Source organism: Cynocephalus volans, chromosome 14 (assembly GCF_027409185.1).
Source record: "Cynocephalus volans isolate mCynVol1 chromosome 14, mCynVol1.pri, whole genome shotgun sequence".
Classification (NCBI taxonomy): domain Eukaryota; kingdom Metazoa; phylum Chordata; class Mammalia; order Dermoptera; family Cynocephalidae; genus Cynocephalus; species Cynocephalus volans.
In genome coordinates, this window is record NC_084473.1 from 10,153,112 (window position 1) to 10,295,562 (window position 142,451).

Genomic DNA, 142,451 nt, shown 5'->3' on the forward strand with positions numbered 1-142,451 from the left:
CCATCCACAAGGGCACAGTCCTCACCATCTAATCACCTCTTAAAGGCCCTGCCTTTCAAATACTGTAATTAACATTTCCCACCCTCTTAACACTGTTACAGTGGAGATTGTTTCCAATACATGAACTTGTGGGGGACACAATTGACTCATAGCATCAGGGAAATACAAATTAAACCCACAATAATAAGCTACTTCAATCCCACTAAGATAGTTCAAATGAAGATGACTGGCAGCACCATATGCTGGTGAGGTGTGGAGCTGTGGAAGCTTCCAGCACTGCTGCTGGGGATGTGAAATGGTGGAACCACTTTAAAAAAATAGTTCGGTGGATTCTCACAAAGTTAAACATGCATTTACCCTATAGCCCAGCAATTCCACTCCTAGGTTTTACCAAAGAGAAATGCAAGCGTAAGAGACGAATATGAATCTTCATAGCAGCTTTATTCCTAAACATCAAAAACTGGAAACAGCCCAAATGTGCAACAGATGAACAGGTAAGCAAGCTCTGGTGCAACCCTACAGTGGAACACTATTTAGCAAACACAGGAAAAACACCACAATGCAAACAAAAAACTCTGAATTACTGACACACTCATCAACGTGGATTAATCTTCAAAACATTATGCTGAGCAAACAACAACAAAAACCAGAAACCAAAATAGCCATAGAAGAGGACAGATTGCACGGTCCCATTTACATGAACTTCTACTGCGACAAAAAGCAGATTCGCAGTTGCCAGCACCCCAGAATGGAAGGAGGAATCGGCCACAAAGGGGCACGAGGAACGAGATGACAATGTCCTGTGTCGTGAGTGTGGCGGTAGTTTCACAGCTTCCTGTATCCGCCGGCCCTCCCTGAACTGTACACTTTAGATGGATGCAGCCTCTTGGACATGAACTATGTCTTAATAAGGCTGGTTTTGTGAATGTGAAGCTGCAGAGCGCGGTGCCAGCCTCTGCTCACTCTCCCACCTGGAATCACGGCCATTCCCACGACATGCTTGAAGTTTCCCCAGCTGCACACATGGGCCCATGAGCCACATGCATTGTCACCTGCCCACTGCGGCCTTTGGGGACGTGCCACAGGGGAGGCTCCAACTGCCATGCCCCAGCCCAGACCACAGTGATGGACACTCTGGAAATGTAAGACCTTTAATTCTGGGACACTTTGGCTAAAGTGTGGGGGGAGGATAGAAGATGGGGTTCATCCGCTCACACCATGAGCAAGTCTGCTGCTGACTTCAGACTTCTTCACACCTGGCCGTGCCCAGGGCCCAAATGAGCCATTAGGTCGCTTGTCTTCTCTTCTTCTCCCCCCGTTGTTTTTTGTTTTTGGGGTTTCTTTTTGCAGTTGGCTTCAGTCTCTCCACGGAGCTAGAGCTGTGGCCCTGGCAGGTCACCATCACAGCTTGGAAGGAGACTGTCATCCTGCCAGGCCCAGCAGAAGCCCCTACTGGTCCGGCTAGGCCACATGCCCCCCTTCGGCTGCTCACTGTGTGTGCAGAATTGTGATTGGCCGACTTGGGCCACTTGGTGGGAGAAGGGGCTGGTCAGAGCCCGGTTCTGTTCTTCTGATGAGGCCTTTCAGCCTTCAGGTACATTCGTGGGTGCAGACATGCAGGGGCAGAGCTCTGCAACCTCCCCACAGCCTCTAAATCCCCAAGGATACTGGGCGAGAGGAGCAGAGCTCCACACCTCGCCTAGCCCAGAGAGCCGGCTTCATGAATGGGTTTGTAAATAAAACTTCAGTCACTAGATTACCACGTGGTGCTAACACCAAGGTCAAGGGTTTGGATCCCATGAGGGCCAGCCACACACACAAAAAATAAATAAATAAAAATAAAATTTTCTTTTCAGGTTTCCACTGACATTGAAGAGCATGTACACAAATAAGCAGGGTCCCTGTAGTAGGCAGGATTCTAAGACGACATCTGGCCCTGTATATGCCGCTCCCCTTGAGTATGGGCAGAACCTGTGACTTGCTTCTAGCCGACAGGATATGCCAAAGGTGATATCATTTCCATGACCACAAGGGGACATTATAATGGACTCTGTCTCTCCTGGGTTGTGCTGCCCATGGAGGAGGCCACGTGGCAGGGAGCTGCAGGCCACCTCTAAGATCTAAGGATGGCCTCTAGCCCCCAGCCAGCAAGAAGACCTGACCCCCAGTCACACTGCTGCAAGGAAAGGGCAGATTCCTCCCAGTAGGGCCTCCAGATGAAAATGCGGCCCAGCAGACACCTCCACTGCGGACTTATGGGACTCCCAGCAGAAGATTCAAGGCTGGGTCTACACTCCTGACCCACAGACACTGTGAGATGATAAATGTATGTTGTGTTAAGCCACTAAATTTGTGGTAATTTGTTATGTGGCATAGAAAACTAGAACACCCCCATTCTTTCTCATGGGAATGAATCGCTGCGGTAGCCCACAGACCAGTCTCCCAGCCTCAGGTTTGCCCCTGCTCAACCCGTACCGTGGTCAGAAGTATGGTCCTAAAATGCAAACGGGATTGCCTCACTCTTAGTTAAATCCCATCAATGCCTTTTGGTGCTCAGAATAAAACAGGAGCTCTTTAACATGACCTTGTAAATGGGCCTTTACCCCAATTTCCACTTGTCTGGGCAGGGGAAGCCCACCTCCCCCCAAGCCCCTCCCACTCCAGGCCACTTTCTTTTTTTGGTTTTTGTGTTGTTTTTGGCAGCTGGCCCGTGTACGGATTGACCTGGACCTTGATGTTATCAGCACCACACTTCAACCAAGTGAGCTAACCGCAGCCCTCTCTAGGCCCACCTGATGCATGCACTTTCCTCTAGATGCTGCTCTCCACCCCCAGCCCCTCCACGCAGACACGCCCCTTTTCCCTTCCTCTTTAATGCACAGCTCAAACATGGCCAGGAGCCAGGGGTCCTGACCCTGGGGGCTGAATGAGTTGCCTGTCTGCCTCAGGCACACCTCCATGCAGTTCCTCTGGCTTGGCACCCACTGCCCGGTCACCCGACTCCCACACCCCACCACTGGACAGTGTGTTCCTGGAGGGCAGCAAAAGCTCCTTGTCCAGGATCCCCCAGGGCCAGCTGGGCCTGGCCATCAGCGAGGGTCTGTTGAGATGCATTAATGAAGAGCATGCCCACTTCCTGGACAGGGATGGGGGTCATTTCCCCCCTTCATGCCCTCTCTACAAATGTTCCCAACCCTACTCCCCCGTCTGAACCATCAGGACATCTGGAGTCCAGCTGACATTTGCCAGACTCCAGAGAGGCTGGTCGAAGCCCACCTGGGCTGTTTTATCTGCGTTTCTGCCACCCCTGTACTACCATACTAACAATGCCCTCTCATCCCAGAAGGGGAAACTGGGGCTGGGGCAGCGAGGAGCCTGCCTGTACATGCCATCCCCGCCACATGCACAGTGGCTGCTGAGGCAATCAGCCTGGGTGTGTCCCTCTGCAGGGAAGGGGTTGCCAGGCCCTGGGTACCAGACAAAGGCCTCAGTGAGCCCCTGTGGGACAAGGAGCTCCCAGCACCCCCTCCCACCTGTCTCCACCCAGAGGAATGCACCCTTGTCCCCTCCCTTCCTTCCCGGCAGGAGCTTTGTAAACTGGAGCCAGGAAGTCAGAGGGGTGGGAGCTTGAATGGTCTCCAACCCCTGCTCTAAAGCAGCTGAGCAGGAAGCACGAGGGTGCGTCCACCCAGTGGGCCCAAGGCTGTTCTAGGACAGTTTGCTCTCCAGGAGTACCCTGGGACCACCCCGGCTGAGACTGCCCCATCAGCCTGGGCTGCAAACTCAGCGGCATCGTTTCACACACCAGAGTTCCTGAAGTGCCTCAACTTGCCCCACAGGACTCCAGCTCTTGTCCCTGCCAAGGTTTCTGGGGGTCCCACGTGCCTGGGTGATCGATGCAGCCCCACCAGCTTGAGGCTCCCCAGCTGTCCCGCTCTCCCCTAGGCATGAAACAAAAGACCCACTCCCCAACCCCATCTCCACAAACTGGGCCTGGCAAGAGGGGAACTTCAGGCACAGCTAAACCAAGAAAATAACCTGCTTTGTGTGGGGATAATTTGATTTCCTGTAAGTGCCATACTTTATGGAAAACATCATCTCTAATTCTTAAAATAACTCAGCTAGAGAGGCATTATTGCTCCCATTGTAGAGCTGAAAAAACTCAAGATGCACAATGATTTTTGTGTTTGGGTTTTTTTTTTTTTTTTTTGGCAGCTGGTCAGTACTAGGATGCACAATGTTAAGTGGGCTCCTAGAGAGTCCGTAAAACTAACAAGCTGGGGCTATGAGCGTGGGCCTGGACAAAGTCTTCCAGGGTGCAAACAGCAGGCTGCAGTTGACCACATGCACCACTGAACTCACTCATGACTGAAAAAAGTTCCAAACCAAAACCAAATAAAGTGAGTGTGCGCGTGTGTTTGCGTAAAGAAAAAAGTCCTGCACTGATTACCCACCTCAGCAGGACGAACAGTGCACTGGACCGAATGTTTGTGTCCCCTGGAGTTCATATGTTGGAACCCTAATCCTGAGGCCATGGTATTAGGGCCTTGGGGGGTAACTAGGTTGTAAGGGTGGAGCGCTCATGAATGGGGTCGGAGCTAGCTCGTCCTTCTGCCATGTGAGGACACAGTGAGAAGACAGCCACCTGCCACTGGGAAGAGGGCCCTCACCTGAACTCGTCCATGCTGGCACCCTGGTCTCAGACTTCCAGCCTCCTGATCTGTGAGAAGTGAGGGTCCGTCGCTGATATGCCACCTGGTTTATGCTATCTTGTCACAGCAGCCTGCACTAGGACAGGTAGGATGAAGAAAAGACTGGCTGTTTTCTTCATAGGCTTAAAGAGGTGTGGGGGAGGGGGCAGGAAGAAGAAAAAAATTGACTCTCATTATGTACTTTCCTGTATTTCTCTGTTTTCTATAGAGGATGAAATGCTTTTGCAATAATATTGTAATTTATTTAAATTATTACATAAAATTATTAAAATAAGCAAATCTTCAATTGTGCCAGTCACAAAAGCGTTATTTGAGGATCTAGATAGGGAACTCGATGCCCCGGGCACAGCCATCAACAGTTCATGGTGGGAAAGTGTGTGTGACAGTGTCTGGCACACTGTGCAGGACAAATAGCGATGAACCGGATTAACTCTGCATCTACGTTATATTAATATCCTTAATATTGCTCCTGCTCCTAATAATAAGAATGATAAATTGGGAGGCTTCAGCATGAATTTAAAGCATTTTGTTAGTCAAGTCCCAAAGCTTTGCTCGTCTTCATGTGCAAGTTGATCCTTTACACATTTTTTTAAGCCCCAAATTTCCCAGTGATGTTTGTCTGCATTAAGGCCTTGTCCCACCTCGCATCATTATGTTTCATGAGCAGTGAGCTGTTGTCCTACCTGAGGACCCTCACCCAGGTGCCAGAGGAAGTGGGTGACCTCGGTTTGTGCATCCCACACTGGTGTCCTGTCCCATCTCTGCAGGCACCACAGTGATTCCACCCTGACGGAGGTCAGCAGGCCAGAGACTTTACCCGGCCACATGGCTCTCCCATCCCCTCACCCTCTGGGACACCCAGTGTACCCCTACGAGTGGACTCAGTGAACCACGTTGATAGGGGTGCACCAGGCGGCCTGGGTGAGGAAGGAGCAGCCTGATACTGGCCCAGTGCCCCAAAGCCCCCTCCCAGACTCTCTGCCCTCCCCTTGCCCTGGGCCCAGCCTGCCGCCCACTCCTCTGATACCCATCTCTGGCTGCATTCTTTGAGTGTCTGGCTGGGTGCATGAGGGGCACGCCCTTAGGGGCACATCCTTTCAGCCCCCGCACCCATATGCTGACCCCAAAGGCCTGGCATGCAGGGCTGGACAGTGGCAAAGACAAATGGTGACAGCCCGAGTGCGTGCGTGCAGCTCAGAGCTCCGCCCATCGCCCCGCGCCCACCCATGGAGGGAGTCGTGCAATTGAACACAGGGACCGAGTGTCTGCTCCCAGCACCGCCTGTGAGGTGATCTCGGGGTGGCCTCAACTCCTCTCTCATCTGTGGAGATAATGATCTCCGCTTGGGTGACCACGAGGAGATAAGGAGGGAGAAAGTGCTTTGCAAATATGTGTGTAAAGGGTTATCTCTGCCGCCCAGTGTGTGCCTGCCTCTTAACTCAGGTGGCCTCTGAGATCTGGGGGTCAGACCTGAGATTACACAGAACCCGGAGTCAGAGGTTCCACCTGGGGGAGAGTCGGGCTGCCCCTGGTGTCCTGCCATCGCTGCCAGGTCAGGGGTCCCCACCCTGGAAAGTGCTGCCGGCCTCAGGGCGAGAGCTCCTCCAGGCTCCTCCTGAGCCAGGCCACCAGGGCCTCCAGGGGCCAGTAGGGCCACAGGCCTTAGGAAGACCCTGGTGAAGGAGGCCCCTGGAGCAAAGGGGCCAAGGTGGTCCACACAGGCCGGAAGTGGGGGGGTGAGGACCCCCTGCCCCGGGAGGCTGGTGTGCTCAGGTGTTTCCTGCCGAGGCTTCACTCCTGGGGGTAACCCCTGCGTGAGCCTGCTTTGGCTCTCAAGGCCCAGAGCGGACGGGGGTCCTGTGCTGCTGCTGACTGTGGCAGGAGAGGACGAAGAGCAGTTCCTGAAGGAGAGAACGCTGAGGCCCTCTCCCTGGAACTCTTGGCCAGCTTTTGGGGCTGCCACCCTTGACGTAGGGAGTGGGCTTCCAAATGACTCCCTGGCGAGCTCTGCACACTTTCTTAGCTGACTTTAAAGCTGGAATGCAGATACCAGGCGAGGCCTGAGTCACAGCTTGAGGACTCCCGGGCATGGCTGTGGCAGACAACGTGGGCAACTCTGGCAAGAAGGGGGGGGTGGGCTTTGGACGTGGGGGCTCTTGCTCTGTGCTAAAATGGGCTGTCAAGTGAAGTAAAGCAATCTGGGGGCATCCTGGCAAGAACTGCCCAAGGCTCTGAGACTGAGGCCCTGGAATCTCCAGACTGGCCCTGGGGCCTCAGAAGTCAGCCCACCCCCAGCAGGAATCTTGTCCACAACCCCTGCGGGATTTCTGCCCAGTCTGCCTCAAGCACATCTCACATTGGGGAACTCACCCCCTCAGGGGGTGATCTGTGCACTTATTCCAATCCTAGTCCACATTCTATTCACTGTTCAATGTAGACGGAGAACTAATCTTCAAGGAGCGAACTCCCTATGTCTGTAGGTCACTGTTTTGTGGAAAGAGCCCCCAGGGCCTGACCACTGTGGGTCGCAGTGAGACAGAGCTGACTGAGAGGACGTGGGGGAGCTGGGGAGAGCAAGGCGGGGGCACAGCACGTGGAGAGCAATTCCCCAGAGGACAGAAGGTCCTGGGTTTTTAGAACAGGAATGTCCGCGTTGTCATCAGTTATACCCCCCTTCATCCTGACCTTCCATCAACTTGTCCACACACTCACCATGAAGAACCAGGCCACGTCCAAGGAGACTTCACACACCGGAGATGAGGTCCAGCAGTAAGGAGAATCCACAGGTGCAGGCCCTCAGAGCCAGAGGCGACTGACTGGGAGCTGTAGCCCTCGGGGGACCCCTGATGACACTGCAAAGAACGCTGCTATAGGCTAAATGTGTCCCCTCAAATTTCATGTATTGGAAACTTGACCACCCATTGTAACAGTGTAAAGAAGATGAAAATCCAATTATGGCATCTGAAAGGTGGGGCCTTTGAGAGGTGATTGGACCATGAGGACTGTGCCCTCGTTGACGGATTAATTCATTCCCAGAGTGATGAGTTATCAGGGGCGTGGCTCTGATGGCTTTCTGAGGAGAGCAAGTGAGAAGGTGAGCTCTCTGCCTCTTGCTAGTTCTCACCATGTGACACCCCTGTCACCATGGGACCCTGTAAAAAGTTCCCACCCAGAAGGTAGCCCTCACTAGATATCCCCCCCAGACCATGGACTTCCCAGCCTCCGAAACTGTAAGAAATAAATTCTATTTCTTTATAAATTATCCAGTTTCAGGTATTCTGTTATAAGCAACAGAGGTGGGCTAATACAGACATGGACTTCTAATTGGATGTGACTGTACACGAGTGATTGAAACAACTTTACTGACATCTTAAGGAACAGGCAGACTTGGCAGGCAGGGGGACTTGGGTACAGCAAGGGACAGTCCTATGGTCAGAGAAGGCTGCTGATTTAGGGTGTTGGGAAAATAGAATAATCAGGCCCCCTCGCCTTAGGTCTAGTTGGGTGTGGTGCAGCGCATTCTTTGCAAGCAAGTTGTGTGTGGGTGGAGTTAGTGTGCATGGGTGGCACTGCCACCTGGCTGGCGTTTACTGCCTTGGGCATCCACCCCATGTGCCATGCTCTCCAACCTACAGCTGCAAGGCCCTTTTTGCTGGTTACCTAGCTTGGAGACCTGTGTGTGAAGGGTTTGTGACCCAGTCTGTGAACGGGCTTGAGGGGTTTGTGAGCTCCAGACTGAGCCCTAGCTCGAAATCGGGGTAGCTGGTGGAGGGTACACAGAACTGTACTATCTTTCCGACTTTTCAGTAAATCTAAAATTATTATGGCAAATCAGGCAGCTGGTTTCCCTGAGAGTGGGGGTGTCTGCTCTGACCGGTGCAGCCCGTTCCTTTTCCTGGAGATCCAAGTTCCTCCACACAGCTTAACAAAGCCCTGCCCCCTGCCTTGCAGCCCCGCCCTCCCCTCCAGCCTCCAGCACCCCTCCATACACTTGGACTTGGTTCTCCCAAATCTCCACACTTGCCCTCAGGCCCACCTAGGCATGTATGTACTGGTCCCTTATACACAGACATACACACACACACAGACACAACCGGGAAAACTTGCTCTGATTCATCTCTTACAATGCATTAGTTTTGGAAAAAAACCTTCTTTATTGGAATAATTTTAGATTTACTGAAAAGTTGGAAAGATAGTACAGAGTCCTGTATACTCTCCACCAGCTAGCCCTAATGTTAACATCTTATATAACCATGGCACATTTGTCAGACAAAGAAATTGACATTGGTACGATACTGTGAACTACACGGGAGACTCTACCTGGACGTCACCGGCTTTTCCGCTGAGGCTCTCTTCCTGCTGCCAGAGCCAGTCAGGATACCAGGTGCATTTAGTCATCCTGCCTTCTCCCATCTGAGCTAGTTTGTCAATCTTTCCTTGTTTTCATGACTGTGACCCTTTTGAAGGGTACTGATGGGGCATTCTGTACAGTTTCCCTCCGTTTGGGCTTTTCTGGTGTTTTCTCAGGACTGCACTGGGGTCTGCATTCTTGGAAAGAACAACACGGCGGAGAAGGGCCCTTCCCATCACGTCATATCAGGGAGTGTACACGTCAGCACAAGTGACCTCCGGTGATGTCAGCTTCTGTCACTTGATAAAACGATGTCTGCAAGGTTCTCCGCTGCAGTCACTACTTCCCCTTTCCAAACTTTATTTGTTAGAAGTGTGTCGCTCAGTCCAGCCCGCACTCAAGGGGAGAAGAATTAAGCTCCAACCCTGGAGGGGGGTTATCTCTACACATTATCTGAAATTCCTCTGTACAGGGGAATTGTCCCTTCTTCTCATTTACTTATTTACAGTGCATTTTTGTTATCTTTTCTTTACAGCCTTCATCGACTCACCTCCCTGCAAGCTAAGTTAGCTCCTCCTGCCCCCTCCACTCCCACCCTGTACTTCCACAGCCTGCTGGGCTAAGGAAGAACTCTCTCTTGTGCTACCTTGTTGCATTTATTGAACTATGTCATAATCATTACTCTCTTTGTGAGCTTCCCTATCACAGGAAAGCTTTTTTTTTTAACATCATCATTCACTGAGTGATTATTATGTGGCAGGCATCTTTGCCAAGTATGTATATATATGAGTATGATCTCATTTAATCCCCATGACATTCCTGTAAGTAGATATGTTTACCATCCCCATTTTACAAATGAAGAAACAGGCTCAGAGAGGTTAAACAACATGCCCAAGGTCCCACAGGAACTTTGTCCCACCCATCTCTCCCCTGTGCCCAGTCCAATGGCTGGCAGAACACTGGGCTTCACGAACTTGCTTGCTGAAGAGCAGCCCGTATGTGAACAGGCACAAAAAAGCAAAACTGCAAAAGCCCAGGCTGTTGATGTCAGCTGCCTTGGGAAGTTAAGCATATAGTCAGTGAGCTCAGCGCATGTCTCCTGCCTTCTTGCTCAAGGTCTCTGTGATGCTGCCACTGGGACCAGCACCACTAGCAGAAAGTGGGGTCATTCTTGGAGTAGAGCAAGGGATCCTCAGGTTCTTGCATGGCTGTGTAAGTTGGGACAAGGGCAGGCAGGGGTAGTGAGTGGCAGTGAGGGCTGCTCCTGAACCACTGAGCTACTGTAGACAGGGGGACTGTGCCTCTCTCAGCTCCCCACACCAGAGCTGAGCAGCCTGTAGAGTGACCCAGGAGGACCCAGTAGGGATCTGTGAGTGATGTGGAGCCAGGAAAGTGTCCAAGAAGGGGCTGCAGACCATGAGACCTTTTTCTAAGCACATCCCAGCTAAATGGTTAGCCAGTTTCTTGGTGAAGAGCCATCCTAGTCCATACTGGGCCTATTCTGTGGTTATATCTCCATGTTCTTTGCAGCTGGAGCTCCCAGTTTAGGGTGGGAACAGGTGAGAAAATGGTAATTGCAATAAATTGAGTGGTAGAAGAGATGCCCCTGGCAGAGTGGCCGGTGTGCCAGGGGAAGCTGGCGACCCCCTCCTGGTCCCGTTGTGCTTGGCTTGAGCTGGGGGTTGGCCTGCCTCAGACTGGGCATTTCCTCCAAGTGGTTAAAATTTTGTGCTGAGTCAGGAGGCTGTCCAGCTTGGGGCCTTCCACTCCCAAGTCTGTGTGGCACATAGGAACGGTCCTGCAAATGCCTGTCAGCCTGAGCAGAGGCTTGGGTAAGTGCCAGGGCTCAGCCTGGCACGGCCCAGGGAGTGGAAATGGGAGTGGGACTCTGTTGGGATCCCTGCAGAGTCCCGCTCAGCCCCTGCAGGGACCCATACAAAGTCACCCTGTGAGATGTTTCACCACTAGCCATTCGGTCAAGGCCTTGAACTCCTGCCCCAGCTGCCCCTGCTGCCCCACTGGAGCTGGTGCCAGCACTACACTGGGTCACTAGGGAAGTCAGGCTGGCAACACACCCAGTTGCAAGCAGTTGGCCAGGCAGACGGGCTGGGCAGCCTTGGGGACACTTGGAAAGTGGCCCTCCCAGGCCAGTAGGTGGTTTGTGCTGCTGCCCAATGTCACGTTGGCCTCTGAGGCTTTCTTCTGGGGCTCTTCTCAGGACAGCGGCCCTGGGGCATTCCATCTAAGAGGTGGCAGGGTGGCATTGCAGCCCGGTGCAAGGGCCTGAGTCAGGAGTGGGTCTGGAGGCAGGGGTCTAGTCCTTCCTCCGTTCACACCCACTGAGCCACTGGGAAAGCTGCCTGTGTGCTCTGTGTCTCCATCTCTCTTTCTACAAAAGGAGGGGTAGGACTAGATCGGTGTTCTCACGGCATGTTCTCAGTCATTGATGACATCTGAGAGTTTGTTAGACGTGCATATTCCCCAATCCTATCCGAGACCTACTAAATCAGAAGCTCTGGGGTGGGCCCAACAGGCGTGTTTTAACATGCTTTCCATGCTCAAGTTTGAGAACCACTGGCCTGGATACTATTGTAGGTGTCTTCCTGGGCTTATTTCAATTTATTGGCACAAGGACCAGAACATGCTGTGAACTGTATGTTCTGTATAGAAGCATCCCGTGCTAAGAGCTGGCGATGCAAAGGTGAATGAGTTGTGTCATTAGCAGAGAAAGGTCACCTCTGTTGCTTAGATGGCTACCTACTACTTGTCCCTTAACATCCAGCTCAAATAACGTCTCCTCTGGGAACTGTCCCAGACCAGCCCTCCCGCCAGTTCCTCAGGCAGGAGTAAATGGGTCCCCTCTGCTTCCCTGTGCCAGCATGACCCACGATATAAGTTCATCCTGTTATCTGTGGGTCAGTCTCATGCCAAATGTTGGGAGCTGAAGGACAGACAGTGGGTCTTACTCCTCCATGGTCCCCATAGCCCACACATAGGGCTCTCCTTCCCTGCACCATAGGCCATACCAGGTCAGGCTCCGCAAGGCCCCTGCCAAGTGCCCATCCCCTCAGAGAAGCCTCCAGAGGTGCACTACACCCACAGTCCCATTCTGGGACTTTCCTTTGGCAAAAGTTGCAGGTTGCGGCCATGTGGCCCCTGTACCCTGGGCCTGAGAGCCTGACCTATAGGCACAACCTGTTCTCCCTGTTGGAAGATTTGAAGGCACAACACACAGAGAAGTTGTGCCCCAGCCTGGAGACACACAAGATGACGGCCGAGCGCAACACCCACGAGGCAGCGGGAGCTGCACAGCAGGTTTGCTGGGGGAGGGGGGAGGGATATTAGCAACAGCGGGAGCAAAGCACCTGCTTCCCCACCCCTCCCCAGGAAGGAGAGAGAGCTGAGCATCCATGCTGGGTCTGGTACGAGCTATCGGCAGCCACCCTCCCCAGGCCCATTTACAGGGACTCGGCATATGCTCTTAGCATACGCCCTTGTCAGCAAGGAGGCAGCTGGGGGAGAAAAGCACTGGACTCGTGTCGGTAAGATGGACCCTAGCCTCCTGACTAGTGAGCTAGTGTTGATGGGCCAGTTGCTTCAGCTGTTTCTTCATTTCTTCATCTATAACATGAGGCTGAAATTGGAGGGTTAAAAGGGGTGAAGAGCTAGCCCCTAGCATGACACTGGCCTTCTTTTGCCCTGAACCTCCTTTGTCCTTCGAACACATCAGACAAGACATCAGCACGATTTCTCTCCCGAGCAGGGTGGCTGTGTGTGAACTCATAACACCTCGGTTTCCCCACCTGTAAAATGAATGGGTTGACCTGGATATGAGCCTCAACTACCCCTACAAGCCCCTCCACTGCCCCATCCATCACCAGTGCCCCCAGGGGAGAGGGACAGGAGCTCTGGGGTGTTAGGAGGAATGGACATTCACTTCCAGGCAGTCACCACACAGGTCTGTGGGTTGGTGGCACTGTGATTCCTTCATCCATCCATTTAGTTAATCATTTACTAGGTCATTTAGTCAACCACACAGCCAGCCAAGCGCTAGTCAGTTCATAGCATGTTCTGGTCTTTTTGCTGCTTCTAGCTCAGTAAGCTCAACCCAGAGAAAGAGGATGGCAGGAAGAATGGGCCAGATGCAGGCCTCTGCAGGCAGCCAAGCACTCCTGCCCCAAGTCAGCTCTCCCTGGCTCTCTTGCCCAGCCTGGCAGGCAGAGGCACCGGGGAGGGCAGACCCCAAGAACCGCTTTGCCCCTTGTTGGCTCCACAGCTGGCTCTGGACAAAGGCTGAAATACTCAAGAGCTGCCAAAGCCTGGGCTGGCTGGTCTGCAACCCGGAGAGGGGCTGCTGGGTGACTTGGTGGGGATGAGGGTCAGGAGGGAGACTGCCCACTGTGGGTCCTCGCTGCACAGCAGCTTCCAGGCTCAGGGCAGGCCTAGAAATCAGCTCCTCCAAATTGAGTGTGAAAAGGATACCAGCCTGGTAGAACTGTAGATTATCAGAGCTGGAAGGGACCTCCGAACACATCTAGTCCAAGAATTCCAGATTCAAGGATTTCTCTGACCGCAGTATCACAGAACAAATCTGGAAGGCTCCCATAGGGTCACCAATGTTTTTTCACAAGTTAAGGTATTATGTACCGGGCCGGCCCATGGCTCACTCAGGAGAGTGCAGTGCTGATAACACCAAGGCCATGGGTTCGTATCCCATATAGGGATGGCCGGTTCGCTCACTGGGTGAGCGTGGTGCTGACAACACCAAGTCAAGGGTTAAGATCCTCTTACCAGCCATCTTTAAAAAAAAAAAAAAGGTATTTATGTACCATCTGCAATCACCATCTCATCATAAAAGACAGGACATTTTAGCAAGAAAAAATTATAAGAATTATAATTTCATAATAAATGATAATTCTTAAATTATATTTAGCTGTCTTAGTCTGTTTTTTGTTGCTATAACAGAATACCACAGATTGGGTAATTTACAATCAACAGAAATTTATTGGCTCATGGTTCTGGAGGGTGGGAAGTCCAAGATCGAGGGGCTGGCATCGGTTAGGGTCTTCTAGATGCCTCATTCCACGGTAGAAGGGCCAGGAGAGGGAGGCAGGGAGAGAGAAAGCAAGAGGGGACTGAACTAGTCCTTTTATAAGGAACCCACTCCCATGATACTGGCATTAATCCATTCATGAGGGTAGAACCCTCACAGCCTAATCACCTCTTAAAGGTCCCAACTCCCAACACTGCTGCACTGGGGATCAAGTTTCCAACATATGAACTTTGGGGGACACATTCAAACCATAGCAACGTATGAAAAAAACCCATTCTCTATCCAAAAAAAGAACAATAGAAAAATAGAAAAAAATAAGTAAACAAAAAAAATCCATTCTCTGACCTTATTTTTTCTCATTCACAACAAAACTATGAAACCTAACTTGATTATAGTTCAGGGCTGATTAGAATCACAGAGTTAATCCAACTCCACTTTGTACGTCAGAAAACAGATTCAAAGAGGAGAAAGGGTCCTGCCCAAGGTGACCCAGCACTTTAATACCAGTACCTACAACAGGAACCTAGGGTCATTCTAACATTCTAACTGGGTTCTCGGTGCAGTGGGCCATCGATCCTGTTCCTACTCTCTGGGTCGGTTCTGAACTTTTCTCATCTCACACAGTTCCAGCCTCACCAGGGCCCATGCCCGGCAGATGGCTTGTCCTTTCAGGTCACCAAGACAATGGATCACACGGGAGCACCCTGACCTCTCCTCCTACCCCCATCCTTCCTCCTGCCCGGGGCTGGCTCCCCTGTTGGGTACACCCCCCCTTCCCCAACCTCAGCCCACCCATCAGTGTCTCCCTCTCTCTTCCACCATTACCTTTTCTCCACTGACTCCTTCCCTTCAGCATATAAGCCTGCTCAGATTTCTACACTATCATTTAAAATCCCCTCCAAAGTCCACAGAAAATCAAAACGGATTTTAAATATATGAAAAATTCTCAAAAAAGTTCATCAAAGAAATACAAAATAGTGAGGTGGGGGTTTGAGGGAGGGATAGGTTGGGTGAAGGGCATAAAGGAAAAATCACAATTTGTAATAATAATATGCTTATAATAAATATTTAAGAAACAAAGAAATAAGAAAATAATATTGTGACCTCTCATTTTCTTCACTTAGATCGATAAAGGTCAGAAAACCCAGGATGGCCCAGCATTAGTAAAGAAATGGGGAACTGGCTTTGCAGTCCATGTTGGGGGGGTAAATGAGCACAGTTAGAGGGCAATTTGACAATTTCTTCCTAAATTAAAAATGCACAAGCCCACTGTATTAGTCCGTTTCCATTGCTTAAGTCTGTTTCCGTTGCTTATAACAAAATACCTGGAACTGCGTGATTTATAAGGAAATAAAATGTATTGCTTACAGTTTCTGAGGCCGGGAAGTGCAAAGTCCAAGGAACACAGCTGGTGAATGCCTCGGTGCTGGCGACAGTGACCCAGGGGTCTCACATGGCGGAAAATTGCAGATCACAGAGATATTTCCTCACATACTGCCCTTTTAAAGCCCTCAGAACCACGCCCCTGACCACCGTTTTTAATCCATTCACTACCGCACACGGTCCTATAATCCGATCATCTCTTCAAAGCCCCACCTTTCAATCGCCATCACAAGATTTCCCAAGCTCGACAGTCACAGTAGGGGCTAAGCCTCAGTGAGGCTGGGGAGCATCTAGCCCACAGCACCCACAGAGCAGAATGTCACAGCAGCTTCATTCACAACAGTCCCATACTGTAAACAACCCTAATATTCATCAATAGCAGGACAGATCAAATACACCACAGTATATTCCACAGCAACGAGAATAGACAAAATCCACTACATGTAACAGCTCACTGAACAAAAGCAGCCAGACCCAAAACTGAACATACTATGGGATTCCCTCTGTAAGAGCTTTTTTTTTTTTTCCTTTTTAATATTTTACTACAGAGGTATTTTATAGATACATTATTAGTTAATATGCATTTGTAAACTGCTAATTCATAGCCTACATGTACAAAATCGTTATACAAAAATGCTGTAAAAGCTAGTAGACAATGTGTTTTCTGGGGGCTGTGACTGGAAGGCAGATCTGGGCAGGTGACACCCACTGAAGAGCATCAGCAGCAGCGCCCAGCACGGCTGCCGCCTCTCCACCTGACCCTCTGTCCTCGTGCTGCCTCATCACTCCCAAGTCCGCTGCATCTTCATTCTTCACCTTTTCTCCCCTCTTCTGTGGCTCTCCTCTCTCTGGGACCCACTGCTTTGCCAATGACCACATATGATAAATGAGTAACAGAAATTCATCTTTGTACTTTTCTACCTTGGACAAGAACACTTATGCAGCCCCCTTCAGCAATCTTATTTCTGGTGGCCTTTTATCCTACGATGTATCACTTCAAATTTCGATAGATCTCCTTCAACCAGAGTTCTCAAGCAGCCTTCATTATATCCTGAGTCATCCTTCTATATTTAGTCTTCAAGTGTCTATACTACAATATTCAACTCTCATGATCAAAACAACTGAGAAAATTGTCTCGTTAACAACTGTTTAACATTTCATATCACAAGGAGCTCTGCTAAGAAAATACTAAAAGTTAAAATTCAGCCCAATAATTAGCGGCAACAAGTTTTTAATCTGTGCTACCAGGGGAAGTCTACAGGCCAAAATTATAATCAAATAATCGGTTCTTCCCAATGTCACCAAAAGATCCAAGGTCATGAACCAGTCCAGGAATCCACTGTGATGTTGATATATAAAGGACTAGGTTCCACAGTCACTTATATGAACAATTACTCAACTCACCTGTTCCCCAGACCCATGACACTGTAAGAGCTTTGTTTGTTCTACACCCTCCTCACTGCCTCTGCTCCAGTGTGGAAGATCACGGGTACTCATCCACGGCAGGCTTTGGCCAGGATGGTTTCGTTCTATGGAGCTCGACCCTGAGTCTGAGGTCATCGTCTTTGCCTCCCCCACCCCCCCAGTTGTTGTTAGAGAATCCATTCACCTTGAAAAATTGCTCTCTGCCTAGGGCCATAACACCCCCCAAATATCCATTCTAGTGTAACCCATACCCAATGCTGTTCCTGCCAACCTTACCAGATGCTTGGGCTGATCCTTACACCTGTAATAGTTAAAATCGTTCTCGGGTAGCAGGTCTACAAGGTGGGCTATAAAGCAGTCCCAGTTTTCTTCTTTTGGAGCTTCTAGATAGCCCACATCCAAGAGTTTGGCTCCATAAACTTTTTACTTCCAGCCTAGTAGATAAATAATGTAGATGCCGTACTCCAGGCTGCTGCCTCTGCAAGAAGGGATGAGATGTTCTAGCAGGTACATCAGGTGTTTCTTTTTCGGTGAGGAATGAGGGTGAGGATCCACTGTAAAGCCTTACACTCCTCACACTGATACTGGCCTCCAGGCGCTATGTGATTTTCTGCCTGTACGTCTTCCAAAGTGAGATCTAGTTTGAAATGAGTTTGTTCTGGCTTCTAAGGTGTGGAGTCACAGAAGGACAGTTGTCAAGTTCTGCATTTCTCATGGACACTTCATTAGTCAGAGCTTCTTCTTTCCCCAAATTGTGGCCTTACTGAAATTAGCCTTGAAATCCTTTCCTTTAGGAATCTCTTGAACAGCACTCACAAAGTAGTTACTGATGGCTCACCCAACCACAGTAAAGCACAGAATAAAAAGCAACAGTAACTGAAATTTGTTGGAAAGGTGGAAAGTCAGGTTGAAGCCCATATCTTTTAGGATGTAATGTATATCTCTCTGCCTCACTGCAGGCAAGGAAGCTTCTACCTGAACATTTCCAATCTGATTGTGAACTTAATGACAACTGAAAATGCAATGCCTGCTGCTGCTCAGTAGCTCTGCTCTGAGGATGTCTGGCAGCATGCCCGCAGCAGAGGCAGCGCCACCAGCACCCAAGCCAGCACCTCCGTCAAGCCTGGCCTCCATAGGCCCCCAGCCTGGCCTGCTGCTTGGGCTGAGGCAGGATGGCCCCACTGAAGCCAGGTTCCACCAGCCCCCTGCCAGCCCCATACCCATCCCCAGCCCAGGTACTGACCCTGGCCCGTTGCCCTGCAATCCTAGCACAGCGCCCGCATCCCAGGAATTGTGCATCTCAGGCCCCAGCAGAGCCAAGGCTGCACATGTCTTTAAAAGTTTTAATGAATCAAAACAAACCAGTGGTGTTAGAAGCCATGATAAGAATTATCCTGGGCAGGACGTCAGGGAGGAGACAAGCAGTGACTGGAAGGAAACTCAAAGGGGCTTCTGGGATTCTGCTAATATTGTTGCTTGATTTGGAGGCAGCTGACACAGGGTGTTTCCCTTGTGAAATTCACTGAGTTGTATACATTCGAAGTTTTTGCACTTTCCTATATCTATACTATACTATACTATACTTCAATAAAACTTATCCCCCTCCCCCAAAAAGAAAAGAAAAAAAAAAAAAAAAGGTAAAGAAATGCAAAAAGCAGTTAACCTAGTAATTCCAATTCTAGGAACTGATCCTGCAGTTTTTCTCACACGTGGGCAAATGACGGATGGACAGGATGTTCCCAACAAACTAGAAACAACCTAAACATCCTCGTTATTTAACCAGAAATGTTAAATAAATTATAACACATCCATATAATGGAATATTGTTTAACCATTACAAAGAATGAGGTTGATCTTTGTGTACTTACATGCAATAACCTCCAAGATATATTGAGAAGTCAACAAGCAAAGCTCAGAAGGAACACAGAATGCTATCCTCTGTGCTGGCACCCTGGCATGTAGGATCACTCTCTCTCCCAGAGGGTCTATGGAGCCTGGTGCTGACATGGGTCTCGGTGATGTCTCTGAGTGAATGACTTGCAACTGTCTTTAGCTTACAAACACGTCAATATTGCTCTAACTATGAGCAGGGCCAGAATCAGGGGTTTGGCGGCAACTACAGCCTGCCTATCTGTCTGGAAGATGGGCTCGACATGGGCAGAACAGGGGCTTACACACGAAGAGCCCTGAGCCAGCCTCCTACCCACGTGTCCAGGTATTCCTGCTGTCCAGGGACCAGAAACAGAGCCTGGGGCAAGAGAAGCTAGAGCTTCAGGTCTTGGGAGAGCTGTTGCCACCTCCTGTTCTGCAGGAATGAGGCAAATGCAGGCTGCAGGACTTGGCCAAGGTCATGCTGCAGAGCAGGGATTTGGATCCAGGTCTGACTCTGAAGTCCAAGCACACTGCCTTCCACAGAGTTGTCCCACTGTTTGGGGGACTCAGGGATAGCTTCACTGAGGAATCACACTGCAGTCTTTTAGTCAAAGCAGACAATGGTTGGGATGTTCCAGGCAGAATAAACACCACCCTGCAAAGCAGAAGAGAGTGGACTTGACATGACAGTAGGGGCACTGAAGGCTAAAGGGAAAGCAATCTGGGGAACTGGTCGGAAAAGATACAGGAAGCACTGGCTGGAGCCTGGTTAGGAAGAGTCATAGATTCCTGACTAAGGAGTGCAGATTCAGTCCCATAGCTTTTTGAATTCCAACTTAGGGTTTGAATCATTCTCACAGTGAGGGGCAGATTGTAGGTGGTCAGGCTGGAGGTAGGGCGACCCACTGGGAGACAGCGGCATTAATTCAGGTGGGCCCGGATCATGGGTTGGACAAGGGCAGCAATGAGTGACAGGGACAGTTTGAGAGATACTTAGGAGGAAAAAGGGCATGAAATATTGGTAAAAGGAATAAGTGCAAGAAAGAGAGGAGTCAAAGGTGACTCAGCTTTCTAGATCAAGAAACAGAGTATCTAGTGGTGGCCTCCATGAAGGTGAGAAATCCAGACTCAGGTAGAATACAAGTTCAATGTCAAAAACACTGGATTAGAGGTGCCTATGGGATGTCCCAGCAGGGAGGCCAGTAGGTTCCCACCTTCATTCACTCATTCAACCAACAGTTACTGTGTGCCTACACAAATTAGACAGAGAAACTCGCTGGCCTTCGGAGGTTCCTGAGGGTGGAAGTGGGAAGACAGATAATAAACATGTATCAAAAGACATAGAGGAAGTGAACAAGAGAGAGAGTAACTGGCAGTCTGCTCTAGCCTTTAGGAGGAGGCCTGTCAGGGGGATGACAGGTAAGAACACAGAATGCATCCAGGGGAAAAGCACTCCAGGAAACAGGAAGGCCCTGGGGACAGTAGAGGGGCTGTTGTGACATGTGACCAACAGGAGGAGGCCTTGATGGTGTATAGACTGGGTTGTGGGGAGAGAAACAGCAGATGAGGCTGGAGCGGGAGGAGCCAGATCCCTGCAGGAGCTAACAAGCCACTGCAGTGAGTGTAGACATTATCCTAAGTGCAGTGGGAGCCACTGAAAGGTTTAAAGATCTCTCCAGATACTGCATGGGGAACAGATTGTGGGGGCAGGAGTGGACAAAGGGAAACCAGTTAGAAGGCGAGAGACCAGACAAATCAGAATATTCAAGTCTTTGGCTAAGACCTGACTCTTTTCATGTGCAGAACATCCTATGTCCTTTTGAGACTCCCGTGATTCACGGGAGCGACTGTGAATCACGGTTAACTCATCTTTAGACAGCCTTACTGTTTCTTTCAGCAAATACCCTCTTCCGCCTACTCAACCCCCTCTGTCCAACCACAGTGGGCCTGTGAGGAACAAGTGGTGGCGGAAGCCTGGGCCCCACGTGTTTCCTTGTGAGTGTGAGGGAGCTGCCTGCCTGCTCCTGTGAGCTTGGTGAGGCCAGGCCTGTTCCCTTGGGCCCAGGCCTTCTCCGGCTTACAGCACATCCCCCGGGGTGCAGGGATTCTGTCTAGTCTCACCCGCTATGAGCTTTCAAGGACCAGGACTCCTCTCTCAGCCTCTGCACCTTGCCCTGCGCAAACCCATATCAATACTCAGCAAATGGTGGCTCAGTGGACGAAGGGAGGGATGTCCCATTGCTGCGCTGCAGGCTGGGGGGACACAAATAAACACAGCACAGTTCCTGCTCTGTATTAGTCTGTTTCTGTCACTTATAATAAAATACCTGGAACTGGGTAATTTAGAAAGAAAAACCAAATTTATTGCTTTCAGTGTCTAAGGCTGGGAAGTGCAAAGTCCATCTGGTGATGACAGTGACACAGGGGTCTCACACTGCAAGATGGTGGAAGTGGAGAGAGACAGACGCTCCCCTTCTTTTAAAACCCTCAGAACCACGCCCCTGACCACCGTTTTTAACCCATTCACTACCGCATGGTCCTACAATCCAATCATCTCTTCAAGGCCCTACCTTTCAATCACCATAATAGGATTTCCCACCCTCTTAACAGTCACAGTGGGGACTAAGATTCTAATACATAAAACTTGTGGGACACAATTCAAGCTTCGATGAATTTTGGGAGTTAATAATTCAGTCCACAACATGCTCTCCAAGAACTAAGAACTGCAGAAGTGGGTAAACCCCACTCAGAGACGTGTGCAACCGGAGTACACACACGATACAAGGTGCTTGGGTACCAGCCTGATCTCTCAAGCTGACCTGGTTTCCACGGGCCTGAGATGAATGGGCAGGTTTCACCAGGCACCTCTCAGGTGATCATCCCTTCAGGCTGCTCCTGACCCCACTGACAGTGGCAAACTGCGGCCCAGGGACGCCTGGGCAGGGGTGTCAGTGGAAGACGCTGGCCGAGAAGCTTCGGGTGCCTGCAGGAACAAGCAGATGAAGGAATGTCACCCAGAACCAGCCAGCTTCCAAGCCTCTTCCTGGTCAGAGGCGCGCTACAAGGACCAAGGGCAGATTAATAGAAACTAAAAACAAACAAAAACCGGCGTGAGGCCTCCGGGTGGGCCCCGTCATCCACTGGATTCCCTCCATGGGGTCGGCTGCAGGCGGTCCCTTTAAGGGCGGGCCCCTTCCCTGGCCGGCGGGACTTCCCTGGCAGCTACACCAACCCCTCCGCCCGCCCGGCGCCCCGGCAGCCGCCACCCGCCGCCGCCGCCGCGACCTTTCCCCTACTTTCCAGGGCCTCAGACCCCGCCCCCTCAACCCGGGCAAAACACGTGCCGCATCCCGCCCTGCCCGATCACGCCGCGGCCAGGCTCCGATCACGCGGCCCCCCACGGAGCCCATTGGCCAGCCGCACACCGGCCGGGCCCCGATTGGCTGTCGGCGGCAATCCCCGCCCCGAAGGGCGCGGTGTATTTTGGTTTCCCTCCGCGCCCCGCCCCTGCGCTGCCGCTCCCTCCGCGGCCGCCCCGCCCCTCCCGTGCGGCGAGGGCCGCGCCGGGGTAGAGCCGCGCGGGCGGGTGGAGGCGCGCGCCGGCTGCTGGTGCTCCGGGTCGCCGCCGCCCGCCGCGCACGTGCGGCTGGGGCCGTGCACCGCAGCTCACGCGCCGCGGCCGCTTTTGTTGCGTCTGAACTTACGGCACCATGCACACGCAGGGCTCGGCGGGCGCGGGCGACGAGCGCGCGGTGAGTGGTGGGGCTGGCGCAGGAGGGGCGCCCGCCTGAGCCAGGGCGGCGCGGGGTTGGAGGCGCCGAGGGATGCGAAGGGCCCCGCCGTGGCCGCACTGGAAGGGAATTGGGGCGGGCTCCGGAGCCGGCGGGGTGGCAGCCTCACGGGGTCGCGCCGGGGAGGGGGCGTGTGCGCGGACGCTCAGCTTTGTCCGGTGTTTTGCCGCGACCCCGCCCCGTTGGCCTCAGCGCAGGGCTATTTCCAGCCATGACGTCACCCGGCCCTGCAAGGAGAGCGGCCTTGGGCGGGGGTGCGGCTGGCGGGAACGCGGGGCGGGGCCAGGAGCCGGCGGGAAAGCGGCACGCGGCAGTGTGGGTGAGGCAAGGGGCGGGACCCGGCGTGAAGACGGTAGGGGGCGGGGTTAGGGCTGGGGGCGGGGCCAGGGGCTGGCGGGAAAGCAGCACGCGGCAGTGCGGGCGAGGCAAGGGGCGGGAACCCGGGCTGCGGGCAGTAGGGGCTGGGGGCGGGGTCAGGCGGGAATGCGGAATGCGGTTTGGGTGGCGTGGGTTGGGGGGGTCCCCCTGTGAAGGTCTGGAGGCAGGTCGTCATGGGGTTAGGCCTGCAGAGGCCTGCAGGAGGTCTCCGGAGGCCTTCTCAGGGTGACTCTGGGTGAGCCCCTTCCCGCGTGTGATGTGATTCTGTGACTTCACAGTTAGCTTCGTGGAGCAGAACCTGGGCAGGGTGGTATTCGTAAAGGCAGCTTCCTTACCTGTTTGCTTTGGGGGAAACCCGGGCAGACAAAATTTTGATGCTTAGGCAGATTGAGGAGAAATGTGTATTTATAGATATTAAGGGTTTTTTAAACAAGTCTGTTCTAGTCGTCCTCTCCCTGTCTGGCTTAAAAGGAGGTGCTGTGATACGCTGGGGAGAGATCCCTGTCTTGAGTCGAAGTGGTCTTTAACAAACTCTTCCTTTGAGCCCTAGACTTGGGGCAGTAACAAGTGTCTTAGTGTTTTTGAATCTGTTGAGGAAACAGGCTAAATCACCGTGAGTTCTACCTGCACAGAGCCGATGGAGGTCAGCCACCAGGGAAATTCTGCTTGTGGTAATGACCTGACCTAAGAAGGCTAGGGCGAATGCCCTAAAAGGTTTCCACAAATGCCTCCAAAGAAACACTACTCTGGTGGCTTTGCCAACTCAGCCATCATCAGAGGATCTCGCCCACCAGCAGAGTTTTTGGATGTCCTCAGAGTGGGTTCATCTTTATGCAATAACTTCACACTACTCCCTTAGGCTTACACCTCTGGAATCTTATTAGACATTTACCCAAGAAAAACATGAGTTTAGTAACCTTTTCTAAGAGTCAGCCGCCAAAGTCCAGTCTTCAGAACGTTGGCTTAAAAGCAAAGTTGTTGTGGGCTGGCCCCGTGGCTCACTCGGGAGAGTGTGGCGCTGGTAGCGCCGAGGCTGCGGGTTCGGATCCTATATGGGGATGGCCTGTGCGCTCACTGGCTGAGCGTGGTATGGACCACACAGTGCCAAGGGTTGCAGTCCCCTTACCAGTCAGAAAAAAAAAAAAAGCAAAGTTGTGAGCGTTCCATTAATGTCTTTTGCTAGAACACAGGGCTTGTTGCGTGTGGAGTACTGTGTGTGCATTACATGCATAGTATGGGCTGTGTGTATATCCACATGCCCACTGAGGCTTACCTTTCCTGTTTTTCCCTGGATTGAAAAGCTGTTGTGTCACCGTTAGGTTGGCATCATGGATATATGTGAATCAATCCTGGAGAGGAAGTGGCATGACAGCAAAAGGTCTAAGTGCAGCATCTTGGAGCAGACAGACATGGAAGCTGTTGAGGCTCTTGTTTGCATGAGCTCTTGGGGTCAAAGATCCCAGAAAGGTGACCTATTGAAGATAAGACCCCTCACACCTGTCTCTGACTCTGGGGACTTCACCACTACTGTGCATATGGACGCAGCCACACCTGAGCTACCAAAGGACTTCCATTCTTTATCAACTCTGGTAAGAGGAGGTTGGGGGAAGAGCATCTTTGTGAAATGATGGGAGTTGCTTGAATAAATGTGTTGAGCTAGTGGGGAGATTCTCTGGAATGCTGGCAAACAAGTGGCATTACCATGTGGGTCTGGAGGGGTAAAAACTCTTCTTTCATCTCTTGAATCCATGCTCTTTCTGTTGATGGAGCATAGCTTATTAGCCACATGGTTAATGTTCACAGGATGAAGTGTACAGGTTGATGTGAGAAAGTGAAATTTACTCATATCTGGGGAATCTTGAGGTGGGGGCTTAGGTTCTCCCAGTGACCCAGCCCAGGATCAGGATATGTGAGTGGCAGTTGGAGAAAGCATGTGCTTTGACATCAGACAGCCTAAGATGGTTTGAAATACTGCTATCTCTCCCTTCCTGTTACAGCTGACTACTTACCTGTGTGAGTTGGATGCAGCAAATCAGCAATTTTTGTTTTTTATAAATTGCTACAGCTATGAAATTGCTTCTCAGCTTGGAAAAGTTAGAACTTTATGTTGCTAACAAGTGAAAATTGTGATGTGACTGTCCTGGGCTGGAAGCTTGCACTGGAAGAAGAGTGTGGAAAGCAGATGTGGAGAAGGATGAGAAGGGACTTGTGGGTGGCAGAGAAAAGTAATGGGCCTGGCTGCTGGCATGTGTCGAGAGCAGGCATAGGCCAGTCTCCTCCAGGTGCTTCTTTTTAAAGGTGTTGGGGGACAACGGGACCACATTAGTCCTTTTAAAAATTTAACCAAAACAACCTTTTGACGTAGTACTTTTTTTTTTTTTTTAAAGTGCATAACTCCTCCTCAGAGCCCTGATCTCATGGAGCCACCAACAGGAGCACATGTTCCTTCCCAAGTAACTGATTCCAAAGCATGCATGGTCATGGCCATCCCCTCATCCTCTGCCGTGGCAGCCAGAGTGCTGAGCAGGAGAGCAGAGAGGGGCTTGCCAGGTTTGAAGCCAGAGCCGCTGGAGCCACCCCCCGGCCCCTCCTGCAGGGCTGTGCTGACAAGTGTGATCCGACACACCGGGGAGAGTCCTGCCCCCGCCCACTTTCTTACTGCGCAGACTCAAGAACAACGAATTTTCAGCAACACAGAAGGGAAAGCACAGTTTCTGGGACATTTTGAAGCTTTGCAGGACACACACCTCGCAGGCAGTTTACTCAACACTAACTCAGTGTCCTGTCAGCCTTGCTTGCATGAGGCTGGTGTCCTGTTCCCCACTGACAGAGGCCAGCAGGCGGGGTGGCCCGTTGCAGTTCAGACCTGCTCACCAAAGAATTATGAAAATGACTTGCCAAGGAAAAACACCCCTCTGATTTCTGTCCCTGTCCCCAGTCTCCCTGTCCTTTGCCAAATGATTCCTGTGACTGGACAAAGTAGCACGTTACCAGCTTTTTTGAAACCCCCTCCCCAGTTGTCTGTGGGGACTGTCAAACCCATCCTACCCCAGGCTGCTCCAGTGCCCCAGCCTGTGTTCATGGGACCACCTGCGCCTCAGGGAACTGTGATGCTGGTTCTGCCCCAGGGAGCCTTCTCCCAGCCTGCCACCTGCTCATCGAGTGTCATGGCTGTTGGGAATACCAAGTTCTTGCCCCTTGCCCCTGCTCCAGTGTTCATTGCCTCCAGCCAAAACTGTGCCCCTCAGGTAGACTTTTCCCGAAGGAGAAACTATGTTTGCAACTTCCCAGGCTGCCGGAAGACTTACTTCAAAAGTTCCCACCTCAAGGCTCATCTTCGTACTCACACAGGTAAGTGCTGGGGCAGGTAGGGAATTGGGCACACTGGACCCTGTGGATAGGAAACACAGCTGAGCCACCTCAGAGGAAGGAAGGAGGGAAGCGTGAGAACCAATGGAGAAGGTGGAAGTGTGGCTGTTTTTCTTTGGTTCTGAAAAGCCTTCATCTCATAGGGATTGGGGTTAACATGAGCACAGCTCTCACTGGTTTTTATACAGTTTCAACTGCTCACCCTAGTAGATAAAATTTAATATAGTTCTGTGGTTGTGGTCCTTTGTGTCTTTTAGGGTGAGTCATACTGCCCCCTTCTGTTCGCACTGCAGTAGACATGTCATGCTGTCTTTACATTTTAGAAGTGTGCATTCACATTCAGTTAAAGCATTTTGTTTTATTTTATTTATTTATTTATTTAAAAGATGACCAGTAAGGGGATCTTAACCCTGGACTTGGTGTTGTCAGCACCACGCTCTCCCAAGTGAGCTCACTGGCCATCGCTATATAGGGATCTGAACCCGTGGCCTTGGTGTTATCAGCAACATACTCTCCCAAGTGAGCCACGGGCCGGCCCTGTTTAAAACATTTTAATCAATGTTACTTACTTATGTTTACGGTGGACAAAGGTCTGTACAAACTATAGAAAATTCAAATTCTAGAATTTTTAAATTTTGGTGGCTGACTGGTATGGGGATCCAAACCCTTGATCTTGGTGTTACAACATCGTGCTATAACCAACTGAGCTAATCAGCCAGCCCCAAATTCTAGGATATTTTTTTTTTGTTGTTGTTTTTTTTTTTTGTTTTTTTAATTTTATTTTGTCAATATACATTGTAGCTGATTATTGCTCCCCATCACCAAAACCTCCCTCCCTTCTCCCTCCCCCCTCCCCCCCAACAATGTCCTTTCTGTTTGCTTGTTGTATCAACTTCAAATAATTGTGGTTGTTATATCTTCTTCCCCCCCCCCCCGGTTTGTGTGTGTGTATGTGTGTGTGTGAATTTATATATTAATTTTTAGCTCCCACCAATAAGTGAGAACATGTGGTATTTCTCTTTCTGTGCCTGACTTGTTTCACTTAATATAATTCTCTCAAGGTCCATCCATGTTGTTGCAAATGGCAGTATTTCATTCGTTTTTATAGCTGAGTAGTATTCCATTGTGTAGATGTACCACATTTTCCGTATCCACTCATCTGATGATGGGCATTTGGGCTGGTTCCAACTCTTGGCTATTGTAAAGAGTGCTGCGATGAACATTGGGGAACAGGTATACCTTCGACTTGATGATTTCCATTCCTCTGGGTATATTCCCAGCAGTGGGATGGCTGGGTCGTATGGTAGATCTATTTGCAATTGTTTAAGTAACCTCCATACCATTTTCCATAGAGGCTGCACCATTTTGCAGTCCCACCAACAATGTATGAGAGTTCCTTTTTCTCCGCAGCCTCGCCAGCATTTATCGTTCATAGTCTTTTGGATTTTAGCCATCCTAACTGGGGTTAGATGGTATCTCAATGTGGTTTTGATTTGCATTTCCCGGATGCTGAGTGATGTTGAGCATTTTTTCATATGTCTGTTGGCCATTTGTATATCTTCCTTAGAGAAATGCCTACTTAGCTCTTTTGCCCATTTTTTAATTGGGTTGCTTGTTTTCTTCTTGTAAAGTTGTTTGAGTTCCTTATATATTCTGGATATTAATCCTTTGTCAGATGTATATTTTGCAAATATTTTCTCCCACTCTGTTGGTTGTCTTTTAACTCTTTTAATTGTTTCTTTTGCTGTGCAGAAGCTTTTTAGTTTGATATAATCCCATTTGTTTATTTTTCCTTTGGTTGCCCGTGCTTTTGGGGTCGTATTCATGAAGTCTGTGCCCAGTCCTATTTCCTGAAGTGTTTCTCCTATGTTTTCTTTAAGAAGTTTTATTGTCTCAGGGTGTATATTTAAATCCTTAATCCATTTTGAGTTGATTTTAGTATACGGTGAGAGGTATGGATCTAGTTTCATTCTCCTGCATATCGATATCCAGTTATCCCAGCACCACTTGCTGAAGAGGCAGTCCCTTCCCCAGTGAATAGGCTTGGTGCCTTTGTCAAAGATCAGATGGCAGTAGGATATTTTTAAAGAATATAATTTTCTTACTTTTAATAATGTATAGTTTTTTTTGTTTTTGTTTTTGTTTTTTTTTAAAGATGACCGGTAAGGGGATCGAGCCAACCGGCCATCCCTATATGGGATCCGAACCCATGGCCTTGGTGTTATCAGCACCGCACTCTCCCTAGTGAGCCACGGGCCGGCCCATTATAATGTATAGTTTTTAATTGAGAAGGCAAACAAAACTATAATGACTTGATCTGTCTATAATCTAATCAGCTCTGTCCAATAGAAAATTTTGCTATGGAAATATTCTCTGTCGTTAGGATAGCCACTAACCACATGCACTTGCAATGTGGCTAGAGTGACTGGGGAACTGAGTTTTACATTTTTGTTAATTGAAATTTACATTCAAATAGCTCCAAGGGGCTGGTAGCTACCATACTGTTTATCAGAGAACTGAGTGTTAGCTGGTAGAGAATCACCTTAGTAAATTAGGACAGCATTTCTCAGGTGTTTTGTGGAGCTCCTGTTTTGTGAGTTAGTGTTCTGTTGTTTTGTTTTTTAAGGGTCCTGTGGTTAAGTAGTCTTCTTGTTAAACTTGCCTTTCAGAGATTCACACATGTACTTGCATATAAGCACATTTACAGGTTGTATTAGTCTGTTTCTGGTGCTTATAAATGAAATACTTGAAACTGGATGATTTATAAAGAAAATGAAATTTATTGCTTGCAGTTTCTGAGGCTGGTAAGTCCATAGTCCAGCTGGTGATGGTAACAGTGACCCAGGAGTCTCACATTGCCAGATGGTGGAAGCAGAGCAGAGAGAGAGAGAGACAGACTCTTTTAAAGCCCTCAGAACCACACCCCTGACCACCATTTTTAATCCATTTTCTATGGCATGGCCCTAATCTAATCATCTCTTCAAGGCTCTCCTTTTCAATTACCATAATAGGATTTCCCACCAGTCACAGCGAAGTTTCTAATACATAAAACTTAGGGGACACAATTCAAGCTTCAGTGAGTTTGGGGGGGACATAATTCAATCCACTACACAGGTCAAAGGTTCTGCAGTATAGATGCGTTTTCTTTTTCTGTTTGTTTTGGCGGCTGGCTGGTAAGGGGATCTGAACCCTTGACCTTGGTGTTACCAGCACCACTCTCTCCCAAGTGAGCTAAAAAGCAAGCCTAAAGATGTGTTTTCTAAACTCTTGATTGCGGAATCCCCTTTCCACCAGAATGCCTGACTTGTGAGATATGATATAGAAAAGGCTGAGCTGGAGGGAGTTCCTACTACCAAGTGCATTTTGTTTGTTTGTTTTTTGGTAGCTGGCTGGTATGAGGATCTGAACTGTTGACTTTGGTGTTATAACAGTGCACTCTAACCAACTGAGCTTATCGGCCAGCCCCCCCAAGTGCATTTGAGGTAGGGTTGTTTCTAATTAGCACAGGAAAGCTCTGATCATGGCGCCCCTGCTTGTGCCTAAATACAGTCTGGTATTTAGGCATTACAAAAGGAACTGTACTGTTCCTCCATGCTAAGGAGTGGCTATTTGCTTTGGGGATAAGACCCCAAACCTGGCCCGTGAAGTACTTGCCTTTCTGCCTGTGCAAAAGCAGCCTGCTTTGACCTCTGTCTGGTTCCAAGTTTCCATCCTTCACCCTCTGCCCATCTCTACTTACCGAAAACATTCCAAGGGGCTTCCCAAAATCAGTTCTTAGACTGTTTCCTGCTCTTTCTTCCTTGTTTGACCTTACTGGTTTATTGTATGTCTCACCACATTCTTTGTTTTTTAGTTACTTACATATTTGTCTCACCTGCATGTAAACTCCTGGCATCTGACACAGAGCATGACACTAGTAAATGCTGGTCGGTCATTGGCATGACAGGGGGCTGGTGGTAGTGTTAGTGTGAATAGTGCTTCTGAGGGAATTGACCTGCTCTGCTGTCTTACGGGCTCACTGACTTGGCCAACTCTACTTTTCACTGAGACTGCCAAGGTGAACTTCATATCAAAGCAGATTCCAGATTGGGGGAGGTGACTGAATGAGGTTTTATTGTTTATTGGTAGAAGTACTAGCAGAATAGCAGAAAATATGATGACCAAAACAAGCTCCTTTTGTGTTTCCCCAAGTACTTCAACTTAAATAACCATAAGGTTCTGAAAAATCCTCTTTTTGTGCCATTTTGTAAACACTCAATTGGTGTTTTCATGAGAAATAGAATCTTTGGGTAAGTTTACCTTGGATAAGATTGCTTTACATTAGATTTCTACCAACCTGAAAAATGTTTAAATTGGAATAAGGTGGAGTGAATGGATGCTACATTTTTGATATGTTAAAAATAAGCAGGGAGTTTTGTAAATCCCATGCCAAGGGGCCCTTAGTCTCTGTCCCAACACCTGGCCATCCAGGTGTGCTGCCGGCAGTGGTAGTGGAACCTGGGAACAGGTAGGGTAACCTCTTACTTACAAGGTGGGGTCTTTGGTGTTTGTTTGTTTTTGGTGGCTCTGGACCTGTGACCTCAGTGTTAATAAGGCTGTGTTCTAACCAAGTTAGCCAGCCAGCCCTACAGCACGGAGTCTTTAAAATCTATGAGGTTTTCAGCCCTGCTTCCTATAACAATGGTTCATCATGATGCTGAATTTTCCGGTTAATTGAGCTTTGAAAAATATAATACAGTTGACTGTTGCTTTGCCTAACACGGATTTGTCACCTTTCTTCCCCTGGGTGATGGAGCTGCAAAAAGGATTACTCAAAGCCCATTTCTTCCAAGCAGTGAGAGACCCTGAAGAGGTTAATTTCCCAGAACTCTCAAGAGAAAGGCATTCCTTCCTTTGGGAATTAACCATGAACTGGGGTTCTTGCCCTGCATTTATTCTCCAGACCAGGAAGTTACAGGAAAAGAACATAGGTGGGGTTATGACCAATTATAGTTTAACAGTAAAGGCTGGTAACAAGCAATGTGACATTCCATAATGCAATTTGCAAAAGGTTAAGTTGATCCACCAACAAAAGCTTGATCTTAGCAAACACTGTTTTTCCCTACAGCAATTTCCTTAGTATGTTTACATAACAATTAAGTAAGGTTAATAACCTGCACCAAGGACATCTACCCTTTTTGCTGTGTTACAATTCTATATCAATATCAGAGGCTTTAGCCTGGGGAAAGTTTCCTGTCTTTTGCAAGGTTAACATTTCTATATGTACTTTAAAAAAGTTAGGCTAAACCTGAAACTGCAGGGCTTTGGAGGCCCTGTGAAGTACATTTGCTTTATAAATATTGGTATATTCCACAGTTGACCCTTGAACAACATGGGCATTAAGGGCACTCACCCCCACACAGTCAAAAATCCACGTAAAACAGCCCTATGGAACCATGTATGTGAAAAGTCAACCCTCTGTATACTCAGATTTCACATCCTGTGAATACTGTGGGGGTTTTTTTGTTTTGTTTTGTTTGTGTTTTCGTTTTCTTTTTTAAAGATGACCGGTAAGGGGATCTTATCCCTTGACTTAGTGTTGTCAGCACCATGCTCACCCAGTGAGCTAACCAGCCATCCCTATATGGGATCCAAACCCATGGCCTTGGTGTTATCAGCACCGCACTCTCCCGAGTGGGCCACAGGCCGGCCCCTGAATACTGTGTTTTTGATCTGTGGTTGGTTGAAAAAAATCCATGGGTAAGTGGACCCATGCATTTCAAACCCGTGTTGTTCAAGGGTTTGCTGTATTTAGTCGGTATCTCTTCACTCATTCACTCAAAACCAATTATTTGCCACCTGCTATACAAAATACTATGTAGAGGGCTTAACTGTACAAAGATAGATGAGCTAGGCAAGTCATAAATCTGTGGTAAGATGGGGCACCATACAGTGTGTAACAATGTAAAAAATCAGTGATCTCACATGCAGTATGTGATTGCTACAACCTGCTAAAGAGAAGAGCTTCAGGCTGCAGAAACGGGTGTGTTCCTGCTGGCTGGAAAGGTCCCAGAGGGCTGTGGAGGAGAGGGCTTGCTCACCTCTGTAACTCTAGTAAGACACAGAACAGGGCACCTGCCAGGTGCTTGAATGAGTGGCAAAGGCACTTGAAGCTTGTAACGGGAAAGGTGGCAGTTAGAATTCTAACCCTCTTGGGCCGGCGCGTGGCTCACTTGGGAGAACGTGGTGCCGACACCACCAAGTCAAGGGTTAAGATCCCCTTACTAGTCATCTTTTAAAAAAAAAAAAGAATTCTAGGGCCAGCCTATGGCTCGCTCGGGAGAGTGTGGTGCTGATAACACCAAGGCCGCGGGTTCACATCCTATATAGGGATGGCTGGTTAGCTCACTGGCTGAGCGTGGTGCTGACAACACCAAGTCAAGGGTTAAGATGCCCTTACTGATCATCTTTTAAAAAAATAAAAATAAAAAAAATTTAAAAAAAAGAATTCTAACCCTCCATTTCATTTGTCAGTGTAATAAGAAATATGAAGATGTGATTAATGGTTCTGAGAAGTCATATAGGTCCTGGGAGGGATTTTTTGGATGTGCAGTTTATCTTGAGAGGGACAAAAATTTTCTTTTTAAGAATCTTGGGGTCGGCCCATGGCTCACTTGGGAGACTGTGGTGCTGATAACACCAAGGCCACAGGTTCAGATCCCTATATAGGGATAGCCGGTTAGCTCACTTGGGAGAGTGTGGTGCTGACAACACCAAGTCAAGGGTTAAGATCCCCTTACCGGTTGTCTTTAAAAAAAAAAAAAAAAAAAAAAAATCTTCCCCCTACCCCAAGCTAGATGCTAGATTTGTTTGTATTTAAAAATTTCTTTTCTTTTTTTCTTTTTTTTTTAAATGACTGGTAAAGAGTGTTGTCATCACCACGCTCTCCCAAGTGAGCTAACCGGCCATCCCTATATAGGGATCCAAACCCGTGGCCTTGGTGTTATCAACACCACACTCTGCCGAGTGAGCCACGGGCCGGCCCCTGTATTTAAAAATTTCTTTTGAAAGATAGATTAGCTTGATGTCCTCAGACCCTGACATATTACATCTCAGGTGTGTCAGAAAGAAATGCATTTTGGTGAACTTCTTGATTTCTTAATCACCCATTCACAGAATAATAGGATATTACTTTACTCTTCTGGAGATTTTGGTGAACTAAATTTTAAAATGACCTGAACTAACGTATCTACAAGTTGCTAAGCATTTACTTTTTCTTCCATATGTTTTCACACCTCTTAGGGGAGAAGCCTTTTACCTGCAGCTGGGATGGATGTGATAAAAAGTTTGCTCGTTCAGATGAGCTGTCTCGCCACCGCAGAACACACACAGGGGAGAAGAAGTTCATGTGTCCGGTGTGTGACCGGCGTTTCATGCGCAGCGACCACCTGACCAAGCACGCCCGGCGCCACATGACTGCCAAGAAGATCCCAGGCTGGCAGGCAGAGGTTGGCAAACTGAACAGGAGTGCCTCAGCAGAGAGCCCTGGGAGCCCGCTCGCAACCACGCAGGCCTCCGCCTGAAAGGTTGGGGAGGCCATTGCCTGTGGCATTTTAAAAGCCTCTTTTTAGGAATGGAACTGATGGGTTCCTCTCCAAAAAAAAAAAAGAAAAAGAGGCTAGGGAAGGATGGGGAGCTGGTTTATTGAAAGTACGTTAACTTTTCTTTCTGGTTGGGACCCTGTTCAATATCTTTTGTAGTTTCGGAATTTTTTTTTTTTTTTTTTCCAGGAAATGGAAGAAATTTGATAATCTAAATCACCAGCATTTAAACAAACATTTTGGCAATAAAGTTTATAAAATCTGGTTTTTTTACAACCTTTCCACTCATGTTTTCTAGAGATGAGACAGGGTACTAATTTTTATACTGTTTTTTATAAAAATATTTATACTGTTGGTGCTCAGATCACCAGTTTCTAGATAGATGATTTTACAGCCTTCTTTTCAGTGTTTAATAACAAAGTTTTTACATAATGACCCTGCTTTGAGTAAACTTGGCACATTTTCAGCCAAAAGATATGACAAGTTTTTTATCAGGCTTTTTTCGATCTAAGGATTTTTTGGGAGTCAGAACTGGTTGAATAAGGGGCTCTTAAAGAAAAGGGAAAAATAAATTTCACAAGCAACCTCTTCATAACATTTTGAAGGGAAATTCCAGGAAACCATTCCTGTAGCCTAAGGAACTAAAATTTTGGTTCACCAGAACTAGTCACCTGTGTTCATGGTGTGACTTGTGAAGGATGTACCCCAGAGGGTAACTTAAGCTCTGGGTAGATCCCAGTGACCAGGAGCTGCTGCAGGATCTGAGTGTGCATAATATTTGTCTTTTGGGCTGTTGTTCTGCTGAAAGCAAGCCATTCCATTTCCCATTTGTACCTAAAACACCAAAAAAGATATGTAAACACTCAAACCCAGCCGCTTTGTCAGTTGTCAATTGACTTCTTTTGATGTGGCCTTATCCATACTACATTGTGGTTAGAGTAACTTCTGAGAAAAAAAGGAAATGTCCGTATTGGCTGGAAGAACTTTCCACCAAAGTACAGCTTATCTGAAGTGAGATGCGTGTGCAGTCAGCTTGGAGCTCTGATTCCTGTTAAAATCTGTAGGAAATGCGAGATATGCCAAATGGCAGTAATACTACCCAGCTGCCATTTCATTTTGTTTGAAAGAAATTGTTTTGATCAAATAGGAAATTACTTGGAATGGTTTTTGTTTGTTTGTTTTTTTTTTTGTTTTGTTTTTTGTTTTCTTAGAAAATAGAATTTAGGCACCACTTTAAGCTGTGAGTACATGTCCTAGATATACAAAACTGTGGCCTCCTGTGTCCAAGAAGCCACCAAAACTGGTTTTTCTAAGTGTTGGAAATTCAGGCGACAGAGTAAATGTAAGAACACATGGAATGTTGCACTACTTCGGTAGCCTGAGAATATTTTTTTATTGTGCAGTATGTATTTAGATTTTGTCCTTGTCTTTTAGTTATTGGCATTTACATTTATTAAAATGATGTTAAGGTGAAATACTGAATATTAAATAAAATTAGGTTTTGTGTTGAGGTCTGTTTGGCCTGATACAACGCTCGCCTGGCCATTCATTGTATTCTTGATTCCCATTACGCTGCTTAGTATCAACTCCTATTTGACAGTTATATGTGTATGTATTTTTAGGAGGTTTTCAGGTTTTTGGACACTTTCATAGGTGAGTATTTCTGTTGTTATGAGACATATACACTTGCAGGAGAACCATAATTGTACATGGCTATGTTTTTCCCCACCACCCCAGTCCCTTCTCCTACTCACCTTAATTCAGCATAAACATTTTGACTATGTGTATGCCATAAATGGCATCAAATTTTGGTTTTTTCTTATTGATGATATACAAAGTAATGTTAGTCCTACTAGTGTTCTGGTGGATTATATAAGGTCTTACTTCATTCTCTGAGCAGTGTTGTCTCTAAAGAATAGATTGTTGAAAATGGTTTTTTTAATTTAAGCCTCCGTTTCCTGATTAGATTTAGAAATACCTTCTGTAAACGATTTCACCCGTCTGTTTGTTGAAAGATTATAAGTTGGGAAGCAGTCCTGCCTGAAAAACAGTCTCCTGAGAACCATCACCGTTGCTGGTGGTGGTTTCGGGCAGAGCCCTCCAGGACGTCCTGGGTGTGGGGGCAAAGCGTGGAGAGGCGGGGTCCGTGGTGCACTTTATTGCCTGAGCAATTTTGCTTCATCTTTTTTGACTTGGAGCCTTTTAAGTAATTTCAGTAATATTTTAAATGTCTCATAATTATGCTTTATGTATCAGACTTTATTATTTAAATGAGTATGTGTATTGTAACTTTTTTGGAATCATATAAAACTTTTTGATTTGCAAACTGAATTTGTGTCTTGTGTCATTTAACTGCACCCAGTGACTTTTTAGAAGAGTCGAAAATTCATCTTATAATGCCCAACCTAAACTCTTCATTTTCTGGGGGTTTGTTCTGTTTCCTTAGATTCCTTGGTTCTTTCTGAAAAAAAATGTGTGAAGAGGCTGCTTCTGTGGTGGCCACTCTGGTGGCGGGTCTGGTCCTGGCAGAATAGGACCCGGTGTGCTTATGCTCTTCTGTGCCAGGAGCTGGCTGCCAAAGAAGTGGAATTGGCAGAGGTGTTAGGCTTCTTTCCTACCTCCCCCCACCCCCAGTCCAGGGCTAGAAAGAACAACACGGGGCCACAGTCTTAACTCTTGCTCCGTGCACATTCTTGACTCTTACTCTGTGCACTCTTATACCAGCTCGGCTGGGGCTTTGCATCCACACACCACAGAGGGAGCTCTCGTGGATGTTGCCAGAGACTCTCATGGGCTCAGTTCTCAGGCCCCATTGGCCTACAGGCAGCATTGGACAGATCTGATGGCGCCCCTGAGGGCACACGCCCATGCTCTGCTCCCACCTCCCTGTGTGCTCCTTTGCTGGCCCCTCGTCCGCCTGGTGTCGTGATGCTGGGGTCCCCAGAGCTCAGTTCTCACTGTTGCGCTCCCTTGCTGACCTTTCCCAGCCTTGTGACTTAGATGAGAATAATATCTTGACCATAAAGATCCCTGAGTGTCTCTTTCCTTGTTCCTCTCATCTGAACTTCAAATTCCTATATCCAGCTGTCTACTTGACATCTGTCCAATTAGCTTCTCAGATATAAAATGACTGAGCACCTCATGTCCCCCCAACTTCCTCACATCTGACCCCATTTTCTTTGAAAAGAACAGCATAGTTGTAGCTGTTTAGGTGCTAGATCTTGGAGTCACCCTTAACTCTTTTCTCACCCTACATCCAATCTGTCACAATCCTTGACTCCTCTTTCAGAATGTCCAGCATCTGACCACTTTCCACTGTGTCCTCTGTTGTCACCTAGTCCAAGCTACCACTGTGTCTCCTGGATTACTGTTGGCCCTCCCCGCTGCTGCCCGAGCTCCCTTTCAGTGTGTGTTCGACAACCACAAGAAGCTGTTTAGAAATGTCAGGTCATAATGCTCTGCTGAAAGCCTGCCGCTGGCTTTCCACCTACCTCCAAGTGACAGCCAGAGTCCCGCAATGGCCAAGGCCTTGGCTGACTGTGCCCCTCCTGCCACCATTGCACTGGCCTCGCAGCCCAGGCTGGCCAGGTACTGCACCGCAGAGAACCAGCTGCATGCTGCCTCCCCCCTGACCCAGTAGCTCTTGGGTGGCAACAGATGGCAGGGTGTCTTGGGTGAGGTTCCTGAAAGACTCTTGAGACATATTTGCCCATGGGACACATATTGGATGAGACTCTCAGGAACAATACTTGTCAGGCAGTGAGGGAAGAGGACAGGGCCTGGGAAGAAGAGAAGCTGCAGAGCCACTGTGGCAAGGGCAGCCCCCGGAGCCCTGGGCTGGAGGCCCCCACAGAGGGGTCCCAGAAGAGGCGAGGAGCACAGCCTTTCTCAATGGAAGAGGGCTGGCCCTGGGGGGAGGAGGAGTTACCCTGGGCAAGGTAGCTCCCTTCAGGCAGAAGGCAATTCCTGAGAGGTCTCCTGGGAGCCCTCAGCTGCCAACTCTCCCAGCAGCTGAGGGGCTGAGTGCCTTGGCCCTGAAGGGTGCTCTGGACTTGCCCCCCAGAACCCATGACCCAGTGCTGCACTGAAGGGGGCCTCCTGGGCCAGTACTTCATCCAGGAGCAGCACCCCAAGCCTACAGGCCCCAAGTTGCGGCACTGCTCTGCTCCTCAGCCTATTCTCTCCTTTTCTCCAAAATTATCCTAAATCTCTGAGTTGGCTGTGAGGTCCTAGAAAGACTATTGGAATTGGAACAAAAAAAGACTTCATTGAATCCAGGCTTGAGTACTTACCTGCTTTGCAAACCTGGGCTAATAACCCTTTACCACACGGGGGTAGAAAGAAGAGTATGTGTGAAAGTGTCTAGTGTAATCTGTCAAATATGTTTAGTAAATTGCTCCAGACTAGAGTCACCATGCAGGCAGGAATCGTCACCCTCTCCTGTTGCTATATACCTTGGCCTGCAATTGTGCCTGGCCTGCAGTAGGTACTAAACACGTTTGAAAGAATGCTGGCTCCTTGGACTGGGGTGTGTAAGCCCGGGGCCTTGGGGTGTCTGTGGCAGGGATGAGCTGAGCCGCTGGCATCTTGTTCTGAGCTCCTCTGCAAACCTAGCCTGTGTGGCGCGGCAGGCCTCTGGCTGGGGCCTCCCCATGGTCCTGGGAAGGAGCAGTTCTGTGTCTACATGCAGAGGGCTGTGGGTGCCTATAACATAAAGGACTCATTGCCTTCCAGAGCCGCCCGTCAGGGGGTGATGGTGAGATTTGCAGGTGAGACTCCGTCACCACGCTGGCGCTGGCTGTGCGCATGTGTGCATGCGGGCATGCTGGGGGTTGGTAAGTTACAGTGGCTTTTGCTTTCAGCATTTCATCGGGAGAGGTCTCTGATTCCAACCCCTTTGTCTCTGGGTGGCAGCCCCAGCCTATTACTCTCTGCTTTGTGACTTTGTATCTGCTGTTCTCCCTCTGTTGTCACCAACTTCACTACCTTCTGGCCATGATACACTGTTCCTTCACTTTCAACCTGCCTCTTTGTTGAGGAATTTTTAAAATGAGGAACTTGAGACATTTTCCTAACAGTTGCGACCCGTCCCAGGAGGGAGCCCAGGCAGCTCTCCCTGCTCACCCAAGGGGTGAGGCGCACTCAACACCCGCTACAGCATGGAGGTCGCTCGAAGGGCTCTCACCTCTCCCCCTAAGAAGGCTAGCGGGTCCCAGCATCACCCTGAGCTGCTCTGGAAACAGGCTGCCTCTCCCCAGCATGGTTCTCTCTGAGCTCAGAGGACAAACCGTCAACAAACATGATAAACAAGATGCTCCAGGCTGCGTGCTGGGAGGAGCAGATGTGCACACTCGTACACAAGACAACAGCAGCACAAGGGAGTGGGAGCTGAGGCTGTCACTGCCAGCCCTGATGGGACGGCTTGCCCAGGCACTCTCCTCTGGACTCCTAAAAGACTACAGGTTCCGGCTGCTAGTAAGAACATGTCGGATCTTACTGAATTTGGTTTACTGCAAATCTAATTTACCTGCTAAAATGTAAGCTCCTCCATGACAAGGATCATATTGCATCCACCCACCCACTTACCCATCCATCCGTCCATCCATCCATCCATCCATCCAACTGTACATTCATCCACCTACCCATCAACAAGCATTTAATGAATTCCTGCTGCGTTGGGACAGAAACCCAGAGGTGAATTATCTCAGTTCCTGCTCCCAAAGAGCTCATAATCACATGGGTAAGACAGACACCAAAACACACGATGAACCTTCAAGTGAGCAATAAAGATAAAAGAGGCGGGACAGAGGGTCCAGGAGCCCCATGCAGCGAGTGGCTGATTCTGCTGTGCCACTGCAAAAGTCTACTGGGGACATCAGAACTGTGCCTTGAAGGTCAAGGGAAGAGTTTTTGAGGCCCAGGACCAGTCATACACGCAGAAGAACAGAGATGTTGACATACACAGCAGGCAGTGGGGCCCGGGAAGGTGGAGTTCGAGAAGCCTGGAGGGAATTGGAGGGAATGCTGGGGAGGTAACCGTGAGTCTCCCTGAAAATCGGGCCAGTGAGCCCAGCTGAGGGTTCCCCAGGGCAAGAGGAAGCTGCCCCACCCCCACCACACTCACCTGAATTCTGGTGGGGGACGTGGGAGGGATGAGACTTGTACTGTTCCAAGCCTCAGGCCTTGACCCTCACCGTCTTTTCTGAATTCCCCTCATCCCAACACCTCTCTGGGCTGAACTGCCCAACTTCTTTCACAGCACCAGTCACATGTCACCACGTCTCTGTGCACCAGTCTGTCTCCCCCTACAAGGTGTTCCCTGAGGACAGGGATGGCAGCCCTTCACTGTGGCTTGTCCCTAGGCCGGGCTCCCCAGAAGGATCAGCAGGTGACTCCACCAGGATTTACTAGGTGAATGGGAAGACTGTTCTGGCTGGAGGGGCGAGGCTGGGGCAGGAAGTAGAGAGGATACTACAGGCCAGGAGAGGGTACAGGAGGAAGGGTAGCAGGGGGGATGTCTGGATGTGAAGTGGGGGGATGAGGAGGATGGCTCTGGCTCTTGCAGCCTCTAGCCCAGGGATGCCGAAGGGGGAATGGCCGGGTGCAGAGACAGCACAGAGGCGGGGGCAGTCTTCTTTTCCACCGAGGCTCTGACAGCCCCGTGCACGCTGCACTCCTGGCAGGCGCATCGGGAGACAGAGCTTTGCTCTGGAGTGGGAGAGGCCTGAGTGCAGATTCCAACTCCATCTAGCTGTGTGTCTATAAAACCAGGACGGGATAGAGGCAGCAGGCACCATGCCTATCTTGCTGTCTGGCACTTTTATTTTGTACGTGGAAGAAAGCCTTAGTTGCTTTCCACCAAAGGAACCAGGGCTCCTTGAAGAGTAGCTAGCTGTCTTGGGGCACATCAGAATGGGCTTAGAATATTCCTGTGTTGCCAGATGCCTTCCAGTGTCGGGGCCAGTGCTACAGTGGCCAAGAAGTCACCTCACAGGGACTCCCAATGGCCAACTTGGGACAGTTTGAACATTAAAATAATAGTAGTAATATGACTACTACTTCTGCTCAAGACGGAGTGATAGGGACCAGATTTATCCTCACATCCAAAATAACAAGAGGGGGAAAAAAATCCAGACAAAACACATGAAACGACAGTTTCCAAAAAAATGGACCTCAGGTAATGAGTGACGGTGATGCCTGAGAGATGGGGTCAGTGGGGTGGACCCTGCAATTGTCCCGGTTTACTGCCTGGAGGAGCTCCCAGGTGCAGTGCAGGGACAGCAACTTGGGCGGAACCCAGAGAAGCCCCTAAGTGAGGAGGTGGCACTGCAGGTCCAGGGGCGCCAAGGGGCCTGGAGTTCACAGGACAGGGTCCTGGGGAGAGAGCAGCAGCAGAGGGGATCCTGGAGACCCACTGTGGGGCCCTTGAGAAGGAGCCGCAAGCACGGCCGGGGCCTGGACACCTGAAATTGAAGGTGAGGGTGTGCACGAGCAGGTGTCCATCTCCAGGGCTGAGGAGTCGTCATTTTCACCCCCTTCTTAAAGGGCGACCCACCATGATTAAGATTCCTGCTCTTGAGAATAAGAGTTCTTAGAGAAAGCACAGAGGGTGACCCAGTGTGAAGGACATCTGGTGGGGCCTTGGGCTTGAATTAAAGAACTGTGACATGAGGTGTCAGGCAGTTTTTCTGTGGGACACCACTACCAAAGTACCACAGGGGGTGGCATGCACCCAAGGACCCTGGGATGGAGGCTTTGGCAGCTGCACTCTTGGGGGCTGAGGCCTGTGGTTGGCCTCCAGGGGGTGCCATGGAGTTTCGGCTCCCCACTCAAGTGACCAGTGACTCCAGGTGAACACCTCTGAGGAAACCTCAGGGATATTCATGTAGGGAACACCAAAAAGACACTGGAATTCCTGCTATCAGCGGGGTGGGGCTTGAAGCCGTTGGCCCTCATCTGCACCCTTGGGGAGGTTCCTGAGGAAGACTTGGGTCTCTTGGTAAAGCAAATCCCAAACCCCAGCTGAGCTCAGCAGCTCTCTGGGTCGGTCCCAGCTGGCAACCTTCTGCACAGCTGCTGTCTCCAGAGGCACCCACCGGCTCACCCACCTACACCCCAGAGCCAGACTGGGTTCCCCAAACGATCTCCCTTCCACATGGCCAGGCCCCCACCTCTTAATCATATGGACTGTGCAGCACACAGAGGTCATTTGTCATTTGGGCCTCACAGTAGGCTTGGGAGGCAGGAAGAGCAGGTTCTGTGCTGCCCCTGAAGGGTGAGGAGGCTGAGATCCACAGACCATGGGCTGGGAGTGCCGGGAGCTGGCTCTTGCGCGCACTCCACAGCCCGCCCGAGCTCCTGCTGCAGGGAGAAGCCTGGCTGCTCCCACCCCGTCCCCCAGGGCGGCGAGAACAACCCGCATCCAGGTCTGCACGATGACGCACGGCCACGAGTCCGGAGGACGGCACCTGCCGGAGGGCAGTGGGCAGGGCCAGCCTGTCTGTGCCCCCAGCGCTCTGCTCCTTCCCTGCATGCTGCGTGTCACACCTCCGCCCACCTAGCACAGAGCCTGGCATGGAGCGAAGGCTCTTCAAACACTGGCTGCACACACTGCAGTGAGAAAAAGAGGCTTCTGTGACCCATGCTTCATTAACTTAAAGCGCTAATAAGTTCTTATTATTTTTATTTTTCGCTTAAATCCTCTCCTGCCAGGTGAGTAGGAAATTCAGTCCCTCCCTCTGAAGTTTCTCCCCTCCCCCATGAACCGTCCCAAACCTCTAGGGCCTAGTTAGTTAGTTAGTTGGATTTAGTTAGCCCAAGCTGGGACTTCCCACCTTCCACCCCTCAGGAAGACAGCTGTGCGGTCCAAGCCGCCTTCGCTGCGGCAGTTTCTTGTTGCCACATGGTGTCACTGTTGGTAACTGGCCGCAGGCCCATGACCCTGCTGGGGGCTTGGATTGTGGAAGGACACAGGCAGGCACACCCTCCTTCTGCTTGAGTTCCTGGTGGCGCAGCTTTTAGGGCCCAGCCCTCCCAGTGTCCTGCGTACCACATCCCCAGCAACTCGGTGGTGCTACTCAGATGCCATCCAGCTCTGTGGACTGAAAGCCACCTTCCTTTCCCAGGGATCTACACCCCAGAGAGAAGGCACCTTCTCCTTCCCAACTCTTCAAACTAGAGGGTTTCATCACACCAGAAAGCAGAGCCACCCGCCCACCTCTTAAGGCCTGACTTGTGCCCAGGGGGCCCGGACTGGCACCACACAAAAGGTCTGATTATGGAGCCTCCCTTCCTCCAGGAGGGAACTAACCTTCACAGCCTCAAGTGTGATTTATCCTCTCGATGGCAACTAAGGAGACCTTCCTCCTGCCTAGTTATTGCCAGAACAGAAAAAGAAACAATGCCCACAGGTTTGCTCTTCTGTGGGGCGCTTGGCTACACCTCCTCGACAGCCGTGTGTCCTCCAGAGTGCACACGTTTACCAGTGTGCCTCTGCCTCTGGGAACAGCGACATCCTCATTGGCAGAGAGATCTCTCACCTACCCACAAATCCAGTATCTAGCCCAGGGGCAGACCCCCAGCAAGTAGCAGATGCTCTGGCAATGCCTGTGAGCGATGCAGGCTTCCAGAGTAAAAAGCGGCTCTGAGACTCTGGAATGTCCAAGGAGGGTGTCCCACAAGAGCTGGTCTCAGGGAGGAGCAGGGAGCCTGGCCAAGAGCAGCAAGTGGAAGAGGTCCCTGCCCGAGCGAGGCAGGACCCCATGGGTGAGAGGAGAGGCTTGGAGAGGCAGGGGCCAGGCAGGGGGCACTGGCCTGGCTCTGCTCCTCCCCCGCCCATGAAGCCACACGCAACGTTCCTTAGCGCTGGGGATGTGGCCTGTTCTCGGTTCCCAGGGCTCGGTAGCATCTCAGAGGAACTCCCACACTACAGAAACTGGGAGATGTGTTAACTTAAGACTTTTCCATACAATACTTGTGTCATCATTTTCGACTTTGGGAGGTCTCTTTTCTTTTTCTATTCTGCCTCTATCTCAGTCACATTCCCACCCCCTTGGTGAGCAGATCCCACACTCAGCTCTAGAGAAGGATACTTAGGCTCAGAAGCAACGTTGGGCAACCACGAGAGGCCGGCAGCAGTGCTTGGCACACAGCAGGTGCTCAGCACAGGTCTAGTGCAGCAAGGGCTCCTGGGCCCACAGACACCCCACCCCTGTCCCCATCTCATGGGATGAATACGGGGCAGGCTTTACAGCTGGACACACTGCTTTATTTTGCTAGCTGCTGTTCACAAGACACTTCCTGAATTCAGAGAATTAAAAAAAAAAAAAAAAAAGACCCGGGGCTGGTCAGTTAGCTCGGTTGGTTAGAGTGGTGCTGATAACATCAAGGTCCAGGTTCAATCCCTGTACCCTGTCCTGGCCAGCTGCCAAAAATAAAAATAAAAATAAAAATAGACCTGAGAACAGCTGCTGACTTCTCAGCTTTGAAGACGTGCACTCACTGCGACACTGACAGACTGTGACTACTTCAGGAATATTTTTTTTTTCTTAACACCTTGATCTCATTAGGTATTGTATGAGTTTTCCACCAGAAAATGCAGAGGTTATCATCTTTTTCTTGGAAACCGGCTGAATGTATCCCATTTTAACAAAATAATGATGTAAAATTGTAAACATTTACATCATTAAATTCAAAGCCTGATCCTTCTGGTGGTAAGAAGTAAAATTTTAACTTCTTCCAAAATACTGTATTATTAAAATACCAATGGCTTTAATCTTTGTATCAAAAAAAATGGTTTGGGCTTAGATGAGGACTAGAGACCAGCTTTGGGGAAGCTCTGGGCCAACCCCGGGGGAGGGCCGGAGAAGGGCCCCGCCGCTCCACGCTCAGACTTTGTAGTAAAGTCTCCCAACCGCAAACAGCTGATCAAAGGCACTCGTGTCAGATAAGAATTGATGGAAATGCCCATTTGCCAATGATGTCAACAGGCCTGTGGGTCTGGGGACAGTGCCAAGTGGCCATTCACTGGTTCCAGAGATGCTCTTGCTCCAGGCTGTGTCTGAGGATGTGTGTGCTAGCAGCTGTTCGCAGGAAACCTAGGGTGCCCAGGAGGGCACTGCATCGGTGGGTAAATTCGAGATAAGCTGAGACCTACTCCAGGTTCAGCAAAAGCTGCCATTGTTCCCTCTGTCCTCCTTTGTACTGAAGCCCTCTCCAGCTGTTCAGGAGGAGCCTGCCTCCTGGCCTCCCCGGCTGGCTGGCTGCTCTCTACCATGAGCTTTTCCTGAGCAAGGCACACCTGAGCCGAGACTCAGGACCTGCCTGCCCACAGCACAAGTCCCCCTTCCAACTGGAACCACACCTGGGCCGAGGCTCAGGACCTGCTCACCCACAGCACAAGTCCCCCTTCCAACTGGAGCCACAACTGGGCTGAGGCTCAGGACCGGTTGCCCACAGCACGAGTCCCCCTTCCAGCTAAAGGCTCTGCCTCATATTCACAGGGTGTCCTTGGCAAGTCAGTTTTTTCATTTGTCAGCTGGGAATGTTCTAAGGCTCTTCTGGCCTCATGGCTGAGACTGTCTACCTTCCAAGAATAAAAAGGCCCATGGGCATTAGTCAAGCTGCCTGCTGGAAGGATAACCCTTTCCAGGTGGGGCTTGGGTACTCCCTCTCAGCAAGGAAGGCATTTCTGTGCCTTGGGGGGTGGGGGGGTGGAGCAGGCTGGAATTGTGTAATCCTAGGTTGTCAGAGCTGGGGAGGGCCTCACAGAGCCTCCAGGGCTCATTTTCCAGAGAGGGAAACTGAGGCCCAGAGAGAGAAAGTGACTATCTCTATGTCCCACTGTGAGTTAGTGCAGAGCTGGGAGTGCAGCTGGACTCTGCAACGCCCAGCCTGGGGCTCTCTTGCCACCACGCCCACTGTGGGAGAGACAGGAGGGCTGAAGCTCAGAGCAGTCGCCAGTGCGGGGGAAGGTCTGAAGCTCCGCTCTAAATCCTGCTCCTCAAATGTGGCTGGAGCTCCCACAGTTTGGGCCTCCCCTGGGAGCTAGTTAAAAATGCAGAATCTCAGGCCCTGCCTCAGGGGCAGGACAAATGGCACACCTCAGGTGCACCTTTCACAGTGGAACTTTTGCAAGCACTGTGGCCCAGAAGCAGGAAGGGGTTCAGCTTGTGTCACCCATCCCTAGTGAGCCCTTCCCACCATGAAGAGTGGGTGCAGGAAGGGGAAGCGTCTCAGGCTCTGGGAAACCCTGCAGACAGGTTCCCCGAGACTGAGAGGAGCAGGTGGTCAGAGCTACTGCCTGCCCACACACCTGGGGAACAGCTCCTGCGCCTGCCCGCACCTGGGCCTGCACAGCTGACCAGCCCTCGCCAGCAGCCAGCTGCATTCAGCCAGCTGAATATGAATGTAGAAAGGTGGGTTGTGAAAGATCCGGAGTAACTGCACTTTGGAAGTGCTTCGGCTCCAACCAGAGCCCTGGATGGGAAGGGGGCGCCCAGTGCACTGCCCGGTGCCTCCGAGGCCAGGCAGGCTGGGGTCAGTGGTGGCCACGGTCAGGGCAGGGCCTCAGCGGCAGTACTCGCGCTCAATGCTGGCCATCAGCTCCTCCTCTGAGTAGTCGTAGGAGATGGCCGACTGCCTCTCAGGCCTCTTGTGACTGCTGCCGGGGGCTCTGCAGGCGAGAAACACGCATGCGGCTGTCAGCAGGCAAGACACCACCCTCAAACTCTCATCCCCACTGGCAACCACAGTGCTCCTAACACGCCCATCCCAAAGCCAAATCCAAAGCCTCTGCCCTGGGGACACCTTTTGAATTGCTTACCCAATATGTGGACATGCGCAGGCCTCCGCCTGTTCTTCTCACTTTATCTCCCACTACGTTATCCACCACGACCCTACACTGAGTAGGAAACCAGCGGCCGCAGCATGTAAGAGGGACGAAGGGCTCTGGGGGTGGAAGGAGCCGAGCTCGCATCCCAGCTCTGCCACTTATGAGCTCGGCGACCACGGCAAGCCATCTGCGCCTCTGAGCATCGATGTATTTCTCGAAAGGGAGCTTTATTTCCACATTCATTCTGAGGCATAAGTAATGCATGGATATCACATGACAGCCCTTAATAAATGGGAACTAGCTCCTCGATGTCCACTTGCTGACTCACTCCCTGTGCCTCTTCCCCCTGGGGTCTCACAGCAGCTGCTGCCATAAGACAGGGTCGGGTGCTCAGAATCCCATCCCGTAGCATGACTGAGATGAGACCTAGAACTGAGTTCCTGTTCCTGCTGCTGGAGCTCCTGTTGCCTAGGCCCTGTCTGCCCTTGCCCTCTCCCAGACCTTATGGACTGTTTGGACATCTGGGTGTTGCTAACTGTGCCTTCTGGACTTCCCATGGTTGTGTTGACAAGTGGGGGACCTGGCCTTGCTCAGTGCAGGCTGTGCAGCCTCAGCCAGGCCGAGTGCTGCTCCCTGGAGGTCTGCAAGGACTGAGGTCTTTGAAAGGGGTGCACAGGTCTGGAACTGCTGATAGGGCCAGGGAGAGACAGGCCAGAACTGCCCACTGCCAAATGTGGGATATGGACTCTCCTCCGTGTGACTGCCCCTGGACTCTGCCATGCAGGGGAAAGAGCACTGAGCTGCTCTGCCACCTGCAGGTCAGATAGCTGGGACAAGCTGCTTCCCCTCTCCTGGCCTCAGTTTCCCCACCTGTGAGCTCAGTGAGCTGGGCTAGATGGACTCTAAGGTTTGTCTAACTACTGCAGTCATGCTCCTGGCCTACATTCAGAGAGTAGCTTCTAGGCCCCCATCTGGCTCTCCCAGAACTCAGGGCAAGAGCAGGACCCCAGCACAGCCTCCTCACTATCCCCCAGGGGACCGTGGTCCCCAGGATTTAACAGGGAGGATGGGCACTAACCTGAGGTAACCTGGGGTATGGACACTTCCCATGCCCAAGAAATGACATGCGCCTACTGCACAGCTGCCTATGGGCACCGCACACATGCCAGTGCTCAGTGAGCAGCACGTGTGGTTGTTGTTAAAATATGCAGGCTTCCTAGCACACTGCCTTGTTCTTGAAGGTGCTTAATAAAGGCTCTTTTCCCTGGAGACCCAGTGGAAAAGGCAAAGGCTTTGGAGGCGGGCAGGTCTTACCCGGCTGTGACACGCAGTTAGCTGTGTGGCCTTGGACTAGTCATTTACCTTGCCTCAATGCCTGGCAGTAAGAGGAAGTGGCTACTCCACGAGGCTGCCCCGAGGGTGACATGGGGTGCTGCCCGCGGTGTCTAGCACAGATGGGCACTCAGGAAACACTGAGCAGGAGCTGCTATGCTGGCAGCACCGTCATAAGGTCCCAGCAAGCATCTGGCACAGAGAGGCTCAGGCACCGCACTTCCTCTTCCTCCCCTGTCCTCCTGGGCCCATCTCCACTGAGGAGTGTCAGGAAGAAAAGGAATGGGCACGAGACACCCCAAACACCCTCAAGGGCGGGAGGGTTTCTTGGCCAAGCCAGGGGGCTGAGCAGGGAGCCTGCTGACCTGCAGGAATCCCACAGCACTACTTCTGGCCTGGGGACCACCCCCCAACAGGAATAAAAGCCCCTCTGGCTCACTCAGAGAGTGCTTGCTCGTAGACGAAGCCTGCGGGAACAGACAGCTGCCCAGGTGCACGCAGTGGCCTGGAGGCAGAATCCCCTCGCTCTGTCCTTTCTTGGTAGGAGGCGACACTCCCTGTAGGTGGGACCCTGGGGAAAAAGGGAAGGAGAGGCAGGGACTGGCATGGGGGCTGGCAGAGGTGGCCCCGTGGCTGGTGTTGGCGCCACGGCAGGTGGTGCTGGGTCTGTGAGGGGCTGCGGCTCCTTCCGGCCCACGATCACCCTGGCCCTGAAGCCGGGCAACACTTCACCAGCACCACGAGGCTGCTGGCCTGGGAGCCACGGGAGGTCCTGTGTTCCTTCTTCTCGCTACTGATAAAAGGGAGACATGGAGCCTCACTTAAATGATCATTCACTGTCAGTTTTTCTTGAGCAGGGATTCCTAAAGTCATGCATTTAAAAAAAAGGAAGAAAAAGGCCTTTCCAAGGAGAAAGGAATCACTCCAAGAAAACAATACATTTCTCCAGAGAGACCAAATCAACTGTAATTAGGCTACAAGTTAAATGAGGTGAGAAGAGGCCTGAGACATTTGTACTATTCTGCTGGGCCTAGAATTTTCTAGAATTTACCGGCCCTCTGACCATGAGCAAATCCTGCCTTGCATCTTGGTTTACTCATTAGGAAAATGGGGAGGCCTGGCCCCGGGGGAACCTCTTGGCTTCTACTACTCGATCCTCACAGACTTCAGGTCGGGCCGGCCCAGTCTCCTCCTAAAAGCACGGCTGGCCTCTCCTGCAGGAAGGACATGGAGCTGTGGAAGATGGTCAGGTCTGGGGTCAGGGCTCACAGTAAACATTCCTTGCTGCAGGTGTCTATGCAGCCCTACTATGTGCCTGGCACTGTGAGGGGCCAGAGGTGAATCGGATGCCTCCCCCACCTTCGTGAAGAGGAGACAAGGTGGCCACACCATGCGTACTACCACACAGGCGAGGCCACGTGTGACAGAGGCTTGGGAGATGCCGCCAGTGCGACAGGAGGGGACAGTGTGTGAGGAGATACTTGGACTGGGCTTTGGAGGGTTTTTCCCTTCAATATTTTACTGTGAAAAATTTCAAACATACAGAAAAGTTGAAATCATAGCTTGAATGATTAAGTATCTACACGTATCCACTTCATCAGATTTCTTGATGCATTTCAAAGCTGGCTGCAGACCTAAGCGCATTCACTCTGAAGCCCTGTGTGAGGGACCCCGACTGGCAGGGCCAACAGCAGGACGGGGGAGGAGGACAGCAGGACACGGGAGGAGGACAGCAGGACACGGGAGGAGGACAGCAGGACATGGGAGGAGGACAGCAGGATGGGGAGGAAGACAGTAGGAAAGGGGAGGAGGACAGCAGGATGGGGGGACAGCAGGACACAGGAGGAGGACAGCAGGACACGGGAGGAGGACAGCAGGACGGGGGAGGAGGACAGCAGGACGGGGGAGGAGGACAGCGGGACGAGGGAGGAGGACAGCAGAACGGGGGAGGAGGACAGCGGGACACGGGAGGAGGACAGCAGGACGGGGGAGGAGCACAGCAGGACGGGGGAGGAGGACAGCGGGACACGGGAGGAGGACAGCGGGACGGGGGAGGAGGACAGCAGGACGGGGGAGGAGCACAGCAGGACGGGCGAGGAGGACAGCAGGACGGGGGAGGAGCACAGCAGGATGGGGGAGGAGGACAGAAGGACGGGTGGGGAGGACAGCAGGACAGGGGAGGAGGACAGTAGGACAGGGGAGGAGGACAGCAGGACAGGGGAGGAGGACAGTAGGACGAGGTACCCGGCAGCTGGAAGGCCCGGGGCTGGCTCCTGAGGCCTGTGGACAGGAGGCTGAGTCTGGCCGAGCACAGCAGGTGTGTGGCGGGAGCTGCTCAGGGCCTGGGTTTGTTCCTCAAGACCTGCTGTTCCCCCCCCTAAAAGGGCTGAGTTTGGGGGAGAGAGGAGGTGGCTGCTGCCAGCCCGAGCTTCCTCCCTGCTGAGGAGTCACAGTGCTGGCCTTGGTCCACGACTCCCCTTCCCCCACCCCACCTCCACTGCACCAGGGAGGGGCTGACAGCGCCCTGCGCACCCCTGACCCAGCCCAGTGCTCACTAAGTGCCTAGTGCGCCTGGGGCGGTGCGCGGGGAGCTCCCGTGAAAGCACACTGAGTGAATGACAGGTCGCAGTTCCCCTGGTGAGGGTGGGAACGGAAACGTGAGGGTCTTCCCGGAATGTGCATGTCTCAAAATCAGAAGAAAAAGAAATAGCTAACTAGTTAACAGTAGAATTTAATCCTAAACTCCTTGGGTTGATAATTCTATAGGGAAAGTCACACCTGATCACCACCTTGGCCATGGCCTCAGCATCCTCTGCCACCACAGGGACGTCCTAAGGCCCAGAGCCGCCACAGCACCCTACTTGAAAGCCAGGCCAGCTGTTTCAGTTTGGCATTCAGGGCCCCCCAACACTTGAAACCCCCTTCCCACACCCTCCCACAGACCCCGTGTGGAAGCGCAGCAGCCTGCCCGCAGTTTCCAGAACACCAGCTCCTTTATGGGGCCTGGATGCTTCTGTCCCCTCTGACCTCCCTTGGGGCCCACCGCCTGCATTTCCTGAAGGCCATGTCCCATCAGGGTGAGAGTGAAGTCCCAGTCCCTGACTGCTGCTCTCAGCACACCAAATGTTTGCTAAATCAAAAAATCCAGCAAGATTCTTGCCCCACGATCATGTGGAATTAATAAACATAGCTGTCAATAATTCTTCCACCTCCGTAGTCTTATTTGAGCACCACACTCCCCCGCATCCCAATGACCTGTCACCACGTTACTTTTTTGTTTTTGTTTGTTTTGTTTTTATTTTTTGGTGTCTGCCCAGTAACAGGATTTGAACCCTTGACCGTGGTGTTATCAACACCATGCTCTAATCAACTGAGCCAACCGGCCAGCCTTGTCAACACATTAGTTAGAGGTGAGCAAGCCAAGGGGGGTGATGGGCCGGGGGTCGGAAGTCTTCTCAGTTTAGGGGCCAGGCCTTTTCACTCCTCAAGGCTGATCTGCTCCCGGGGCCCTGGCATCCTCCATGCAGTGCAGTGGGGCCACGGCTCTCCATGTTGCTGGGGGTGGGGATTCTGGACTAGGGCCTGGGCTAGGACCAGCCCCTGCAGACAGATAGGGCCCAGTCTCCAGGCCTGGAGAATTTTAGAGGAGGAAAAGAGACTGGGGCCCTCACTACTACTTTCAAGGGGTTCTAAATGCATTTTCCTGATAACACTGTAATGAAGCTACAGGTATGCCCGACTGTTACCCTCTACACTGTGACCTCCTTGAGGTCAAGGACTGTCGGGTTTTTCAATGAATTAGTGAGGGCAGGAATGGTGAATGAAGAGGGTCAGGCATGCCCTGGTATGATCCAGGTCATGACCTTTTTTAGGAGGAAGGTCAAAGCTGCTGTGGGATGCTAAGACTTCTGCAACCCCCCATGGCTGGGACCTTCCCTTGAGGGGTTCAGCTTTTCATTTACACAGGGAGCTGCATCAAGAAGCTGAGTTGGGACCTGAAGGGAAGTGGGAAGTAGGTGGCTCTGGGGGTGGCTGGAGTCAACAGAGAGAACCTGTGGCTTCTAGAATACGAGTTGTGCGTCCTCCGTACTCACCTGGAGGCACTGCTGCTCTCTGGGTGGTCTTCGGTGCTCTGCTCTGGCAACACCTTGAGAAGGATGAAGGAGAGAAGTATCAAAAGATTGTCAGCAGGGTGGCCTGCCTGGTTCCTGCCATGCGCCACAGGCAACGGCCACCACTTTCAACCCAGGACCTATAAATCTCAGAGTAAGAAAGCCTCCCTCAGGCTGTCCAGGGCCACACACTCATTCACAGGTGAGAAACAGGCTGAGAAAGGGAAGTGACTTAAAAGCTCACATAAGAAAACCAAAAAATAGAGAAAGAAAGAAAGAAAGAAAAAAAGAAAAATAAATTTTTTAAAAAACTCACATAAAGAGGAAGTGGCAGAGCTAGTGCCAGACTCCCTGCCTCCCAGACTGCTCCCTACATGACACCCTCTCACCTCCAGGAATCAGTGACCCGCTGCCACCTAGCATGAGCACACCGCCTCTCACCTCCAGAGATCAGGCACAAGGCCATGGCAACCTCACACAAAGAATGCTTCTGCGAGGATGGCTGCCCAGCAACTGCCTGTTCAACCCTGGACTGACGCCACCCTTGTTGCTGACCCTTGTAGCCAAGGATAATTATTTCAAAACCACTTACGTAACCTTCCTCATTTTGCCTTTAAAAACTCTTGCCTTCCTGTGCTTCCATCCCTGTATGCTTACGGCCCCCATGGTCTGCCGTGGCACACGCACTCCAAAATGCAATCCCAGGTCATTCATTCCCTAATAGACTCTTTTCTTTGGAGAGCCTCTGTTTGTGTTAGTTTAGGCTGAAAACACCAAAGCAACCTCCTTCATTCCCGAGCCTGCCATTCAGAAGATCTGCTCCACTTACACAGAGCTCGCAAAGCCTCCCTGTTCAGAGGAAAAGACTTGTGGGTCCCAGTGCACACAGCCCCAAAGGAGCCCACCCCAGCTGCACATGCTCATCAGCCAGTCTTTGGTTCATTAAATACAAATGGTCATAAAAGGACCCACAGACAGTTAAATGAGTCGGAACCACACAACTGACCTTGGATAAAAGACAGTGCCGTGAGCAGACGAGAAACGTGTACCGTCCCACTAATGTCCACACAGATATTTGACAGGGTGCTGCCCCCATAAAACAGGAACAGGCAAATTTGTACAAAAGAAGAAAAAATCAGAGAACAGGAGTTCTTGGGAAATAAAAATATGATTGCTGAAACAGAAAAATCAGTAGAAGAGCCGAATAACGGACTAGGAGAGGTTGAAGACTAAACCAGTGGCCTGACACTTAGAAGATAAAGTCAAGGGCATATTTTAGAGCACAGGAAAGAGAAAAACAAGGAAGGTATAAGAGAAAATTCAAAAGAAAGAAAATTAATTTAGAAGGTCCACCATTCATCAAATAGAAGTTCTAGAAGCTGGGAAGAGATACAGAGGCAAATTAACATAAAGAAATAATAGAATTTCCCTGAGTTTAAGATTTAAGTCTCAAAAATGAAAGGGCCCACTAAAAGCAATCTAAATAAAAAACAAAAACAAACAAAAAAACCCACTTTACATTCAGGTGAAATCTCAGAATACCAAGGTCTGTGGTCTGAATGTTCGTGTCCCCACAAAATCCATTATGTCGAAACCTAATCGTCAGCGCAATAGTATTACCAGGTGGGGCCTTCAGGAGGTGATGAGGTCATGAGGCTTTGTCCTCATGAATGGGGTAAGGGCCCTGATAAAAGAGGCATGAGCGAGCCTGTTTGCCCTCCTGCCGTGGGAGGGCACAGCAAGGTGTCATTCATGACGCAGACAGCCCTCACCAGACACTGAATCTGCTGGTGCCTTGATCTCATTTATAAATTACACAGTCTAAGCAATCTTGTTATAGCAGCCTGAATGGACTAAGACACAAGGATAAAGAGAAAATCCTAAAAGTTTCTAGGAAGGGAGGAGCAGGTGCAGACAGGTCACCTATGAAAAACCAAGGATCAGATGGCATCAGATGATTCTTCAGCCACACTGGAAACCCCTGTTACAATGGCTTCTAAAGGAAAATTATTCTCAGAACTCTATTGTTGTTGTTATTTTTGGCAGCTGGCCAGTACAGGGATCAAACCCTGGACCCTGGTGTTATCAGCACCACTTTCTAAATGAACTCAGAACTTTAATTCTAAATAAACTATTAATAAGTATTTATTAGAGCAAACTAAAGATATTTGCATACATACGAAGACTCAGAGTTTATCTCCTATTAGCCTTTCTGGGGAAAATCTTTTAACAAGAATTTTTTAAAAAACCATAGAAGACAGGGCTTCATGAGCTGACTGGAATTAACCCAGGAATGCAAGGAAATGGAAACTTCAGGAGAATGCGCAACGGGCCTGGAAATCAACACGTCCACATTTGAAGTTTCCATGACACAAACTGAGTGATCAAGATCGCTGACTTTAATATCTAAAGAGCTCACATGAGAAAGAGGGACCACATTTCTTCTGCCTGTCCCAGGGTCTCAATGTGCACACACTATAGGGAGGTGGGCCAGGGCTCAACACGGAGAACAGTCAGAGCTGCCCATGGAGTGACAGGCTGCCCCAGGAGGCAGCGAGTTGAGCTGCTGTCACTGAAGTCAGACAGAGGCTGGCTGATCCAACGCTTTGTTCCTCCTATTAGAATTCAAAATACAGGCAAAACACACACCCCGGAGTCATGCCCTTCTACTTCTAGGATCCCCACGGATGTTGGGCAGGTGAGGAAGGGGTCGTGAGGCTCAGCAGGGATGAGCACAGCCGCATCTCTCACACCCCCCACTCCTACTTAGCTTTCAGGCCTTGGGTTATGCCTCCCCCAGGCCTCCTTCCTCCCCAGCCTGGCCAGGTGCCCTTCCCCGCTTGCGTCTTGCTCCACCCTGACTTCTATCATTGTGCTCATTCTGCTGTCTGCAAGTGTGCCAAGACAGAGAACCCCTTGAAGGTAGGAAGGTAAGAAGGTAGGAAGGTAGGAAAGATTCCCATTTGTCTGCACAGCCCAGCACTGAGCAGCATCCAGTACCCAGGACGTGGCAGAGAGATGCAGAGATGCCTGCTGAGGCCCTTCTACAAGGGCAGCTCACCACACAGCAGGGGCTTTGAATACCTGGCGTAGGGACCTTATTGGTTCTGCAGACACTGAGGAGCTTTCAAAGTTTTGTTTTGCAATTTGCACACTAGAGCAAGATAAACTCATCTTCTGAGCACCCTCAGCACATAATCCTATTCTACCCAAAGATGTGGATTTGGGCTGTTGTACCTGCAGGAAGCTGTTTACATTCTCCCAAATTCTCTTTTAAAGTCCTCTTCCATCCTCGATTCTGAGACTTAATCACACAGATTCATCAATGACCGGGTAGTTATCCAGCTCTGCCAGTCTGCCCAGTGCTACACCAGCTGCCGTGGGGACCTGAGCCCCACACTGAGGGTGCTGGCAATCCTACAGAAATAAGTCCCAAACACATTGAACCCTTGATAAAATATATAAGACCAGAGAGTGCATAGGCTACAAAATAGTTGTGTAATAGGAGAAGGCAGTGCAGTATGAGAGTAAAGAGCATGAATTTTGAAAAAAAGACAGACCCAGCACTTCCCCTCGTGGCTGTGTAATTCTGGGCAATTTCCTTAACCTTCCTAAGCACCGATCTTCTCATCCGTAAAATAAGTTTATTGTGAGACATTTTAAAGTGATTACCAAAGTGCCTGGCACTTAAGAAGCACTCAATAAATAGTAGCTACTATTATTTTGATTATCATCATCAGACAGGGCTATGTCCTATACTGTTCTCTAATTATTAACCTATCAACATTAGCTGATCTTCTCCAACAAGAGTACCAGTTCTCCCCAGTTTATAAATCTTCAAGCTGGGGCACAGAGTAAACACTAAATATTTCCTGAATTAAGCTGAATGTCACATTGCTGGTTAGTTGTAATCTTGTTTTCGTTTTTTTTTTTTTTTTTTTGCAGCTGGCCAGTAAGGGGATCTGAACCCTTGACCTTGGAGTTACAAGGTGGAGCTCTAGCCAACTGAGCTAACCAGTCGGCCCTAATCTTAGGTTTAAGATCCATCTAGCAGTTGGCATAGTAGAGTAAAAACCGCATAACACAGAATAAGGTTCAAGTTCCAATTCAGCCATTTAATGATGATGCGCCTCTGGGTGAATTGTGAGGCTCTCTGAGCCTCAGTTTACTCATCTGCATTATGGGGACTTACCCTTTGGGGTGATGTGAGATGAGAGATAATATATACCAATAACATAGGTGACGAACAAACCCCATTCTAACTGTGTGAACCAGCGTGCAGCCTCGGGTCACCCTGTGACACAGCCTTGCTAGTGCTCACCGGAATGCACGGTGAGGCCGGCACAGGGGCGCCGTGGTCTTCAAGGCTGGGGGAGAGGTTCCAAGACAAGCTCCTCCCTGAGAAATCAGCTCTGACGTGATTGCTGGGGAATGCCAGTGGTGGTAAACAGGGGCCAGCTGACACCAGGTGTGTCCTACTGAGGCAAACCTGGGGTGGGTGGCGGAAGGCCACCAGCTGCTTCAGGCTTCACGAGGCACTGGCTCTTGTCCGCCCAGCAGCGCTGTCTCCCAGGGGAGGCTGACACTGCCAGGCAGGGAGACCGCAAGGGGCCGCCATGGCTGCTGGTGGCTGGCGAGTGTCCCACGGGGAAGTCAATATTCACTACACATTTATGTGAACACTCGTGCCTGTCGGGGAGTACAGATGAAAAGGAGATGATTCCCGAGCTAGCAAGGAATTCCCAATGGGAAGAGGGACAGAGTGGGGAGTGGGGCAGTGAAGGCTGGAGAGGAGGGGGAGCCACTCACACACCCCACATGCACCCCCGCCCAGCCACGCACGCGCACTCACCCACACCCCTTCAGTGACTGGGGCCCCACTGCCTCCTACAGCAGCCCATTCCATCTTGTGGAACTCAGACTGTTTTATTTTATTGGTTTTAATTTTAATTATGGTAAAAAACATATACCCTAAAATTTACCATTTTAGTCATTTTAAAGCGAGCAGTTCAGAGGTATTAAGTGTGTTCATATCGCTGGGCAGCCGTCACCACCCTCCGTCTCCAGAAATCTTCTCATCTTGCAAAACTAAAGCTCCGTCCCCATTAAACACCAACTCCCCGTCCCCTCCCCACCCAGGCCCTGGGAACTGCTATCCCCCTCTCTGTGTCTATGACTCTGACTACCCCAGGAACCTCACATAAGTGGAGTCACACGGTATCTGTCCTTTTGCGACTGGCTTATTTCACTGAGCATAACGTCCCCAAGGTTCATCCATGTTGCAGCTTGTGTCAGAATTTCCTTAGTTTTAAAGGCTGAGTAATGTTCCGTCATACGCATATTTTCTACATTTTGCTCATCGGTCCATCCACTGCCGGACATTTGGGCTGCTTCCACCTCTCGGCTATTGTGAATAGTGCTGCTATGACCACAGGCATCCAAATCTCTCTTCCAGACCCTGCTTTCAGTGCTTTTGGGTATATATGAAAGTTCTTCCTTATACTGATACCAACCTGCCTCCTGCAGCCTTCAGCCGCTGGGCTTGATTCTATTCTCAGAGGCAACATAGATAAGAAGTAATAATTTTAGCCAACACCCTTCAGACTTTTTTTATAACGCCATCCTACTTGAACCCTGTTTCCCCCTTGTCAGCTTCTGCTGGAAGCAGCTTTTGCTGTCAGTGCTTGGCTTCTCCTCTCCTTAGGATTTTGTAAGGGTTGTTAAAATATAGTTTCTGCGATCAGGCAGGGCAACTGAGTGACAGAGCCCATGATTTGGAGTTATATGGAGTTATATGTGTGATCACCTAGTCCTGGCCTAGTCTCTCCACTCTCCGCACCTTAAGGGGCTCCACTTGCTGCTAAAACGGATGACACTGCAGACTCTCAGGGCAGCCATGATGACGGGACACCACTGTGCCTGTGACCTTTGCCCGCGAACTGTGCCCCTACAGCTGCTGCAGAAGGAAGGTCAAGTCTCTCTTTTGCAATTTTCTTGATGGCTCAGCCTTGTGGAACTGTTCAATTTCCACACATGTTTCTTTCTATACCTGTAATTTGATGTGTGGCCCTTTCTCAGTCAATTTGTTTAAGCTTTTAACTTGACCTTCTCAAATGGGAAATATGTTAGACTCCCTCCCAGAACACACAGCTTGCTGGAGCCACAAGGCGGAGCTTGGAGGAAAAGCAAAGACACGGCAGCCCCTGGTGGCGGCTCTGGGTCTAGTGCAGACACAAGCTCCTGCCAGCTGGCTGCCTGCCACCGGCAGATCAGACAGACATCTGGACGCGGGAACTGGCAGTGCCTGGGCTGGGGCCACGGGAACTGGGCCGAGCTCAGGACGAGTGTGCGCGTGCATGCATGTGTGTGCACATGGCGGGGGGTGTCATCCCTTGAAATCCTAGGGAGGCTTTGAAAAACCAAACCACAGCTGAACAAGAAGCAGAAAACATATGAGAAGGAACTGAATGTGATGATCTCTTAATTTCCTTCAACTCTTACAACTAGTTTTTATGAAAAGTAAAGTCTCAAAGGTTACTTTTCTGAAAATCCACTGCATACTTTATTTACCAAAATATATTGTATATTGGAGGAGCTTTGTATATTGGAAGAGTTCTCCCCTTAATTCTTAATTTGTAACAGCTTTATATATATATATGTACACATATCAATTTTATGTATAATTGACACAGAACAATTGACTACACATTTAAAGAATACAATTTGTATGTTTTGACATATATCATATGTACATATATACATACACACGTAATACCCATTAAACCACCACCACAATCAAGATACTAAACAGATTCATCACCCCCAAAACTTTCCTTGAGTCCCTCTGTAGCGCCTCCCTCCTCCTCTGCCCCCATCCCTAGGCCATCACTGATCTGCTTTGTCACTACGGATTAGGGGCACGCATTTCTAGAAGTCTAGGTAGACAGAATCACACAGCACACAGTGTTTTGTGTCTAGATATTCTCACTCAGCATAATGATTCTGAGATCCATCCATCAATAGTTCATTCCCGTGTATTTCACTGTATGGATATACCTCTCTCCCCTCTCCTCATTTTTTTTTTGGCAGCTGCCGGCATGGGAATCTAAACTCTTGACCCTGGTATAATTGACCTTGGTGTTGTAACACTGTGCTCTAACCAACTGAGCTAACTGGCCAGCCCTATTTCACTGTATGGGTATATGTCCCCCTTCCTCTCTAAGAATTATCCTTCTTTGAAGTCCAGGTTTGTTGGCTGGTTGGTTTTTAATGTTTTATTATGGAAATGTGAACACATACAATGGAGGAAATAATATAATGGATCACCTGGTACCTAATCTCCCAGCTTCCACAATTTTAAGTATTTTGCCAATCAGGTCCCGCCACTCACCACCAGAGGGCACTGTGTTGCCTACAGAGCAGTCAGTGTCCTCTTGGGAAGCTCCACTTAATGGCTTCAGAGGTGGCAACAGCTAAGCAGTGCAGGTGGACTCTGCATGTGAAAGCTGTTTCGCATTGCTAAAATGACAAGGACTTGTCCCAAAAGAGGCTCTGGAGAAATACCCCCTGGTTGTGAGACTGCCAGTCCTGGGCCCATCTCCATCGGTGAAGGCCTTGACTTCAGGGAGGTGTTTCCAAAGCCAGAGAAAGAAGGCAAGGGAGACCTAGAGAAGCCAAGTGGGGTGGGATTGGAAGAAAATAGCAATACGTTACGTTTATATAGAGTTTTAGCACCTTATAAAGCACGTTCACATGCACTTTCATTTAATTCCTCCAAACCTCCAGTAACCAGTATTTACTGAGTATTTAACTAGACTCAGGGTTTAAGAGACTTGCCCACACTGGCATGGGATGGACTGCAGTCAGCCTGACCTCCAAACCCCAGGTGTCCTCTTGCTGGCCTAGCCGGTGTGTGTGAGGTGATGGACGGTAACACCCTTGTACCTGGTTGGAACCCTAGTCTGGATGGGGGAACTTGGACAATCATCTTGCTGGGTCCCAAAGGCCTCAGATATAAATAAGAAGGTGGGACTGAATGACCTTTAAGGTCCCTTCAGCTCTACTATCTCGGATTCTGGCAATTTAAAGTAACTAAAGGGGTCCTGGGTATTTGCTATCAGGAGGCACAGTTCAGTGGAAATCTGCATTGGTAGCCTTGGATTGGGGGCTACTTTTCCTTGCTGGGTAATGGGCTCATGGCATTTAGGGGCAGATAAACCTCTGTTCTGCCCAAACCACTGCTCTGGCCTCCTCACCAGACCCTGGTCAGGGTTTGTCCCACACCTGGAGCTCAGAGCTCCTAGGCTAAGAATCACTGGTCAGCATCTCTTGAGGCAGTGTGAGGCAGTGCACACTCCAGCACGGTCCATGCCATGTCTACACACTCCCAGGCCCAGCACTCAGTACCGAGGCCTAACATCAGGGCCAGGCACATCATACCCCCACTCCTAACTCTTGCAGAGCTGGGATTCTAGTCATTCACAACAGCTGGCCTCCTGGGCCCCCAGAAGGAGGGAGAGACAGACCTCTGAGGTTGTCTGCCCTGCCCCCATCTCCAGGCACTGCAGTCTAACATGTTCAGATCTTACTGTTCTTGTAGACCTCCTGAGAGGAAGATTCTTCCTTTGGTTTTTGATGTTCTTCAGGTTCCAGACTTAGCATTCTTCCCCACTCCTCTGTATGCTTTCCCTCAGCAACCCTACCCTCACACAACGTCAGCCACTGTCTAATGCTGATGTTCACAAAATTACAGCTCCAGCTCCACTGTTTACAGTGACACGAATTTCTGACAGCCCGTAGAACTTGTACTCAAAACTCACCTTGTGCAAAACTAGGCCTATCTCAGGCAACTACATCATTATCCACCCAACTAAACAAGAAACAAACCTTGGAGTCTTTTTAGAAACTTGCTTTCCCTTGCTCGTCACCACCAGCTCACTTCGCCTTCTCCCCCACTGTCTCTTACCTGGATTACTCTCTCCCCAGCCCCCACCCCTGCACCATCTCCTCCAGCACAACCTCCTCCTGCCCGCGCTTATCTCTCTAAGACACAGCCTGGGGAGGACACACAGAAAGTGATAAGGCGGCTGTCTCTGAGGGCAACTGGGGTCAGAGGGTAGGGGACAAGGGTGGAAGGGGCACTTTCTTTCCACTGTACCTTTTACATTTTCTCATGTGCATGTATACTACCTATTCTGATTTTAAGATAAATACTTACAGACAATAAAACACAGAAATCTTCCACTAGCTCCCCAGTGGTTACAGGATAGTTCACCCCTTATCCTGGAAGATTGTGAAAATGTGATCCGAACCTCTCTCTTTGCTTCCTGCTCTCCGGCATCACCTGGATGTCTGTCCACACTGAACTACTTGCTGTTCACCTAAAGCACTTTCACACTTCTGGGGTTTTCTACATGCTGCTTCCTCTTTAGAGAATGCTCCATCCTTTTGCAACTGCTGGAAAACTCTACTGATCCTTTAGAACCAACTCAGATGTCAGATCTGCTGGGACTCTGCCTCAGATGGGATTATTCAACTCTTCTTTGTACATGCAGTATATTAACTGGTATATCCCTGTATGTGCTTGCCTGCTGAATTACAAATGCTCATTTACACAACCTTTCCCAACACAGCTATGAACTTTTGTGGGGTCAGCATGACACCTGACTCTTTTTTTTTTTTTTTTTTTTTTGTGCAGCTGGCCAGTATGGAGATCTGAACCCACGACCTTGGTCTTACAAGGGTGCACTAACCAACCAGTCCTTGACTCTTTTTCGTCTCCTAGATTGATAAAATATGACTTACTGCCATTTAAATTTGTGTTCTTTGCTACACACCTAAATGCAGACAGATGGTAACTGTCTTCAAGAAAGTAAGCTGTTTTTTTTTTTTCTGCAAGTCCATTGTATTATCCATTGCCTTTAAACCCCTCTCTCTAGTGGAGCTGCCTTCCAGCCACGCACTCATTCTGACTGCTTTGTCTTCACCTTCACATTCCACAGCAGCTGTGAGCCAGGACTACTGCAGAGTCCAGGCTGCTGGTAACAGACAAGAAAGAATTATCCTGATCTTTCTTGACTAGAGAAAAACGGAACCTTTGCAAAAATGGTGGACAATAGAGTCATTCAGGAGCCTAAGGAAAAGGCATTATTGCTTACACTTTCTTGCAAAGAATTGACTATACTCTAAACAACATAAAAATGCTTAGATAATGTGCTTCCCTAGATCTTGGTGACCTGGTTTACCAGACAGAGGAGGAAAAAGGTCTGCAGTGACTTCCTCCATGGACGTCTTAAACCCTCAAAGTCACCCTTGAGGGTTGGAATCAACTTCTTCCAACTCCTGTTATTGCTGACATTTTGACCTCCTCCCATGAATCACAAATGATCTTAATGACATTTAGAATGGTGAATCTTTTCCAAAAAGTTTGCAATTTACTTTGTCCAGATTCATCAAAGGAATCACTATTTATGGCAGCTATAGCCTTATAAAATGTATTTCTTAAATAACAAGACTTGAAAGTTGTTATTACTCCTTGATCCATGGGCTGCAGAATGAATGCAGTGTTAGCAGCATGAAAACAACATTAATCTCCTTGTACATCTCCCTCAGAGCTCGTGGGTGACCAGGTGCACCGTCAATGAGCAGTAGTTTTTTTTAAAGATGACTGGTAAGGGGATCTTAACCCTTGACTTGGTGTTGTCAGCACCACGCTCTCCCAAGTGAGCTAACTGGCCATCCCTATATAGGGATCTGAACCCGTGGCCTTGGTGTTATCAGCGCTGCACTCTCCTGAGTGAGCCACGGGCCGGCCCTAGCAGTAGTATTTTGAAAGGAATCTTTTTTCTGAGGAGTAGGTCTCAACAGTGAGCTTAAAATATTCAGTCAGCCATGCTGTAAACGGATGTGCTGTCATTCAGGCTTTGTTGTTCCATTTTATAGAACAGAGTAGATTTAGCATAATTCTTTTTGGGATGTTGTGGGGGGTGGTGATGCATCTGGCCAGCATGGAAATCTGAACCCTCGACTTTGGTGTTATAATATTTAGCATAATGTTTAAGGGCCCTAGGATTTTCAGAATGGTAAATGAGCATTTGCTTCAACTATAAGTCACGAGCCACATTAGCCCCGAACAAGATAGTCAGCCCGTCCTTTGAAACTTTGAAGCCAGGCATTGACATCTCTCTCTTGCTATGAACGTCCGAGATGGCATCTTCTTCCAGTAGAAGGGTGTTTCATCTACACTGAAAATGTGTCGTTTAGTGCGGCCACCATCATCGATGATCCTAGCTAGACCTGGGTAAGCTGCTGCAGTTTCTGCATGGTCCTTGCTGCTTCCCCTTGCATCTGTATGTTACGGGGACCCCTTCTTTCCTTAAACCTCATGAACCAACCTCTGCTGGCTTCAAACTTCTCTTCTGCAGCTTCCTCACCTCTCTCAGCCTCCACGGAATGGAAGAGAGTTAGGCCTTGCTCTGGATTAGGCTTTGGCTTAAGGGAATGTTGTGGCTGGTTTGATCTTCTCTCCAGACCACTTTCTCTATCAGCAATAAGGCTTTCATATCATTCGTGTGTTCACTGGAGTGGCACTTTTAATTTCCTTCAAGAACTTCGCATTCACAGTGTGGTTGTTTGGTGCAAGGGGCCTCACTTTCAGCCCATCTCTGCTTTCCACACTCCTTCCTCACTAAGCTTAATCACTTCTAGCTTTTGACTTAAAGTGAGAGATGTGTGGCTCTTCCTTTCACTTAGAAACCACTGTAGAGTTATTAATTTGCCTAATTTCAATATTGATGCATCTCAGGGAATAGGAGGCCCAAGGAGAGGAAAAGAGACCAGGGAAATGGCCGGCCAGCCAGTCAGTCAGTGGAGCAGCAGAACACACGCAGCATTTATTGATTAAGTTCGCCATCTTTATATGAGTGTGGTTCATGGTGCCCGTAAATAATTACAATAGTAATATCGAAAATCACTGATCTAGCCCCGTACCAGTCAGCCCCCCCCCCCAAAAAAATCACTGATCACAGATCACCATAACAAATAATAACGAGAAAGTCTGAAATATTGTGAAAATTACTAAAATTTGATATAGAGACACGAAGTGAGCACATGCTGTTGGAAAAATGGCCCCAATAGACTTCTCGACACAGGATCGCCATAAACCTTCAACTTATAAATAATGCGGTATCTGCAAAGCACAATAAAGTGACGCACAGTAAACGAAGTGTGCCTGCATTTACCTTGCCAGGCTGTCAGCAGGGGAAAAATGAGAAAATGAACATAAAATACTGACTACAGACCTTAACATAAAATAGGTGCCCAACAAGTTTGTTTCTTCCTCTCCCGTTGTCAGTATACCTATTATCTGCAACAAAGCTAAGTTATTTCACAAGCATCTCTCCAGTGAACATGTACTAAAACTTAAAACTGCACAAAGGGAAATGTTTTTGTCTAGCTGATTTGCACTGATACCAAAAAGAGTTTATTGAACTGGAAAATTGGGATGTCACTGATGTTCTCTATATTTGGTGAACTGTCTCCATTGTAATGTCTGAGTGAATGTAAATACAGACACAGACACATGTAGACTGTCATGGGTTTACCAGTGGCCTTGGTCTATTAATCTTATTTTTTTCCTATGAGATCCTAAATTTCCTGGTCATGGGGATTTATAATGTAACTCCAATGGAGAGAGACTACTACATCCTTTACATTTGTATTTTATATCAAATCTGTTCATAATTTTGACTAAGCCTACAATCCAGAGTGAAAATCCTCTTACTAGTATTTCAGTACAAAGTTTTACAGTTCAGGGGCCGGCCCGTGGCTCACTTGGGAGAGTGTGGTGCTGATAACACCAAGGCCACGGGTTCGGATCCCTATATAGGGGTGGCCGGTTAGCTCACTTGGGAGAGCGTGGTGCTGACAACACCAAGTCAAGGGTTAAGATCCTCTTACTGGTCATCTTTAAAAAAAAAACAAAAAACAAAGTTTTACAGTTCACATATAAAAAAGAGTCTAGCTGAAAGCTGCTCCTGCAAAACATAGAGGGAAATTTACCTTGATTCAGAACATATACACTGTGATAGCTGGAAAAGTCCATGCTTAGAAAGTTTTAAGTATTGTTCATTTAGATACTTCTTAAAGATTAATTTAAAAAATCCCCAGTTTTAGATGCAATATGGCAATACATTCTTATCTATCAACCTTAACTATATCAAGAAAACAACCCAAAATTAAGAAATAAGACAAAAAAGAACACTTGAGCAACTAGAATTGCCACAAACCTTGTTCAATGAGCATATGGTTCTCCAGGCCAAAGAAGAACCTCTCTCAGGCCTTGGCTCAGAGGCTTTGCCCTTCTGTGAAACACAGTGTTTTTCTCATCCCCCACCGCGAGCAGCTCAGAAAAGTGGCTACTTGGTAAAGGGAGGACTGGGGTATAGGTTGGTTGCATGTAGGCCGACAATAGTCAAAAGTGACAGTCGCAAGACTGAGGAAGAACCAAGCACAGAAAGGCAGTAACAAGCAAACATCACAGCTGGATAAGCGTGTAGGAGTGAGACTGTCCAGGTTCCGATCTCTGCTCTGCCATCCTTGTGGCTTTGGTCAAGTCACGTAACTTCTCTGTGCCTGTTTCCTCTTTCTCATTATAAAAAGGGATGATAATAATGATAAAGTTGGAAAGAGTTAATACATATCTGAGACCCAAGTGTTCATTAAGATATTAGCTACAGTTATTTCTTGAATATAGTCAAGTGTAATATATAATATTCAGAATGATGACTCAGAGATATAGATAACTGGTCTCTAAGACAATCTCAACAACTGTGGTTAACATTTTTAAATGTGGGTGCTTAAAAGGATAATCTTCACTGAAATTTTATATTCTCTAATGAAGAATACCTCTCTCCTCCAAAATGCTAGATAGTTATGCACCTAAGGAAAGTTTTCTTCCTTCCCTCCTAAAAAAACTAAAAATAGTGCTTTTTACAACTCCAATCAAGCAAGCCTTTTCGCTGTTTTGGGGAACATTCTTCCTAACGTTTTGCAGAACAGCCAGCTTCTACACAAGAGTTTCAATACTAACTCTTCAGTCTCCCAATTCTTTCCTAATTCAATGGTATCTTATTAACTCAGTCTTATAAAATGGGCAACTGCTGAGATAATCAATTAAAGATGTAATGTAGGGCTGGCCCGTGGCTCACTCGGGAGAGTGTGGTGCTGGTAACACCAAGGCCACAGGTTCGGATCCCTATATCCGGATGGCCAGTTTGCTCACTGGGTGAGCGTGGTGCTGACAACACCAAGTCAAGGGTTAAGATCCCCTTACCGGTCATCTTTTATAAAAAAAAAAAAAAAAAAAAAAAAAAGATACCCACAACTTTCACAGTATAGTGAAAACTCCCGAACATGGAATACTTTAGCATGATACCCCCGTAGCATGCCTTACAGCCCTAGACCTCTCCAGCCCATGCCCCGTGCCCATATGCCTGGCCACCATTGCCTTTGCATGGAGGCTTCTCTCTGGCCAGGATGTTCTTCTCCCCTTGTTTGCCTGGCTAATGTGCACAGACCCTTCCAGACTCAGGTCAACTGCAGCCCTTCTGGAATGCCTCCCTGCTTCCCCGCCTCCCCTAGGATTTTCTGTTCCCTCCTGTGGACTCTCTATACAGATCTCTCACCACACACATCCTGCCTTCTGTCTGCAGGTCTTTCTCCTCATTGGACTGCAGACTTCTTTAGGCCAGAGCTGTGTGCCATCTATCCTCATCTCTAGCACCCAGAGTGATGCCCCCACATATGGAGTGCTCAAACAGCTGGTGGGAAATGACCGAACAAATGAGTAGTCACTGTGAGATGCAGCAAAGCAGAGGCTAAATACCTATTCTTGCTGTTTTCCTCTCATTTTCACCTCTGAAGTTTCCACAGCATTTGAAAATGAACACTAAAAGATTGCTTACTTACTATGTCAGAAATTTCCCCAAATCTGGGCTGGCCTGTTAGCTCAGCTGGTTAGGGCACAGCCCTGTGACACCAAAGTCAAGGGTTTGGATCTCCATACCAGCCAGCCGCCAAAAAAAAAAAAAAAAAAAAAGAGAAGAAAGAAATTTCCCCAAATCTCTCAATTGTCCTCATTTAGTGTTATATAACTGAGTGCTGGTGTAGTCTTAAAGGAATCTTGTTACATAACTCAGTCCTAATTACTGCAGCTTTTTCCTTTCTAAAACCCATGAAGAGGGTAGCAGGGGATGGGGGCTGAAGGGAGAGAGCACCTGCACTGTCCCATTGGGCTGTCCCTGTCCACCCTTTTCAGGACCCCACTGCCTGGTGGCCGCCCAAGAAGACATTTCCCTGGGCCCCCGCAGTTGTCAAGCACAGCCTCTGGCCTCCAGCAGGAGGATGCTGCCCTTGGCGTCTTCCTGAAACCCGGGAGCTGGTGTTAGAGATCTTGTTCTCTCAGCCCTGCTGGAGCTAAGCCTGCTGCCAAACCCGAGTTTTTATTGCTTTTCTAGAACAGCAGGGCTGTTGTTATTACAAGTGTTCTGGAAGAAAGAATTCCTTATTCTAAAAAGAGATTGCACAGCCTCTTAAAAATAGTCAGGAATATGAGAATTGCCTGACCAGCAGGGCAAAGACCCGGACAAGCCGGCCGCGGCAGGGGGTTTTTGAGCCACTGTTTGGCCGGCCGTCCCCTCATTTAGCACCTTCCTGCAGCGGTGTCCCCGGGATGGCCAGGGCGAGGAGGGGCCCGAGGAGAAGCCAGCACGCCGGCCAGCTCCCACCTGGGCTGCAGGGCCGCTGCACTTTGAGGGCGGGCCCACCTCCAAAAGGAAAAGTGGTGAGCTCTGGGCACGAAGCAAGCCCGAGGGGATGTCTGTACCTGTGCCCTTTAAGGATGGGTCACCCCAAACCTGAGACAGACCCGCACCCAGAAAGGAGGCAGACAGGGAGAAAATCCAGGTGTTAAGAAAGAGACGCCGTGCGATTCAGCAAGGACCCTAGAGGGACTCAGAAGCAGCGAGACGGTGGGGACACGCGGGTCAGCGAGGGGACAGAGGCGCGGCTTGGGCCGAGGGACCGCAGGGCCTGGGGGGGGCGGAGACACACGCGACTGAGGAGGGGACGGACGTGCGGGGAGCGGGACGGGCGGGCCCCAAAGCTCAGTGCCCGGGGCTGCGGCCGGCGGCCGGGGGTCCACACTCACCGCGCTCCCGGCGCCCGCGGCGGGTCGGGGCCGGGCCGGGCGGCGCGGGGCCGGCTCCCCGGGGTCCCAGGCCGCCGACTCGGCCAGCAGCTGGTCCAGCAGGCGCAGGGTCTCGTCCCCGCCGTCGGGGGGCGCTGCGGGCCCCGGGTCGTGACCGGTCGCCTCCTCGGCCGCCGTCGCTGAGAGCCGCGGCCTCGTCCCGACCTGCGGGGCTGCCCCGCCGGGCTCCGCCGGGCGACTGTCGGAGCTGCGCCGCCTCCTCAGGGCCCGGCCGCTCCGGCCGCTCCGGCTGCTGCCGCTGCCCATAGCGCGCGCCGCCGGCGGGCCGGCAAAGCAGGGGGACGTGGGGGGACGCCGGGGACGCGGGGGGTGCGGCCTGGGGCGGGGACGCGGGGGGCGCGGCCTGCAGGCGGGAGCGCGGCCCGGGGCGGGGACACGGGGGACGCGGGGGACGCGGAGGGCGCGGCGTCGACAGCCCCGGATGGGGGGACGCGGGGTCGAGACCCGGCTGCGGGGAGGGGGAGGGGAAGGAGCGAGTCGGAGCTCGTGGGGATCAGGAGGAGGGAGCGGGCGGGAGGCCGGGGAGCGGGCGAGGGCTGCGGACTCCGACTAGGGCGCGCTGCGGGCTGGTAGACACCCGGGTGGCAGCCGGGGCCCAGGGTGCACGGACGGGGGCACGGCCGGAGGGCTGGGGGCGAGCCCGAGTCTAGGGAGGGGCGGGGTGCGAGCGCCTCCTCGCGGTCTCCGGCCCTTCCCACCTCTCTCCCCGCCTTCCGTCCCACTCGGACCCTCCCGTCGGCCCAGGCCCCGCTGCCTGGAAGAACTGAAGACCCTCGGGGCTCGACCGGCCTCGCGCGACCCCGGCTGGGGGTTTGCCGTGGAAACCGTCCCAAGGCAGACACTGTCCGACGGGCTGGGGAGAGCGCGAGGTGACTTCGCAGCCTCGCCCCACTCGAGCTTAGACGGGAGAGTGGCTGCAGCTCTGCGAGCCTCAGTTTCCTCAAATGTTAAATGCGGGCGGGGGCGCTGAGAATACCGCAGGGCCTCGCCCCTCAGTGCTCGCCCCACCTTTAAGTGTCTGCCCCTCTGTCTCCCCACCCGCGTCCAGACAGACGGACCCAAGACTGGAAAGGAGGGACGGGGGCGATCGTCCTGGACCTGACGGTCCCTGCAGCTTTCCCCTTCCCGCTCCTCTTGCCCCACCAGAGATTCGGTATGTGAATCAAAAATAGTCACTTTGGGGAGCCGGCCTGTGGCTCACTCGGGAGAGTGCGGTGCTGATAACACCAAGGCCACGGGTTCGGATCCCATATAGGGATGGCCGGTTTGCTCACTGGGTGAGCGTGGTGCTGACAACACCAAGTCAAAGGTTAAGATCCCCTTACCGGTCATCTTAAAAAAAAAAAAAAAAGTCACTTTGGGGAAAGAAAAAATTTCTAGATGAGGCAGAAAGAGAAAGCAGCCCCCCCCCAGGAAAAAAACAAAAGGAAATACCAACAGGTGCTGATTATAATTCTAGCTTCCGGTCACTGGATGTGTGTCTTTTTTCTTTTTCTTTTTCCTTTTTCTTTTTCCTTTTCCCCCCAAATGCCGGATATATATTTATCTTTAAGCGCTCGTAGTTTGAAGTGAACTAACCTGGAACTAAGAGTAGGAAAGGTCCCAAAGCTGTCGGCTGTCCGATTCAAACCCAGCGGTCGTTGATGTTGGCTGGTGCGGGTTTGTGCCTGTCTTTTACTGAGACATGATCACCTCCTTCTGTTCCTTTAAAATCCAGCCTTTCCCAGGCAGGGCCATTCAGGTGTCCTGGGTTTAACGCACTATCTTGATTTGTCATTAAATCTGATTCCGACTGGATTGCAGAATAATTGTGAAAATGTAATTTTGGCTAAACTATCCCAACCATAGACTTTGAATTTTACTATTGTATCATGTAAGCAGTAGACATTAAAAACTTTTCTTTTTTTCCTTTTTTTTTAAAAAAAAGATGACCTGTAAGGGGATCTTAACCCTTGACTTGGTGTTGTCAGCACCAGCTCTCCCAAGTGAGCCACAGGCCAGCCCTTATTTTGGAAGCTTTAACATAAATTTTCTTTTTAAGAAAACAAATCTCATCTTGTAACTCTTTAAGCCTGAAAAAAAAATTCAGAGGGAAAAGAAATTTTTCTTGAACTAAGTTCAACTAAGTTTAATCACTTAAAGGAAAACATGTTTTATCTCTGCCTAAGTAGAGTCTAGTCATGTGACTCACAGTTTAAATATATCCACAGCTCCCTGTATTCGCCTCCCAGAGCAACTGATTTTTTCCTGCCACTCTGGATTCCAACCCTGTTTCCCAGGCTTGTCTAGTTAGTTCTTTTTTTTTTTTTTTTTTAAAGATGACCGGTAAGGGGATCTTAACCCTTGGCTTGGTGTTGTCAGCACCACGCTCACCCAGTGAGCTAACCGACCATCCCTATATGGGATCCGAACCCGTGGCCTTGGTGTTATCAGCACCACACTCTCCTGAGTGAGCCAGGGGCCAGCCCCTTGTCTAGTTAGCTCTGCTGCAGCAGGAGTAATGCCAAAGCCTGTGTTCTTTCCGCTCTGAGAGTACATTTAAAATCAGCTGTGTTTGTAGTCCTGGCTTCCATCAAATATGCTAAAAACCCAGACTGATTTTATTAGACTTTTCCCATAATAAGCAAACAACCTAAGCTTTTTCCACATAGCTAATGCCCCCTAAGACCATCTCTAGAAATAAACAAGAGTCTTTGCCACAAAGAGTTAGCAAAGTCCCAGGAATAATGGAGAACTGAAAATGGGGTCTAATCCTTCTTAGGAAATATTCTGGCAGCCACACCTCTGCAGCTGGATGCAGTGATTGTGAATGTGGTTGCTGGTGATGGTGGGTGGAAGATGAAGCCCAGCTTATCTGCTTGGCTCTTGGAAGATAAGAACTTCCTTTAAATAAGCAAATTAAACTTTGGAAGAGAACTGCAGTTGATGGCAGAGGAGATGGGTCCCTGAAGGACTAGCCTGGCGTGTGGAGATGAAATTAGTTCCTTCCTTACTGTGGACCTATCCTCATTATAATGCGCTGCCAAATGCACCCATCTTTCAAAACCTCACTCAAGTTCCTCTGCAGGGATCCTCAGATCTATCCTCCCTGCTCAAAACCTCTGTAGTTTTGCATGACACACTATGAGCCCTTACATAGGAGAGATGTGTAGTGTAGGTGCTGGCTATTATGAACACGCAGAAAAATAGTATGTATATTCAGGTGACAAATGAGACAGCATTTGAAACAGAGGCAAGGTGTGTTTCTATTTTTAATGTTTAATCAGTAACTTGAGAGAGCCACAGTGCTATTAATTTGTGTTGCTATCTTTGGACAGCAGTACCCCGTATGATAGCTGGTGTCTTGTTGTCTTTTTCCAAAGTGTCCGAGCTTTTGTGCATGGTTTCATGGTTTCACCATTGAGAGGGGGGAAAAATGTAAGCAAGAGTCAACACTCTATTAACAATTAATAAATTACAGAAACTCCTTTGCAATATTTACTCAGAAATAAGATATCTTACGTCCTCAGAGTTGGCATGTCTAGATCATGATTGATTTGGCCCATCTGCACCGTTGTAAAAAATTCTAGTCATATTCAGTGAGGCAAGGATGACTTGTACCCCATTTAAACAAAAAGTAGAAACTGGATTTTATGATGCGCTTCCCAATACTTAGTGTAGTGGATTGAATTATGTCTCCCCCAAACTCACTGAAGCTTGAATTGTGTTCCCCAAGTTTTATGTATTGGAAACAGCCCCCACTGAGACTGTCAGGAGGGTGGGAAATCCTATTATGGTAATTTAAAGGTGGGGCCTTGAAGAGGTGATTGGATTGTAGGACTGTGCAGTAGTGAATGGATTAAAAATGATGGTCAGGGGTGTGGTTCTGAGGTTTCAAAAGAAGAAGAGAGTCTGTCTTTCTCTCTGCTCTCTCTGCTTCCACCCTCTTGCAATGTGAGACCCCTGGGTCACTGTCACCACCATCAGATGGACTTTGGACTTCCCAGGCTCAGAAACTGCAAGCAATAAATATTGTTTTTCTTTATAAATCACCCAGTCTCAGGTATTCTGTTATAGCGACACAAAACAGACTAATACACTTGGCCAATTCCCACTGCTTAAAGAGACATCTAAGGGCTTCTGTTTCAAAACAGTCGGTCTGGGGCAGAGTGTGCTTCTCTTGTTACTTGAGATGCTGTTGAAATTAAAAGGAAAAGGGACAGAGGAAGAGTTGGGAGGAGGGAAAATCACAAATGAGAGATTTCAACACATTGGTGGAAGGTGGAAAGCTGATACTAGTGAGTCACCAGGTGACCCAGGCAGAGAAAGTGCAGCCCACAACATGATGTGAGGGCTGGAGAGGAAATGGGGTCAGTCTGCTGACACGTGAGGCTCTGGGACTCAGTCACAGGCATGGAAGAAGGTGGGAGCGAGAGGCAGGAATACAAACCAAAAGATTAATTAAAGGCCTTTATATGGGACAACAGCGTCATCATCCCCACTCCACCCCTGTTCATGGGTGAGAAAAAAGGGCCAGATAGCTGATGTGGTTTTACTTTGCTGCTGTGTATACAAGACTCTTTTGCTACAGGGTTTTTTCCTGGAGTGGGAATTTAGACCAGGAGCTCTGTGTGGGGTGGGGATGATGAACCTACTCTAGGCTGGCCTCCTCTAGGTTCAGGCACCCATTCCTGGCCTGACGAGTGAGACTGCTGCATTGTGTGGAAGGACTGTCCCTTATCCAGGAGCTGTGAACATGGCTAGTAGAAAAGGTCTGTGGACTGTCCAGGACAGTGTCCCTGATCATTGGCCTCCGTAACCACGAGTTCCCTTCTCCTTGCAGATTTGCTGCACGAAGATGAACCATAAGCAGACTCACCTTTCCATGAACCCACAGCTCTGAGCAGGAGATTTGGGGGCCACTCAAATAATACTCAGACTCTAGGCTTTGTTAGTCCTTTATTATCCCAAGGAAATTGTGCAGGGAGAGGAGAGAGGGGAGGACACTAAAGCCTGTGTCAATTTGGCTGTTAACATGTAATGTCTATCATAGACGTTAACCTTTGCAATACCACAGGCTAGAAAGAGTGTGCCAAAAAGATGAATGTGTGACTTGAAGCTCAAACCCCCCCACCATGGATGGCAACTTCTCCCACGTGGAAACTGTCCTGCTTGGACGGTCACTTCTGTGCACAACCAGCCCATGGTCCCAGAGAGCTGAGAAGATGCTTAAATTCCTACTTCTCTTTAGCAATCTGAGAATTAACTTGCCAGTGAATCAGCTAATAGAGGCCTCCAGCTCAGGTTAAATATTAAAAGAGTCTCTTGGCTCTTTAATTTGCAGCTCTTTCACTTGTTAAGTGGAGTTGAAGCTCCAGGCTGCTCACAGGGGTTACTGATTAATGCTGGCACTGTTTGTTCAAGTCCTCCTGGCTGGAAGCAATCAGGCCTTTGGAGGCAGAGGGAAGAAAGAGAGGTGGGCTTTCCCCAGGCAGGAGGTGAGGCATCCCTTCTGGATCTGAAACTGCCATCCAGATACACCAATCTGACCAGTCCTGAGAGGGTTTTTTTTTAAACTCATAATTACGCTGTGTTAATATTACAGTAATCACAATGCCATCTTAACCTTACAACTTTGGTGGACATTTCTTCCTTTTATGTAAGTGTAGTGTGTGTTATGGACTGAATGTTTGTGTCTCCCCAAACTCATATATTGAAATCCTAACCCCCAGGGCCGGCCTGTGGCTCACTTGGGAGAGTGTGGTGCTGATAACACCAAGGCCACAGTTCGGATCCCTATATATAGAGATGGCTGGTTAACTCACTTGGGAGACCGTGTTGCTGACAACACCAAGTCAAGGGTTAAGATCCCCTTACCGGTCATCTTTAAAAAAAAAAAAAAAAGGAAATCCTAACCCCCACTGTGATAGTATTAGGAGGCAGGGCTTTTGGGAGGTGATTAGGTTATGAGGGTGGAGCCCTGATGAATGAGATCAGTGTCCTTGATGTCTCTGCTCTTTCAGCCACGTGAGGACACAGCAAGAGCACCATCTACAAACCAGGAAGAGAGCCCTCACCAGATACCAGACAGGCTGGCACCTTGATCTTGGACTTTCCAGCCTCCAGAACCGTGAGAAATGAATGTTTCGTGTGTAAGCCACCCAGTCTGTGATATTCTGTTATCACAACCCAATATCTAAGACAGTGTATTTAAAAGAACGGTAATAGTTAGGCTTGAACATGAAGTGTTTAGTTTGGGGCTTAGCAATCTATAGCCAGAAAGCCAAATTCAGCTTCCAGCTGTTTCTGTAAATAAAGTTTTATTGGAACACAGCCACACACCCATTTGTTTGCATGTTGTCTCTGGCTGATCTTGTCTCTACGGCAGAGTTGAATAGTCACTTCAAAGACCCTATGTTCTGCAAAGCTTAAAATATTTACCATCTTGCCCTTTACAGAAAAACTTGCTGATCCCTGGTTTAGTTGATAGTCCTCTTGGTTTCACCCATTAATCCCAGATGATATGGTTTATTCATGACAGAAAAGGAAGATTAACCACCTAAGATTTGTAGTAACATTTCTCCTTCATACCTAACAGCGTTCTCACCTGGGCCCCAGGCACGCTTGTTGAGTTATGAAACCCAAAGTGAAAAGGTCTTGAAATTAAATCTGCCTTCCTGATGTTTAAATTCCTTCTTTTGGAAGAATCGGAAACTAGATCTGAAAATCATCTTTATTTTTCAGCTGCTTCTACAGTTTCTTTTTTCCTTACAGATAAAATGTTAAAAGCATTTCCTTTTCCTTGTTCTTTCTCTTCCTCGGACACAAATAAAAGAGAAAAATCTTTTAGATTTCCAGTTTTGCAAGCATCAACACTAGAAATCTATTAAAAGTTATTTTTAATACATTCAAGAATATGTATCCAAACATGTTTTGATTACTTAAATGGAAAGTAAACTTACATCAAAATAAAATTATCAGAAAAGAATATCTGATTGAACAAGTACAGATTCAATTTGATTCAACATTACAAACATTTGTAAAGCACCTACCGTGGGATAAATTTGGGGAATACAGACACGAATGAGCCATAGTCCTTACCTTCAAGGAGTTCAGGGCCTGGTGGGAGAGACAGATAATGTTAAATAATTAAAACAAAGGGAGAAATGTGAAATAACAGATGCAAAATACAGAGGAAAGAGGATAAACACGAGTTGTTAGCCCAGGCAGAGAGGCCAATAAAAGGTCATGGAGAAAACACCAGAGCCAGGCTTGAAAAGAGGAGCAGAGGTGGGAGAGTGTCCGGGCAGAGGAAAAGTGGGGAGCAAAGTGTGCTGAGACCTGAAGACATGGGAGGTCGGGGAGCATGGTGGGCTGCGCTGGGGCAGAGAAATGAGGGACGGCTATTCCCAGACGTGCCTGTGTGGACTTAGCTTACTGCTGGAGTGAGGGAAAGAGAGATCTGACTTCTAAAATGAATCCTGCATTTTGAAGGAAATGAAATCCCAAACTGAGGAAAAGCTCCCCTCTCCTGCTGTCCCCCCACCCCCGTTCCCAAGGACAATGTCATTCTGCACTTGGAGCACATGGCCCTGGGCAGTGCCACGCTGGTGCTCCACATGCAGGTCAGGCCACAGAGCAAGCACACGAGGTCGTGGAGTCTGTGGTGGAAGGAATCCAGGACAAACACACATGCTCTGGGAACACAGTCCTGAACAAGGAAAAGTGACTCGTCCAAGGTCACAGGCAAGTATTTCAGAGCCATCCTTTACTGAGGGCTACAGTGTTCTGGGCACTTTGTGAGGTTCTGGAGGTTTACCCTTGGGTAGCATTATAGGGTAGATTGTATGGTCCGCATTTGATAACCTAGGGCACTGAGGCTCAGAGAGCCCAAGACACTTGCCAATAGTCACACAGCTCATTCATGCTGGAGCCTCAGGCAGTCTCCCTCCAGGGCCCATGCTCTCCTTACATCCCTCCTAACCTGAGGCCAGGATGCCAGCTCCCAGCTGTGTCCTCCATCACCAACAAGCCACTGCACCTAGTGAACCAGCAGACAGTTGCACACACGGCTTCAATGACAATGACGCTGGTAAAGCATGTGCCCCTATCGTTGGAGGAGCCTCTCTCCCAGACTAGAGTTGGATCAGCATCTTCCACTCCCTGAAAAGATCACAGTCCATCTCCTAATTTGCATAACCTGGCACCCATGTGCACACATCTAGCGGCCAACTGCAGGCGAGGTTTCCTCGAAATTGTGTGACGTCTGAACCATCAGTCCCTCAGGCACTCTATAGCATCTCTGTGTTTCTTTCTTTCTTTTTTTTTTTTTAAAGATGACCGGTAAGGGGATCTTAACCCTTGTCTTGGTGTTGTCAGCACCACACTCAGCCAGTGAGCGAACCGGCCATCCCTATATGGGATCCGAACCCGTGGCCTTGGTGTTACCAGCACCGCACTCTCCCGAGTGAGCCACGGGCCGGCCCCAGCATCTCTATGTTTCTAAATGAGACCTGAACACCAGCTGCCCTTAAAGCAAGCTCTGGTTGCCATGGTAACCAGACCATCAAGCGCTTCCTGACTCCATCAGTCCAAGTAACACCACTGAGGTCTTAGCTACAAAGCTCAGCACTCCAGCTGTGTGTATCACAGCACTGGGTGGGAGAGGAAGGCACAGGTAAGGTGGTTCCCTTGATCTCATCTTCCTCTTTGATTAGCCTGTAGGCTTGTTCGTACGCACTGATTGAGCACCAACTGCATATGAGGCCTAGTGCTGAGCTTGGAGATGGGGATGCATTTAGCATACAGAGATGGAACCACAACTCTAGAGAACATCCAACCTGCAATTCTGTAAACGCTTGTTGTGGTCCTACTGTGTCTTGGGCATTGTGCCAAGCACTGGGGAGGGATGAATTTGACTTAGACTCTGCTCTGATTGGGGAGATGAAAGGGTGAGCAGATAATTACAGTCCAGTGAAATAAAGCTGACAGATGTTTCATTCAGAGTCCTGGGCAAGTCCCTCTGCCTGGGGACATCCATCCTCCCAGAGGATGCAGCTTTGGAACTGGGTCTTGAAAGATAAATATGAGTTTACCAGACAGGGACAGTGGAGAAGGGCATCTCAAAGTCACAAAGAGTGCTGGGCAGTCCAGCAAGTCTGCAGGGGGGTGGGTGGGTCCAGATTAGAAGAACCTTGAATGCCATTCTAAGCAGGAGGGCCTTTATCCTGAGGACTGAGGGGAGGATTTTTCTGAGTGAGCTTTGGCTGCCAATATGGAAAATAGAGTGCAGAGGACAGCAGCAAAGGCCTACAGCTCAGCTGGGAGGCTGTTACAGCAGTCCAGGCGAGGCGGGGCAAGGTGGGTCTTTCCTTACTAGCTGCAGCGTTCTTCACCTCAGGTGCAAACCGAGGAGTCAATGCTTTGATCCCGAAAAAGCTCAGGAGGGCCAAACCCTTCTCTTAGCCATTTGGGTTTTGTCCAGGGGACAGGCATTGCAAGGGGGTTGTTTTCCTGACTCTCAGTCCTGGGGATGTTGATTAGAAGTGGTGTTGGTGACCGAACCTAAGAGCTGCTGTGAGTTGGAAACCCAGTTAGTGGCCAAGGCCAGGGAGAGGTACCCAGGCTTCAAGCTGCTCTTCTCTGGCGCTGGCTCCCAGGAGGGCAGCCCGAGTGCCAGCCCTGCCCCAAACTCTTGCCAGATCTGGGCAGATTCTCCTGAGAAACGGCCAAATGAAAGAGGAGTGAGATGCAGGCAGTTACCATGGAGAGACTGAGGAACCATTGCAGATTGGAGGAGTCTAGGGAGTCATGACAACAAAATACAGGTGGAGTCCTGTGGAGTATACATAAAGCAAATGTATTTCACAGGACCTGGTTTTCCAAAGCCTTGCAGTTTCAAATGTTAACCTTGCAAAAGACAGGAAATTCCCCCCAGGCTATAGTCTCTGTTGTAAAATAAAGAGTTGTAACACAGCAAGATTGCTGGCTCAAAGACAGACAGGTTACTGATTGATATGTAAAGATACTGGGAAATTGCTGTAGAAAGAGAATGTTTGCTAAGATCAAGATTTTGTTGGTGGATTGACTTTTTTTTTTTTTTTTTTTTAAATTTTTTTTTAAAGATGACTGGTAAGGGGATCTTAACCCTTGACTTGGTGTTGTCAGTACCACACTCTCCCGAGTGAGCCACGGGCTGGCCCGTGGATTGACTTAACTTCTTACAAATTGCATTGTGGAATGTCACCTTGCTTGTTTTACTGAATGTTACCAGCTTCTATTGTTAAACTTGTTAAACTATACTTAGCAAAACCCCACCTATGTTCTCTTCCTGTAACTTCCTGGTCTGGAGAATAAATGTGGGAAGAGAACCCCAATTCGGGGTTAATTTCCCAAATGGAAGGAATGCCTCTCTCTTGAGGGTTCTGGGAGATTAACCCTTTTCGGGGCTTTTCACTGCTTAGAAGAGATGGGCTTTGAGTAATCTTTGGTGGCTCTGTCACCCAGGGGAAAAGGGGTGACAAATCCATGGGAAGCAAAGCAACAGAGTCCTGGACCAGAAGAATGACAGTAGGGGGAAAATGAGAAGTCTGAATATAGTCTGCAATTTAGTTATGGTATTGTACCAAAGTGGACTTCTGATTTTTGATGATTGTGTTGTGGTTATATGGTGTGTTGACAGCAGGGGGAGCCAGGGTACACGGAAACTCTGTACTATCTTTGCAACTCTTCTATAAGTCTAAAACTATTTCAACAGAAAAAGTTTGAAATTATATATTTTTCGGACCGGCCCGTGGCTCACTCGGGAGAGTGTGGTGCTGATAACACCAAGGCCACGGGTTCGGATCCCATATAGGGATGGCCAGTTGCTCACTGGGTGAGCGTGGTGCTGACAACACCAAGTCAAGGGTTAAGATCCACTTACTGGTCATCTCTTAAAAAAAAAAAAAAGAAATTATATATTTTTCTTTTTTTTCTATCTACTTTGTCATGTAAATAGAAAAACCATGTACTCTTCTTCATGAAAATAAAAGGAGGTCCTTGCTCATATGTTGGTACACTGTAAATAATTTTGTCGTGCTGCCTTATTTCCTTGTCGCTGTCACTTTCCCACTAAATGCAGAGTCTCCAGCACAGGCATGTCACCCAGACCACTGGGCAAAGGCCCAGGGAGGTTAAGGGGAGGTCAGAGGGTAACAGAGAGAAAAGAACAGCTGGCCTCTTCTTAACACTGTGGCACTGTTCTGAATTCTTTATTATTCCAGTTACTCAGACCAAAACCTTGGCATGTCTTTGACTCCTCCTCTCTCTGATTCCCACCTTCAAACCATCAGCAGTCCCCTTAGGAGTGCCTTCAGGCTACAGCTCTAGAATCTGGCTGCTTGTGGCCACCTCCATTGTGAGCACCCTTGTTTTGTGCCTGCATTACTGCAAAAGCCTCTTATCCAGTCTCTGTGCTCCCACCCTTACCCTGCAGCAGTCTACTCTCAGTTCAGCAGCCAGAGTTAAAATGTAGGTCTCATTATGTTGCTTCCTTATTCATTTTTTTTTTTTTTTTTTATAAGATGACCGGTAAGGGGATCTTAACCCTTGACTTGGTGTTGTCAGCACCACGCTCAGCCAGTGAGCGAACCGGCCATCCGTATATGGGATCCGAACCCGGGGCCTCGGTGTTATCAGCACCGCACTCTCTCGAGTGAGCCACGGGCCGGCCCGTTGCTTCCTTATTCAAAAGCCAGCAACTGATCCCCGCTTGGGTAAAAGACAAAGTCTGTTAAAAGACCTCCAAGATCCTCTCAAGTGGGCCCCTTGTTTCTTTGATCTTGTCCCTATGCGACTGCCCCACTCATTCCTCTCCAGCCTCCATGAACGCCTTGCCCTTCCTCAACTGTGCTAGACACTCACACACTGCAGGGCCTTTGCACTGACACTGTCTGTGTCGCTCTTCCAGGGAGCCCAGCTGACATCCGTCCACACCTCTCACCTCCCTCTGGTCGCTGCTCACATTTCATCTTTGCAGGGTGGCCTATTTTAAATTAAAACTCCCTCCTACACTCCAGATCCCCTTTATTTTGCTCTATTTTCTCTCCATAGCCCTTTTCCCTTCTAACATACAGTTTAATATACTTATTAAGTTGATCAATTATTATACATATCGATTGTGTTTCCAGTGCCTGACTCTCAGTAACTACTTGTCAACTCACTGAATAGTGGGAGAGGAGGTGTGTGACAGCACTCTTTTCCTCCAGGGACAAGCATGGGCAAACAGGCCACAGAACTATTCTTCCATGGGTTTCTGTCTTCTAGAGTGGAGATATGCCTGGCCACTTTCATGCCATCTGATGCAGAAATGGGGCTGTTCTCCAGCGCTAGCTATGTGAGACAGTGGCACTTTGGAGACACTCAGATTTGAGTTCAGTCTCCACCATCTGTCTAGCTTCGGATAGACTATTCACATCTCACTGTGCCTCAGTTTCCTTGTTCTTCAGATGGGGACTAACAATACCTGTCTCACCGTGTTGTTGTGAGAAATGAATAAAAGGAACTGTGATCATGCGTGTCAAGCACTCAGTACCATGTCCAGCACATAACAAGCACTTGAAGAACGTGAGCTAAAAATGCTTTAAGGCGACTGACTGTTTAAAACTCGAAATACATTTTCCCAGAAAATCGGTGGAAAAAACTGTTCCTGGAGCTCATGAGAAAAGTTTGGTATTTGAACTGGTATAATTGGCTAAGCGTTGGTATCAATGCAGTGGACCTGCTACATGCCACCACTGCTCCAGTGCCAGGAAGGACTTCTTTAAGCATGGCACAACTTTAGTTTACCTTCTGGCTCGGGACACATCAATAGGATTGGAAATCAGTCAGAGTTCCAAAGATACTTAGGGACGATGCAGTCTAAATGCCATCCTTCCAGATGAGCAAGCGGATTGCTGGAGAGGGTGGTTCAGCCGGTGAGTGCCACGTGTAAGCTGGCAGAGGGCTGAACAAGGCACGTGGGCGAAGCTCCTCCCAGCAAGGTAGCTGTCAGGTGAGTGTGCAGAAGAGAGGAATTCAACACAGGTCTGTCTGGTTCCCAGACCCGAGCTCTTTCTGATGCTCAACCTGCCCGTGTCAATAACAGACTGTGATGTGGAATAAAAGTGTCTCCTTTGAAATAAAAATGTGTCCTGGTGTCTTCCATATAACGAACAAGTATGTCACTGCCCTCAGCCTCCAAATGTGAAGACTCGCCCCCTCCCCCAGCTTCTCCTTCTTTAGGTCACGTTTCACATCCCAGTTTCTCTCCGTTCCTAGACAGCAGCAATGGGAGGATTTCTTTTGCTTCTTGCCAACAGGAAGACCTTGTGGGTGACGGTAAAGGCTGAGGGCTCCCCCTGGTGACCATTAGTGGTATACGTTTTCCAGGACCACCACCAGCGCTCCGGCTGCCAGGGGCTCCCAGAACTTCTATCCGGAGGGACTTAGGAACAGCCTTCTGCCCCTAAGTTGAGAGGGTGAGAGTGACTTTGGGACTTGACAGCTGCTGTGTGGAAAGTGAACTATTTGATTGGGGTCGTCTGTTTATTTGAGAGGGGAGGGCTTAGGAGACTGATTACTCCCACCCTCGGCCCCACAGCACAATTGGCTCGCTCCTTCAATGTCACTTAACTAAACTTAATATTAACCAGGCCCTACCATGGGCAAGGCACTGTGTTGAGGGCTGTAGGAAATATAAAGACTGATAAAATCTCTGTCTACTCACACAGACTGAAACACAGCACATTGCCCCGTCCCACCTGGGGGGCACCCATATGTACTGAGGATTGCCCTCTGCAATTGTTTGTGGATAATGGTTAGCAACCTCAGTTGTGAGACAGGCACCAATTCTCCTTAGCAAGTGTGAACACCTAGCACGTGCTCAATAAATGTCAGCTATTGTCATCTTTACCGTTGGTCAAGGAGAAATGGATTCATTGAGGGTCCCAGAGTGGAGATGGGGCTTTTAGTGGAATAAGGGATCTATACATAACTGCTTTGGTTCAAATACTTTCTTCCGTCTTAATGGAAAAAAGTTGGCCTCGAATGGTTTCTCCCTCTTCCCGGAAAGCCCAGCAAGAGAGGGGTGGGGTCTTGGTGGAGGACACTAGAGAGAGAAAGGGGCTTTCATTTGGGCTCCTTTTCCACCTCCCTCAGCTGGAGAAGATCCAGAAGGCGAAGTCCAGATGGTGGGCCAGAGCCCAGGAGCCCAGGAGCCCAGGAGCCCAGGAGAGAAGCCCAGGGCCAGGCCACGTGTTCCAGTTTTAGTCTAAGTCCAATGAAGTTACACAGTTTCTTTCCTGCAGGACTCCTCAAGGCCTTCGCTGTGCTACCGAGAGCTCCAGGAGGGAAATGGGATGAATAGGTAACATTTTCAGAGCCCCTTGTCAAGGAGCATCTCAGGGAGGAGTGTCCAGAGGGGGTATGTATTAGTCAGGGTTCTCCAGAAAGCCATAATCAATAGCATACGTTATAATTATATGAGAGGGACTTATTAGGGGAATTAGCTCACACGACTATGAAGAAAAGTCCCACGATAGGCCGTCGATAAACTGGATGCCGGTAGCGTGGCTCAGTCCAAATCCAAAGGCCTCGAAACCAGGGAAGCTGATGGTGTCCTTGGTGTAAATCCTGGAACCCAAAAGCTGAAGAGTCTCGAGCTCTGATGTCCACGGACAGGAGAGAAGAGTGTGTCCCAGCTCCAATAGATCGAGAGAGAGCTTTACCTCTTTCCTCTGTCCTTTGTTCTCTCCAGACCCCCAGTGGACTGGATGGTTCCCACCCATACTGAGGGTGGGTCTCTCACACCCAGACCACTCAGACTCTCATACTAATCTCTGCTGGAAACACCCTCACCGACACACCTGAAAAGATAGCTTTAACAGGTTTCTCAGCATTCCTTCATCTAACTGAGTTGACACCTAGAATTAACCTTCACAGGGAGATAGCCCTATGGCCTCATGGGGACCCTACACTGGCAACCAGGATGGCAGCTGTCCTGGCTGCTTCAGAAAATCAGCCCTGGCCAAATGCAAGCCTCCCTGAACAGCCATTCTCCAAAAGGCTCAGGGGCATTTCTCAGACCGAATCTATCCCTGGGTCTTGGTCGGGTCCCCCTGGAAGGGGTCAGTGGTGTCCTCTTTTTCCTTTGCTGTTAGCTCTGACAGGAAGCTGGAATCTCAGGGCCTTGAGTCACTACATGCAATAGTGGCGCAAGCAGAGGGACATGGGCCCATTTATTTCCTTTGACAAAGAGCTCAAAACAAGCCATTCCAAGTAGGCACAGACAGGGCAACAGAGCAAGGGGCACGAAGACGAACAAGTACATTGGGTTCTTAAGTGGTTTTGCTTCCTAAGATCCGAGTGTAGCCCAAAGACTGAAGCCAGACCATTGTTCTTGCTCATTGCTAGGAGGCATCTACACAGTGACACTGTGTTTGGAATTCTGTGAACAAAGCCACTGAAGGAAGAAAGCTGCCCCCAGCACTGGTGAGACGGAGGCAGAGAAAGGAGACGGAGGTAGGCCACTTGCTTGTGATTGTTGTGATTTTGGAAACCACAAAGACTAGAGAATGAACTAATTCAGTCACCAGACACTGAGCATCTAGGCTAGACCCTGAGGACACAGAGACCAGTAAGATCCAAGATCTCCTGGTCTAGAGGGGATGGCAGACCCATAAGCAGAGGGTTAGATGTCACAGAAGGGGAATCCTGGGAGCACTGCAGAGGAGAAGGTGTAACAGCCTAAGCAGAAGTGACTCCATTTTGTTAAACTCCTAAATTTAAAAGGTTTTTTTTTCTTACTCTTGTAACCTGAGCCACATTGCTTGCAGCTGGACATTAGAATACAATGACTCTTGTTCACACGATTGCTAGAATGTAATGACTCCTGCTCTCACACTGTACATAGAATAATTATAGAAGAAATTATTAAGCCAGGTGACCATTCTTTACTAGCTTACTAACTAGATCTTTTTGAGGTTAATAGGAACTGAATCCGTGACTTGATTTCATGAGGAATGGTCACCATGAATCAGCTCCTACCAGAGAAGTTCTTTGAAGAACTTCTTTGAAGTTTTACTTGCAATTTTATGATTGTACTTGCACGTTCCTGCTTGGATCACCATGAATCAGCCCCCTACCACCTATGCCTATAAAACCCTTTAGCAACTCTGGGAAAAGTGGAGATGGTCTTTGAGACATAAGTCCACCACTTCCTCAGGCTGCCAGCTTCCTGATTAAAGGCTACCTTTCCTTACACCTACACTTGTCTCTTGATTATTGGTGCTTGAGCAGCAAGCAACGAACCTTTGGGGGTCTTGGTAACAAAGGGGCGGCTTGCTCCAGAGGGTAGCAGGGCCCTGGATTGCCAGCAACTTCCACTTACTGAAACAGAAAAATGATTTATGGGAAGGAGACTGGAATTGATAGGAAAACTGGAGAACCTGGCTCAGAAAACAAATAGGAACTAAGGCAGGCTGGGCAACCAAGGTACAGCTGTGGTCTTGCCTCAGGGCTGTCTGCTTAGGACCCACTGCCAACATTGCTGCCATTGGAAACTTGTCACACAGCCAGGAGTATTTTTTGCAGCCCCTGGAACTTGGGAACCCTCCCTGGAGAGGCAGATTTCCAGGCAAGAGCATCCATTTGACTGAGCCTAGGTCACATGCTCTAATTGCCAGGAGTGGGATTATCTCTCCCTTGGTCTCTACAGTGGGAGTGGGGCTTTGTTTGGATGCTGGCAGCTGAATACTGACAGAAGTCCATTGTGGGGAAAGAGGAGGGTGACAGGTGGCTCCCTTCAGAAGGTGCCTGAGCCACGTGCTCAGGAATGGGTAGGAGAACTCAGGAGCGAAGGGAGCGTGAGCACCAGCTGCCAGGCCAGAGCACAGGACGGGGACAAGCGGCTCCATGGTGTTGGGACAGAAACGGCAGAGCACCGGGGGCGGGGCTGAGGCCTCAGGCAGCTGGGAATGGCCTGTGAAGGGCTGGTGCCAAGGTCAGCTGCAGGACTTCAGCCCACAGCCTGGGCTGTGTATCAGGACTGGAAGTAGAGGGTTGAGTTTTCATTTGGACAAATTACTGTGGTCGCGGTGTGGCAAGTGAAGTGGAGGGGGCAAGACTGGCCTGGGGCATCATTTGGAACTTACTGCAATAGTCCAGGGCCTGACGCTCTGTGCCAACCCCATAAAGCAACCCTCCAGGGCAAGTAGGGATCGTAGCAGCCTTGAGTCAGGCTTCCCTGATAACTTACTGTCCTATTGTTACTGTGATAGAAAGTCTTAGAAACCTTTTACCAAAAAAGAAAATTAAAGAAAAAATAAAGAAAAAGAAAAAGAAAGTAGGATACAACTCTCAATGTGCAAAATTGGAAAACACAATGGGAACTCAGCTCCTTAGAGAAACATCTTATTTCTAGCTTCTGCCTCTACTAGAAATAGCCAAGTAACAGCAGCTGTTTTGCTGGTCACACCAGTAATTCTCAGATTGTGCCCTTTAATACTGTTTTCCACTAAGGGAAATTGAGCTTTGGGAGCTAATTCCATGTCTTGGGGCAGGAAATAAATCAGGATGAATCTAGAACATCCTGTTGCCACCAGAAATCAAGACCTTAGTGGTGGGAGGGAGACAGTGCTAAAGGGACACAGGAATCTTAGAGACCCCCACTTGCCAAGCTGTGAGGCAGTTCTAGTGTTTGTCATCTGCAAAAATAGGCGTGACTTGAGCTCCCAGCAGTGTTCAACGAAGAAAGGACATGTGAAGGACACAAAAGACAGAAGTAAAGGGAGAGGGGTAAATATAATAGTGTTAGGGGAAACTGCAGGTTTCCTGGTCCTGGAACCAAGATGTTAAGGGAAACTGAGGAAATTGTAGGTTCCGCCAGCGAATCCAGGTTCTTGGTGTTTCGAACAAAGACTTGGACGAGACACGCCAGAGGTGAAAAGCAAAGAGCAGTTTTACTTAGAAAGAGCGAGAGTCCAGGGCCGGCCCGTGGCTCACTTGGGAGAGTGCGGTGCTGACAAGACCAAGGCCACGGGTTCGGATCCCTATATAGGAACGGCCGGTTTGCTCACTTGGGAGAGCGTGGTGCTGACAACACCAAGTCAAGGGTTAGGTCCCCTTACCGGTCATCTTTATTTTTTTTCTTTTTTCTTTTTATTTTTTAAAAAGATGACCGGTAAGGGGATCCTAACCCCTGACTTGGCGTTATCAGCACCACGCTCTCCCAAGTGAGCCACAGGCCGGCCCTCGGTCATCTTTAAAAAAGAAACAAAAAAACACACTCCAAGGAGAGGACGGAGCAGGATCCAGAGAGAGAGAATGGCTCAAGCGACAGACAGGTACGTTCCTGGGGTTTAAAGTCCTCTTAGCTGGAGTCGTGTCGTTTGGTCATTGGTTGAGCCCTGGTAGTCTCTATTGATTGGCACTTTACCTGCTGGGAGCTCATTGGCCCAACCGAACGGTGCTCAACGTGGGGGCGGGGCTTCCTCTCTCTCTCCCGTGGCTGGGCTGCTTTTGCGCATGCGCCTGCCCACGTCCTCAGGGAACCGGCCCGACCTGCGGTCTTACCCGCAAACAGCCGGGTTTCCTCTTCCCGCTCTTGTCCTTTTCTAATTTCCCACTACAACAGGATTTTTTCATTCTATTGACTTTTAAAATAATAAGCTGGGATTGTAAAATACGAGTGATTTGTCACTTCTATTAAATAGTTTCTAAAGCTGAGAAATGGGTTTGTTTCCACATATGGTAGGGGAGAGAGGACCCCAGGGGACTGTGAGCCAGCCAGGCTGTCCCCAGAAGGAGCAGGAGGTGCACCCAGAGCAGGCTGGACTATGAGTGAGTAGAGGATGGCCTGACAGTGCGTTACGCGATGGTGACTGGCCACACGCCTTAAAGGAGCACTAAGTCCCTGGGATGAGCCGTCGCCCCTCAGAGATGAAACCTCCAGTTGATCCAGTTTAAATAAGATAAAGCTACCAGATCCATGCATGGTATCACATGAGAGGATGACGGATGATTACCGTAGGCCGAGGGAAAGCTAAGAAGACACCAGTCTGGGGAAAACAAGTTGGAAAACACAGTCTACGCTGAAAGTGTGAGCTGGGACAAGCTCACTGACCTAACCGGGGGTTTAAATGTCAGTCAGGTGGCCCCAGCTCAGATCTGAATCATCTCGAGAGAAGAAACCAGTTCTCACACCTTGATCATGGTTCAACTGAAGTTAATTTAGAATCTGCACCTGGCCTCATCTAAGGAAATAATTTTTCTTCTTTTTTTAAAAAGATGACCAGTAAGGGGATCCAAACCCGTGGCCTTGGTGTTGTCAGCACCACGCTCTCCCAAGTGAGCCACAGGCTGGCCCTAGGAAATAATTTTTCTAATTGTGGTCTTCTGAGGCAATAGTAACTCTGGAAAGGTATCTGAATAGGCATAGAAGTTAGTGAGAAAATGAGTTAGAACTGCTGGCACCCTTAAATGGGTTCATTTGAGAAGAGTTTCAAAAGGAACTCTAAGTGCCTGGGTCAGTGCCCCAGGTTAGGGTTAGGGTTAGGTTCCCTTACAGCCCAAACAGAGAGGCAGGGTCCTATTGGCCAAGAGACACAAACAGCCCTCGGCAACCCCTCAGGGTGGGAGTTGGGACAGAATTACCCCACCTCATCTCCTAGTGATGATTTCATTGGCCCAACCCAGCTGGAAGCCAGAGCACAGGAAGCTCTCTGATGCTGTCCACTGGGGCATCCTCCAACCACCCAGGCGCAGGGCAGAAGGGTAGGTGGATCTGCAGGGGCCACTGGCAGTGTGCTTTGTGAGCATTTCATTTATGTGCACTCCATATCTTAGGAGAGCAGGAGGACAGGAAAGGTGGGCTGCCACACCTAAGATGTTTAGGAATTAACCGACATGGGGTGACACAGCCAGATGGTGGCGCTAGAGATGGGGGCAGAGGCAGAGGCGATGGACCAAGCCCAGCAAGCATAGTGGAAGATGGACTCGGCTTTTCAGGCACATAAACCAACAAACACCCTTTTGCCTAAGTGTCTAACAAATACAGTCTCTCTCCAGCTCTCAGTTCTGCTTTCCTCTACATCGATTCCACCTCCCACTCTTTGTTCCCAGGAGCCCTGGCCTTAGTTCTCCAAGCTTCAAATGCAGCAGAAAGGCAGTTTCTCTCTCCCTCCACTGGCAGCAAATGGCCTGAGATGGAGCCTCCTTAGTAAGGTTTGTGTCAGTTGCCCATTCTTAAAGGGTCAAAAGAATAGAAAATGAAGTGTCATGTGAATAGAAAATGAAGTGTCATGTCCCTCTGCAGACCTTCAGGGACAGGGAGGACAGTTGGGGAATTGGCCCACTTAAATCTTATAAACCAAGAATTAATTTTTAGCTCCCACCAATAAGTGAGAACATGTGGTATTTCTCTTTCTGTGCCTGACTTGTTTCACTTAATATAATTCTCTCAAGGTCCATCCATGTTGTTGCAAATGGCAGTATTTCTTTCGTTTTTATAGCTGAGTAGTATTCCATTGTGTAGATGTACCACATTTTCCGTATCCACTCATCTGATGATGGACATTTGGGCTGGTATAACAACCACAATTACTTGAAGTTGATACGACAAGCAAACAGAAAGGACATTGTTGGGGGAAGGGGGGGAGGGAGAAGGGAGGGAGGTTTTGGTGATGGGGAGCAATAATCAGCCACAATGTATATCGACAAAATAAAATTTAAAAAAAAATAAAAATAAACCAAGAATGGAGGAGGGTGGTCCCCCCAAAGTAAATATGGGGAGTTGCTAACTACAGACAAGGAGTGCATGCTGAGCAGGTAGAAACAGATGTCCATGATGATGTTAAAAAATTTAAAAGAAAGGGCCGGCCCCTTGGCGCACTCGGGAGAGTGCGGCGCTCCCGCCGCGGGTTCGGATCCTATATAGGAATGGCCGGTGCACTCACTGGCTGAGCGCGGTGTGGGCGACACCAAGCCGAGGGTTGCAATCCCCTTACCGGTCACAAAAAGACAAAAAAAAAAAAAAAAAAAAAAAACCCTAAAAAAACAAAAGAAAACAAACAAACAAAAATAAAAAGGACAGAAGTGCATCTGAACTCCACCAGTGGTTATTTCTGGTTGATTAAGACAGGGATGATTTTGTTCTGTTTCTCTATTTTTTCTCACTCTCTACAGTAATGATGCATTCGTTTCATCATGAGAAATATACAATAAATGTTAGTTCACAACTTTAAGCATTCTAAGCCTCTCTGTGGGCACTAGATAATAGTTTTATACGTAGTTCTTTTGTCTTTCCAGATAACTGCAACTCCTTGTGAGGAGCCGTGTCTCCACTGTTTCTGCATTCCCTACCATGTCCCCATCATGTTAAAGTCTCCATTAATGAGTGCCAACTGTGTGTCAGGTGTCATCCCGGATGCTGGGGAAATGGCAGTGAGCAAAACAGATAAAAATGCCCAGCTGACATTCTAGGAGGATAAGGAAATGTGAAAAAATGAAGATGTAAACGGTATAGTGTATGGGAAGGTGAGTCATGCAATAGAGAAAGATAAGGAGGGGCAGGTGGTCGGGGAGCTCCGGGTGGGTGTTGATGTTGTCATGGTATGTAAGCTTAGTGGTTACCGGAGGCCTTGCTGGAAAAGGTGACATTTGGGTGAAGACTTGAAGGAGCTGAGAAATGAGTGTTGCAGGCTGAGGGGACTGCAAGGCCAGCAGACTCCCTGAGGTGGTAGTGTGTCTTGGTGTCCCGGGCCCAGTGAGAAGGCCATTGTAGCTGGAGAGGGGTGGGCTTGGTGGGGGGACTGGGTGAAGGACTGAGGAGGGCAGAGTACGTATAGCCTTGTGGGCCTTTGAGGGGCTTGGACTTCTGCTCTGAGGGAGATGAGACAGGTGAAGTCACAGTGGCTTGGGACCATTGCTGAGTGTGGAGCCCAGGCATCTCTTTCCACCACGCTGTTCTGTTCCTCGACTTCCTGGAACACTGTCTTGCCACTTTGGGTTGTGTCAACCCACCTTAAGTGTGATTCTTCAGGTTTTTAAAAACGTGCACAATTGGGCCGGCCTGTGGCTCACTTGGGAGAGTGCGGTGCTGATAACACCAAGGCCGCAGGTTCGGATCCTATATAGGGATGGCCAGTTAGCTCACTGGCTGAGCGTGGTGCTGACAACACCAAGGCAAGGGTTAAGATCCCCTTACTGGTCATCTTTAAAACAAACAAACAAACAAACAAAAGTTCATAATCTAGGTCCAGTGTCTACCCTCACAGTCTCTCCATTGCTGCCATCCTCTGTGATGGGGACAAGCTGAGATAAGCCTCAGGGGGCCTGTCAGGCACTGCCAGGGAAGAACAACACTTCCCTGGGTCTCATTAGGTGATATAGTGGGGATCTTGAATGGAGCGGTGGGGGTGCCTTGGAAAACCCTGGAGCGAAGCTCACTATCACCGCAATAGCTACCATGTCCTGAGGATTATGATACGCCGGGCACTGTGCCAGTGTCTGCGCACATTCTCTCATTTAAGCCTCGTGGTGCACTGTTGAGGTATGAAGAGCCCGTTGTACAGACGAGGGAGGTGACAGTCAATGAGGAGGAGCGGCTCGCCAGTTACATGGCCAGCACACGGCAGGGAGGTCTGCCTGGGTCTGCCTGACTTCTGCTAACATTAAGGTCCCCTCGGTTACTGTGTCCCACCTCAAAGGAATCTCTGGTCTCTCATCGAACTTTTTCAACCTTTTTCACCAGGCAGGGTGTGATATGCACACACCAGGCTGTGAGATGCAGCAGATCATAGCATCAAATTTGTACCAAACTCTTACTGTCTGAGCATTAAGATAACTCTAAAAAAGTTAATGCTGGAAATGTAAATCAAAACCATAATGGTCCTTATAAAAACAAAACAAAAATAAAATAACAAATATTGGCAAGGATATGGGGAAATTGGAAACCTTGTGCACCGTTGGTGGAAATGTAAAATGGTGCTGCTAAAAAAAGAAAAACAAAAAGAAAATGAAATGGTGCTGCTGCTATAAAAAATGGTATGAAAGTTCCTCAAAAACTTAAAAATAGAATTACCATATGATCCAGCAATTTCACTTTTGGGTATATACCCCCAAAGAATTGAGAGCAGGGGCACAAGCAGATATTTGTGCACCCATGTTCAGAACAGCATGCTTCACAACAACCAAAAAGTGGAAACAACCCAATGTCCAAATGAACGGGTAAACAAAATGCAGGCTATCCATGCAATGGAACATTATTCAGCCTTAAAAAGGAAGGAAATTCTGACACACGCTACAACACAGATGAACCTTGAGGACATAATGCTGAGTGAAATAAGCCAGTCACAAAAGGACAAATAGTATATGATTCCACTCCTATGAGATACTTAGCGAAGCCAAATTCATAGAGACACGAGGTAGAAGGGTGCTGCCAGGGGCTGGGGACGGGGACAGGGAGTGAGTGTCTAATGGGGACAGAGTTTCAGTTGGGGAAGATGAAAAAGTTCTCTTGGTGGGTGGTGGTGATGGTTGTACAACTACATGAAGATACTTAATGTCACTGAACTGTACACTTAAAATTAAAAATGGTTAAAATGGTAAATTTTATTTTACAGACATTTTACCACAATTTTTAAAGAAATAATTTTTTTTAAGTTAATGCTAAAAATCACAAAGTTCTAATGAAAGTGGTCATGTCCTTTCCCTTGTTCTCATATGTTGATTCAAAATGATCAAAGACTCAGAGCAGGAAGCTCAGTCTTATTCCCTCTCTCCCGCTTTCTCTTTGTCCTCCCTGGTGCCAGTCGGGGCGTCACTCTGTGCTAGGGCAGGTTTTCCTTGGAAGGGGCAGCCCAGGCAACCTTCTCCTGGCATCCGTGAGGCTCTCCAAACCTCTGGTCTCACTGCCTATTCATTTACTATGTGACTTTGGAAAAGTTTCTTTATCTTTTTGGATCTGAATTTTTTTTTCTTCCATAAAATGAGAGGAACAAAAAAAAATCCCTATTCTGTACAAAGTGTTTCAGAGCACAGAATAAGGGTAAAAGCATACATGTACGGAAACATCACACTGTATTCCATAAGTACGTACGATTATTATGTGTCGATTATAAATGAAAATAATAATAAAAGAATAAGATGCGGTGGGCTGGTTGGTTTTTGTTTTGTTTCGTTCTTCTTAACATACATTTTTTTGGTTAGCTCACTTGGAAAGGTGCGGTGCGAGTACACCAAGGTCGTGGGTTCAGATCCCTGGACCAGCCAGCTGCAAAAAAAAAAAAAAGTAAAAGCTGCACAATTCATTTTATAACAAGATAATAAGCTTCATATATAACTAAATAGGAAAGGTAAAAGAAGAGAAAATTATAGGGCCATCTCACTTATTAATATTGATGAAAAAATTTAAATAAAACATTAACAATGTGAAGTCGTCATAACAAATAATATATTATAATCAAGTGATAATTATCCTTGCAAAATTAGGATAGTTCAACATTAGAATATCTATTAATGTAATATAATAGATAAAAGAGGAAAATTAAACGTTGAACTTGATCAGTTGAAAAGACAAAAGATTAGGTAAACTGAACCCTTATTCATAATATAAATTCCTAGCAAATTAGAAACAAAGGTCACTTCTTTAACAGATGAAATGTACCTATTAAAAACTAATGATAATAATCATGGTAAGTAGCAGAACTCTGAAAACATTCCTATTAAAGTCAGGAATAATAGGAAAATGACCCCTGCTATCACTACTATTCAAAATGCAAGGGCTGGCTGGTTACTCAGTTGCTTAGAGCACTGTGTTGGTAACACCAAAGTCCAGGGTTCAGATCCCCTTACCAGCCAGCTGCCAAAACACACACACACACACACACACACACACACACACACACACACAATTGCACTGGATATAAAGCATAGGATGTTAGAATAGGAAAGGAAGAGAGAAAACTGCCATTGTCTTCAAGATAATCCCCAAAATATTAGAATCGTTTCTTAATTCAAGAGGAAATACAAAAATTTAGACACTAGTGATAATGATTGTAAGTAGTAGGAGAAGAAGAAGGTGTGGTATCAGAAAGGGTTAGGAATAAATACAGGGGCTGGACAGTTAGTTCAGCTGGTTAGAGCACGGTGTTACAACACCAGGGTCAAGGGTTCAGAGCCCCGTACCAGCCAGCCGCCAAAAAAACCCCCAAAACAAAAACAAAAACAGAATTAGTAGAAAGAGATGGGGTGACACTAAGATTTAGAAGTCATGTGATTAAAAACCATTAGAAATGGCCTACTACTTATTTAAGATTTTTGTTTAAAAATCTTAAAATGAAAAATAATTTTGTTAGTATTTTTCAAAGCTTTCAAAATGAGAGAGATTTTTATTGGAATTATGTTTTAGCTTGGAGGTCTGTTTTTTGTTTGTTTCTTTTTGGCAATTGGTGAGTACAGGAATTGAACCCGGGATGTTGGTGTTGTCAGCACCATGCTCTAACTAACTGGCCAGCCCAAGACCTGTTCTTTTTTTTTTTTTTTTCTTTTTTTAAAAAGATGACTGGTAAGAGGATCTTAACCCTTGACTTGGTGTTGTCAGCACCACGCTCTCCTAAGTGAGGTAACCGGCCATCCCTATATAGGGATCCGAACCTGTGGCCTTGTGTTATCAGCACTGCACTCTCCCGAGTGAGCCATGGGCTGGCCCTAAGATCTGTTCTATTTTTAATTTTATTCATATTTTTATTCCACAACAAGAAGCAGCTTAAACCAGTTTAAACTATTGTTAACAAACTTCTGAACCTGTAATAACCAATTTGAAAATATTATAGGAAAAAAGAGTCTGATTTATGATAAAAAAATACAAAAGTCTTAGGAATCTAACTTTGTTCCATTCTTAAGTCTTAGATCTAACAAAGTTAAAAGATAATAATAAACAGAGCGAAAATATTTGTAACCTGTACATTTAACAGCCAAGTATTAGAATCCAGACAGTATGAACAAATCCTACAAATCAATAAAAAAAAGAAAGTGGGCAAAGTTTATGAAAAAGTAATAAATAGAAGAGAATCCCTGAATTCTAGTAGACGTAGGAGATGTTCAATCAATGCACTACATAAAGTAAAAAGGGAGAAACTACTGTTTCATGCAACAACGTGGGTGAATCTCAAAAACATGTTGAGAGAAAGAAACCATACACAATGAGTACATACTGATGACTCCATTTACACCAAGTTCTAAAACAAGCAAAATTCATCTATAGTGAAAGAAGTCAGAACAGTAGCTGCCTGTGGGGGTAGTGGGGTATTGGCTGGCAAGGGGCACAGGGATTTTTCTGGGATGATGAAACTGTGCCGTATCTTGATTGTGGTGGTAGTTAAATGGGTCAGATATATACGTTCATCAAAATTCATCAAATTGTACACTTAAGATTTGTGCATTTAGCTGTATGTAAATATAACACAATAAAAAATAAAATAACTGTTTGAAAATATTGGGGAGTTATCAAGACAGTGAAAAATAATAGAGCCAATATCAGGCAGTAGAAAGAAACCCAGAAACCCAAAAAAGTAAACCTTGTGTTTGGGATCACTTTTCCTCCCATATTTAAGTTAGGATCTTGAAGGGCTGTGCCATAGGACTAAGGCTGAATAGAAAGAGACTACCTTAACAGGGACAGAGCTCATTTTGAATTATATCAATTTCTCATTAGATTAAGATAATCTGAATTACCAGTGCCTCTAGCCTAGAATATAGAACTGATAAGTCAATTTTAAAGGAAAAAATGGAATAATAATTATTTAACCCAATAGAATACTAGAAAAGAGAGAAAGGAACACAAAGCAGGTGGTTAAATAGCAAACAAATACTAATGTAGCAGATATAAACCAAATGTATAAGTAATTACATTCCATGTAGATGGACTAAAAACTTCGATGAAAACACAGCTTGTCAAATTGTATTAATAGATTTTTTTGTGTATGTGTGACTGGTAAGTACAGTGATCAAACCCTGGACCTTGGTGTTATGGATTCTTACAAACCCAGCTATATGTTGTTTAAATATAAGAACCACAGAAAAATTGAAAAAAGATGGAAAAAGATATACCACATAAACACCAGACAAAGTGGATATAGCTTTATTAATATCAGACAAAGAAGACTAAGACAAAAAGTAGTAGTAAAGTTAAAGAGAGACATTTCATAGTGATGAAAAGGGCCCACCGACCAGGAAGATGCAGAGATTCTAAGTTTGTGTGCATCTCATAACATAGTTTTAAAATTTATGAAGCAAAAAAAAAAAAGGACAGAAATTGGGCTGGACTGTTAGCTCATTCAGTAGAGCGTGGTGCAAGTAACACCAAGGTCAAGGGTTCAGATCCCCGTGCCAGCCAGCCACCAAAAAAAAAAAAAGAAGACAGAAATAAAAGAAGAAAGAGTCAAATCATAGTGAGAGTTTCTGAGTAACTGATAGAACAACTGGACCACAAAAATTCAGTAGGGATATAGACAATTTAAACGCCATCATTGATAAACTAACCTCATAGACCTGCATAGAATGCTGAATCCTACAACCACAAACTATACATTTTTTTCCAAGTGTAAAAGGACATTTACCAATATTGATTATATGTTGAGTCACAAAGCATGTATCAACTAATTTTGAAGCGTTGGAATCATACAGAAAATATTCTCTGTATATAGTAGTAGAATTAAGCTAGAAATCAATAACAAAGAAAAAGCTACAAAATACCCAAATGTCTTGGAATTAATAAATGTGTTTCTAAGTAACCCATTAGTCAAAAAAAGCCACAGTGGAAATTAGAAAATATTTTGAGTTGAATGATAATGAAAATATGACATAGTTTCCTGTGGGATAAAGCTAAAGCCATGCCTAAGAAGGAATGTACAGCTTTAAATGTATATACTTGAAGAGAAAAAAGGCTAAAAGCCAATGACCTAAGTATCTATCCTAAGGAATTAGAATAAGAAGAGCAAATTAAACCCAAGAAAATAGAAGAAAAAAAAAAAAAAACGATAAGAGCAAAATTTAATGAAATTGAAAATTAAAGCAAAGCAACCAAAATTTAGTTGTTTGAAAAAACAAGTAAAATTGATAACTGGCAAACGATCAAAGAAGGTATAAGTTACCAATATCAGGATATTATGAACTATATGCCAATACATTTGAGAATTTATATGAAATGCACCCAGCTTATCCAAATAAAAGTGAATAGCCTAACAGCTTTTAAAGAAATTGACTCTATAATTTAAAACCTTCTCACGAAGAAAACTCCAAGTCCAAATGGCTTTCCCAGAGTATTCTTCCAAATAGTTAAGGAAGAAATAACATCAGTCCTAAATAAACTAAAGAGGATAGAAACAGGTAACACTTCCTTACTCATTTTATATGGCTTGCATAACCTTGATATCAAAACCTGACAAGGACAGTACAAAAAATGTATGTTAAAATGTTCAGGGCAATTCCTCTCATGAATACAGATGTAAAAATCCTAAACAAAATGTTAGCAACCCAAATGCAGCAATCTATAAAAAGTTGGATTTGTTTCAGGAATGCAAGATTGATTTAATATTCAAAAAATTAAACAATGTAATTAACCACATTGATAGAGGAAGAAAAAGGATAAGAAGCATATAATCTTCTCAACAAGTGCAAAAAAAGCATTTTATCAATTCAACGAAAACTCTTAGCAAACTATAAATAGAAGGAAATTTCCTTAATTTGATAAAGGGTATCTACAGAAAAGCAATAACAAGTATCATGCTTAACAGTCAAATTTAAAAAATTTTTAACTGAAATTGTGAAAGAGGTAAGAATGTTCACCTTTTTTGGTATTTTTTTGGCAGTTGGCTGATACAGAGATCTGAACCTGTGACTTTGGAGTTTTAAGGTTATGCTCTAACCAACTGAACTAACCGTCCAGCCCTCACTATTCCACTTTGTTTCAATATTTTAGTTGGGGTACTGGCCACACAGTAGAACCAAGAATAAAAATAAAAATGTGTATAAAGATTGGGGTAACCGGAATCATATTGGATGTTTTATTTTGTTTTGTTTTTTTAAAAAAGATGACCAGTAAGGGGATCTTAACCCCCGACTTGGTGTTGTCAGCACCACATTCTTCCAAGTGAGCCACAGGCCGGCCCCTGGATGTTTTATTTTCCATGCTGTAGAAGACCTCCCTTAATCTTCATTTTTGGTCCTCGTTGCTAAGAAAAGCTATCGAAAGGATCATAATACTCCAGTTCAGAAGAAAGGAACAGAGCTAAGTAATGGAGAAAATGCCTCCTTTTGAAATGGATATAGTGGATATAGTGCCAGAAATAGAAGCTATAGAAAGGTTTAAGAATTGTATAACAAAAGAATTTAACAGCCTGTCTGCAGTGATAGGGAAGGGATGGGCAGAGAGCTCGAAAATTATCAGGGAGTTGAGAAAGTTAGTAGAAAAAAGGTATAAGCCCTATTGTCAATAAAATCGAATTACTGAAGGAAATGCAAAACAGGGGAAAGTCTCACAGAATGCTGAGAAAAAGGGAAACAAAAATCAAAATAAGAAAAGAGGAAAAAAAGAGAGACCTAGAGAGCCAGTCCAAGATATACAATACACATATAATAGGAATACAGAGGACAAAGCAAATGGTGCTGAAACAGTAACTAAGGAACTAATGGAAGAAAATTTTCTGGAGTTGAAGAGCAAACTAGCTTTACAAATGGAAAAAGTGCACAGGGTACCTTTAAAATTTGACAAAAAGAAAGCAACACCTAGCTATATTCTGGTGATGATCTTACATTTCAAGGATAAAGAAAAAATTCTACAAGTATCCAGACAGAGAAAGCAAGTTATCTACAAAGGGGCAAAAGTCAGGCTGACCTTAGATTTTTCTCTTGAGACTCTAAATGCCTGAAGACAATGGAACAATATCTACAGAGTTTTAAGGGAAAATAATTTTTAGCCAAGAATTATATACCCTGCCAAGTTATCATTTCTGTACAAAGGCAACTGGAAGACATTCTCAAATACGTAGAGGTTAAGAAAGTATGTCAACTAAGAACCTTCCCTGAAAACTTTGCTGAATGATTTACTGCAGCAAACAGAACATGAAGTAGAGTAACTCAAGAGTAGGGAGGCAATTACATGAAAGGACTAATATTGTTTTCCAGTCTGCCTGGAGTTGCAAATATGCTGTGAGACATGTACCACCCAGATCCTGAGAAACCAAAGAAGACATCAGTAAAGCTATGTTGATTCCACCCTGAGGCACATCAAAATCCAGCAGGACCTTAAGATAACATCAAGGATGGGAACAGAAGCCAGACAGAGCCTTGGCAAGACCTTGCACCTGGCTCCTTGCAGTGCCCCTAGAGCTCACGTCCGCCTCCCTCCAGCTTTTCACTTCCCACATTCCATTCCCTCAACTCCCTCTTTAGAAACCCCTCAGTAAATCTGAGTCTTTGAGATGGCTTTAGTCTGGCCACTCTCCTTCAGGTTTACTGGAGAGATGGGTTTGCCTAACATCTCTCCTCTGGTTACTAGTATTCCTGAATAAAAACTGACTTTCTATTCCATTAAAAAAACAAAAAAAAAAAGGTTGGGTAGGAAGAAGTAAAACTGTCATTGTTCATAGGCACCATGATTGTGAATGAAGAAAATATAAAGGATTCCATAGATAAACTAAGTGAATGAGAAATTTTGTGAAGTTGCTGCATACAATAACACAAAATCAATTAATTTGTATATACCAGCACATAGAATTAGGAAATTAAAAAAATTTGGATCCCCGCACTGGCTAGCAACCAAAAAAAAAAAAAAAAAATTAAATGATACCATCTACCATAGTATCAGAAATAATAAATACCTAGGGAAAATTTTTTTTTTAAATGTGCAAGGCCTCTACATAGAAAACTACAAAAAAAATTACTGAAAAAATTAAAGACTTAAAAACAACATAAGTAAATTGAGGGATTTGCTATGGCCAAGGACTGGAAGACTCAATATCATAAAGATGTCAGTTCCCCTAAAAATGATCTAAAGCTTCAGTGTAATCTGAATCAAAATCCCATTAGAAGGAAATACAAAGTGCCAAAAATAGCCAAGAAAATATTGAGGAAGAAGACATCAAGATTTATTATAAAGTAGCCTGGCTGGTTAGCTCTATTGGTTAGAGGACAGCCCTGTAGCACCAAGGTCAAAGGTTTGGAACCCCATATCAACCAGCCGCCAAAAACAAACAAAAAAGATTTATTATAAAGCCTCTGTAATTAAGGCAGGGTGGTGTCGGTGCAAGAATAGACAAATAGACCAGAATAGGATAAAAAAATCCATAAACAGATCCACAGATATGTGGACAATTGTTTCATGGCAAAAGTGGCACTGTAGAGCACAAAGGAAAGGACTACCTTTTGTTTGTTTGTTTTGGTGGCTGGCCAGTACAGGGACCCAAACCCTTGACCTTGGTGTTATAAGGCAGTGTTCTAACCAAATGAGCTAACCGGCCAGCCCAGGACTAACCTTTTAATTAATGATTCTGGGCCATAAGAAAAATAATGAATCTTGGGCCGGCCCGTGGCTCACTCGGTAGAGTGCGGTGCTGATAACACCAAGGCCCCGGGTTCGGATCCCATATACGGATGGCCGGTTCGCTCACTGGCTGAGCGTGGTGCTGACAACACCAAGTCAAGGGTTAAGATCCCCTTACCGGTCATCTTTTAAAAAAAAAAAAAAAAAGAAAAAGAATGAATCTTGAATTCTTCCTCACAACATATGTAAAAATCAATCCCAGGTGGATTGTAGATCTAAATGTAAATGGTAAACAACAAGCTTGTAAAATATAAGATAAGATAATACCCAGGGTAGGCAAAATTCCTCAAGTGTGACACACAAGATAGCAATCATAAAGAAAAAGATTGAGAAATTGGACTACATTGAAATCAAGTACTCACTCATCAAAAGACATAATTAAAAGAGTAAAAAAGCAGTCCATGAACCAGGAGAAGATATGTGCAATGTGTATAATCAACAAAGGGCTTGTATCCAGAACACACAAAGCATTCCTAAGAATCGGTAAGAAAAAGATGACCCCCCCCAAATTAAGCAAGACTTGAATGGCATTTCCCAAATGAAGGAACAAATAGCTAATAAACATGAAAAAGTCTTTAACTTCCTTAGTCTTTGGGTAAATGAAATTAAACTATAATAAGATAACATTTCACACCCTCCAGAAGGGCTAAAATCATAAAAATGTCAGTTCTTCTAAAAATGAAGGTGGAATAGAACAAACACATTGAGAATTAGTCACCAGTAGACATGCACTGAAGAGCGTTCTTCAGATAGAAGGAAAATGGTCTTAGTTATATGCAGGAAGTATTGAAGATCAGTTGGAAGGATAAGTAAGATTAAATCTAAATGGATATTGACTGAATATGACAGTAATAATAACAACAATAATAGCAACCACTATTAATATGTCTTGGGTAGTTAAAAATATTTCCAAAATTAAAATACATTACAATAACATAGGGCCTGCCCGTGACTCACTTGGGAGAGCGTGGTGTTGACAACACCAAGTCAAGGGCTAAGATTCCCTCACTGGTCATCCTTAAAAAAAAAAAAAATTACAGTAACATAAAATGGAGTTATTGTGTTCTAAGGTCTTGGTATTGTTTAGAAAATGATAAAAATATCAATTTATATAACAAGACAAGGGTGTGGGTTGTAATGTCTAGGATAACTACTAAAAGAATAAAAAAAGAATGTATAACTAACAAACTAACAGAGAAAAAGAAAACAGAATAATAAAAAAAATACTTAATGTAAAAGAAGATAAGAAAACATAGCAGATGGGAGAAATATAAAGCAAAAAATAAGATGAATTTGAACACAAACATATTGGTAATACATTATTAATTATATTAAACATTCAGAAACTAGATTTCCAATTAAAAGCAAAAGATTGCACAATTATATTTAAATAATTTTAAGTATAAGATCACAAAAAGACTAAAGAAAAGTTCAGAAAAAGATATATTATGCAGCACTACTCTTTATCATTATTTTGAAGACAAGAATATATTTTAAAATGTTAATAATTATGAAATCTGATTGGTAGATACAGTATCAAACAAAGTAGACAGGAAGTATTGTTATAGATAAAAAGGGGCATTTCAAAATTATAAATGAATTGATCCTTCAGGAAGGTACATTAGTTCTAAATTTGTACACCTTATACAAACCTCAAAATTTATGAAGCAAAAATTGACACAACCAAAAAGGAAAACAGACAAATTTATAATCATAGTAGGAGATTTTTAACCTACCTTTCTCAATAACTGATAGAGAATGCATACTTTACCCAATAAACTTAACCTAATTAACATCTGTAAAACATTAAACAACTTTTCAGGTGTACACAAAATATTTACAAAACAATACTATATATTGTTCAAGGATACATATATGGAAGTAAAATTATAAAAAATAAAGACCGGAATATTACACACAAATTCATGGTAGTGTTGTTGCCTTCAGGAAAGGCGGGGTGGGGGTAAGGAGACAGGGGATGTGGTTAAGACACAAAGGGAATGTGGTTAAGACACAAAGGGAACTTCAACGCTCCGCTCCCGTATGTTTTTTTCTTTTCTTTATTTAAATTTCAAGGATGAAGCACACCTTTAAAAATGTTAACAATCATAATATCTGAGAGGTGGATACAGTGGTGTTAGTTGTATTATTCTCTGTATTTTTTTTTAATTTCTAAAAAATCAGGAAAGAAAGAAAATGTGTATGCTATGTTTTTTAACTAAAATGCAACAAAAACAAAATAGAGAATAGAAATGAAAAGATATCCACAAAGAAAATCAAGCCACATGGAGATGAAAAATTTTAACACTCTATATAAAGTTAAACGGCTGGCTCATTAGCTCACTCACTTAGAGCATGGTGCTGATAACACCAAGGTCAAGGGTTTGGATCCCTGTATAGGCCAACTGTCTATAAATAAATAAATAATCCAGATCAAGGTACTAAAGGAAATCAAGACCAAAATTTCAGACTATTTAGAAAAAATGCAAAAATGAGATCACTATCTATAAAACCCTGTGAAATTTGGCTAAAGCTGTACTCAAAAGAAAATGAAATAACATCAGGGCCAGCCCGTGGCTCACTTGGGAGAGCGTGGTGCTGACATGACCAAGTCAAGGGTTAAGATCCCCTTACCGGTCATCTTATAAAAAAAAAAGAAAATGTAATAACATTAATATTTTTATTTACTTATTTATTTATTTATTTTTAAAAGATGACTGGTAAGGGGATCTTAACCCTTGACTTGGTGTTGTCAGCACCACACTCTCCCAAGTGAGCTAACCAGCAATCCCTACATAGGGATCCGAACCCATGGCCTTGGTGTTATCAGCACCACACTCTCCCAAGTGAGCCATGGGCCAGCCCTATATTTTCATTTTTTAAATTTTTTATGGCGGCTGGCCAGTAGGGGGATCTGAACCCTTGACCTTGGTTTGTAAAACCATGGTCCAATCAACTGAGCAGAACAGCCAGCCCTAAATGTTTTTATTTATTTATTTATTTATTTAAAAAAAATTTTTTTTTTTTTAAAAGATGACTGGTAAGGGGATCTTAACCCTTGACTTGGTGTTGTCAGCACCACGCTCACCCAGTGAACAAACCGGCCATCCCTGTATGAGATCCGAACCCGTAGCTTTGGTGTTATCAGCACCACACTCTCCCGAGTGAGCCACAGGCCGGCCCTAAATGTTTTTATTTTTTAAAGAATTCTAAGTGCAATGTGTGATCCTAGATTGCATGCTGAAACAAAGAAAGGACATCAGTGAGAAATCTGCTGGAATCTGAATAAAGTCTATAGTTAACAGCATGGTACCAACTTTAATTTTTTAGTTTTACCAGATGTAAGATATCAACATTAGGGGAAGCTAAATGAAGAGTATTTTGGAACTTTCTGTAATGTCTCTGCAAGTTTTCTGTAAATATAAAATTATTCCAAAATAAAACTTTCAAAGAAAAAGGTGGATTGGCTGTTTAGCTCATTTGAGAGAGCATGGTGCAGACAACACCAATATCAAGGGTTCGGATCCCCTTACCAGCCAGCCACCAAAATAATAATTAATAATAATAGTAATTGTTATTATTTGATTCAAGAGACTAGTAGAGGCTGGTCGGTTAGCTCAGGTGGTTAGAGCACAGCCTTATAACACCAAGGTCAAGAGTTCAGATCCCCATACTGGCCAGCCACCAAAACAAAAAAAAGCAAAATAAATAAATAAATTAGTAGAAGGAGAAAGAAAATGCAACCAAAGTTGTGGGGAGGAGGGGAGCAGGGGTAAGAGAAGAAATTAATTAGTTAGGGCTGGCCCGTGGCTCACTTGGGAGAGTGTGGTGCTGGTAACACCAAGACCACGGGTTTGGATCCTATATAGGGGTAGCTGGTTGGCTCATTAGGTAAGCATGGTGCTGCGAACACCAAGTCAAGGGTTAAGATCCCCTTACCAGTCATCTTTAAAAAAAAAAAAAAAAAAAGAAAAGAAATTAGTTAGAAAGCAAAATAAACAGATGTCCTGCACCATGTGAATGAATACACAAACTGTGGCACAGCCATTCAATGAAATACATACTGGGCAGCAATAAAAAAGGAACAAACAAGCTACTGATACACTAAACAGCTTGGATGAATCTCAAGGGCATTATGCTGAGTAGAAAAAAAAAAGCCAGTCTCAAAGGGTTACACACTATATGTTCTCATTTATATAATGGTCTCTAAGTGAAAAAAATATGGTGATGGAGACCAGATCAGTGGTTGCCAAGAGTTAGGGTTGGGGTGTGTATGAGACCCTTAAGGAGTAACACAGGGATTTTTTTTTGTAACAGTGGAACAGTTTTGTATCCTGATTTGGCGATGATTAGTCAAATTTACATGTGATAAAATTTGAAAGAACCATATGCACACACACACACACACACACACACACACGTGGGCATGTAGAAACCAGTGAAATCCAAATAAGGTTTGTAATGTAGCTAATAGTATTGTACCATCATCAGTTTCCTGATTTTGACAATGGACTCTGGTTACATAAGATATTGAGGTTATTGGAGTGGAGGGTACACAGGAACTCTATTTTTGCAACTTCTTGTGCGTCTGTTTCAAAATAAAGGTTATAATTTAAAAAAAGAAAAAGAAAAAAAAAGACCTAAATGAAATACCAAGCAAATATAACTGCAACATATATAGAAGAAAAGAGGTACCATCCAAAACATATAAACTCTATAGAGCTCCTATAAATCAATAAGAACATGATGAATAACCCAATTAATAAATGGATGTATATCAGGAGATTTAGAGAAGAAATACAAATGAACATTTCATAAATGTCCATATTCAATCTCACTAATAATCAAATAAATTCAGATTGAGACAACAAAGAAATATTAATTTCCATCCATAACGGCTGGCTGGTTAGCTCAGGGTAGGTTAGAGCACAGTGTTACAACACCAAGGTGAAGGGTTTGGGTCCCCATACCAGCCAGCCCCCCAAAACAAACGAAGCCAAAAGATTGATGGCCAGGATATAGAGGAAGGGATACACCCATCCACTGTCAACAAGAGTGCCAGTTGGCCAATATTCTAATAGTCCACTTGACAGCATCTATCCGAATTTTAAATGTTTAGCACTATTTGACACAGTCATTCTACTTCTGAGAAATATATACAAAGATGTACACTGCAGCATTGTTTATAATAGTGAAAAATTGGAATGACCTAAATGTTTGTTACAGAGGATTGGTTAGATAAATTGTAATAATGGCAACTAATATTTATCTAGTGCTTCTGATGTTCTTAGCACTCTCATAAGTGCTTTGCATATGTTAACTCATTTACTCCTCACAACAATTCTATGAAAGAGGTTCTATTTTCCCCATTTTACAACAGGGGAAATTGACATTTGTTAGCAACTTGGGATTCACACCCAGGTCACCTGGCTCTAGAACCTGTCACATGGACCTAGAACCTGTCACACTCTTAGCTGTATGCAACACCTCTTGTGCTAACATGGAGGGATGGTGTAGGCACATTATTATTACTAGGTTTTTAATGTCTATTAGTGGAATTGACTTGACCAGGTCATTGAAATTCTCTAGGCTAGTGGGACAGCATTTGATATTTTGAAGGATTCCTGTTGTGCAAATTGTGTATTAAATCCTAAGTGTTTATTGAGCATCTAATTGTTGTCCAAGTCAAGGGTGCTCACAAATCCAGGTAAATCCAAACCTCAGAGTTCCATTTTCTGTGTAGTCTCTCCACACCCCACCCCAACCCCTTTTATAGGACTAACTCCGGAGCAGGAAGTTGCGATCCCTGAGCATGCTGTCACTCGCCAGTGAGTAAGCACATGGCTAGGAAAGGAAGCCAAATTCTGACTATTGACCTGGGCACTTGCTTCCAGTGCAGAAAAAATGTCATGAATTGGCAGCAAACAGGGAGAAAAAGTGAAGTAAGGGAGCAGCGCGTCCACAAGGTGAGGCTCCCACAACTCAGTTTGAGTTAAAATTCAGGTCCTTGAATTTTACCTGGGGTTTTTCTGGGCCAGGCCTGATCTCAGGAACGAGGCTTCCTCCAAGGCATATCATTAAGTGAGAAAAGCAAGCTACAAAGAAGTATACATAATATGCTCGTATAGTATAATATGTTTACTCTAAAAGCAGAAGTATAATAAACTCTGAAAGAATTTGTATATAAAAAGAAAAGGTCTGAACAGAGTATATTTAAGACTTGATATTATGGGAAACATTTACTCTTTTCTTTACACATTTTTATATTGTTTACATTTTTTATGATAAAAATGTATAATTTTATAAGTAGAAGAACCATAAAGAAAAGAAAAACAATAAAAAAAAAATATATATATATATATATATATATTTTTTAAAAGATGACCGGTAAGGGGATCTTAACCCTTGACTTGGTGTGGTCAGCACCACGCTCACCCAGTGAGCGAACCGGCCATCCGTATATGGGATCCGAACCCGGGGCCTTGGTGTTATCAGCACCGCACTCTCCCGAGTGAGCCACGGGCTGGCCCCAACAATAAAAATATTTAAAGATAGTAGACCAAAAGTTTGGGCTGGTCAGTTAGCTCACTTGGGAGAGCATGGTGCTGATAGCACGAAGGTCAAAGGTTTGGATCCCTGCACCAGCCAGCTGCCAAAAAAAAAGAGGAAGGTTTAAAGAGAAAGAGGGGGGAATGCTTATTTTATTTTATGGAATAACATGTTGCCTGATTTTAATTTTTTATTTTTATTTTTTTGTCTTTTTGTGACTGGCCGCACCATGCTCAGCCAGTGAGCGCACTGGCCATCATTATATAGGATCCGAACCCACGGCGGGAGCACTGCTGGAGCGCCGCACTCTCCCGAGTGCGCCACGGGGTCGGCCCTTGCCTGATTTTAGAATCGCAGAAAAGCCAACTGAGATTTCTTTCTCTTTATTTATTTATTTATTTTTAAAGATGACCGGTAAGGGGACCTTAACCCTTGACTTGGTGTTGTCAGCTCCACGCTCTCCCAAGTGAGCCACGGGCTGGCCCTGCCAATTGAGATTTCTAACTAAAAAAATAAATAAATTTTTAAAATAGAGAAGAAAGGAGAAAACACCACGTAGGAATCGCTAAGCCTTGGGCATTCACTCCCCATCCCAGCCATTAGATGACCTTCCAGGGAGGGCCTCACCTCTGGCTGGGGCTTCTTCTCCCCTAACGGGAAGGTGAATCCTCATCCAAAGAGCAGGTAGAGGGCCAGCGCGTGGCTCACTTGGGAGAGAGTGGTGCTGACAACATGAAGGCCACAGGTTCTGATCCCATATAGGGATGGCTGGTTAGCTCACTTGGGAGAGTGTGGTGCTGATAACACCAAGGCCACGGGTTTGGATCCCTATACAGGGATGGCTGGTCCGTGGCTCACCTGGGAGAGTGTGGTGCTGACAACACCAAGGCCACGGGTTTGGATCCCTATGTAGGGATGGCTGGTTAGCTCACTTGGGAGGGCATGGTGCTGACAGCACCAAGTCAAGGGTTAAGATCCCCTTACCAGTCATTTTTTAAAACAAACAAACAACCCCAAAGAGTAGATAGGTGTGACTCATAGTAGGTGGTGGGCCTCCTCTCTCCTTGAACTCTCCAGGATTGGCCCTCCCTGAGGAGCTGATGCCCAACCTCCCAGGGGAATATGAGATCATAGGCTGAAGTAAAACTACTTGAAAAGAAAAATACAAAACGGATTACAAATACTATCAAAAACTGGAGATTAGAAAGGAGAGACCAAGAATTTAAAATAAGCATACATAGTGTAGTCCATAGATTTTAGATTCCGAGTGCTTCACAGTTATGCTTTTAATTTTTTTTTAATTAAAAAAATTTTTTTTGGCGTCTGGCTGATACAGGGATGGAAGCCTAGCCCTTGGTGTTACCAGCACCACGCTCTAACCAACTGAGCTAACTGGCCAGCTCACAGCTATGCTTTTAAAGTGCTAATATTTGCAATACGGTAGAAATTACATCCTCTGCAACTACTTAAACTTATGATGAAAAAGTTTCAATGTCAATTTAAACATGTGCAAAGGGTCACACCAATTTTCAATACTAGTTTAGGGGTTATCAGAGCACAAAGAAAACCACGGATCCCAAATGCTCTGCCCTGCACTGGCTGCCTGGTTCTCACGGAACCCTGAAAATGGCTGGAGCTCTCCAATCTGAACGTTGGGGATTTATGGCTTTTGGCTGCGAGGCAAGAACTGTCTTAAATTCCTCTGGAGAGAAAGCAATTTCTTGCTGGGGATCCAAGCTTACAAGTTATACTCCCTCTCTGGGAGAAACAGGAATATAGCCACACCCGCATCAAACATCAAACAGCTCCACCTGGTTGTCCGCTGGGCTTCCTGCCTAGCCATTTCCTGCCCAACTCTGGGCAAGCTACACGTAAACTAACTACAGCATAAAGTTTTAACACAGAAACTAATTGCACAGTTTAAGTGGGCTGGAGCAAAGCAGTGAGCTGCTCCCCAGACTTGGGGCGGTTACACTGCTGTGCTGATGGCTTGTCTCCCTGTCTGAGTACAGTCATAATTAAGAATTTAATTTGCTGTCAATGTTAAGACAAAGTCTTAGGGTGCTAACATTTAATCCAATAAGAGACACTCTTTTCTTTTAAAAAAAATTTTTTAAAAAGATGACCGGTAAGGGGATCTTAACCCTTGGCTTGGTGTTGTCAGCACCATGCTCAGCCAATGAGCAAACCGGCCATCCCTATATAGGATCCGAACCTGCGGCCTTGATGTTATCAGCACCACCCTCTCCTGAGTGAGCCACGGGCCGGCCCTGAAGAGACACTCTTTTCGACAAATGCTAGTACCCTTAGAACAATGAAAAGGCGGATTTCAAAGAAGTCCTTCTGCTCGTTAAACAGGAGCATGCCTAGGCATCTGAACCGAGCTCTAGACATCTCGACGCTCTTTTGGGCCAGGACCTGACAAGGGAAAATGATGTCATCTGGCCGAGGCACCTAAAATGGAGCGGGAGGCCATCTCAGCCTGAGTTCCAGGCACGTCCTGATTGAGCACATTCTGGAACTTTGCACTTGGCACCACCACAAGTGTCACCACCTCATGGAAAAGCTACGGCTGAGAAAACTGCCTCGAGCTACGTTGGGCTACTTCCGGTCAAACCAGAAGGTCCCTGACTAAAGCCCACTTCCCTTATGGATGAAGCTGTGAGACACGTGTTAACACCAATCACAACTTTTGTAACTGCCCCGGGTTCCCCTGCCCTTAAATACTCTGACCCTCTTTTTTAGTTCTGAGGGGTACATGTCATCTTTCCTGCTGCGGGATTGAGTTCTCAGATAAACCTTCTTGTTTTGTGTTTCAACCAAGTGGTTAATTTACTTCGGTTGACAGGCTGTTACAATGGACTGAATGTTTGTGTCCCCACAAGATCCATCTGTTGAAACCCTAGTCCCAATGTGATGGTATATGGAGGTGGGGCCTTTGGAAAAGAATTCAGTCACGAGGGTGGAGTCTTCACGAATAGGTTTAGTACCTTTAAAAGAAGAGTCCAGACACTACCTACTTTGAAAACTTAAGGGCCGGCCCGTGGCTCACTTGGGACAGCGTGGTGCTGACAGCACCAAGTCCAGGATTAAGATCCCCTTACCGATCATCTTTAAAAAAGAAAAGAAAAGAAAAGAAAACTTAAAAAAAGAAGAAGAGTCCATAGAGCTAGCCCTCCTTTGCCACTTGAGACTACAATGAGGAGTCAGCAGCCTGCAATAGGAAGAGGGTCCTCACCAGAACCTGACCATGCTGGTACCCTGACCTCACACTTCCAGCCTGCAGAACTATGAGAGATAAATTTCTGTTGTGTATAAGTCACCCAGTCTATGGTGTTTTGTTACAGCAACACAAACTAAGACAGCCATGCTTAACCCAAGTTGGCAAGGATGGTTTATGCAAGTTCTCTGGAGATGCTTCCTGGGTGCAGTTGGAATCCAGAGTCCAGGCTCTTTTTATTATGCTGTGATGCCTCTCCTTCCTCATTCACTTAATTCAACCAATCTGTGCTCACCTGGTGCCATCTCCTCCCTCCCCATGCCCAGCCTGATCTGATTGCTCTGGCTCAGGAGGACTACTTGGGCAAAATGGACAATACCATGGGATACTAATGAGGCAGCCCGGCAGCACATGAGTGGCACCAGGCATGGAGGAAGCCCTGCAGCCAGCATGTAGGGAGGAGACACCACTTCAGCAGGTGCTACTAGACATCAAGTCTCATTAAAGCAGTCTTCAAGGGCCGGCCCATGGCTCACTCGGGAGAGTGTGGTGCTGATAATACCAAGGCCATGGGTTCGGATCCTATATAGGGATGGCAGGTTAGCTCACTGGCTGAGTGTGGTGCTGACAACACCAAGCCAAGGGTTAAGATCCCCTTACCAGTCAATCTTTTAAAAAAATAAAAAATAAAAAATAAAAAATAAAAATATAAAGCAGTCTTCAGAAGTGCCTCAGTCATAACTGTCTGGGGAATTAAAGCTTTAACGTGAGTAGGAATCAGGCCAGGAAGGATGGGGAACTTTGCTGAGTTGAGACATTTGGACCTGGCCCCCTCTTCCTAATGAATCATCCATTCATTTTCTTGGGGGGAAGCTTTGCCCCCAGCTCATGAAGGCCGGGAGCTGTAGCAGAGCCTCTGGTTTGGGCGGCAGGTGCTGCTCTGCTTTGTTCCCCTGACTGGAGAACACTGTGATGGGAAGGAGACAAAAAAAAAAAAAAAAAAAGAATGGAATGAGCTGGAATAATGAATATGAAAGACTGTGGTGAAACGGGGACCTGGAAATTAACTGAAGTAGGAAACAGAAAAACAGCTTGGGAGAGCTGACGTTTTGTTTCAAGCCAGGCCAGTCAGAGAAGGAAAAGGATTGAACTTCCAGATGGCAAGAACTTTCAATATTCCACTCTGTTTAACCTTAGAAAACCCCATGACATAGAAATCGTCATGTCTGTTATCAATAAAACCACAAGCTCAGAAACACTAAGTGACTTGTCGGAGCTCATCTAATAAATAAGAAGTGGCACAAGAATTCAAACCTAATTCCAGGGCTGGCTGGTTAGCTCAGTTAACAGTGTTGATAACACCAAGGTCAAGGGTTTAGATCCTTGTACTAGCCTGTCACCAAAAAAAAAAAAAAAGAAAAGAAAAAAGAAAAGGAATGAAATTTCTTCACATGCCACAACATGGATGAACCTTGAAAACAATATGCTAAATGAAATAATCCAGACACAAAAGGACAAATATTGTAGGATTCCACTTATATGAGGTACCTAGAATAGTTAAGTGGATAAAGAGAGAAAGTAGAATGGTGGTTATGAGAGGCTGGTGGGAGGGAGTAATGGGTACAGAACTTCATTTTGGGAAAATGAAAGAGTTCTGGAGGTGGAGGGTGGAGATGGTCACACAACAATGTGAATGTACTTCATGCCAGGGAATTGCACACTTAAAAATTGTGAAAACGATAAATTTTAGCTTACATTTATTTTATTATAATAAAGGAAACAATAAACATTTACTATCTTTCAGAGTTTCTGAGGGTCTGGAATTGTGGAGAGCCTTGGCGAAGAGGTTCTGGATTGGGTTTCTCATGAGGTTGTAGTCAGACGTCAGCCTGGGCTTCTGTCATCTGACACCTTGACTGGGGCTGGAAGATTGGCTTCCAGAGTGGCTCACTCACGTGATTCTCTGGCTGGGGTTGCTGTTAGCAGCAGGCCTCAGTGCTTTACCACGTGTGCCTCTCCACAAACTGCTTGTGTGTCCTCATGACATGGTGGCTAGCTTCCCTCAGGGGGATCTTTCAAGAGGTCAAGAAGGCAGTTGCAATATCTTTTATGACTTAGCCTCTGAAGTCACAAACCTTACACACTGTCAGTTCCACATCGTTCACACAGACCAGCCCCGACTCAGTGTGAGAGGGCACTATACCAGGGTGTGAGTACTAGATCACTGGGGGCCATGGAGGCTGGTTACCACAGAAGCCAAGATTTCCCCTATCCTCAAAACAAACTGCTTAAAATAGCCCAAGAGAATAATCTATAAGTTGGCAAAAATATTATCTTTATAGTGGTATAGAGTTGTGTGGTAGAAAATACCCAGGATTTGGAATTAGACCTGGCTTCAAATCTAGGTATATGATCACCTATGAAGTCTTCTTGCCAATCACTTTTAACATAAATCTGATAAAGCCTTTAGACCTATCTTCCAGTTTGTAGTCAATACAGGGGTTAGAAAAACAAGTTAAATGACACTATGAAAAAACAATCAGTAAAATGTAGAAGTGAGACATTCTACAAGAAAACGGGCCTGTACTTTGAAAAGTCAAAGTCACCGGAAAAAAAAGTGGAGGAGCTATTCTAATTAAGAGACTAAAAAGACATAATACCCAAATGCAGTGCATACACTAAATCGGATCCTGCACCAAAAAACTATAAAAGACATTTTTGAAACAACTAGGAAACTTTGAATATGGACCTCAGGTGATAGTTGAGAATTACTGTTAGTGTCTTATGTGTAAATACGGTATTGTGGTGATGTTAGAGAACGTCCTTAGTTTTAGAAGCTACGTGCTGAAACATTTACGGGTGAAAGGTCATGATATCTGCAACTCACAAATGATCCAGAAAAAAATAAGCCTCATACACCCATAGAGGGGGATAAAGTAAATACGGAAAATGGAATCAGTTGTTGAATCCTAGGTGCTGGGTGAACACTGTAGAATTCTTTCAACTTTTCTGTATGTTGAAAACATTCATAATAAAGTTAGGGGAGAAACGTCCTGGCTGTGCGGTTTAAGGAGCTGTGTGCTTGCAGTTTAAGGATCTGCGTCCTTGCCTCTCAGGCCTTCCTTCCCTTACCCATAAAACAGGACTAAAAATACCAATGTGACACTGTTGTCTGGATTAAAGGTGTACATCGCCTGATCCAGGCTCCCAGTGGCCGTGGGTTGCTGTTGCCATTATTATTACGGCAATCCTCAGGACGGTGTGTGGGACGTGGAGAGTGCTCCTCAGGCCTCAGTTTCTCTACCTATAATCGCAGACCCCTGGAAGCCGCGTTAATCGTGGGCACGGGACAAGCAAACCTGCCCCTGCTGGGGGCGTGGCCTCCGGAGCGCGGGCTGCGGAAGTGGGGCGGAGCCCCCCAAATTTTCAATGAAGCGATCCCCTGAGGAGTTGGGGGCGGAGCCTTCCTTCTTGCGGACCAATCTCGGTGTAGGTTATCCAAGCGCGCGCGGAAAGGGAAAAGGGGGAAGTCGCGGCGGATCCCGTGGCTTGGGAGCCTCCCGGGGCCTGTGTCCCCTCCCGGAGTGGCTGGGCCGCTCGGCAGAGCACGTAGCCTGGGCGCCGCCGCCTCCTTCCCGGCGTGTGCAAGGATACCCGACTTAGGGGGAGGACGGGACACGCCGAAACGACTCAGAGGCGGGGGCGGGGAGGGCAGGACGGCGACTCCCGTACCGCCTTGTAGGGACTGGTCCCCCAGGTTTCCTACAGTGGATAGGCGTTATCTTAGAAGCCAGGAAATAAACTAAAAATGAAGACATTTCTGGCTACCCCTCAGAGTTAGAATGAGTATACCACGAGCTAAAATGGTGCCTAAAAGAGCCACCGGAAGGGGCACTCTTGGATATTGATTATGAGTAACCAGAATGTGAATCGGGTATTAGATGACACCAAGAAACGATTGGTAATTTTGTTAGATGTGATAATGACTTTTATCAGCCATAAAATTGTCCAGAAAAACATGGATGCCGAATGAGGGATGCAAAGGTGAAATTGGCAATGTCTGCGAACTGCTTTAAACAAACATGCTAGGCCAGTCTTAGTCGTCACTCTGTGTAAGATGTGGTTGTCATTGATCTTTGTAACGTGAAAATACTGCGAACACAAGTCTGTAGCACTTTTAGAAGTACACCTGCGTGGAGATGGTATCTTCCCTACCCCAGCCTCTGTAAAGTATTATATCTCAAAAAGGCCTTGTAAAAAGTCCACGGTCTCTCAGTGACTAAGGGGTTTTGCAGTTGTTGAAGTTTTCCCAGGTTAATCATTTCTTTCCTGAATCTTAACGTTTCTTTCTCTCCATTTATTTCTGGCATTTTGCCCTTTGCAGGGCGAACTTCCGTGGCGAATCAGAAAGCCACATCAAAAATGAGATGAAAACTAAGCTCCTGTCTCCATCCTCACCCCAGTGGATTTTCAAACTTCTTCGGGCTAATGAGGAGTCAATGAATTCCTAGTTCTTCACTGAATGATTATTCTCTGAACTTTCACTCCAGAATTTTTGCTCAGTTCACAATTTTTAAAACAAGGAGGACACAGGGGACGGTGGTGTGACAGGAGACAGGACTTCGGTGGGAAACCGCACCCAGGGCCCTCTGTATCCTTTGTTTAGTTTGAAGGTTTGCAGAGGACTGCGCATTTTACACGAGCTGTCTCATTTAACGCTCTGCTCACTTTATGAATAACCCCGCAGGGCAGGCACGGTCACAAGCTCCATTTCACCAGTGAGGGCACCGAATCTTTAGGAAGTCAGGTGGCCTGTCCAAGCCACAGCAACAGGAGCCGCGGGGCACAGCGCCCAGCGCCCTAACAGTTGGGTGAACGGTCCTCGCCGAACACCCCACAAATTTCTCGGATCCCGGGGCCCTTGCACCCCAACCCCAGAGACACGAATCTAAACAGTCCCTGCCACGCTTCGCCCTGCAGGCAGGAGCGTTTTTCAGGCCTTTGCACCAACCTCATTTGCAAAGCCCTGCGACTGACCCGCCGACTGGTTCAGAGGAGAGACGTTTTGGGGAAGGTGGGGCGGCAGGGTGGGGATCCTTTCCCGTTCTCGGGCGGGCTCCAATCGCGACGCCTCATGCAATCACAAACGGTTCCCGGACGAGCAAGTGCCCGCGCGCGCCAAGGCTCGCGAGGCCTCCAGGGAGGCTGCGGCCTTGGTGCGGTGGGGCCCGCGGGGGCCCGGGCAGCGTCGCCCCCAACCCTGCCCACGGTCCGGCCGTCCTGGGGCGGGCTAAGGAAGGTGCCCGGGGGTCCCTGGGGTTGCCGCTGCCCCCGTCCCCACGCCGAGCTTGAATCTCCCGCTCTGGGTTTCGTCATCCGCCCCGCCCCTTGGCCAGGCTCACCCAATGGGAAGGGCAGGTGGGGTGCTAAGCCACGCCCCCGGCCGGCTAGTGCTACCTCCTGAGGGGATTTAAACGCAGCGGCCGGGCGAGTCGCTGCTACACTCGGTCCCGGCTGCTGGGTTTTCGGTCCGTCTGTTCCTGCCGCCCTCGTCATGATCTCAGTCCGCGTCCCACTCGCCACCTTGGCGGACCAGCAGCAGCTGCAGCTCTCGCCGCTGAAGAGGCTCAGCCTGGCCGACAAGGAGAACACGGTGGGTGCGCGGGGCCCGGCGAGGGGTGCTGCGGGCCGCGGGCGGCCGGGCGGGCGGGCCGGGCGAGGAGGGTGGGAGGCCGCCCCGCCGCCCCTCACCCGCATCTCCCCGCAGCCCCCGGCCCTCCACGGGACCCGCGTCCTGGCCAGCAAGGCCGCGAGGAGGATCTTCCAGGAGCCCGAGGAGCCGGTGAGTGGCTTGCCGGGGCGCGGGAGGCCCCGGGACCTCTGTTGGCGCCAAAGCCGCATTGTCTCCTCTCTGCCTCCCCTGTCCCCGCCCTCGCGCCTTTCCCGCCAAAGATCCCCTCCCCGCGCGCCGCTCTTCACCGGGGCGCGGCTCCTCCCGGGGCTCGGGGTGGCCCTCTTCGGAGGCGACAGTAACATTTAGATGTCGAGCCACACGAAAAGCGAACGTGCTTGGCTCTGGAACGTGGCAATTTCCTATGGTTCGCCCTCTGCCTACGTTTCTCATCTTCTCCCCCGACAGAAGCCTAAACTGCCCGCGCCCGGCGTGGAGGAGGAGCCGCTCCTGAGAGAAAACCCCCGCCGCTTTGTCATCTTTCCCATCCAGTACCACGACATTTGGCAAATGTATAAGAAAGCGGAGGCTTCCTTTTGGACAGCCGAGGAGGTAACCGGTTCGGGAACTCGCCACGCACGGGAAACGGACTCAGGCCTGCCTCGTGCGCATGCTCCTGCGCGGAGGCCGGTAGAGGGTCCCCGGAGGGAGCTCGGAGCGCGGGGGGCTATGAATCGAGGGGCGCCAGGAGACTTAACATGTAAAAGCGCTTTTTCCTTGTAACACTCAGGTCACGGGTTGTACCTGCCAGCCGCAAAAAAAAAAAAAAAAAAAAAAAAAAATAATTAATTAAAAATTAAAAAAATAAAAGCTTGGCGTGAATTCCTGCACGCTTTAATCTCTTCGCTTTATGCTAAAATTGTGAACTTCTAAACTTCAGGTGGATCTTTCCAAGGACATTCAGCACTGGGAAGGCCTGAAGCCTGAGGAGAAACATTTTATATCCCATGTTCTGGCTTTCTTTGCAGCGAGCGATGGCATAGTAAATGAAAACTTGGTGAGTTTCCAAAAACCATCTTTTCTTCACTTGAAGATTTAAGGTAGAATGAGTGTGCTTTCCTCATTTAAAAAATTTTCCCATACTGTATGTGCATGTATCTGTAAGACATGGTGGCATTTCCTGTTTGTAACATATTTTGCAGTTATTTCTTCCTTGTGGTGTGTTTTTCCCTGAATTTCGAGAAGCTCAAAGACAATATTTAGTGGTAGTGAGTTGTACTCGTTGTGGCTACCACATTTGCTCTCTTTTTTGTGTATAAAGAGGGGCAGTACCTCAGTTCTACAGGTATTAGGAAATAATATCTGTAGAATTTCCCCTGTGGTAATAGTAATACATGTTTGATATAAAACATGGAAAATACAAATGATTTGGTTGCATATGTCGTATTGTGAGTGGATTCTTCTTGCAATGAATTAGGAGAGAGTAAATCAATAAGGTGTTCACAGAAACCATGTAAAATAGGAGTTAGCTATTTCCTGATCTGTAAATGGAGTGTATGACAAAATGTCAAGCTTTATCACAGAATCATAAAGGATTATATTAAATACATATATAGAAGCAAATCTTATAATGGCACAAAGAAAGAGAGTGTGATGCTGCCACTACCCTTGACAATTGCTTCTGATAGTTTTTCCTCAAGCTTAACTGTGGTGTGTTTTACCACCAGGTGGAGCGATTTAGCCAAGAAGTTCAGATTACAGAAGCTCGCTGTTTCTATGGCTTCCAAATTGCCATGGAAAACATACATTCTGAAATGTATAGTCTCCTTATTGATACTTACATTAAAGATTCCAAAGAAAGGTGAGTATTGGGGTGGTATGCCAAGATGTTTAGGACTCACTAACTTTTACTTATTTTCAAGGTTTTTGGTTCACATAGGGGTAAAAGTGACTAGAATGACTAAGCAGACAGTCATTGACATTTCATGTCTGCTCTGAGCAAGTGGCTTAGGTCATTTTATTAGCCAGTCACTTAAAGTTAGGAAGTTACTCCCCCCCCCTTTTTGGGCAGCTGACCAGTGGGGGAACTGAACCCCCCCTGACCTTGGGGTTACAAGGTCACACTCTATCCAACTGGGCTAACTGGCTAGCCCATTCCCATTTTTGGAGTCAAAAGTATACTATTGAACAATAATCTAATACCTTCTTTAGAAAAAGCATTCTTAGAGGTTGAGTATATTGAACTAAAACTTAGGTCTGACAGTCTTTACTCATGTGGCAAATCTGTTGAGAACCTACAATGGGAAGCTCTGGGGCAGGATGATGGTGCTGTGGGAGGGGGGATATAAAGTAGAACGTAACTTGCCTTTTGAGGAGCTTGCAATATAGTCCAGAAAGTGAGACCCAGAAGCATAAGTGAGAGGAATTACATAATGCAGAGGCAGCAGCGACCCGTAAGCTTAATTTATGCACAGAGTGGTTTAGGAGATAATAGAGGACAGAAATAAAAGTAACAAGGCCTTTTATTTTTTTGTGACTGGCCAGTATGGAGATCCAAACACTTGACATTGGTGTTATAATACTGTGCTCTAACCAGTTAACCGGCCAGGTCTTAAGGCCTATTTTATGTTTTGGAGATTGACTGGAGAGGAGGAGAAATTAGAAATGGGCTGTTTGAGTAGTCCAGATACTAAGGTCAGCTTTAGGACAGGAGCCTTGTATTGAATGGAAGTGGCAAAGCTGAAACCTAAACTATGGCTGTTGGAAGTCTACGTGGAAGAATGTGAAGAGGAAAAATGAGTGATGACTTGAAAGTTTAGCTGGATTGTGGAAATTACAGGTAAAAGGATTACAGCATGTTTGTAGACAGAAATGAGAAAAGAAGGTAAAGGAAGGGATGTGATTGAGGGCTGCTGGATCAGGAAAGTCTGGTGTTTGAACTTCAGTGACAAGGGAGAGGTAGACCCAGGTCTGTTAATAGAGGAGGACATTGAGATGGATAGAGAATGAAAGGAGCTCAATGTCTGATGACCTCAGCTTTAGAACACAAGGTCATCTGGGAAGGAACATCCTGGGAAATCGGTAGACTCACAGGTGTGCACTAGGATAATGGGAGGCAGAGGAGGGGGAGGGTAGTAAGGAAGACCCAGTTACATATAGGGCCAGGAGATTTGCTTTGCTGATCTGCAATCAACAGTAGCAGAATTATAGTAGGAAGCAATAATCTTAAGATAGTTTAGTTTATCAGTTTAATTACTTCATTATACAGTTGTGGCTGTTAGGGCCCAAATAATGTGTCCAATCATAGTCTTTGCAGGGTCTGTACATTTTGTGAGATAATGGTCAGCATAGCAGTTTAGATTTTACGGCTCTTCAAATATAAAGAAGATATGCCTGTGAACTATGATCTGGACATGAAATAATTAAGCCAATAAATGCCGCTGTCATGATGGACTAAGTTTTAGTGTTAGTAGATCTTGGAGCTCAATATGAACTAAAGAAAACCTAAGTTTGTATTAACATAAGTCAAATGAATGTTAAGATTTTTTGGGGGGCGGTTGGCCGGGACAGTTATCTGAACCTGTGACCGTGGTGTTACAAGGCTGTGCTCTAACCAACTGAGCTAACCAGCCATCCTGAATGTTAAGATTTTTAAAAGAACACTGGAGGGAAAGTGTTTGCTAAGCTGTGAAAAGAAAATATTTCAGTCTCTTCTCTGGGGAAGGAATTGGCAAGTACTCAAATTTGGCCTTTGTTCCAGCCCTCTTAATCTAGAAGTTTGTGATCTAGAGGTCTTTGTGGTAATGTTGTAATTGCTGATGCTATATATGCCTTCTACAGGGAATATCTCTTCAATGCCATTGAAACAATGCCTTGTGTCAAGAAGAAGGCAGATTGGGCCTTGCGCTGGATTGGAGACAAAGAGGCTACCTATGGTAAGGATAACCCTTGACCCTACTCAAAACTGAGCTTCATTTTCTAAGTAATGGATTGTTGGTCCTTCCTATGATTACTGCCATGTTACTCACTAGAAACATTTTGGTGTTAACTCTTATATAGGAGAACGTGTTGTAGCCTTTGCCGCAGTGGAAGGAATCTTCTTTTCTGGTTCTTTTGCATCGATATTCTGGCTCAAGAAACGAGGACTGATGCCTGGCCTCACATTTTCCAATGAACTTATTAGTAGAGATGAGGTGAGTCTAAACCAAATAACAGGATAACCTGCACCCTGCACCTAAAACTCTTATTGAAGGGGGGGACCCAAGATAATCAGATGGCATCATGTCCACATTTAATGTGTGAGTTTAACTATATACATACTCAACAGAGAATAAAGTACTTAAGTGATTTACTGAATTTATTTTACTTGTATTCTCCGTATACTATAATACATTAATATATACTATCGCCCTCTAGGCTTGAATGCATAAAAGTACAAGTACTTAAGGGACTTTTTTTTTTTTTTTAAAGATGACCGGTAAGGGGATCTTAACCCTTGACTTGGTGTTGTCAGCACCACACTCTCCCGAGTGAGCCACGGGCCAGCCCCTTAAGGGACTTTTTAAAGGGATGTTTTATTTTTCTTGCCTGGTATTATATGTGATCCTAGTGTGCTTCAGAATTACTTGGTAAGCATCCTGGTGAAATGAGGATCCATTTTGGTGCAGTGTATGTCTTTGGATGCACTTGGACTCCTGAGGAAAGGAAGATGAAGGTGCCCAGATTTTCTACTTTGTCACATTTGAAAGGCAGAGAGCAGGAGCCCCACCATACTTGGAGCCCAGTGGGCAGATCAAACAGTTAATCTTCCTTACAAGAAGACTTTCCTTCCTGTAGAGGGAGATAAGCTGTGACACTTATTGGAGTTTAATGCACTCAGACTTGATTCACTTGAAATTGCATCACTAAGTTCCTGACTATATCTAAAAACTAAGTAGCCTTGTCATTGAGTTTTGCATTTCCTGCTGGGAGTAGTGGTAAAAGTAGAGCTCATGACTTTAGAAAGAGTACTTGGAGCGAAAATTCTGACTCCTCCTTTGCCACACAGCAGCGAGGATGAGACCTGGCCTGTCCTTACCTGGGTGGCAGCACTGACGGCCTTGTGTGGGACCATGCCTGCCTCACTGATGTCAACAGTTAAAAATCATCTTCCCTTTGACAGTTAAAGTGCTCTCAGTATGTCTGAGCAAGTTGTATAAGGAGAATATAGAAAAGGATATAAAGCAATTTCATATTCCACATTAATGATAGATGCCTTCTGGCTTTCGAGTGATCTTGACCTTTTTCTTCTAGGGTTTGCACTGTGACTTTGCCTGCCTGATGTTTAAACACCTGCTGCACAAACCATCAGAGCAGAGAGTGAAAGAAATAATTATCAACGCTGTTAGGATAGAACAGGTGGGTGATATGTGTGGGTCACTCTCATACTGCTGGAAGACATCTTGTTGCTTCAGTTGTATTCACAAGCTGTACTTTGGTCCCTAGGAGTTCCTCACCGAGGCCTTGCCTGTGAACCTCATTGGTATGAATTGCTCCTTAATGAAGCAGTACATTGAATTCGTGGCAGACAGGCTTATGCTGGAACTGGGTTTTGACAAGGTAAAGTATTGTTTATAGCCTTCTGCATCTTTTGAAACTGGTGTTCTATATTTATATCTTGATGTGAACCTTTTCAGGTTTTCAGAGTAGAAAATCCCTTTGACTTTATGGAGAATATTTCACTGGAAGGGAAGACTAACTTCTTTGAGAAGAGAGTAGGCGAGTATCAGAGGATGGGAGTGATGTCGAGTCCGACAGAGAAGTCTTTTACCTTGGATGCTGACTTCTAAATGAACCAAAGAGGTGCTCTTATTTTGCTGATTTTTTTTTTTTTTCGTCCTCATCAAAACACAAAACAAGGCTGGCTGGTTAGTTCAGATGGTTAGAGCATGGTGCTGATAACACCGAGGTCCAAGGTTTGATCCCTGTACCGGCCAGCTGCCCCCCCGCGCCCCCCCCCCCCAAATCAGTTAAAGTGTATCAAACAGCTACACCATGAATTGTCCATAATGTGCATTAACAGCATCTATAAAACTGTGTAGCTACCTCAAAAAACAATCCTGCTTATTAATAATGCTAATGGTATCACTTAGAAGGAAAGGATATTTAAGATGAAAGCTACTTGGATTCTTAGGGAATATCTTATTCGTGTTTGGCTTTTGCAAGCAGGCTGGCTGTGGCTTCACCACAGCAGTAACAGCTAACAGCGGCAATCTTGGCTTTCAAGTGAGGGGGGACCCTCAAGTTGAGTTTGACCCAGCAGGATTAAACAGTACTACCACAAAGCAGTTGAAAACAGATTTTAAAGTTTACTTAACCAGTTTGTATATAAAATAGGCACTTTACACACAAATAAGCGTTGTACTGTCAAGGTAAAAGCCCGATTTATTTGGTTTCCATGCCAAATACAAAGTATTCTATTTACCACTAGTGGGAGCCAATTCAAAAGTGACTGAAATAAGTTAAATGTGTGTAGACTGTGTGTATAGTTTCTAATCTTTATTTTCTTTAATGAATTGAAATACTCTTTAATAACTTTAAAGTCAATCCTGTTCATACCTAGATGTTAGTCTCTTGGTGCCACATAGAAGACAGGTGCTTTTTATCCTGTAGCCCTGATAGAGTCTCATGGGATGCTTTGCTCCATCTGAGGTAGAGTGGTGTGGATAAAAGATAAAGGGTAATCTTTCAGGGCAAGGAGCTTCTAACTTAAATCATTAGGAATTGATGCATGATCTGGTTGACTGCTGGTGACCTGGGTCTTATCATGTGTGAGAGTCAGTATCGTTTTAATTCTCAAATTGTAATTTCCCCAACTTATAGATGCTATGAATAGATCCTTGAAGAGTCTATTTAGGTGGGATTTAAGACAGTATTGTAAATTTTCAAATCGTACTTGTACAAAATGACCCACCTGTTAAGTGGTAAGACCAGGATTGAAATTGGCTCTTCTTAAAAGTTGAGTGTTAGGGCTGCTGGTTAGTTCAGTTGGTTAGAGCATGGTGTTGTAACACCAAGGTCAAGGGTTCGAATCCCCGTACTGGCCAGCCGCCAAAAGAAAAAAAAAGTTGAGTGTTTATTCTGATTTTGTTTAATTTGTAAGTAGGTACTGTTGAGACTTAGTCCATTTATATTTACTACATGTCTTTTAAGTTAGAAAATGTTTTTTACTATATATGAGGGTACTTCAAAAAGTTCATGGAAGGATTTGTATTATCTTTCAGTTCTATTTTTCCATGAGCTTTCTGAAGTACCCTTTTATATCCTCTTAGCTTTTACCTGTAGTTCATACTTTGAAAGTGCATATTGATTAGATATTGCTCATGTAATTCTGACATGTGCCTAAATCTGAGCATCACTTGGTGTATTTTTTTCCCCCCCACTTGGTGTATTCTTATACTTCAGTAGAAAACTAGCATTGTATGAGCTATTAATACATGGCCTCATTCAACTATTTCAGGAGGAAGATAGAACTAATAGATATTCTTAATAGAGCTAGTTTGAATTAATCTGCCTTTAATGTTTGTGAAAAAAAGCCAAGACATTACATGAAAGGTAATACATAATGTACAAAGGTCCTTTGCCCCTGCTGTTAACTGATTATATTGTATATTGGCTGTTTGACCACTGACCTGTTCTGTTAACAGTTTTTTTCATCATTTATTGTATAGTCAATTTTTAAATTTCTGTAATATCAGACACTTTTCTATCTTTTAAATTATTGTTACTTAAAGTTAATAAATTAAAATTATATGGTCCTTACACTTGTGCAACACTAAAATAAATAAACTTTAAAGGCCTCGCATTGTCAGATATGGGCGGAAGTTGGAATCAGATTTTAAGATTCTGTGTCCCATTAACTGAGTAGTGTGAGAATTAACTTCTGCCAATTCCACTTCTATTTCCTAATCTGTTTAAAGGGAAACAGGTTTTAGCGTAAAGTACTTCAGAGTCTCAATTCAATACTGCACAAGTGTCAAATGATTAAAATAAAAACTGTTATGTCAGTTCCTCAATGGGGAAAATTTTAATTCATGAAGAAAAAAGTGTATTTCATAAAGGCTTATGAGTTCATTTGCTTTTCACCAGTTCTGGGGAAGTGACTTTACTCCTGCCTGTTCTGGCCCAAGGTGTCTAGAGACAGGTGCAACTGAAAGGTGATGCCCCAAAACATCAACTGCCTCCCTGCATGTTGGGGCTGTGAAGCCAGGACCGAATTTAACTTTCTTTTTTTTTTTTGTCTTTTTCGTGACCGTACTCAGCCAGTGAGTGCACCGGCCATTCCTATATAGGATCCGAACCCGCGGCGGGAGCGTCGCTGCGCTCCCAGCGCCGCACTCTCCCGAGTGTGCCACGGGCTTGGCCCACCGAATTTAATTTTCTGACAACCGTGGGTGAGCCGCATCTGGGCCTGTTTACCTCTGCAGGTGGGAAGATCCCAGTTGGGGTCTTGCTTTGCCCTGACCTGTGTGGACTTCTCCGTGGGTTTGGATTGGTCCTTCTGTCTATAAATGCTCTTTGAGATTCAAAATCCCACTCACCTTTATAAAGCCACTTAGAATTCATGACACCTGTCCATTCCCAAATAAGATTATTCCTTCTGTGTCATACCACCCTGCTATTCAGTTCCTCGTTTAACAGCAGTGACCTTGTCAGGTGCTGGTCTAAGAGGTGGGGCAGTGAACCCAAGGAGGTTTACTCCTAGAGGAGGAAAACTGATGTTTTAAATCTGAAAGTGTCTGGTGATGCAGTTATAGAGTCCAAATCTGGAAGGAAAGCAGAGAGTTCTGACATAGGCAGAAGTGATTAGGAGAGGCCTCGTGGAGAAGGTGACATCGTTTCTCCACGGTGGGGGTAGGATTATGCTGCTTGTGCTTTCCTGTGTTCTTATTAAGATTCCTTCCATGCTTCTGTGTAAGAGAATGTTCTTTGAGGGCACGGGTTTTTAATCCGTCTTTGTATTGCTTAGCACAAGGCCTTCAAGGATCAAGGTACTTAATGGAGTGGTGAATGAGGAAATAAACTAATTTGAGCTGAAGTGTTTTGGGGTGGATGATGTCTTGGTAAAAGTGTATTCTGTGTCCCAGAGGAACCTAGTGGGCAGCTTTGCCTTGGCACCCCAAAGGCGCTCAGTGAATGCCACTTGATTTGTAATGTCAGGTTGGTGGCAGACCCACTGGGGAAATTCAGGGCAGCTGCACTTCAGAAGAATCATCACCTACTACAACAGCCTCCCTGTGGCAGCCCGCAGGCTTGTTTCTTCTGCTGTCCACCCATACCAGCTGCCCACGCCCTACAGAACACATCACACATGCTGAACAGGATGGCCTGCAGCAGAGGTGGTGTGGACAGACCACTGAGTCAATTACCTTGGCTATATGCAGACTCATGGGTCTCACCTCAGACCTACGGAATCAGTCTTGGGGTAAAACCAGGGAACCTGCAACTTTAACAAGATCACCTTGATTCTCAGACACTTGAGATTTGGATGGGATGGACTCCTGACATAAAGTTTAAACCAGTGGTTTTCAGCACTGGGTGTGCATTATCATCATTTGGGGTCTTAAAAAATATCAGTGCCTGGACCTGAATTCTGGAAGAGGCAGCCCTGCTTAGTTTGAACTGGATGTGTTTTCTGACATAATTAGTAAGAGTTACATTTCATTGCATGTAAACAACCTGCTCATGTGCAGTGGCTAAGCCTGGTTGCCAAGAGCAGACCTGGGAGAATGTTTCTCCTCCACCTGCCAGGCACTGCTGAGGCCTCCGATCCAACCTGAGGACTGGCTCCTTGCCAAGCAGGAACTAGAGGGGTATTTGTTAATGCCATCTGTCTGGAGAGCTGACCGGCTGTTTTTGTGTTACTGAGGATCAGTGGCCAGTGTTGGTCTGGAGATCCTGATAATGGTTCGAATGCTTAGCAAGACAGTGCCAGCCCCTCATCAGTGTGTGGCTGAAGCTTTGAGGCAGTGGGATTGCGTGGCTAGGCCTTTTCAGACAAGACAATCCCTTACTGTAGAGGGAGCTACCCTCCGGGTGTCTGGGCACTAGAAAAAGAACACATCAGTGGTGTTTCTCTGTCATTCCCAGGAGGGGACATTGCACAGCAGGATGTTTTTTTATGATGAGAATGGCTGCCACACTCACCTTAGGTTTGGCTCTAAAGGTTACAGTGGCTCCAGCAAGATGGCAGATTGAGGTAACCTAGAAGCCCTCCTGCTTTAAACATGTACCAGTGATAAATAACATAATAAAAAATTAAGTGTGTGATGACTTCCTGAGAAAGGGAAATCCCCAGATGCTGGGAACAAAGGAAGTGACTCTGGAAGCCTGTGCTTATAGCAGCCCTGGGAGTGGTTAGTGGTCCCTTAGCGAAATTGAAGGGCTGGGGGCTGACACCCACTGGGTTTCAAAGGATGGACTAACCTGTACCAGGGGAGGGGTTGGGACCAAAACCTCTGCATAAAGCCAGGAACCCTAGTGAAATGGGAGCTACACAGTAATGCCCCTGGCACAGGAGAGAGGATGAAGGTTTTAATCCTTCTGGACTAATCCTTCTGGACTCTTAAAATCCTAGGCCTGTACCTCTCAGAGGTTTGTGGTCTAGAAACTCCTGGAAGGTAGTTTAAAAATTGGCCAGTACAGAACCCCAACCCGGCTGATTCCCCAGATGGGGAGCACAATCCTAAATTACAAAACACAAGGAAGTCAACCATGTGAATGCAGGAACAACACGTATAAAATCCTGAGAACTTCAGATAATAAGTGATCAAAGGAAAAAGTGAACCAAGACTGAAAGAACAGTACTGTGAAGAAATAACAGGCAGATTTTAGGAAGAACCAGGTAGAATGTCTAGGAGTACAACATAGCTATTGGAGTTAAGGCTCTTAGTAAGAGCTATTTAAGTATGATTAGACACAGCTCAGGAGCGAGTTAGTGAACTGAAAGGGTGTATGTGAAGGGATTATCCAAAAGTGGATGGGAGATACAAAGAACATGTGAGATAAGGTGGGAGCGCACATTTCTAAAAAGTGTTTTAAGAATGTAGAGAGTGGGTAGGCAGTGTTTGAAGAGGCAATGACATGATTTACCAGAATTGATGTCCTTAGAATCAAGCCCAGAGGAATCCCAAGCCAGATAAATGAGAAGTTCCCACGTAGACTAAAACTGCAGAACATACGGACGTGGTGACTAGAGACTTCACAGGAATGTTTCCTGCAGAGGAACAATCAAACTAGCAGAAAATGTCAGCAGAAGCCAAAAGATGATGGAATTATAGCTTAAATGCTGAGGAAAGAATTGTTGCGCTATTCAGAGGACAAATACACTTTCAAAGATCTTACCATTTGCATCCCCTCACCAAAAGGATTACTAAAAAAAGGAAGGAAAGAGTTGAGCTAAAGAAAGGGAGGTGGGGAGCAGATGGGGGAGAAGCGAAGAGAGTGTGGTAAGTGGAAGGCACAAAATAAGGTGGTAGGAGCTGGTCAGTCAGTCAGTGGCTCCTGTCACTGATGTGCAATGGGACTGCTACCAAGTCCTGGGGAACGGAGAGCTCCTGAGGCCGACTGTCATCTTGAAAGCCAAATTCCTCAGCAGAAGAGCTGAGGAGTGTGAGGGGTGGGGGCGGGGGCTGTGTCGTGGTGGCTTGAAGCCATGTGGAGGAAGCCTCATTAAATACTAACAAATTCTCTATAAATATTTATATATATGTAAAAATCACAATGTAAACAAACTAACCAGTTAAAAGACAAACTCTTCAGGTTCAATTAAAAGAATTATAGCTATAAGCTATTTCTGAGAGTCACACACTTAAGACTAAAGGGATGGAAAAAATAACCCGTCCCAAACTGTTATAAAAAAAAAAAAACACTTTAGGGCAAAAGACTTATTAGAAGTAAAAGTCAATGACCTAAAGAGTGATCTGATGGGAATATAACAGAACATGAGTGCTCTACAGTTTGTTGGGTATTACTTTATAATCCTGCCTCCCTAGGGACTCGTGGAGTCCTGGGCTCAGTTATTGCCTTGGTTCTGACCATATTCTCTTTAGTCACTGTTTTTGTTACTTTTGTCCTCTCCTAGTTCTTTTTGCCGTCCCTGGGTCAGCTTTTATACCAATTGCAGAGAATTTGCCCTGTCTATGTGCAATTACTTGAAAGTGCTAGCCTTGAGTCCAGCCTTTGTGGGCTGTCTGGGCAGTCACGGTTCACATTCCTGCTGGACATGAGAAGATGCCCCAGCCTCCCATGTCCAGGCAGGAGCACCAGGGTGTAACCCAGTGGCTGTTCACAATTAACACAGTTTGGCCACGCTTAGCCTGGGGACCAGCAGTTTGGCCACACTTAATCTGGGGACCAACAAGGGGTGGGGGGACTGAGGCCTGATGATACTAAGTGGAAAGACCTGAGACTGGTTTGCAGCACATGCTCTAGTGGACACTAGCCCTCCTAGTCTGGGGTGGGCTTAAGCTTTCCTGGGTATGAGTAGACTCGTGAGTTTAAATGACAAGGGGCATTGGCCGATTAGCTCAGTTGGTTACAACGTGATGTGGATAACACCAAGGTCAAAGGTTTGGCTCTTGGTACTCACTAGTTGCCAAAAAAAAAAAAAAAAAGGTAAGGGACCAGGGCAGGGCCCAGGCTTCCTGTGACCTAGAAAAGACCTCTTGCTCTACACAGCTCTGAATAAGGTGATTTAGGTGGAGACTGGGAGGTGTGCAGTTGTCCTTGGCTTTGGCAAGATGGAATCTGCTTCAGGAGTGGGTGTGGCCTTGCAAAGGCTCTCTCTCCCCGAGAGACCGCTGACTGACCCCTGTTGCCCTCTATCAGAAATGCCACAGCCACAGCCACTGGGATTCCAGGTTCCATGCAATGAGGACCCTGGCTCCTTGCATTTACTTTGAAGGTGGGCCATTTTTTCCCCCAGGCTTGGAGTTGGTGGGACACAGAGTCTGGGGCAGGCCTGTCTGAGACTGGAGCCCATGCAGAGGAAAGGAGAGCTAATCTACAGAGAAACTGGGTCCTCATGACACTGTTCGTTTTTTGAATTCAGCCATGCTGAAGTACACAGCACAGGCTTTCACTTAAGCCAATAAACTCTTAATAGAATAAGGGCGCTTTTCCTGCCACATGCAAGAGTTACACCTGGATAGGATTCACAGACCCGAACTGCACAACCACCCTGGGGCAGAAGTGATTATCACACCTTTGGTGTGGTCAGAAGGCCCAGGGAGGCCACGTGCCTCCCTGAGGACCACACGATAAGTAGTGTCTGAGTTCATCATGGCCACACTCTTGTCCCTTTACTACATACATCCCCTGGGTGAGAAAAGGACACGCTGGGCCTCATACTGGTCCTCCCGAGGAACCTCTGCTTCTGGAACCCCTAGGCTGGTCAGCAAGCCATGTGGAATGGTTTGTGTTGTCCCTCCCCTTGTCCTGCCCTCCCTCCCCAGTAGGGGGCTGAACTCTGCTTTTCCCATGTCACCATGGCCATGGGGGTCCTGCCCAGACAGGGCCAAGGGCTCCCCCAGTGTCTGTACATCACCTGCCCAGGCTTCTGAATCAGGATCCTCTGGTTTGCTTCTTTCGGGACTCCCCAAGTATGGGCTGCAGGCCTGTGATAGGCCAGGCACCGCACTAGGAAGGCTGTTTGTGACCATGAAGGAGGGTTGAGAGGCAGGAACTCAAGTACCTAAATGGAATCCCAGGCTTAGGGACGGGCTGAGCAGAAAGATGTGGCTCACCTTGTAGGTGAAGAACTGGGAGATTCCAGCTGATTCTAGAAAGCCCTGGGGCAGTATCCTCCCTGAACCTTTCCTCCTCTCCAGGGGGCCTTCAGGATCGAGCTGAGAAGGGATTTGCTTTGGAAGGCAGGGAACAGGCCCCAGGGCTAGGCTGGCCTCTCTTTAGACTAATTGGATTACCACCAGGAGCCCATGGTAGTGCCCCAGCAGCTGCAGCTAACCCTGGCTTTAGAAACTACGCTCCCTTTTGAAAAAAATCACAGCATCTTTGGAGCCAGTCTCCAAAGTACTGAGGAGACTGTCTTTTATGAGGAGGTTTACCTTGGGGACCTCACATCACCTCTTCCAGCCTCAGTTAACATAGCATGAACTAGCACTAGGAATTCAGGCCAAACAGCTTGTGAGGATTCCACAGGAGCAGTGCCTGGTGTATTTTTAAAATAGCTTTAGTGAGGTAAAATCTACATGCCATCTAATTTACCCTTTTCAATAGTACACCTCAATGGTTTTAGTATTCTCACAGATACGTGCAGCCATCACCACAAACTGAACATTTTCCTCACTCCAGGAATTGACCCTGTACCCACCAGTCCCTCTCCATTCCCCTCCTACCCCCAGCCCTAGGCAGCCACTGAAACACTTTCTGTCTCTGCTGGTTTTATTTGGCATATTTTTGAGATAATCTGTATGTGGAAGTTATTATTGGCAAAGGCACTGGATTTTCTTTTTTTGTTTTGGCAGCTGGCCGGTATAGGGATCTACCCCTAGACCTTGGTGTTATCAGCACCACAGTCTAACCAACAGAGCTCACTGGCCTGGATTTTGTTTCTAAGAGATCACTTAGAATGTTTGAGGCCTCTAAGAGGTGGTTGCTTCTGTCCAAAAGGGTTAGCCAGTGGGGGCTAATTCTGATTCCCTTTAGTTCAGAGACCTCTGGTTTTGAGCTTGACAGACCCAGCCTAGTCCAGCTCTGCTGTTTGTCAGCTGTGTGCTCTGGGACCCAGGTTAAGTCTGCTGTTGGCAGAGCCACGACACTCCATCCACACATCCCACCGTGTACTGCCTGGGGCTTCAGAGAGTTGGTGTTACCCAACCACACTCAGTGACAAGCGTCTTTGGCTGTGCTAGGTTGACATCCTTCTGACCTATTAGCATGGCCTCCCAGGAGGGCTGCCAGCCCCTCGTGGCAGGGCACATCCTCTGTGGCATCTATGGTCATTGCCTGCAGAGGCCTATGTGGCAGGTAGACAGTAATGTTTGTGATTGTGATCGGATCGAGACGGTCGGTGCCTGGTCTCCAAGGTCAAACGGAGGAGGGTGTGATTAGCTGTGGGAGGGAGAAGCAAGGTGATCTGGCTGGGAAGGAAGGGGCAGGTGGGCATGGCGGTGCTGTTCCAGGTGTGAGAAACTGAGCACGAGCAAGGTGGTCACAGCACTGGGGAGAAAGGGTGAGGGTCTGGGGCCGGGAGACGGTTGGTTCCATACGTATTTAGCGAGAGCTCTGCTGTGTATCCGCACTGCTGCAGATGCTCGGAGACCATGCAGTACAAAGCCTGTGAAGCCCAGGCCCTCATGCAGACGGTGTGCTAGTGGGGGAGACTGAACCACCCTCCCGATGTGCTGTAAGTTGGGGGGTGATGGTGCCATGAAGACAGCGAAAGTGGGGAGAGGAGACAGTGAAAGCCATGTGCTCCAAGGAGAGTAACTAGGGCAAGTGGGACAGACCCTGTGGCTAGCGGAGGAGACTGTGTCGCATGCAGCAGGCAGGGTGGTTCAAAAGCTCTGTGTCAGGGGCGTCTTTGTGTTGTCAGGGCAGTGTGAGGCGTGGGAGACGGGGTCCCATCCATGGGGGTGTGTGTGTGTGGCAGGTCTTGTAAGGCCTGTGGGCCCAGGTAAAGGGTTTGAATTTTGTTCTGAGTGGGAGGAGAAGCATGGTAGGTTTGGGTCGGCCTCCTCGCATTTTAACAAGAGCATTCTTATTTCTGTGTGTCAGGCATCGGCCAGGATGTCTGGTGGGAGCAGGAGACTTGCTCAGAGGCTGTTGCATCTGTCCAGGTAAGAGGCGATGGTGACTTGCATGGGGCAGTAGTGGAGGTGTCACATGGGACCAGGTTCTCTGGATGTTAGGGACAGAGCTGGCTGGTCTGGCTCAGAGCTTGCATGTGGGCATGAGAGGGGAGCCAAGGCGGCTGCCAGCATTTGTCCTGTGCACCTAGAAGGATGAGCTCCAGCAACTGAGACGAGCAAGCCGCCCAGCAACTGAGACGAGCAAGCCGCCGGTGATGTCCGGATGTCTTTCTGTTCTGCGCAGATTACGTTTGAGATGCCTGCTCGACATCCAGGCCACGCTGGATAGGCAGGTGGGAATGTGGAACTGGAGTTCAGGGAGGAGGTCTAAGCCAGAGTCATCAACGTGGAGCCTTGGTAAGTGCATGGCGATTGAAATCACAAATGGGGTGAGATCCCAGGGAGTGATGGACACAGGAGAGGACCAGGCGGAGGACTGTGCCTGAGATTGGAAAAAGAGGAGCTTCCAGCAGAAGAGGAGAAGGGCCGGGGAGGCTGGGGGAGGCTGCATGAAGCAGGTGGTTTGCGGGGGGCGTGTGTGGTTGGGGGCAGGGGCCCTGCAGGGTTATGAGGCTGGGGAAGGGCAGAGTCGGCGGGAGGCAGTGAACAGGTACAGGCGTGTACCCCACTGACAGCTTTTCTGTCTGCTCCTGCTGTTTGTGGGTGACCCCCCCAGACTACTCCTGGAGAGCAGTGGTGACCCTGTTCCCCCATAAGGGCATCTCTGCTCCCGCCTGGTCCTAGGCTCCATCCCTCCAGGCCCCTGGGCCTCTGCTATTTGGGGTGTGGCCTGAAGGGGACACCAGTGGCCTAGTGGCCAGGGAGGGCCACTGTGTTTGGGTGGTGGTATGGTCCTAAAGGTCCCTCTGCTGAGGGCTTGTCAGTGGAGTCCCTAAGAGCAGGAGCTATATGGATGTCCCAAAGGGTAGTGGATCCAGACCAGAAGCTTCAACACCACCAGCTATTTGCTAGAAATGCCAGTTCTCAGGCCCCACCCTGCCAGCCTGGCTCACTGAGGCTTCTTTCAAGAGCAGAGGCGAATGTTAGGGGAACCTGTGCAGGAGCCTGCCATGCCCCAGCCCTCCAGGCGCTCCAGGTTTAGGTCTGGGAGTCCGCATTCTTGGGAAGCAACTCAATTTGGGCCTGAGGGGTTTTCTCTGGGGAGGCAGGGTTGGGGAGAGGACGGAAAGAGGGGCACAGTAGGGCAGGGTCCACACCCGGTCAGCCCGACACTGCCAGAATATCAGGCAGGACTGAGGGCACAGGCACAGGGTTTGTCCTCTGGTCCCTGGAGGTTTCTTTCTTATCCTTCCTGCGTGGTGTCTTTGGCAGGTGACATCCTTTCCTTTGAGTCAGCCCACCTCTCTCCTCTGCCCAGCCAGACCTCGTGAAGGAGGCATCTGCACCCACCACTGCCACCTCGTGTTCCCTTCACACCTCAGTTCTCAGTGGCTTTGTAGCTTCCTCCCCCACCTCACCACTAACAGTGTCACTGAGACATCAGAACTTACATTTACATAGTGCTTACTGTGGCCAAGCACTGTTCTATACACTTGTCGTGTGTTGGCTCCTTTGCTTCTCACAATACGCTGTTACAGGGGAGGGAACTGAGGCACAGAGAGGTTAAGTGACTTGCTCAATGTCACACAGCCAGCAAGGAGAGGAATGGGTTCTGGAGCCGACAGCCTGGTTCCAGAGTCTGCGCTCTGAGCTTTCACGTCATCTGCCCCCATGTGGCCGGTGACCGTGCTGCAGCTCTCACTGCACCCAGCCAGCTCTGGAGGCTCCTCGGTCTCCTTTGCTCTTTACCAGCCCCTCCCTCCCTTCTCTCTGCTCCAGCAGGGTTTTTCCTAGAGCCTCCTTTTTTTAAAAAAAAGATGACCGGTAAGGGGATCGTAACCCTTGACTTGTTGTTGTCGGCACCACGCTCTCCCAAGTGAGCGAACCGGTCATCCCTATATAGGATCCGAACCCAGGGCCTTGGTGTTCTCAGCACTACACTCTCCCGAGTGAGCCACGGGCCGGCCCTTCCCTAGAGCCTCTTTACCTGGCTGGGAATGCCTGCTCTCCTCAGCGCGGGCTTTGAGTTCCAGACGGAACATTCAGCTAGACATCTCCACTTGGGGGTCCCACAGGCACGGCCCCAAACTGCACCCCAGATCTGCCCGTCTTTCCCCAACGTGCCCGCCCTCTGCTGTTTCCTAGCTCAGTGATGCCACCGGGTGCCCCACACCCTGGATGCCAGCTCAGAAGCCTTGGCCCTCCAGCCCCTGCTATTCCGCGAGTGGCCGGGAGGGGGAGCCCGCCACCTTCCTGTGTCCCGCACTCCGCACCCCACACCTGAGGCAGCGCTGTTCTGCAATCCTCCCCCAACACTGCTATTGAATGAGGCCACATCCTGCCTGGTGAGGGCCCCACCCATGGCCAGGCTCCCTTGTCCCACTTTTAACTCCTCCAATCCACTGCGCACAGAGCATCCAGAATGACCTCTCAGACAGCAAATTCAGTGATGTCTCTGTGTTGCACAAAGCGTCTTGGCATCCCCCTTGTCCTCAAGGTGAACCCCCCTATCATGTCTCATTCGGCCCTGCCTGAGCCCGGGCGCCTTACGGCTTCGCCTTGCCAACCCTGCCTGGATCTCCCTGAACTTGGGTTTTTCAAACACCATGTCCTCCTGCTCTTGTTTCCCACGAACTGTTCCCTTTGCCTGGACCTTGCCCCCGTCTAACTGCTCCCGATCTTTCAGGTCTCAACCTAGAGATCATTTTCCCTAGGGACCTTCCCAGGACCCAGCAAGGCCGGATTAGGTCCCCCTGTGCCCCCATGGCCTGCAGCAATACCCGCTCTGAGCATTTATCATACAGAACCACACATGTCTGTTCACTTCTGATGCTCTGAAGACAGGGATGGGGGCTGCTGCCACTGCCCCCCAAGGTCAGCCAGCACCTGGCCCGAGCATGGCGTTCTGGGTTCTCTCAGTAAATGTGCATTGAGTGAGTGAGCAAGTGAGTGACCCACCTGGCAAAGTTGCTGTGTCTGGCGCAGTAATGTGAGTGTCACGCTAATGAGGACTAATTGAGATCACAGCTGGGGAGCCCCTGGCCCCTAGAGTAGGTGGTCAGTAAATGAGGCTCACTTCCTCTCCCCACTTCCTTCTCTTTTCTCCCTCTCCCCCCCCCTCTTTTCTCCCTCTCCCCCCCCCCCCTTTTCTCCTGGCCACTCTGCTCATGGCTGAGTGGCTGCAGACACTGGGTTCATGCCCCCCTGCCATACTATTCCTTCACAGGGCTTGCTGGGGACTCTGCTGTAAGCCGGAGAGGGGCTGGAAGTGGGAGCTTCAGACCTTTAGGGCCCGGAAACTGAACTGAAGGCTGAATCTTCAGGGACACCAGTTCTTTCTTCCATAAGTGTACTCTGTTCTGAGGACTCCAAGAAGAAGGAGGTGGCAGCCAGCAGCCACGGCACCTCCCAGGGCTCTTCTAAGGTCAGAGACGAGGTCTCAGCTCTACTTAATAATGCACAATTATTTCTTTTTTAGTTTTTTATGGAACCTGTGCTTGTGCAGATGTTCATATGATGTGGGGAAATGAGTTTTACGAAACTGTTGGCAGAGTACCATTTGGCATCCCTGTGGTTCTAAAGATTTCTGAGGCCTTGGGGCTTTCACTCCAGCTGCAGACAGCTGCTGTCTTTTCATGGCATTCAGCTTTGGAGCTCAGCAGCTTCCCAGCCCCAAACACGTGTGTGACCTTAAGATTCTGGCCTTTCAGTGATCCCCTACAACCTGTTCCGGTGTAGGTGGAATTCCTATTTTTCATAGCCAAGTTGTTGAGAAATTGTAGGGTTTCTACTTCCTTTTGAACGGAAGGCTTCCAGAAATATTTATGTCTTTGCTTCTGTAGCATTCAGGAGGTCATCTTTATCCAGGGAGGGTCAGCAGGTGGGAGAGGCCCCAGTGTCAGCATGCACTTGCTCTCGGTGAATGGTGAACGAGTGAGCACTGAGGGGCTCAGCCAGCCTGGGTGGGGCAGAAGTGGAAGTCTCTGCTCTCCAGTGGCGGCAGAGGCAGGGAGGCAGCATGAAAACAAATAATGATCACAAGGCTGGGAGGTGGGGGTAGTCAATGGCATGAGCACAGGACTGGGAGTCCTCAGGGCTGCTGGAGAAACAGGGAAGACGCCGAAGAGGAGGTGTTCATTCCCTTGAAGCATGAAGGACATAGGTAGGAGTCTGTGCGAGAGTAAAGACTGGGGGTGGAGGGGCTCCTGTACTTCAGACAGGTGTGTAAGAGTCTGGCAGAGTTTGCAGAAACCAGTGGCTCAGTGTGGTTGGAGTCAGCCATGGGCCAGGTAGGTGGGAGTGGACAGGGGCCAGGTCTTGAGGGGCTTTCAGTGCCATGCTGAAGGTGTCTGAACTATTTCAAAACGCTCCTGAGTTTTAACTGGGGAATAACATGATCAGGTTTGCATTTCAGAAGGGTCAGAGGGTGGGGGGTTAGAGCTGCTTTCTCAAATTCATTTTACAGAGAGACCTGGTATGCACACTCCCAACCCCAGTGTCATGAAGCACAGTTATCCTTACCATGTGCACCGCATCATGGTGTATTCTATTGTTATGTTTCATTTGTTTTTTAAAAATGCTGTTTGCAACCCTCTACATTGATTTTCTGTCTCCCTGAATATTTCTGATCTGCAGTTTGAACAGCGCTGGATTGGAGAGAGGGAGACCAAGGCAGGAGCCCAGGCGAGACACATTTGGATGGGAAATGACAAGGGAACCAGAAGCAGGTCTGGGGCAGACACCGAGGCTGCAGAGCTTAGGCTCCAGGGCTGGGTGTGGCACAATCTTGGGCACAGCACTTCCTCCTCAAGGGATTTGGGGCAGCTCCTAAAGTAGCAAGAGGAGGCGCTGATATTGTGAGTCGTGTTGAGGATCCAGAACCCGTGATTTCATAACTCAGACACACTACACGGTGTCTGAAAGCCATTTCATTAAATGTCGCATGGAATCAAAATAGAAATTCCATCTCTGGGACAAAGCCCATTGAGCCAGGAGCCAGGCATTCTGAATTGGAATCAGAACAGTCTTACGGAAACTGGGATTGTGGGTCCAGGGCTGTCGCGTCTGCGGGGCCAGCCTCCCCTTCTCCCTCTTGCTCAGTTGTGAACTCCCTAGATGTGCCAGGTGCCCTGGAGCCCAGCCCTCCTGCAGTGAATCGGAGGCAGCTGAGGGGAGAATGGTGACAGCCTCCTTTATCACGTGCCTCCTAGGTACCCTGTGCTGAGCTAAAGAGTCTCCATTTATGATCACTGAAACCACCGGGGGAGGAATTTCAGCAAATCAAGAGACAAACAGAAAAACTTCAGCAGAAGAGCTGACAGCAAGCGGTGAATCTACCTATAGGGCCAACATGAGGATTAAAATCATAATAAATATTGTAAACCCTGAATTAATAAGTGACACAGTAAACAAAAATTGGGAGGAAAAGAAGGAAAGAAGGGGAGAGTTGTTAAGTATGCTGATTCCTTTATCTTTCTTCTGGTGGGAGGATAAGAAAAAGATTGCCTGGAGGTCTAGGTAGTTTCATCAGGAGGGGCTCAGTGGAGACATATTTCCTGTGTCCTTGCACATTCCCAGTGGTTTCTAATCTTTGTGTTCTATCAACAGCTTGTCAGGATGTAAATTCTTGGGTCACTTTCCTTCCTTAAGGACTTCGTGGGTGTCACTCTTCTGTCTGTAGAGTTAAATGCCATTGTGGAAAAGACCGAGTCTAACTTGTATTTTTTTTGCCCTTATAAAATGACTTGATCAATTTAAAAAAATAAATAAATAAATAAAATAAAATGACTTGATCTTTTTGCTTAGCTGACCAAAGGATTCTCTCTTTGCCTTTTTCCCCCCTTCCTTGTATTTTTTAAATCTAGTTACTTTCATAGACATTATCTTGGTATTGTCAGATTTTTGTCATTTTCCCCAGAACATGGTATCCCCTTTTAGTCTGTAGACCTGAGCCTTCTTTTATTTCAGAAAATTTTCTTGACTTATATCTTTAAATATTTATATTCCATTATTTCAGTTTTCTATTCTGGGATGTATGTTGGATCCTTTGTAAATCTTCCAAATCTGTCATTTTCTCTGTGATCCTTTACACTGTTCATTTCCCTTCCTCTTGCTCACTTTTCTCATTCCCTTCTGTGTCCTTGGTTGTGTTTTCAGCAACGTTGATTCTGCTCTGTGTGCTTTCCATCTTGTTGTTACTTTGAAGATTTTATTTTTTCCCCTCTTTTCCTCTCTTCTGTCAGCTCAAGTTTTATTGTCTCCATTTCTCCCTGTGCTCTAATATCTCTGCTTTGTGCTCCTGCTTTGTGGAGATGATTGCTTTATTAATTTTTTTTGTGACTGGTGTTTCTTTAATTGACAAGTCTGTTCTCCAGTGGGGTGGACTCTTGTCAAAATGGTTGGATAAATTACAGAGAGATAAGTAAGCTAAGTGTTTTGCACATCTGAGTGTTATGTGTTAAATTTCAACCTGGCTACATGAGACTTCCTGCTCTGGGTTTTCTTCTCTCTGGGTCTTTTTGCTGTAGACAGAGGTACCTGGTTGATCCGTCCATCCAGCCGGTTAGCTACGAGGCAGCCCCGGATGAGTGGAGAGGATATGGGTCTGGAATCAGACCAAGTGGCTGTGCCCTCAGTTCTGGCCCTCCCTGCCAGGCCTTGGTTGCCTGCCTGTAAAATGAGGGGTGGGGTGGGGTGGAGTATCTGCTCTCCCCTCCCATGTCACTTTAGGGTCCTGGGGCTCTCCTCCAGCCCTCTGAGTCCTTCCCCTCTTCTATTCCAGGCCAGAATGCTTTCTTTCTGCCTTAATGCCTTTGAGCCATGAGCCCTTGGGCCTGGCCTGGGGAATGCCTTCTCCACCCTCTCCAGCATGTGAGATTTCCTCCAGGGCACTGGCAAAGAGTTCCCTCAGAGCCAGAGTCCCCTCACTGGGGGAGCAATATTGAGCCAGGGTTACCTGACTCCCATCAGGCTCCCAGGTAACCCGTCATTATGCCATCAAATTCTCCCAACAGCATTGGCTCCCCCTTGAGGACAAGGAGGGTAAAGCTTGTTCAACGTGTCCAAAGTCATACAGATAATCTTCCAAGCCGTGTTGTCTGACTCCAAAGCCCAAAACCCCACACCGCTGTCCCAAGGACTTGGTTCCTCTGGCCTGAGTACTGAAGTTTACAGGGAGAACCTCGAAGGCACCCCAGGGAGTCCCTTTAGACCTTGGAACTGTAACTCTTCTCAGAGCTAAATTTTAAATCATCCTGTAATGAATCAGAGATGTACACAGTCTTCTCAAAAAGGCCACAGCTCCCAGGCCTGTAGGGCCTATCAGGGAGCTGACTGAAAGCTCTAAGCAAAGGAAGAGGCAGGGTTGGGCAGTGGGGTCTGCATGTGGGGTCCGGCTGTTGTTACTCTGGGGTGAGGCACATCTGCGTCACCTGGGGAGCTGTGGGACAGCACACCAGGGGTTCATGGCCTCCTGGGGAAATGCTCACTTGCAGAAGAGAGAACCGGGGTGCATGTCATTCACTTGTTCATTCACTACTTATTGAGCTTTGACTATGTGAGGGACTGCTATAGATGCTGGAATGCACTGGTAAACAAAATGTTGAGGGAAGGAGCTTCCAAGCTCACCTGTCCTTGGATTTTCCCAAATGCCTTGAGGCGAGGGGCTGCAGTGGGAGAAGAAAAAAGGGAATGGGCAGCGTCCCCTGGCAGCAGGGACAGGAGCTGTAGCCTGAGCTCAGCAGTGTGGAGGGTCAGGGCAGCCCATGTTATTGCAGAGAGCAGGAAGGAGACCTGCAGGGGCAGGTGAGAGCACTGTGGCTGGTGCCTGGGGATGCCCAGGCCCACATGACCCTGTGCAGAAAGAGGCCTGGGGTGCCAGATGAAGGGAGGACTGCATCTCTGGGAGAAGGTAGTCTAGTGCTTGTCACAGCTCAGTTGCTCATTGTCAATGAAAAAAATGGCTTCTGTTTATGCATCAGCCATGTGAGCTTGGTTAATGTGAGTCTTCCCTGCAAGCTCACCTGTGTGCTGATTCTGGCATGGCAGTGAGGTCTCTGAGTTGGGTGAGCTGAGGGGTAAATGCTGCCTTGGAAGGCCAGTTGGAGGACAGCCAGTCGGCTTCAGCCATCAACAGCTCAGCAAGCAAAAGGTCATGTTCAGTTCAACTGCAAAGATTGTGAAGCCCAATGGTGAAAAGCCAGATGAGTTCAAGTCCCCCCAGGCTTTTCACCAGCCTTTGCAGCCAGGGTAGGGCTAGAGTGACAATGTGAGCTGGGGAGAGAGAAGGAAGAAGCCCTGCACTATCTGGGCTCTCCCTCCTGTGTGCCAATAAAAGTGCTGCTCGGGTCATTCCTCCCTTCACATCTGTGCTGCTTTCCCTTCACCTTTTTCTTTTTTTGTGTGTGTGGCTGGGGCTGGTACAGGAATTTGAACCCTGACCACACTCTAACCAAGTGAGTTATCCGGCCAGCCCTTCCTCCAGTTTTTGAGCACAGCCATGCTATGTGCAGAACCTTGACCTGAGCTCTGCATGGCACAGAGAGATAAGTCAGTCTGGTTCTTGTCCTTGAGGCCCTCAGGGTCTAGGAGGTGCTGTGGTGGGGCCAGAGATCTGGGCTACCTGTTTGGGAGGGTGGGTGAGAGTTGGTCTTACCTGTCTGTACCTGCTGTGCTTGATTTGTTTTTGTTTTTTGTTTTTTTTGCTTCAAACAGGGGGTCGCTGCGGGCTAGGCTGTGGCAAGCTGGCCACAAGCTGGTGGAAAGGACCAGAGTTTTGGAATCATGTTCCAAATTTTCACTCTCACACTTCATAGCTTTCCTTTTCTGGGCAAATTATTGAACCTCTCTGAGCCTTAGTTTTTTCATCTGTAAAATAGGTTCTGAGAACAGCATCTAAGCAGAGCGGGTAGCACCTGGGGATTGCTTAATTCATGATAATCCCTTCCTCTCCCCCAGCAGCCACCATCTCCACCCCATCTGTTTTGCTTCCCTGATGGATAACCTGATGCAGAAACCTGTTCCAGGGAGCACAATGAGGGAGGCCTGGGAGAGGTCCAGGGCACCGAGGTCTTGGGTGCTGAGTGAAGCCAGGGAGACGAGAACTGGAACCTTCTGTTGTTTGCCTGATCCATAACCCAGGTCAAATTACGGTGAATTTGATATTTGGTCTGTTCTGAAATGCAATTCTAGGTTACATTGTTTCTGGAAGTTTTGACAGAATGCACAAGGAGCTAAATTAAATTAAAACAAAATTGCAATCACTGAGTTAATGACTGTGACAATACAAATAATTCAGAACCAAATTAATGCAATATTAAGTCTCATCATTATACTAATCACCTTTGCACAGTAATGCAAAAACAACACTTGTTTGGAGAGGAATGATTTGTTACGTGGGAGAACAGAGTTTTGCATAAGTCTCAGAATTTCCTTCTGGTGAAAAGGGAGAGGGAAGAGAGAAGATTTCTAAAGTGCCTACTGTGTGCCAGGATGCAGGGGTAACACAGACCCTGCCCTTGGCACTCACATGGTGAGGATAGTTGTGTTTTTTTGTGGTGACTATAAAGTGAAGGGGCCTTAGGAGGGTGAGGGCTATCAGGAAGGCTTTCTGGAGGCGGCGACATTGAGCTGAGCCTGGGAGGATGAATAGGATTGAGTAGGATTCAACAGGTCTTATCCCCCTTCCTCATCTCTCTTCTCTCTGCAGCTGGCTGCAATCTGGCTTTTGTCCCCTCTTCGCCCTGGAAATGCTCTTATCAAGTAACCTTCATGTTGCTATACACAAAGGTGGTTCGTAGTCCTTATCTTCCTTGATTCTGAGAAGCATGTGCTCCTGGAACTTCCACTGGCCTGTGGGGCCCACCCTTCCCTGTTTGTCGCCAGCATTACTGGCCTCCCCTTCCCTGTCCCCTTTGCCGGGTCCTTTCCCCTCCTGACGTGCTATGCCCCAGGGCTCAGTTCTCACCTCCTCTCTTCCCCATGTCGCTGGCTCCGGGGGATCCCACCAGGCCCACTGATGACTCTGATGATCATAGCTCAATCCCAGCCCTCCCAGCCTCCATACTCAAGTATCTCAGCATCTACAAAGCGCCTGCACTGTGATGTCTAATAGACATTGTTTTAAAGGAGATAATGTAATACAGAAAAATGCACACATTATAAGAGCACAGCTGGATTCCTTTTCTCAAAGAGAATGCCTGTGAAGTCAGCCCCCAGATGAAGAAAGAGACCGTCACCAGCACCTAGGAAGCCCCTCCTGGCCCCTTCTGGTACTGACCACACTAAGGTGCCACCATCCGACTTCCATCACGAGAGATGTGTCTCACCTGGCCTTGTGCTTTATATAAATGGAATCGTTGAAGATATGTTCTTTTGTTTCTGACTTCTGTGGCTCAACGTTGTGTTTGTGAGACTCATCCATGTACTTGTGTGTAGCTGTAGTTCATTCTTTGTTTTATTGCCATAGAGAGTATTCCATTGTATGAAAACACCACAATTTATTCATCCTGCTCATGGTTGACATTTGTGATGTTTCTATTTTTAGAATTATGAATAATCCTATTAGAGGGAGCAAATGGCTCAGTTTCCTTCTTCTCTGAGAACCAACCCTGTCCTAACAGGACCTGAGCTTGTGGACGGTGGAGGTAACATATACAGAGTGTATTTTAGTGTGGACTTTCAGTGCCTTACCCTGATAGAGAGCCTGATGTTGGAATCTCGAGCATTATAGCTGGCCTGTTTACTTTAAATAAATGCGTGCATAAATGAGTGAACGAATGACAGGAGTGACAAGTAAATGAATGAATAGTTTCTGAGAAGAGCTCACCTGTGTCAAATACTGGGCTAGTCATTTCCATAAATGTCTTGTTTAATCCTTGCCACAGTCCTTTGAGATGGGGATGATTACCTTGACTTTATGGATTAAAAAAAAAACAAAGCTCAGAGAATCCAGGCATTTGACTTTTTTGGGCTCAGTTTCTGCATCTGTAAAATGGGTGACAGCAGAGCTTAGTGGGTTGTTGAGAGGATGAGCTGGGTGGTCCACAT

The 142,451-nt window shown here is 47.4% G+C and overlaps 3 protein-coding genes, 1 long non-coding RNA gene and 1 pseudogene across 5 annotated transcripts; 2 read left to right on the forward strand and 3 right to left on the reverse strand.

The window, feature by feature from the left end:
• Positions 1-16,815: 16,815 nt before the first annotated feature.
• On the reverse strand, positions 16,816-17,842 carry LOC134363434 (beta-1,4-galactosyltransferase 4-like; annotated as a pseudogene).
• Positions 17,843-19,205: 1,363 nt separating this feature from the next.
• Positions 19,206-22,661, reverse strand: LOC134363311 (uncharacterized). The gene is made up of 3 exons (XR_010021699.1): positions 22,501-22,661; positions 21,616-21,779; positions 19,206-19,451 (listed from the first exon to the last, which is right to left on the reverse strand). It is a non-coding gene; the product is annotated as an uncharacterized LOC134363311 (long non-coding RNA).
• On the forward strand, positions 22,396-36,199 carry KLF11 (KLF transcription factor 11). The gene is made up of 4 exons (XM_063078898.1): positions 22,396-22,548; positions 24,285-24,554; positions 25,353-26,316; positions 33,616-36,199. Exons 1-4 carry the CDS (start codon positions 22,507-22,509, stop codon positions 33,894-33,896), a joined length of 1,557 nt encoding a protein of 518 aa, XP_062934968.1. The 5' UTR covers positions 22,396-22,506; the 3' UTR covers positions 33,897-36,199.
• A 6,503-nt stretch (positions 36,200-42,702) lies between these two features.
• On the reverse strand, positions 42,703-68,703 carry CYS1 (cystin 1). 2 transcript variants are annotated; one of them, XM_063078141.1, is made up of 4 exons: positions 68,398-68,703; positions 52,173-52,225; positions 48,518-48,649; positions 42,703-46,587 (listed from the first exon to the last, which is right to left on the reverse strand). In XM_063078141.1, exons 1-4 carry the CDS (start codon positions 68,701-68,703, stop codon positions 46,482-46,484), a joined length of 597 nt encoding a protein of 198 aa, XP_062934211.1. In that variant the 3' UTR covers positions 42,703-46,481. The 2 variants fall into 2 exon arrangements, with proteins under 2 accessions (XP_062934211.1, XP_062934212.1); XM_063078142.1 differs by lacking the exons at positions 42,703-46,587; positions 48,518-48,649; positions 52,173-52,225 and adding an exon at positions 59,564-59,854.
• Positions 68,704-115,377: 46,674 nt separating this feature from the next.
• Positions 115,378-121,384, forward strand: RRM2 (ribonucleotide reductase regulatory subunit M2). The gene is made up of 10 exons (XM_063078637.1): positions 115,378-115,476; positions 115,591-115,665; positions 115,963-116,106; positions 116,435-116,551; positions 117,222-117,355; positions 119,335-119,429; positions 119,554-119,687; positions 120,787-120,891; positions 120,979-121,092; positions 121,170-121,384. The coding sequence occupies exons 1-10, from the start codon at positions 115,378-115,380 to the stop codon at positions 121,320-121,322; spliced, it is 1,170 nt and encodes a 389-aa protein (XP_062934707.1). The 3' UTR covers positions 121,323-121,384.
• Positions 121,385-142,451: the final 21,067 nt, after the last annotated feature.

Excerpts from the sequence above, each read along its gene's own strand:
- KLF11 (XM_063078898.1), top strand. The coding sequence starts at position 22,507 with ATGCACACGCAGGGCTCGGCGGGCGCGGGCGACGAGCGCGCG. Across the intron at positions 24,555-25,352 it reads TCCATTCTTTATCAACTCTG|TGCATAACTCCTCCTCAGAG; the intron begins GTAAGAGGAGGT and ends TTTTTTTTAAAG. Across the intron at positions 26,317-33,615 it reads TCATCTTCGTACTCACACAG|GGGAGAAGCCTTTTACCTGC; the intron begins GTAAGTGCTGGG and ends CACACCTCTTAG.
- CYS1 (XM_063078141.1), bottom strand. The coding sequence starts at position 68,703 with ATGGGCAGCGGCAGCAGCCGGAGCGGCCGGAGCGGCCGGGCCCTGAGG. Across the intron at positions 52,226-68,397 it reads CCGCGGGCGCCGGGAGCGCG|GTGTTGCCAGAGCAGAGCAC; the intron begins GTGAGTGTGGAC and ends ATCCTTCTCAAG. Across the intron at positions 46,588-48,517 it reads TACGAGCAAGCACTCTCTGA|AGCCCCCGGCAGCAGTCACA; the intron begins GTGAGCCAGAGG and ends TCTCGCCTGCAG.
- RRM2 (XM_063078637.1), top strand. The coding sequence starts at position 115,378 with ATGATCTCAGTCCGCGTCCCACTCGCCACCTTGGCGGACCAGCAGCAG. Across the intron at positions 117,356-119,334 it reads ATTAAAGATTCCAAAGAAAG|GGAATATCTCTTCAATGCCA; the intron begins GTGAGTATTGGG and ends TGCCTTCTACAG. Across the intron at positions 120,892-120,978 it reads ACGCTGTTAGGATAGAACAG|GAGTTCCTCACCGAGGCCTT; the intron begins GTGGGTGATATG and ends TTTGGTCCCTAG.